This window comes from Vicia villosa, linkage group LG7, assembly GCF_029867415.1.
Source record: "Vicia villosa cultivar HV-30 ecotype Madison, WI linkage group LG7, Vvil1.0, whole genome shotgun sequence".
Taxonomy (NCBI): domain Eukaryota; kingdom Viridiplantae; phylum Streptophyta; class Magnoliopsida; order Fabales; family Fabaceae; genus Vicia; species Vicia villosa.
Window position 1 is genome coordinate 88,218,231 of NC_081186.1, and position 121,896 is coordinate 88,340,126.

Below are 121,896 nucleotides of genomic sequence, written 5' to 3' on the forward strand. Positions count from 1 at the left end.
TATTAACTGATGGGTAGAGGTGGGATGGTATAACAATTAAGATTTGGGGTATACTTACAAAAATATATCCAATATAGTTTTATTGGGCCGGTTGCTTTTAGCTTTTTATAAATGTTGTTTTTGATAACTTTGAACTTGTTCATGTTCCCTTGATTTTGTCAAATTTTGACCAAATTATCAGCTTGGAAGGGAGCTTTGCTTTCTACGGGAGGTAGACTCATTCTTGTTAAATCTATAATTCAAAACCTCTATATTGATTTGTTGCTTGTGCAAATTCGCCGTCGAGAGTGCAAATCATATATTCTTTCAATGCTTTTTTGCAAAGTTTATTTGGAATTGGCTAAGGAGGAAAGATGGTATTCAATCTAATCCGAATTCTTTGGAAGAATGGTTTGATATTTGTAACTCTAGCATGTCAAATCAATATGCAATATGGTGTTGAAAACGATAATCATTTATAATATTAATAAATTTGGTACACTAAAAATAATTTCAAGCATGATTATACCATGCCCAACTGAAGAAACTCTATCAACAAGATTCAAAATCAAACTATGTTGGCAAGTAACAATACACATAATCACTCTCCATGGTAGATTATGCTTTGGTCAAAGCCTTAGATGATAAAATTTGGCCGCCTCGTGCTCCAAACATAAGAGAAGTTCTTTGGGTGCCTCTAACTCAAGGTTAGTAATGCGCAATTGTGACGATGCATTTAGTTATTCTACAAAAGACACTGGTAGTGGTGGAATATTTAGGAACTACAAGGGTGATTTTCTGCTTGCATATGCAGAAAAGATGGTTTCTGACTCTTTGCTGATTGCAGAATATTTAGTTGTTTTGAGAGCGATTGACATCGACTTATCTCATGGTTGGCGAAAGCTTTGGATCGAACCTGATTGTTAATGGTAATCAAAGCTTCCACCAACCATAGTTTGATTCCTCGCATATTAAGGAATAGGTGGCTGGAGTACCCCTCTAACTTCAATAACTTACTCATTACCCATATTTTTAAGAAAGAAAATTCTTGCGCTCTTTATTACAAGTATAGGTATCAACGCAACTTCCACGATATTTTTGAATCTATCCTTACAGAAATTAGAGGAGATTTTATAAAGAATAGGTTATACATGTCTTTCTTTAAGTTTTCTTTTTTTTTTTTAGCAAAGATTAACTTAGATCCCCTTACTCTTGATACTCTTCATTGTAACATCTTTGTTTTTTAATTTATCAGCCCTTATTTGAAAAAAATGTTGATTCTAAAAAAGTAAATTCAATTTTTAACCTCTAATATTTACCCTTACCTTTAATGTGTTTATCATCTGATATCATGCTATCAAAAATTTAATCTTGTTACTTTCTCAAACATCTTGTTACTACTTCTACTAATGTTATTTTATTTTGGGTTTAGCCAATCAGTACCGATCTACATAGTAAATCGACTAATTTAATTTTGTGGTTCAAGAGATATATGGCTCATTGGCCAAGCCTTATTTTCACCAAGAATCGAACTCAGATAATACCTAAACGATTTGTTCTTAATAGAAGCTCCTTTCCCACTAGAGCCAAAATACTTGGTTACTATTTCTAATAATTATATTCTCAAACATTTTGTTTATTTCTCCACATAATTCTTTACTACAATTTATAGTTTTTAATTTACTCCATTGATGAATCTTTAAATCCACTAAATAAAATAATGAAGTTTTATTTCTTATGACCGAAAAGTAAGATTGCAAATATTAAAGAGGAATAAAACTGATTAAACTTTATACTTGCTTGCAATCTGTGTTGGGCTTATTTTGGAAGTAGGAAAAGACAAAGAAGCATAAGAAAAACACCAAGAAAGTACAGCCGAACCAGTCATATTTTTTGTTTTTTTATTTTTAATATTTTTATAAAATAATGTAAATTGTAATTGAACATTTATATAAATGTAAGTCTCAATTTTTTTTTTCAGAAAATATTCGTAGTAAATTTTGCTTTTTTTGCTTTTTTGCTTTTACTCTCCAACAGCTACAACTTCACCCCTTCATTATAACTCTCTCATTCCTCTCTCTCTCTATGGAAGAAGAAGAAGATAACAGAGGACAGTAGAGAGCAACAAATTTTAAAACTTTCCATATTTTGAGTTAAATATATATTGGTCGGTTTAACTTCAATGTATTTGTTTACATGGTGAATGGGTGTGGTGCAACGAACATGTAAGAGTGTATGAGATCTAAATAATGTTCTAACAAGGAATTTGGTATAATAATTAATAACCATGTCAATAATTGGCCTTGAATGAACTAAAGATTAAAATATAGACAACATTCAATTTTAGAAATGAGTATAGAAACAAGTGTAATAGTGTTAGAGTTAGTAAGTTTTGAAGTTAGTTATTCTAATTGTATAATTGTTCTGTTTTTATCTGGTCTATGTGAGATAACCTCAAACAATTAGTAATTATTTTCTGCATTCACGAAGCTGAACCATCCATAATAAGGAGTGTACGTATTTCTTATTTGAATCTTTTTATGTCTAGCTTTTGGACCCTGGCAAGATGTTCATAGAAAACATTAAATACTAAATCATTGAAACCCTAATCAATCACAATCACTAAACCAATTCAATATGAATCCCTACTCTAATAAAATACGGAATCAAAAAATTCTAACTCAATAAAAACTAATAAAAAATTAAAACATCAAATACTAAATTGCTGAAAACTTACTTTAAAATAATTTAAACCTTAATTTTTTTTATAGAAAACAATCTCATTCATTAGATAAAAAAAAGTACAAACGTAGAGAAAGAAAATATATTAGGACATTTCTCATCCACACATTGACAACATCACTAATAATTAAGACTAACAAGCTATAGACATTAAAAAGTTTTGAGGGGATAGAAACCAAAAGGAATGTACCAAACCAAAACTTTAATCCAATCAACCAAATAAAGTTCCTCCACAAGAGACATGTGAGTTTTGAAACTCAAATCTTTAAATCTATTCAATTACGGATCATATATTTAAGTTTGACACTAACTTTATCACTCTCAAATCAATACTAAAACATTTAATACCAATTCATTAAAAAATCATACTCAAATGAAGACGGCGATCAGAGAAAATTATCACCTAGTGTCTCTAATGCTAATAAAAGTTGTGTTGTAGATCATATATTATAGATCTACAACGCAATATTTATTGGCATGGTAAGGATTGGAGGATAATTCTCTCAAATTGTTAACTTAATTTTTCTCCAAATATATTCTGTGATTATATTTGGGAATTATATACAACACCTAACAAATTAAATTTATTATAAGAAGTAGATCTAGCTCACATAGAAACGTGAGAAATTTCATATGTGTGGTATATATCTAACTATGAATGCCCTTTTAATTCAGAGTTGAGGTTATGGGTGCAATCTGGATCCAATTAATAATCATTTAATATAATCGGATATAAACCAATCCATATAAATCGTAATATTTTTACATAACCGGTTATAAAACCGGTTTATCCATAACCATATTTTATAACCGGTTCTAAAGTTATAACCAAATTTTAATTTAAAACCGGTTTCACAAATTTATATATTTTTTGAGAAAAATAACAAATTTTCATATTTTCGGGAAAAAAAAATCGTATTTTCGAAAAAAATTGATTTTCCTTTTTTTTCAAAAACACTCAGTTTTCAAAAAAAATTGATTTTGTTTATTCTGATAAAATACGGTTTTCGTTTTTATTTGAAAAACTCAATTTTTTCGTATTCCCTTTCGTATTTCGGAAAGAACTCGATTTTTTACGAGTTTAGAAATAAAATTGATTTTTTTCGTATTTCCAAAAAATATCAACTTTTTGTACTTATGAAAAATATTTTTTTTCGTATTTAAAAAAAAAAAGATTTTTTTTGTATTTCCGAAAAAAATTGACTTTTCATATTTCCAAAAACAAAACATTGATCAAAAGCGGTTTTTACTATTTTTGAAAAAACTCAATTTTTTTATATTTTTAGGAAAAAATTCAATTTTCCATATTTTTGGAAAAAAAAACTCTAGTTTTATGTATTTCCTAAAAAAAACCAATTTTTTGAATTTTCATATTTTCGAAAAAACTCAATTTTTTTCGTATTTTTTAATAAACTCATTTGTTTTTTATGTTTTTAAAAATAAAATTGATTTTTTGTATTTTCGAAATAACCAACTTTATCGTTTTTAAAAATGTCCAAATTGTAGATATAATTAAAAACCATACTAAAATTAAAAATGTAGATATAATTAAAAATCATACTACTATTAACCGATTTTTTATAACTGCATTTAAATATAAATATGAATAATTTATATAATCGGCTAATTTGAAAACTCTTCGTTGAGGTATTACTATTTACTAGTGGTGATAGAAGTGTATAAAATTTTTAAAGCGGTAACTTTTGAGGGATAGTGAGCGACATAATAAAAGACTTTTAATAATTGTAGTATTTACTTTCTTGGAGGGCACGTGGCTGCAAACAGAAACGGTTACACTATTCTGATTTTGGAAGGACATAATAGGAGAATTCATGACCACCATATTATTAACGGGTGCAGTTACCGTGCATAGATAAAAATCTATGCACCATGTATAGATTATTATGGACCCTTGGATCATTGGATCAAATTCTAGATATCAATTGTTATTACTCAATACTCAATACTCACCACTCAATACTCAATACTCAATACTCAATACTCAATTAAAAACATGATCCAATGGCTTATGTAGGCTTATGCATGGTGCATAAAGAAAATCCTTATGCAAATTAGCCAAAGCCATTATTAACCATAATAGTGTTGACCGAGTCAACTTTTTTCTAATGACATGGCCCCCACTTTTTTGGACTGATTATGGTCCATTTTCTTATACCATTGTGTGCAAACATAATGTCTCTGGTCTATCTACTCATATTTTTGTTTATATACTTTTCTTTCTCTTGATACCAAAAAAACAAGATTAACATGAATACATCATATACTAGCATTATTTTTGTTTCTCTTGATAACAAAAAAACAAGATTATATGATATTAGCATTATATTGTGGTCTAGCATAGGTCTTGTAATTTTTGTTATGTCTGATTTAAAGCTATCGGACAAGGACATAGGTTGAAAAGATGGTGTGTAACGAAGTCTAAATTTAGTATTACTTCATAAAAAGGAAACCACACATAATAGTGTTATGTTTTTCAGAACTTAACTCTTTAATTAATTAGGTGACTCTTTGAATACATCATCTGCAGTGATTCCATTATAGACATAATTTTCTTTTAAATATTGCTTAGAATTCATCAAACCAAACATCAACGCCTTCACAATTACCCTGCTTGGGTAGTATAAGACAAGTAAGTAGTATAATATATCTTTAAGATTTTGCATTTTGATACTTATGGTTTTTGATTTTTTTTTTCTTCGCTTTCTTGATGTCTTTCGACTTGAAAATTTATGATGCAATTAAGTGCTTCTTGGACATTTATGATCTCTTTTCTTATTTTAAATTTCCTACTTTGTGAGTTAACCTAAATGTTTTCATGTATTCTTAAAGATAGAAGAATTTAGAATTATCATGATATTTTTTGTAATAAGCAATTTGTATTTAGCGGATTTCAAACTTAGGAGCACACTTTCAAGACCCAAGTCTTTCACCGCTAAACCACACACACGCACCCGAATTATCATGATATTAATCTATCACGAGAACTATAACAGCAAATGATATCTTCTAATTAATTATCCAAAAAATCAATAACATATCTTAAGAGGAGTGCACTCTCAAGACCTAAGCCTCTACGGCTAGACCAAGGGAATTTACTTGTATATTAATTAATTAACTAAATATGTTCATTGTATTTGTGTTTAGCTCATTCTTACATCTAATTGATTATGTTAGAAATGAAATTTAAGAGAAAACAAAAAAAATTTACATTTTTTTATACGAAAAAGAAAGATCTGATCTCATAATATGAACTAGCTAGAGTTGAGTTGAAGAGTATAGAGAACAACAAGATGAACAGATAAGTTACATTTGCAAATTTTTTACCTCAAAATCTTTTGATGATATATTATCTAAATTATATATTGTTGACTTACCTCATATTGTTGAATTATTTGATTTTTACAATAATTTATCCAATTAATTGTTGGAGATTTTTCGTTCCATTTTTCAAAACACATGGGGTGAAATAAGGAGCTATGGAGTATACAAAAATTAAATTAATTACAACTTTGATCTCCAATATTTATTTTATATCTAAAGTTTGGTCTCTATATTTTAAAAGTTGGGCTTTTTGTCCATTCTTTTGTTTTTTTAAGGATTTTAGTGGCCCATCAAATTTGAGATCAATTTTAAATGAGATGACATTTGTAGTTGTGACACGTCATTATTAAATGTGCCTTTATTACATTTTTTTAGTTTATCATTATGTTAATAAATAATAATATTAAATATACACAATATCCATAATATTAATAACTTAGTATTATTACAATTAACATAAATTAATAAAATATTCTAAATTACCAATTTAACATTTCATGTTTCTTCTTCCGTAAAAGATGAAACTCTAAACCATTATCATTGTTACATCTCCTTTTCGAAATTGCACGAACATAATACTTAAAAAAAACTCGCGTTCGTGATATCAACAACTATGAATTTGTTCGTCCTCAACAAACCTGACACATGCACCATGTTCGTAAGCTCAACAATAGTACCTTTGTCATCTTCAATTAACTGTGTGTTTTTCGTGCTCAACAAATAATTTTCTTCTTCTGAATTTAAGAAAGTCAAACATGTCATATGTCTTGAGGTAAGTAGTTTTGTCTTGTATTATTTTTTTCATATTTGGACTCGAAGTCAACTGCTCTGCATATGGTCTGTGTCGTATTTATTGTGGACCATAATGTCTAAAACATGTATTGTGGTTCTGTCTTGTAATGACGTTCTAATTATTGTGGCCCACAATGTTTGAAATGTGTGTGGTAATTTTATTACAAAATTGTGGTTCCTAGTGTCTGTAATGGTTATTTTATTACTAAGTTGTGGTCTCTATTGTTTGTAATGGTTATTTTATTACATGTTTTGTGTATGCCAACAGAAAAATAAATTATCAGACATAGTATACACCATAAGGGAGAATTGGTATATCATTCTGTGAAGTGATATTTTGGTGAAATATTTTCTAAATTGGATTAGGATTGAGATGTGGATTTATGTCCTATATGGATAATAAAAATATGAAGGTTATAGTAATATAAGATGTTTATGGTATTGGAACTCTAAATTTTCTTTTGCTCAAGGATTTAGTCCATTGAATAATGACCAAGATTTGTTAACCTTTATTGAAAATGTTAAAGGATTTAAGGTCATTGAAGTTTATGTTAAACATAGTGTCGGCATATTAAAATCATTGGTGAGGAGGTTGAACAAGTTAATCTTAAAAAGGTAATGTTCTTGTTTATGAGGATCAATGTGGCGTGATTTATGAAGTTAATGATGTTGATGATGATGTAAATGTAGAGGATGATCAAGCTAATGTGAATGTGGAGGATGTTCAAGAATATGAGAATGTGATAATGTTTAAATTGATGTGAATGTGGAGGATGTTCAAGCTAATGTGAATATGGAGGATGATGAAAGTGAAATCGATCCTAATTATGAGGATGATAATAGTGATGAATGTGATTTAGGTCCTAATGTTAGTGTAGATTGGACAACAGTTCTTTCAAATGAGCCAACAGCATAATCGTCCAGACATAATGTTATTTTTTATAATGAGATTTGTGATTCACATGAGCTGCATAATCCACTAGAAAATGATGTTAAAGATGAGATTCAAAGGTTTGCAAATTTTAAAGAAAGTTCAAAATTTGAGTTGAGATGATCTTCAAAGATAAGTTGCAAAGTAGAGGCAATAAAAGAATATGCATTGGATAATAAGAAAAATTCTCTCCTAAAACAAATGACAATAGGCGAATGATTGTAAGATGCATGGAAGATTGTCCCTTTTATATAAGGTTTAGTATGACGACTGCCAATCAATTTCAGAAACTTCTTAGCTTTATGAGGAACATAATTGTCACATTTCTTGATCGTGGATAATTCACACATTTGAGGAGTTATACATATCAATTGATTAAGTCAACTATAGACTCTAAAGTTAAGATTCAACATGTTGATTTTGGTGGTCATGTATTTGGGAGAATTTATGTAATGCTTAGAAGCATGTAAGGCAGCATTTGCAAACACATACAAACCTCTAATTGGATTATATGATTTTTTTTAAAAGGGGACTTAGGGGTAAGTTTATAGTTGTTGTTGGTAAGGATGGAAATAACAAGATGACGCTGATAGCATATGTGGTTGTTGAAGTTGAAACAAAGGAATCATGGAAATGGTTCCTAAAGTTATTACTTGATGACTTACAATCCATCCAACATAAGGTTTATGTTACTTTAATTTAGGGTTTGATGCCGACTATTATAGAGAAAAATCAATGCGTTGAACATAGATTATGTGTTAACCATTTATATGGTAATTGGAGAAATAAATATCGTGGGATAAAGTTGAAGGAAGCTTTTATAAATGAGAAATAGGGTCATAAGCAAATTAAATTACTTTAATACACAAGTTGCAACTAATGCAAACACAAGTAACATAACAAACACCAATGGCAAACCTAGAAAATTATTCTGCATGTTCAACAAATCTTTAGATTTATTTATGTCACTCATTATCTATATTAGCTCATCATTCTTTTATTTCAACGATCCAATCACATCCCCCTTTACGTGATTGCTCATTCCTTCAGCATACCATTCAAAATAATTACATCATTTTTTCCTCATCGCCTTAAAACAACCACAAATATTAAACTTTCTTCTAGTATTCTCGTAAGTCCATGATGTCATCAATAGCAACTCAAGGTCACACCAATATCTACTTCCCTCTTCTTCATAGACCAGACTGTTTGGTTGTGGCGTATGAGAAGTTTGAATCACCCATGAAAGAGAAAAATGTGACAGAATGAAAGAATAGCAAAGTTTATGAATGAAGAGAAAAATAAGAAAGGCTTAATTGCAACTTTGATCCCCCTATTTTTTTTTAGTTTTAATCCTCCTATTTTAAAAATCACGTTTTTGGTCCTTTTTTTAAAGTTTTATTTTGAATTTTAGCCCCATCAAATTTGAGACCAATTTTTAGTAACATGTCACTTGTTTTGATGATGTGGCAAATCCAGCTGGACCACTTTTAAAAACACATTTTTTTTTCATTAAATTTAAATATTTTTTCCAATCAATGTTATTACATTAAACCAATTTCATCCCTCATTCTTCATACACGTACCCTAAATGTTCATCTCCATCTCCATTTTCCAAACATATCCATAAAATCAATTAAATTTATAAAAAGACAAACACACACTACAATGATCATATTTAATGAAATTGATAAATCAAATATCTAAATACACAACACACTGGTTTTTCAAGAACAATTTAGAACAAAGTAATATAACGAAACAACTAACAATTCAAGAACACAGTGTTTCTTCTATTACCATTAAATTTCACAAATGCTAGTACACCACAAGAAAAATAAACACAAAATATAACCAAAAACCTAAAGAAACCTACATCTAAAACAACCAATTTTATTCTTCAAAATGAAAATCAAACACCCTAAATTCAAACACTATAGTCTATATTCACGTATTTCAGACAAAAAAAATTTACAAGAGATTCATCTTCCTTTCACCCCTTTTGTCATCAACATATGAACTAACACCAAAACCTAATTGTAACTAAGTTCCCTAGTAGGAACTAAACACTGAACAATTAAACCTTCGTCAACACTAAGTTCCCTAGTCGTAACAACCGCCTCAAATCACTAGTGGCCACGCCATTCTTTCGCAAATAAATATGAACTGAAACAGAACTCTTAGAAGGAGAAAAAAATCGTCGATCCAACATTAATTCCATCTTTTAAATTTGAATATAAAACCCTGATATGTTTTTGCATAGCTATTGGATCTGGCCTAAACTGATCCATTGATCCCAATAAGAAATCAGAAAAAGGAGAATAGAACAACTAGATAAGAAGAAGAAAAGAATATAACAACATGATTGCAGTTACAAATTTGGGGATTAGTAGAAAATGAGAAAAAAGATTAGGATTTTTGGTTTTGGGGAAGAACACGTTTTCTGGAAACAAAAAGAACACCATTTTAGAATAAACTAGTAACAAACTTGTGCGTTCGCACGGGTTCTAACACGGGATGCGCATTTGTTTCAAATGTTTATTTTTTAATTAAAAAAATTTGGTTACCCGTGAAAAAATAATAATTGAAGGTATAATTAATTAAAAAAAAAATTGATCAGTAACTTCATGTCCCGTTAATAATCAATATTTTGATCAATAAATTCATGTTCTCATGTTCAAATATTAGTTTGATCAATAATTCCATGTCTCCGTGTACCTTAAAAAATATTTTGATCAGTAACTTTATGTCCCGTTAATAGTCAATATTTTGATCAATAATTTTATGTCCTGTTAATAATTAATATTTTGATTAATAACTTTATATTCTCATGTACAAAAAGGTTTAATAAAACATAATCTTATTTTTGCATCACATTTTATACACTAAAACTAACTTAAAAATATTACTAATTTCATTTTAGAAGCATAAATTTTTATATATTCTTTTTCTTTTTGAAATCCAAAATTGTAAAAAATATTTATTAAAAATGATCTGTTATAAAGTCATTTTCTTAAACAAGAATGTTGCCTAAGTTTATTCTGTTACAAAAAATTATTGGCCTTAAAATCACTTACTACCAAACTCATTAAATAAATATTATGATAGTGGATGATAAAATTTTAAAAAATAATCATTGATTGTAGATGGTAAAGTAAACCGTCTTAAGTATTAAAATAAAACATTTTAATATGCAATATATTACGTTTTATTTTTCATATTTATTTTATTTTTATTATTAACAATTTTAAAATTTAATGCAATATTAATTATATTTTAGAAATATCATTCTTAATTATTTGTTAAAGAGAGATAAAGAAACCTACATCTAAAACAACCAATTTTATTCTTCAATATGAAAATCAAACACCCTAAATTCAAACACTATAGTTTATATTCACGTTTTTTAGACAAAAAAATTACAAGAGATTCATCTTCCTTTCACCCCTTTTGTCATCAACATATGGACTAACACCAAAATCTAAAACCTAATTGTAACTAAGTTCTCCAGTAGGAACTAAACACTGAACAATTAAACCTTCATCAACACTAAATCCTTTGTTAAATAGGAACTAAACACTGAACAATTAAACCTTCGTCAATACTAAGTTCTCTAGTCGTAACAACCGCCTCAAATCACTAGTGGTCAAGCCGTTTTTTTCGCAAATAAATAGGAACCGAAACAGAACTCTAAGAAGGAGAAAATAATCGTCGATCCAACATCAATTCCATCTTTTTTTAAATTTGAATCTAAAACCCTGATATGTTTCTGCATAGCTATTGGATCTGGTCTAAACCGATCCGTTGATCCGAATACAAAATCGGGAAAAAGAGAATAGAACAACTAAATAAGAAGAAGAAAAGAATATAACAACATGATTCCAGTTACAGATTTGGAGATTAGTAGAAAATGAGAAAAAAGGTTAAGGTTTTTGATTTTCGGGAAGAGCACGTTTTCTGGAAACAAAAAGAACACCATTATAGAATAAATATCACGATGTAAATCACTTAGTATATATTACTGAATTATTTTTAGTTTATTGTTATCATTATTATATACTAATGAAATACCTTTAAATCAATTAACATTAAAATTTTAATAAATAATGAGCTGAAAAAATTAATTATAATTTGATATTGACACATCATCTGAATAAGCGCCACGTCATCAAAATGTATTCCTAAATTAGTCTAGTATTCAAAACAAAACTTAAAATAGGGACAAAAAACGTAATTTTTAAAATGAGGTAATTAAAACTAAAAAAAAAGACAAAACAGAGAGACCAAAATTGCAATTAAGCCAAAAAGAAAATATAATATACATAAGAAGCAAAATTAACTCGATTCTATTTTTAAAAAAAATGAGATTTATGATAATAATATTTTTTTAATAAATAACAAAACTATTAATATTAAAAAATAACATATAATAGAATTTGATACATTTGACATGATATTGGTTATCATTACCAACATCATGTCATTAAAAGTTAGTTTCGAATTTAAAGGAAACTAAAATCTTAAAAAAGAAACAAAGTGAATGGACAAAAAATTCAGATTTTAAAATGAGGATCAAAACTTCAAAAATAAATAAATAAATAGAAGAACAAGTTTACAATTAAGTTAAAATTATTAATCGTTTCACTTTGTTCCTTAATCATTATCTTGGGGCAAATCATTTTAAAATTATTAGCAAGCTATCCAGATAAGAGGGGGAAAAATAGCAATTATTTTAGTTTTCATTGATTAGCCTCTTGCATTTTTTTTATAAGCATGATGATATGCAATTGTCCGTTTTAAAATAGAATAGGTGAACACTCGGATACCCTTTAGTTTTGTTGGGTACTGGTAACCTAATCCAATCAAATAAAGTTATTCATTGTCATGTCATATTTTAAATTATTTTTATTTTAAAATGAATTAAAAAATTTAATTAATTTACACTAAGGGTACTGGTACCCAACTATGGTACGTAAGAATTTACCTTTAATTAAAATAACCATTTTTTTTTGAAATTTTTTTGCTACGAATTCTATTAGTTTGTTATTTTTCAATTTTTATATTGTAATAAGTTTATTAATTATATACCGTTAACTTAACTGATTTAAAAGAAGAAGGTGACCCTTAAAATATAATGTTGGTTGTTAATTGTTAGAAGAACATTATATGTGAAATTTCAGCTGCTGATTGTATTTATATAGTGGCCACCGTATCATACATATAACATATTGAAATAATTACAAAATGACAATATGATTATAGTAAATAAAACTAAGAAGTATTATTAAAATAATTAATTAATTAATAATATATGTAATGAAAAAAATAAATATTAAAATTTTTGTAAGCGATTTGATTTAATTTTTAAAATAACGTAAAATTCAATTTCAACAGATTTATTTTACAAGAACATATAGTATTCAATAATATTTATGTATCTGAAAATTTTATTTTTTTAAATATGTTTTTAAATTTAATTTCAATCAATTTAGTGAATCATAAACATCCGTCCCGTTTAGGTCTGCTCTTCAAAAACTATAAAAAAAAAAAGGACGGGATAGACTTTATTAAAGGCGCGGACCTAAAATCTTGTCACAGCCCATAAAAAAATGATGAAAGGCTTTAAATTTAAAAATTTAAATTTTTTCTGTTAATAATTATGCCCATAATTGTGCCCGTAAAATGAGACGAAACGGAGCGGACATATTAGAAAATACGAGTTTAAAACTTTATCTCACTGAGTAAAGCAAAAATCCTCTCGGGCTGGATCCGTTTTTTGAAAAACCCCTACTAAATACCTATTATCATCCAACAATTCTTTGTACATTTTACAGAACTACAATTTCTAAAGTACAATTGTACACGCCATCGAATGGAGTTAGATCTATAGCCAAGTTTTATATGTTTTTACAGGCAGTAGCATGTTCGATTCTTCATACTTTATTAAATTCTGACCAAACTTGTCTCTTTTGCCTGACATTATATCATGTGTTAATTTATCCTTAAACTAAATACAAAGAAACGAATCACTGTCTTCTAGTTTAACTTTTCTACATTTCTTTTCAGTAATACACTGTTTAACCAAACTTACTTCTATTCAATGTGTTGGATGACCCACACCTGTGAACTATTTGATGCTTTTTATTCCAAATTTGCTGGATTTTTCTTTAATTATTGTGAAGAAGAAGAGGATCAGCATGACAAAGTGACAACTATGAAGCATCCATTGTAGAGCATAATTTATATATGTTCCAGCTATTATTTGAAAACCATGGATACCATTTTAAAAAAAAATAAAATTTTGTCCAACAAGTTTATTAGAATAATGAGCCAAAATTGTCGTATCTTGGAAAAATTAAATTAGGTATGTTTTAGATTTTTTATTTTTTTTGCTTTTTATGTTTTAGAATTTTACTTGAGTCTAATTCAATCTAAATAGAACCCACTTATAAAATGATTATTGTTCTCAAGTTATAAACATATGTTTATATTATTCTTATCTAGGGGTGTGCATTTGAACCAATTTATCTAATATAAGATTATTAACACTAATTTGTATGATTTTAGTAGTCCAAAAGGAATGACCCAACATTTGAAGAGATTTTGCAATAATATTATATTTAAAATTAAGTCTAACTTAATCTTACAAAAATGATTTGTGAAGTGATGATTGTCATTAGGAGTGTTCAAAACCGAACCGATCCAATAGAAATCGCAAAACCGAAACGAATCATATCGAAATCGCCAAAAATTACATTTGATTAGGAAGTGTTTGAGTCATTTTCTAGCAGAATTGCGCGGTTCGGTTCGATTTATGGTTTGTATTTTGCAAACCGAACCAAACCAAACCGCATTATGTTACAAAATCTTGCTAATCAATATATATATATATATATATATATATATATATATATATATATATATATATATCGTTATTCTTTTAGAGAAATCAACTGGTGTTATGGGTATATTTTATCATATTCTTTGTAGGCTATTTATTTTAATTTATATATCATCAAAAATAAAATATTATTCATTTATAAATATTATTTTGACAAAATATATTTTATCGTATTCTTTGTATAATATTTATTTACAAATGTCATTTCATGTATATCATTCTTTAGACCTAAGATAAAATTGTAAGAGTATTTTTATGTATGAAATTATAAACTTATTTTATGGTAATGTATGAACGATTAAACACAAAATTATATTTTCTTCTATATGTGTATGTATGGCTCAATAAATTTTTTGTAAAAAACTGAACCAACTCAAACCGAATTAATTTGGTTTGATTTGGTTCAGTTTTATTTTTGAAAGCCAACCGAATCAAACCGAATTAGTTTGGTTTGATTTGGTTCAGTTTTATTTTTGAAAGTCAACCGAATCAAAACGAATCGCACGTTTTTTCTCTCGCAGTTCAAATGATTTTTAGCGTCAAAATCACCCAAACCGCACCACGAACACTCCTAAACATTAATGTCTCATTCAAAATAGTGCATCCTAAGAATAAACTTCACGAAATAAGAAATTAGACAACTACAAATTTCATGAAGGCTAAACCATCTAAGATTGATTTATTGTTTCGGTGAAGACTTTAAGGTTTTTATAATTTCCAATTCAATTTCAATTCCTTTTCAATTCTGCTATGTGATATTTAAATGGTTAATTCGATATTTCATAGAGTATAGCTGATTAATTTCGATTAATACTTGTTCTTATTTTAATCGCACTTAACTTAGCTTATTTGTTAATTCGCGTTATCTTTAACAATATGCTTAATTCTGCAAATAGGAGCGTGATTCATATAGTATCGATTGCACTTGTTTGATGGATGCTGTAATCGAATAGGAATTAAATCTGTTTAGGGTATTTGCAAAATAGTGACCTGGTGATAAGTCGGAAACCGAACCAATAGACTAACTCGTTCATATTATTTGTATTCAATTTATTTACTTACGATTCAAGCATTTGAAAGCTTAAAACCCCCTTTTTGCTGCACCTGATTCACTTTTTGCTGATTTCCTTTCTTTGTTTTATTTTGATGACACTTATACTTGTGATATTTGTATTGATACTCACTTATGTTCAATTTGTATTAAAATTGAAGTTGCTTTAGAGGGTGATATTTCTACTGAAAAAGTTGATGTTGCAAATGTAACTGTCGCTCTTGTTGTCAAAATTTTGTCATCCATTGAGCAACCACTCGCTTTAGAGCTAAAGCCTCTCCCTGCATTTTTAGAATTTAATGAAAAATTGCCTGTAATAATTGCATCTAAACTTGAACCTCAGCAAGAACAAAAGTTGTTACAAGTATTGAGAAAACATAATAAGGCAATTGGATGAACCTTGTCTCACATTCTTGGTATTAGCTCATCAATGTGTATGCATCGGATATTAATTAAGGATAGGGAAAATCAGTTAGGCAGCCTCAAAGGCGACTTAACCCCTTAATTTTCGATGTTCTTGAAATGAAATCTATATTGCACCAGAGGACAAAGAGAAGACCAATTTCACTTGCTCATTCTACACTTTTACCTATACAAGAATGTTCTTTGATCCTGGAATAAAAATTGAAGGCATATATAAATGTTTTAAAGTCAACAGACACCGTCTTAAGTTATTATATGAAAGCCTCACATTGGAAGAGAAAATTGTAGAAGAGATCTCATTGGGAAAGGATACTTACTCAATCATCTACCCACTTTTACTTCTAGGTTGTGTTTTTCCCCTCTCTCTCCCTCTCTCTCTTGTTTTATACTTGTTTATTTCATTGAGAATAATAAGTGTTTCAAGTGTAGGGGATGAAGCGTCCTTTATTTTTGTTGTTTTGTTTCCTCGTTTTAAAATTAAAAAATGCATAATTTTTCGTTGATTTTTGGGGTTGTGTTATGTAGGTGATTTCTCCCTTCTCGAGACTTCAGATTTGCAGAGTGATATGAGTGACTTTCTTTGCCTTCTTAGCATGATAAGTATGACTAAATTCTAAATTATGCATCATTTATGGTAGATCATTATCGTTGGAAAGAAATTGAGCCTTATAATGAATGAAATAAAAAAAATTCTTTCTTCTATGATTTCAATCATATTTGTTAGTTACTCTAGAACTTGACCCGACTCTTGTTGAAACTCTTTATTTACATGTGCACACTGATATGACAAAGGTATTTTATTTTTGTTTTTAGCCACTTAGTCAAAAATGTTAGAACAAGATTTGTTCTGATCAATATTCTTAGTTTTGATGATAACAAGGATATGAATTTTGTGTGAGATAATGTGGTACTCTAATACATTGCAATTTCCATTTCAGGAAATATATAAAGAGTATGCACAAATCAGCGCTCAGAAGCTTTGTCTCAGAAGGTTCAGCATGCAACATCAGAACATGGTCTGGCAAGACATCAGAAGATGGTCAAGGCAGAATCGGAACATGGGTCTATGGAAGCATCAGAAGAACTTGAGATCAGAAGCAGAAGCACTGAAGTTCTCATGGTATCACGCTCAGAAGCACTTCAAGGTCAGAAGACAAGAAGATGCTATGCACCAAGCTGTTTGACTCTGATGATATTCAAATATTATATTCACAAACATCAGATCAGAAGAAAGTACAGGTGGCAGGCTACGCTGACTGACAAAAGGAACGTTGGAAGCTATTAAAGGCAACGTCAGTAGACACAGCGTGAACAAGGCTCGAGGTAGTTGACAAAAGCGTGAAACATTAAATGCAATGCTGTACGGAACACGCAAAGCATTAAATGCTCCCAACGGTCATCTTCTCAAGTGCCTATAAATATGAAGTTCTGATGAGAAGCAAGGTTGACGATTTCGCTAACAATTAACTTGCTGAAACGCTGCTCAAACTCAAAGCTCAGAAACTTCATCTTCATCAAAGCTCACTACATTGCTGTTGTAATATATTAGTGAGATTAAGCTTAAACGTTAAGAGAAATATCACTGTTGTGATTATAGCTTTTCAGAAGCATTGTAAAACTCTTATTTGATTACATTAATTTGTAAGTAACTAGAGTGATCAAGTGTTGATCAGGATACTCTAGGAAGTCTTAGCTTGTGTCTAAGCAGTTGTAATTAGAGTGATCACGTGGTGGTCAGGATACTCTAAGAAAGTCTTAGCTTGTGTCTAAGCATTTGTTCCTAGAGTGATCAGGTTGTGATCAGGATACTCTAGAAGACTTAGTCGTGGGCTAAGTGGAAAACCATTGTAATCTGTTACGATTAGTGGATTAAATCCTCAGGTGAGGTAAATCACTCCGTGGGGGTGGACTGGAGTAGTTTAGTTAACAACGAACCAGGATAAAAATAACTGTGCATATTGTTTTTATTGTTCAAGTTTTTAGACTACACTTATTTAAACCCCCCCTTTCTAAGTGTTTTTCTATCCTTCAAAAAAGTCAACCTTAAAATTATCATAATTTGTTTGAAGCCTCTTTGAGCCTATTTATCCAATTTTTTGTTTATATTACGATTCTAAAGTGAAAAAAAAATATTATTACCCTATTTAAAGGGAAGAAGGAGTCTTGTTTGGGTGTGAGGTCAAATTCGTGTATTTGTGATATTTTAAAAGTTGGCAGAAAAAACTGGAAAAAAAAAAGAAGGAACAAAATTCATTTTACTATCATATTCCTTCTGAAAAATAAATAAATAAAAGAAAAGAGAGAAAAGTGAAGAGAAATTGGCTGCAAAGAAGTTGTTACAAAGTGATTAAAGTGATGACTCCTTCAACTCCCTCGATTCCTTTCAATTCTCTCTCTTTTGTTCCTTTAGATTTTAGCTTAGTACCCATTATGGTTTATTTCACCCTTACTTTGGACACGTTAAAACTCAAATAAAGTCCTTTTGATCTTGTTTGGATTTGTGTGAGGTTAATTAGTGTATTTGTGATATTTCAAAAGTTGGCAAAAAAAACTGAAGAAAAAAAAAAAGAAAAGAAAAAGAAGAAAGAAAATTCATATTACTATCATATTCCTTTTAAAAAAATAAAAGAAAAGAAAAAAGAGAGAGAAAAGTGAAGAGAAATTGGCTGCAAAGAAGTTGTTGGAAAGTGATGATTAGTTCAACTCTCGCAGTTCCTTTCCATCATCTCTGTTTTGTCCTTTTAGATTTTAGCTTAGTACCCATTAGGATTTATTTCAGCCTTACTTTGGTCACGTTACAACTCAAATAAAGTCCTTTTAATATTTGTGTCACTACAGGAAAAAAGGCCTCCTGCCACGCCCAGGAAACCGAGGCTATATGCAAAATAACTGTGGCGTAACGCTGAGGCCACGGTTTGCCCACGGAAATCCAACTGTGGAGTATGCGGCCGTGGCCTAAAGTAAAGTCCACGGTTTTTTGGTATAGACCACGCCTTTTTGACAACCGTGGCTTTTTTAGGCCACGGTTTAGGTAGTTTGATTAAGGCCGCGGTTTATATTTGCCATGATTACAGAACTGTGGCCATATGATAAAGCCACAGTTTCAAGTTTAACGTTTAACATACAATTTTGGTTCAAGATATAGCCACAGTTTGGTTATGACCACAAATTTAAAACTGTGGTTATATGTTATGCATTCTAAACCATTAATCTTGCCACAGTTTATTTTTGTATCATATATATATACATATATATATATATATATATATATATATATATATATATATATATATATATATATATATATATATGCGCATGTATTAATAATCAAAAACCAATAATTATTACCAGCTGCATCAAATGATACAAATATTTTAATATTTTGTTGAATGATTGAAAATACATGTTAACCTAGCTAGCTGCCATGTAGTTCTCAAACAAAAAACTGAATCCACAATAACAGAACCTATGCATCTAAAACTAACTTCCCAAATTATAAATCCCTAAGCTATCTACCATTACTTCTCAAACACTTATTATCAGCAGCTACTGCATTCTCTTCCAAGACTCATTTTCTTGCAAACAGAAGAAAAAGTTCAAGCATACTCATAGTGAGAAGAAAGCCTTCAACAGCCCTGCACTTGATAGAAAAAAACATAAACCAAAGTCAGAACCTACACTTGCTTAAGACAGAAAATCAGAATGAAGGCACATTAAAATTCATCCAGCCAACCATAACAACACAATGCACATCAAACAAAAATCAACTCCCTGCACACAACCACTCAACAGCCCATAAATCATATTCAAAAGAAGAAGAAAAGAGGTTAACTTTTAACTGTTTTTTTAGTCTTAACAGAATTTAGAATTTCCCTTCATAACTCTGCATAACAGTTCTATAATAACAGCTTAACTTCTAAACTAACTTCACTAACAGAATTCAAACTATACCTAACATCAACACCATTTATCATACATTTAGCTGAACAGAAACGAAATAACATCAATAAGATAGTTCACATATTAAAAAAGAAAACCGCAGAATGAACAAACAAGAACAGACCTGGTTGGACACATCAGAATGATCCTTTCTAGTCATTTCGTCCCCAATAGCACTCTTCAGTCGTGACCAATGATACATTATTAGCATGGGAACCACATGCCATTTGATTAAGAAACATATATCTACCACTTGACAGAAACTTGATATTAAATAAGATTAACTTTACCTTCATCAACCGAGATAGTGATGGGAGGACATTGATTGGTGGGTATATCTGTTGAGAAAGAAATATAATAATGCTTAGAATGTTTACCAGATAACATCGACAGATCTTATATTGCAAGGTATTCAGCCTTGATATATCGATGAAATTGAAATCAAACATAGCAAACTAAGATAAAGCCAAGATTACATTAATATTATTTAAGATTAAATTAATATTATTTAAGACTCCAAGATTACATTCTTACAATATTAACAAAGAAACACTAAAAGTATTGTTTCCTACGTACTGTTTCCTAAGAGTTCCGTAGAGCTTTTGAACTTAGGTACATAGCCTTGCATTGTTGCATTCCAGTTTTAGTGCTGAAACAATTTCACCCCATTTATTTTTCTTCCAAACCTTGAAACATTCCAAAGACAAATTTTCATATAATATATACACATGCGTAACTAAGAAATTAACTTATGAATAGATACATAGATAGAACAAGATAAGTACCTAGTGATATATATGCTGCAACAGGCTGAGGCTTTTGGTGTGCTTCAAAGGTACTTTTATTGTTGGTTTCCCATTGAAGCTGTGTTAAAACTGTCCTTTGCTGGAAGAGACTTCCAGGAGGAACGTGCAAGCCAGAAGGCTTATTTAGAGCTATCTGAATTCACAATCAAATGGAAAAACTGACATAGTTTAACAGAAAAATTAGTGAATGTATTTTCGCTAGAATACAAATAAAGGAATTACCTCTACTAGAACAACAAAGGATGCCATTATCATGGCAAAGGCTTCTCCAACATTAAATGAAGGTATACCCCATTGAAATGGATATGGAACTCGAGTCCTGCAAACCCGATATCCCGGTGAATAAGAAGCTAATATCTCAAGGATGCAATTAAATTTTGCTTTAAAAATATCAATTTTTCTATGTACATGCTCTAAGGTTCAAAAAATTAGCCTGTATAGATAAAAGAAAAAGGTTCAAGCTAGATATATGTGACACTAATGAATACCAACACTCTCTTAATACAAGTCTGAGTTGTCAATTACAAATCACATGAAATTGCCCGTTGAAATTCTACACTGCTATAGCAACTATGTGACAGCACTGATACACACTTTATGATTAGTTCAATTTTTACAAGTTAACACACTTACATCATAAATTAACCATTTTCTAAAAAAAATGAACTCATTATAATAAAATGTCTTTTAAAAGTGTTACTAGCATTTCTCATGTGACAACCATTCACCATCTCATAATTCCTAATGTGTCACTCAATCAACACACTTGAAACATTCTTTCATTTCATGGGGTACAAACTGCATGACAACCAATAATCGCTGTTACATATGGTTTCTGAGTTTGAAAAAGAGTTAACAAAGTAACAATTCCACTTCATGTTTCTTACAAACTACAACTTGTAAGAACAAGAAACCAGAAAATCAAAACAAAACACTTAATTCAAAATAACACACAATTGAAAACAAAAAACAAATGTGAATCATAGACAACACTTAATTTTGAAGTTTCTTACATTGCCCTTCCATGCCACTATGGCATTGATCAAAACAACAAGCCCTCTTCAAAAACTGCAGATAAATCAAAACAAAGAACTAGTGTCAGATGACACATCCAGATACTGAATCAAAACTAAAATTGGTATTTGAAACCCTAAATAGCAAAACTTACAAAAACAAAACTCTAACAATGAACAAAATACAACAAACCTTGCAAACAAAAACAACCTTAAATCAAATGGTATTATTATTCCTCTCTCTCCATGTCAAAACTTCAGCCAAGCTAAACCATTACAAATCTGAATAAACTTGAAAATAGTGCATAAATCAAAGTGGATTCATTATTCAATATGAGTGATGATAGGAGTACATAGATCAATGCCAAAAACATAGATACTAAAATAGAGAAAGAAAGAAGTTACAAGAGAAAATCGAATCAGTATTTATTACGATGGTGGTGGTGGTGAGTGAGTAACGGTCATGGTGGTAAGTGAGTGAGCGACGTCCGTGTGGAGGTGAGTGAGCAACGACGGTGGTGGTGGTGTTGTGGTTGCAGCATATGGAATTTTGAAAGGGTCAGTATTTGAAATGGCTTCTTCCGTTTAGGTTTTGGAAAGGGTTTAATCAATGGAAAGAAGGGGATGGTCGTTGGAAAGGGTTTCAATGGAAGGTTTTGGAGAAGGGTTTGTTTGAGAGGAAAGGGGATAGAGAAGTGTATACCTGAGCATTATGTTGCTCTGTTTCGTGTTTGTCGAGAGAAGAAGAGTGAGGAGAGACCGGAGAGACCAGTTTGAAACAAAGAGGCGGAGAACACTCGATTTAGGGTTTCCATAGATAAAGCGTAATGAACAGATAATTTATTGAATTTATGTTTTTAATTTTTTTTAATTTAATAAATTAGAAAAGAAAATAATTAAGAGAGGGAAACTAAAAATAAAAGAGGGAAACTAAAAATAAAAGAGGGATAATCTGGCGGGGTATAATTTTTTGGGCTTGGGCTGCAGTTTGAAGTCAAAATTATAGGCCGCGGTTTTACTTTGTGGCTTAAAATATATGCAGTTAAATAACCGTAGATAGTTGAAGTACAGGCCACAGTTTTACACTCCGGATTCAATATTCTATAACATACGTCTACGCTTTGATAACCATGGCCAAATCATATATGTGGCCACAGTTTCTGAGCTGTGGACAATTTTAGCGTGGCCGTAGGCCAAATTTCTACTAGTGTGTGCTTGTATTTCAAGTGTGGATGTTAGAGTTTTTTCAAGCTTATGGTAGTGTTAACTTGTGAATAGATAACCTAAACTCTTGAGAGTTGAGAGAATTTATATCTTGTGAGAATCTTGCCAATTTTGATGTATTCTTTGGTAAATTATCCTCTTATTTGCATTGATTGTCACAAGAAGTTACTAATTATCGTCATATTCCTTAAAGCTTTGGATGAAAATTTTGCTTACACTGTTGTGATCCTAAAAGTCTTTAAAATTGCATGTTTTGTTCTCGTTTTTTGTTTTTATTCTATTTTGAATTTTGAGTTTTAAATTTAGAGCTTTGCTCGGAGTGCAAAAATTTAAATGTGGGGGAATTTAATTAGTGCATTGTGATGCACACTCTTTTACATTATGCTACAAAAATTTTATAGCTTCTCTTGTTATTTTTTTAGTGTGAAAGACCAAAGAACATGGGAGAAATTTTTTTAAAATCCACCTACTCAAAATCTGCCTTATTCATAGACTCCAACCAAAAATAAAAAACAATTCTCAAGATTTTTAGATATTCTCAAAATATTGCAGAAAAATACACCATTATATAAAGCCTTAGAGAAATTGTTTTCTTATCTCAAATTCATAATAGAAAATAGGAAGAAGAAAAGAGGATATATTAAAGAACCCTAATACATGAGTTGAACTAATGACGTTAAACATGCACTTATTAGGAGGCAACCCAACTTTTTAGCTTTAGATTTTCCTATATGCAAATTATATTTCTCTAAAATAGGTACAAAAAGAAAAAGATTTGAGATTCTGCAAGACTTTCACTAAGCGAAATCATCCACTCTCTAAGGGAAAACTTCACTGACATTTTATTTCCTGAGTTTACATGGTAGATTTGGAAAAGTTTACCAAAGGACCCGCAAGAGAGAGAGAGAAAAAAAAAAAAAAGACAGCTGGCATATGAGACAAAGGTTGTTAGGACAGCACATGGCAGAGCCAGGTGTCCAGCTGTGAGTGGACAAATAGTACTAGGTTTGCAAATAAATAGCAGTAATGATTGTGAGTCAGATAGGCAGAAATTGAGTAGTGGAATATCCACTTGGGAGAGTAATAGGCCTCTCTAAGAGCCTCTGTCATTTCTATCTTTTTTTCTGCAATTTCTAAGCTTTCTGCTTTTAGCTTGTACTACTAGATCCCATTTGAACTCTAGTAGCTTAATAAAAATCAGAGCTTTCTTACACAATCTTTTCCCTGTTTATTTACTGTTTTTTAGATATTAAATTGAATCCTATCAATTTGGTATCTAGAGCCTTGGTTCGAAGAACACAGTGGATGGTTGTTACTCGTAGTGAGATGGAAAACAGAGTCGACTCAGTAGAGCAAAGGATGAACACTTTCGAAGGAACGTTGGAACAGATTCGCCTGATGGTGTTGGAGCAGCAGGCGAGGCCGCACGTTACAGCTGAGCAAATCCGTCAGATAATCTTAGAACAACCACGGCGAAACCATGGAAGAAACGGACGCCCACCAAGGGGTGGGTACGACGAAGAAGAGGAAGAAGAGAGCGACAGAAGCTCCCTCTCACGCGAATCGCAACACCGTTACCGGCGAAATAGAGGTGAGGGTCGTTCACGATTCTTTGGAAGTCGAAGGAGACTGGAGATTCCGTTGTTCAAAGGTGAGGATGCTTATGGTTGGCTGGTGAAGATAGAACGATACTTCCTGTTGAACGAAGTTAGGACAAAGGACAAACTAGATGTAGCAATGATGGCAATGGAGGATAGGGCCCTAAATTGGTACCAATGGTGGGAAGAACAAACATCTTTGAAAACGTGGGAGGAATTCAAGATAGCCGTGATGAGACGTTTTCAACCAGGGTTGCTGCACAACCCTTTGGGACCATTATTGAGTCTGAAACAGAAAGGCTCAGTAGGAGAGTATAGAGAGAAATTTGAAATGATGGTGGCACCTTTGAGGAGGGAGGAACGAATCATGCTAGACTCCATTTTTCTGAATGGACTCAAGGATGAGATCCAGGCTGAGTTGAAGCTCCATGAAAGCCAGGATTTAGCTGAGTTGATGGACAGAGCCCTATTAATTGAGGAAAAAAATGAGGTTGTCACAAAGAAGGGTAGCTCATGGAAAGATAGGGGAGGCACTTTCAGATTGAAAGATCCTGCAGAGGCTGGAGGATCTAAGAAGGAAAGTGAGAAGAATCAAGGAGGAGGAATGGACAAAGGAAAGGGTCGAAGGCTGGACCCTGCAGAGCTGGAGGAAAGGAGCAAGAAAGGGCTTTGTTTCAAATGTGGAGACAAGTGGAATAGGGAACATGTTTGCAAATTTAAACATATGAGCTTGAAGCTGTGTGAAGACAGTAGTGAGGAAGAGGTAGAGGTAGAGAGGTTAGAAGAAAACCATATGGCAGTAGCAGATAGGGTAAAAGAGCTGCAGACTCTGCAATTATCTATGCAGAGTAGGGATGGGTTCACTTCTAACAAATCTTTCAAGGTATGGGTGGAAGTGAAGGGGAAGAAGCTGCTGACTTTAATAGATTCAGGGGCTACCAGCAATTTTATTGACCCAAAAGTGGCAGCAGAGCTAGCTGTGAAAATAGTGGAAACTCCTACTTATGTGATTGAAGTAGGAAATGGAGAGAAGGTGAAAAATCAAGGAGTGTGTGAGGGGCTGGAATTCAATATGCAGGGAGTGAAATTCAGTCAACATTTTTTCATGATGGAGTTAGGTGGTACTGAATTGGTGTTAGGCATGGATTGGCTAGCGAGTTTGGGGAAGATTGAAGCCAACTTTGGAGAGCTCAGTTTAAAATGGGAGAAAGAGGGTTTGGCATATGAAATCAAAGGAGATTCTGCCTTATGTGTTAGGCAATCAAATTGGAAGGCTATGCTCAGAAATTTAAGAGATGAAGATGTAGGATTCTATGTGCACTCTAGGGAACCAGAAGCATTGAAGGAAACAGGGGGGCAGGAGGAATGGGAGAAACTTTTGAAGCCTTTTGAGGCATTGTATGGGAGAAGGCCTCCTGTGTTGATAAGAGGGGATACTCCTTCATCAGCAATAGATGAAGTGAATAAATTGACTGCCGAGAGGAATGTGGTTTTGAGGGAACTGCAGGAGCAATTGCTTAGAGCTCAAGATGTCATGAGGAGTCAAGCAAACAAACATAGAAGGGCTGTGGGGTATGAGGTTGGAGAGAGTGTTTTTCTGAAAATCCAGCCTTATAAAATGAGGAAATTGGCTAAAAGGTTGAATAAAAAACTTAGCCCAAGGTATTATGGTCCCTATGAAACAATACAAAAAATTGGTGCAGCAGCTTATAAATTAAAGCTGCCAGAGGACACTAGGGTGCATCCTGTGTTCCATGCTTCATTGCTCAAGAAAGCTGTATCACCTTCTGTGGCAACACAGCCTTTACCTGTGTGCATCAATGAAGATTGGCATCTGGAACCAGTCCCTGAGAAGATTCTGGAACAGAGAAAAAATGAGCAGGGTGGACTAGAGGCATTGGTTCAATGGAAGGGCTTGCCTGAGTTTAAAAATTCATGGGAGAGTGTGGACAAACTGCAGGCTGAATTTCCAGAATTTCTCCTTGAGGTCAAGGAGAATTTTGAAGGGGGGAGAATTGGTAGATTTGGAAAAGTTTACCAAAGGACCCGCAAGAGAGAGAGAGAAAAAAAAAAAAAAGACAGCTGGCATATGAGACAAAGGTTGTTAGGACAGCACATGGCAGAGCCAGGTGTCCAGCTGTGAGTGGACAAATAGTACTAGGTTTGCAAATAAATAGCAGTAATGATTGTGAGTCAGATAGGCAGAAATTGAGTAGTGGAATATCCACTTGGGAGAGTAATAGGCCTCTCTAAGAGCCTCTGTCATTTCTATCTTTTTTTCTGCAATTTCTAAGCTTTCTGCTTTTAGCTTGTACTACTAGATCCCATTTGAACTCTAGTAGCTTAATAAAAATCAGAGCTTTCTTACACAATCTTTTCCCTGTTTATTTACTGTTTTTTAGATATTAAATTGAATCCTATCATTACACAAGTTTGTCCATTGAAGTGTTATTGTCGCTAAGCAAAAATTTCAAGTCCAAGATGTCGTTTTTTATTCAAATCTCTAGTTTCACATGATGAAAGCTTAAGGACAAACCCATTTGTTCATAGGACATAGATGTTGCAATTAAAGCACTTAAAAACCCGTGACATTTACTTTACTATTTAATTAATTCAATTATTTATTTAGCATGAACAATATCAAGTTTTAAATACATAAATACCATATTACATTAGATTCAACTTATCAAAAACTCGTTCCATTAAATTATAAGTTGAATCAAAATTAAATCCTAATACTAGTATATATTTTGATGTATATTTTCTTCTTAAACCATAACTTATATCAAAACAAAATCTTAATATGTGTTTGAATATACATTCACATCTAAAACCATAAGTTGAAACATAATTAAATTTTAATATGTGTTTGGACTTACATTCACCTCTTAATAACTTCATGGTGGATACGAGATAATGGGTGTATTTGGATTGGCGGTTGACAGAATTGATTCTAGTAGAATTGAATTTGGTAGAATTGATTCTAGCAGAATTGAGTTTAACAGAATTGATTTATGTTTGGATACATTTTTGTAAAAGTGAGTTGAATAATAAATTACAGTGTAAAAATCATCCAGAATCAATTCTGGAGACAGAAGCTACAAATTCTAGCTTCAAGTAGAATCAATTCTGGAGACAGAATCAATTCTACTTTTGTCAAACCAAACATCTTAAAATCACACAGAATTGATTCTACACCTCTAGAATTGCTTTTGGCCTTTTCAAAAGCCAAACCAAACATGCACAATGTCAAATATATGATTTTGATTCAATTTTGTTTGAGTCAACTCAAATATGTGTTAATCCTTAATAGGTTATATTTTGTGTTGGTAGAGAAGAAATTGATACTTTCTTTAATGTCTTTTATATTTCAACCCGTTCTAGCTATAAGCTTTCAAGTTGCAAACACATCGTTAATGATCAATTATCTCATCATTTGTCGTTAGGTAAGGTGTAAAATGTACAAATAATAACCAATGAAACTCAAGAACTTAGTATTGCAATTACTTTAGCCATCGTGTATGTCCATTGTTTACTGACACTGTCCTTGATTTGAAACATATGACTTTGACCTCAAGACATGGTTTAATTAGAGGGACCTTAATAGTTGTCGGTTAAACAGTTAAATTAATCATTGTCCCAATCTCTAAACTAAATTAACCCAAGAGTAACAGAAAATAGTATGTTTTTTTAAGAAACACCAACGTGTGGGGTCGAAAAGTGTCGGTGGGATGCAAATTTACCTATTCTTTGAAATGAAAGAGTGAAAGCTGCATCTTGTTGGTCTTTATATTATGCTCAAATAATTACAATCTTCCAATCTTTCATGGGTCCCCTAACCACCAAATACCAACTGGCATTATTTGTCACTACACAAACCATACACAATTTTAATAAATTTAAATTCTTTGCACTAATTTGCACTAAACATTAAGATTATCAAAGGGTGTCTTACCGTTGGATTTTGATGAGGTGTGTTTGAATAAATTTAATGTTTGTAAACATCAAATATCAAATATCAATATGATTTTTTTTAGTTAGAAATATTCTATTTAATATATTTTGATAGGTTGGAATATTTGTGACAAAAGAAATATTTGTAAATTTTTTGATTAACTAAAATAAATGCACATCGACATTTAAGTTAGTAGATACTCTAATGTATGAATGAGTAAGAAGGAAACATATATTTTAGATTTGACTGAAAATTTTCATTGATCAGACTAGAAAATAGAGGTTTTATACTCTTAAAACATCTTCAAGTAAAATAGTCAAACATAAAAGAAAACATGTTTCAACAATCATTGCTATTTCATATCATTTTCGTTTCACATTTTTTTTGTTTCTTAGCATTTATCTTTTACAGAAAATCCAAAATCTTATTCATATCAATGTTATATCTCTTAGATCGATAGACATGATTTTAAAAATTAATTTTGCTATAAAAAAAAGAGTAATCGTAGTGATTGTTGTTCATTCGCCTTCTAATTTTTTATAAAATTTATTATATTAAGACCTTTGCTATTTATATTATTTTAAAGTTTAATTTAGACCTTCAATCTCAATTGTTTTAAATCTAATTTAAACCGTTCGATCTCGATCACACCGTCAAAAGTTTTCTATCTTAGTGAATGCATGTAGCAGTAATTGTAGTGAATCATATTCTATTTTAAATATGTAAATTCTCTAATATGAGATGGCTAGCATAATAATAAAAATAATCATATGGTTATAGACATTATTATAAAAATATATACATATACATACATAAATACACATTGATACCACTCTTCACTTCCCTCCTTACTTAGTTAGTTGCTTCCATTATTTTCAACAACTTCTCCAAAATGAGGAAGCAACTAGCACCACTTGTCCTTTTCTCTCTCACACTAATAATATCACTTATCCATTCAACCACCGCCGCTGCCGCCACCTCCGGCAGCCACAACATCACCCGCATTCTCGCCAAACACCCTGGTTTCTCCACCTTCAACCACTACCTCACCATCACTCACCTCGCCGACGAAATCAACCGCCGTCAAACCATCACAATCCTCGCCATCGACAATGCCGCCATGTCGTCCCTCCTCGACAAACACCTCTCCATCACCACTCTCAAAAACGTCCTCTCCCTCCACGTCCTAGTCGACTACTTCGGCGCCAAAAAACTCCACCAAATCACCAACGGAACAACTCTCGTTTCATCCATGTTTCAAGCCACCGGAGCCGCCGCCGGAACAGCCGGTTACGTCAATGTAACCAATCTCAAAGGCGGTAAAGTCGGTTTCGCCGCCGAAGACAACGACGGCCTACATTCATTCTACGTGAAATCAGTTGAAGAACTTCCTTACGTCATCTCCGTACTTCAAATCAGTCAACCTCTAAGCTCCGCCGACGCCGAAGCACCGACGGCATCTCCGAGCGATATCGATCTAATCTCAATCATGTCAAAACAAGGCTGCAAAGCCTTCGCCGATTTGCTCCGCGTCTCAAAAGCTCTTCCAACTTTCAAAGACACCGTAGACGGCGGTTTAACCGTTTTCTGTCCAACCGACTCCGCCGTCAACGGTTTCGCCGCAAAATACAAAAACCTAACCGACGCAAAGAAAGTCTCACTTCTCTTATACCACGGAGTTCCCGTTTACCAATCGTTACAGATGCTAAAATCTAGCAACGGTATAATGAACACGTTAGCAACAGAAGGTGCTAACAAATACGATTTCACCGTCCAAAACGACGGTGAAGACGTTAACATTGAAACCAAGGTTAACACCGCGAACATTATCGGAACACTGATCGATCAAGATCCGTTCGTGGTGTACAAGATCAACAAGGTTTTGATGCCGAGAGAGTTGTTTAAGGGAGTTAAGGAAGATTTAGCACCGGCTGAGTCACCGAAGGCGGCGAAGAAGAAGAAGAGCACGAAGAAAGGTAAGGCGCCGGCGGATGACGAGGCGGACTCACCGGCAGATGGACCGGATGCGGATTCAGATTCCGATGATCAGAAAGCGGCTGATGATAATAGCGGAGTGAGTGGATTAAATCAAGGGTTGAGATTCGTTATGGTAATTTTCAGTTTGATTATTGGAGCTTTGGTTTAATAATTGGTTATAAATTAATTGACCAAAAAAGAAAGTGAAGTGTCGGTGGATGCAAAACTACTACACATGAAAGCTATGGTCAAATTGTGATAGATATTCATTTTTTTTATTTTTGTTTTTATTTTTTTTATTTTGTTTGTGAAGGAAATAAAATAGCACGGTGGCACTAACGTGTTGGGTGCACTGTTGTTGTTTTTTTTATTTAAAAAAAAATACAATTTTCGGTTCTGTTTTGTATTTATTTATTATAATGGTTTGTTTTATGATTTATTTGATTGGGATTGTTGTCGGTGTGAAAGTGTGTGGGTAATGTGGGTGGGTCCAGTTTGTGCTAGATTCCAGCTAAGATGTATGCATGTAATTTATAAACAATTTTCTTTTTCTCAAGCTGGAAATTGTTCATAATAATCAATTTGTTTTTTCTTTACTTGATGAAAGCATTTATTTTAAATATTTTAACGTCTTGACAAAATAGCACCTAATATAGTAATATGTATTTAATGTGGGAATGAGAAATTAATGGATTTTGTATGAATCAATTTAATTTTTTTATTTATTTAATTCAACTCATATTTTTATATGTTATATTTGATAATTAATGGATTAAGTCATACATGCACCATCTTTTGGTGTTGTATGGGTAGCCCACAAAGACACATTTGCACATTTGCGATAGGGTCTTATAGGAGACAAAATTGGTTAGGTGGAATTCGTAATCAATATCTTCAAGTAATTGATGTACTTAAATCAAATTTATCTTCAAGTAGTTGATATACTGAAATCAAATTGCACTGCAAAGTGGGCACAAAACATTTCTTAGTACAACGTTTTATTAAGCAATACATTTTCTTCTAGGTTGCCACTGTTTCTTCACCATTTGAGAGTCCAACAATAAACTACACAAACACTTACTATTGAGCTTATCTATTGCACACAATTAACATTGTTAAGAAGATTGATTATTGTTTGTAATTGATCACTGGTAAGTTTTATATCAGTAACTAGAACTTTAAAATTGGCACACTGTTGCATCTTTTGCACGCCGGTTTGCTTGTGCTACTTGAGCCTTAACAGCAGGTCCACACATTTTATTGTTGGATTCTTCTAACATTTCACATTGGGATCCCTTTGTTATTGAACTCCCTACCAATCATGGTATTTTATGACTCAAAAAAATTGTTTGAGTCATGCCCATTTCGATTACAATGACTGCACAATCCTCCTTTTTCTTACACTTGAAGTTAGATTGTACTACGAATTCCATCACTTCACTGTATTCTTCTGCCACAGGACTCATCGTGTCCAATCGTTATTCTTGGACCAGTGTTTCATATGCTTTGCTTAGTGTAGGAAGAGTTTCTTGAGCAAGCGGATTGGTTCGAGTTGTCCCATAAAGACACTATTATCTAATTCCATGAGAAATTGAAGAAGTTTCTCCTCCTTATGCTTCTTTCTCAATGTGGAACTGAGATTTCAAGTACAATGCCCACACTTGCATGTAGGGATGGTCATAGTTTGTTAACTCTTCCCACAACTTCTGCAGTTTAGTGTAGTATGCCACAATGGTTAAACCTTTATGTTTGCATTCAACTGGTCTAATTTTGAGTTGTTGAACACGAGGTCCATTCACAATGGAGAATTTTTCTTCAATGTCCATCAACAAAGTCAAATTTCTTACTTACTCGAATGGTGGATCTAAGTAAACGAGGTCATGCTTTATAGTTGTCTCCCTTTAACTACTTTTGACTTATCAAACTTTGGGACTATCGTTGAAAGTGATATCGTAAGATGAAATGATTTTCCTTATTAGTTGCTCTTGTTGCTCTAGAAACAAAATTTACAACTTAATATTAAAAATTGTAGATCATAGCAGGATATGATGTGAGACTGAGACATCAATTCATATTCCAACTATGTTGAAACAAATATGTCTTCAAAAAAACTCAGCAAAGGAACTGTCAATAGTAATAAGTTTAAGAATTTCCTTTTATTTATTATAAACTCGAACATTTATTTCAATTCATTGGCAAAAACAAAATAACTTAACATCTCAACTATTTTGTTTCTCAGCAGCCGCATTAAGCCATTAACAAATCAATATAGAAGATCCATTAACAAATCAATATAGAAGAGAAAGAGAAGTTGTCAAGCACATTATATGATTAATAACTGCAATACCTCAATGCATTTATCATTCAAAAACAAAACAAATTCTATATTCATATGTTGACAATAAACTATAGACTAAACAAAATTATGATTAAGCCTTAGAATTCAGTAATAACCTTCATTGTTAAAATAAAACTTTTACAATTACATTGCTACTAACTTATCCAAAGTATTTGAACTTCTGGTTTCGGTCACAATACAGACATAGACCAGCAATATACAGACATACCATAACAGTTATCACAGGTAAAAAATGCAGAAGCTTGCAGGAATTAAGATAAAACATCCCCAATACGGATTTGTTACTTAATAAATTATCAAATTTTCCAACTATATGTTATTTTTACATAAAATTCGCTCATACAAATAAAATATAAACGAAATCGATTTGCTAATGAAAAGAAGGAAACTATCAAAGTAAAAATGATAAAGCATGATTCATATGATCAAATTGTCATTTTTTACAATAATATAATAATCACGGCATCTGCAACGACCAACAAACCAATTTGTAAGTAAGATAAATTCTATTAGCTATTATACAAAACACAATTAATTGCTTATTGCTACTAATGAAAGCATACTTTTGTTGTAAACTACTATTTGACATCTATGATCAAATTCTTCTGCTTTAAAACAAAGCCGGTTAATCCTGTTGGTATTTAAATCAAACCAACCTAATTCAGAGTCATTGTTTTTGAAGAATATTTCGCCGTTCTTTCCCACCCCGAAAATCTCAAAGGAAAGGAGCCTCTCAAAGCAAGGGAGCGGCCCAACAGTAAAGAGTTTGAACCATGATTCTTCAACACCCAATTCACCTAAAACTGAAATGTCAAAAGTACCAATATTCTTATGATGAGTGAATAAGGCAATGGATTCGTTTAACACCGACAGTTCTGTCCATGCCTCTTCGACGTACGAGGGAATAGGCGTGCTAATGAACACCTCACTGCTCAAGTCAAACGATATTAAAAATGCCCTGTCAAAATTATATTTTTCATTTAAATTCAACCAATGACATATTCCGTCCATGTATACACGAAGAGTCTCCCAAAAACCAAGAAAAGTAGGCATATCAATGTCGAGTTTCTTCCAAGAATTATTTTTTAAGCTATAAATCTCCCAAAAAGGGTCTAATGATTTATCTTGCACTAATAATAGATCTCTTTCAGATGGCCTTTCAGTATGAAAATCAGGAATAATATATGTTTTACGAATCAACTTATAGTCGTTTCCAACACAGTCATAACCAAATCCATGAAGATCAGGATCAATAATAAAAGTAACCGCAGCATCAAAATTACGGATAGCAGGTGATAAAAATAACTCAAAAGGGCTCGGAGGAATGACCTTCAATTCATTGATAGCCGGGTTCCACAATATAAACTTGTTTTTACGAGGTACTTCAAAACAAAGTATGCCATTAACACAGCTAAAACTAAGAAATTTCAACTCATCATTTAGATCCGGCCAATCTAGCTTGACCATATTCGCAAAACCCTCACCGGAAAGAGAATAAAATTTCTCGGGATAATGGAGATGTAGGATTAGAGATGTGTCATCGTCGTAAGAACATTTGGACAAGAAATTGCGGCGATACAGATTCACGAAAGTAGGATTATCAGATAAGAGAGACCATGACTTACGCACGCATTCAAACCGCTTGAAAGATTTGAAAGACAGTTTTGATAGAATGGAAAAAGCAATATCATCATTTATATAGTTGATCATTGAAAAACAAATGAAATAATCAAAAGATTGAGGGTAAAATGAGATACCAAATTTATGGGTGTCTATTTCTTGTTGTGTAGTAAAGTAACGTAGAAGATGGTTGAATCTGTTTTACGGTTTTGGATTAAAAAAGTGTATAGAATATTTATAAGTAAATATTGATTGGTTTACTCTCCTCCCAAATAATTTGAAGATCCTTCTCATCAATTTTGATAATGATAGATATACACTTTCAAATAATCACACTCATGTGTCAATCATACTATTATCTTTAAATAATATGGCTAAATAATACTCCATTTTCATGACAGTTTACACTATCCGTATATTACTTTTTAACTCTTTAAAATTAGATCCTTAATAAATGAAAATATAATAATTAAAAAATTATATTTTATTTAAATTGTAAATAACATTAAATATGTTGAGAGAAAAATAATATAAATATATTATTTATGTAGAAATTTGACTCATAGAAATTTAGTTGTTTTTTTTTTTTGTATTTTATATTCTTAAAATCCTCAATTTATAAATTAAAAAAAAAAGCTCATACCATCAACTATCAATCAATTACAAATCTATAGATATAAACACCGTATAATATCCTTCTATAATTTTAAAAACATACACTAAAAAGGAATAAAGGATTAAACAACAATCAATAAATCATAAATTTAAATTCACGTGGCCAATTATTTGCATTAACAGGTGGCCAAAAAAGTTAATTTCAAATACTAATTACAAAAGAAAAACTCATTTACCTTATTATACATTGAATTTTGAAAGATTTTTTTGATTCGGTGAATATTTAAAAATTCGTAAGGAAAGCGCTAAGCTATATCATTTATTTTATTTGTTTCTATAATTAAAATTTGGGTATAATTGACTTAGGAAGATATTTATTTAAGTTAAATATGACAATGGGTCTAAAAAAGAATATTGTATCATATCATAAAATATTATATATTTATTGTAAAATTATATATTAATAGAATATTTCGTATCCAAAAAAATTAATGATTATATTTTCTAAAATAATATATTATATTGTTAATTATATTTTGTTTAGACTGTTTTTAATATATATTATAATATAAATAAAAATATAAAATGAATTAAATAAAAATAAAAAATAAAAAATAGTAAACATATAATATAATCGACTTTTAACATTATATTGTTTTTTAATAAACATACAATGTATTGTTTAAAATAAAAATATATACTGATTTTAATAAATATATTATATACCATTTTTAATATATATTATAATAAATAATCTATTTTTAATAATAATATAATATAAACAAAATATATTCGGATTTTAAATAAACAAAGAATATACTGTTTTGAATAAAAAATATATACTATTTTGAATAAAAATTATATTCTGTTTTTAATTAAAATAAAATATATTTTGCTTTTAATAATAAAAATATATTCTATTTTAAAAATAAAAATTAAATTTATCTACTTTTATAAACCAAATAATATTGTATATTATTAATATATATTTTCGGATTTATATCATTAATTCGTAGAAGATATTTAAATATATTATAAATATATCGTATTTAGTATGTTTTATTGGGAAAGATGTTTGTTTAAGCTAAATATGGTAGTGGGTCTAAAAAAGAATATAATTTTATCATATAATATTATATATTCATAGTATAATCATATATTCATGGAAATGTTGAGCATAATTTTACAAGGTCAGACATTTGTCAAGGGGTCGAATTGTTGAGCATATTCATGGAGGTATCCGAAGAATGTCATCTCATTACAATCAAGAGAGTGTTAAGATATATTAAACGTATGATTGATCATGGTGTGATGATGCCAAGACAGAAGAAGACCAGTACAGATGTAGAGGTAAATGATTACACTAATTCAAATTTCAGTGGAGATCAAGACAGGTAGAAGAGTATTGCATGCTAAATATTCATGATAGGAGGAGCTCTAATCTCTTGGAGCTCAAGAAAACAAATAAATGTGGCCTTGCCATCTTTTGAAGTTGAGCGCGTAGATACGTCGTATGCAACATGTCAATCGGCATGGATAGAAATGTTGCTCGAACATATCAAGATCATGTACCTAATAAAATGGAGTTGTTTGTTGATAACAAGTCAGCAATCAAACTAGCAAATCATCTAGTGCGTCATGGTCGAATAAGCACATATAGAGGAGGTGTCATTTCCCTAAGGTTCAAGTAAATAAATGGAAGTTTGAACTTGAGCATTGCAAGACAATGGCAACTAGATGACATACTCACCAAGCCTCTGAAGAAAGTGAAGTTTGATGAGTTGAAGAGAAGCATCGGGATGAAAAACCTTAAAAGCGTGAATTAGGGGAATGTGTTAGAAGTTAATAATTCAGTGCTTCAAGATAGAGTCATTTGTATTCGACATAGTCAAATACAATATATAACTGTTATGTCGAAGTCAAAATATAATTTTTATGTTTTGGGCTTGAGATTTGGTTGCCTATAAATAGGCATGGCATTGTAATTCAAAACATAGTTATACAGTTTTATAGCAACTTCACTTAAAAAAACCTCATTTTCTCTCGATATAGTTTTATCTTCCTTCTCTCTTATTCTCCTTCTTGAAACTCTAATTGTTCCATTTGTTTCAACAAACTTTTGTATATTCAGCAATGAAATTGTAAACAAAATTGTTGAGTTTGTTTATATATTGAAAAGTTTTATCGAAAATTGAAAAGTTGTCAAACTCGAGTACCGTTCATTCTTAATTATCAATGAAGTGTTTCTAGATGCATCTTTAAATTTTAGAAACACTTGTAACTTCATACTTTGATGGTTAAGCACTCCATAGAGTGAAGAGAGTGTTCCAACTCAAGGAATTTTGAAGAAGATGCGAAGGATATGGAATAATGGAAATTGAAAGGATTTGAAAATTGAAATTGGATCCATGGCATTCTGTTGCAAATAGAAGAGTTTTATTTGAAATTTGGAATTTTAAGGCATTATCAGTGGCGATCCTTCTTTGTGACACTTGTTTGGATAATATATACAATAGCATAGCTGAATCTACAAGGTCAACGTTTCCAAATATAGGTGTATAAGATTATGCCAAAACTTGTACACTATACTTCCGAAATGGGTTATAAACAAAAGGTTTAATTGTTATACATTAAAAAAATTATTAAAAAAAATGTAAATAAAAGTTAAAACTGTGATTAATTAACAAATATAAAATTTCGTTACACCATCGGTTTATTTCAATTCAATTCATAAACAAATGTCAAACATAAATTTATATAAATGTTGATTGCACTACATTAGGCTTAAGAGATTGCAAAGGTGCTATTTATTAATATTTAAGGGTAAAATTTTGATTATTAAATTACTAAAATGCAAATTGTTTATGAATTTGAAAATAATAAATCAATGTCAGCACAAGCCAGAAAGAAACAGAATGGCATACACCTTTAAAGAAACTACAAACCAACAAAAGTGATAAGCAACAGAAAACCAAAAACCAAAAAACACAAACCTAGAAACAAGAAACAAAGATCCAAAATACAATCCTGCTACCTTTCAACTCTAAACCGAGCCTACTCAAACACTAATCTTACTACATAGGTAGAAGAAAAAACAGCATAGTAAAAACAATCCTCATTGATCAAACACTTCATAATTTCATATTCATATTGAAAATCATATTTGTTGTTACACAATGCTCTTGTTGGCCTGTTGTTCTAAAAACAAAATCTAAAACTCAAATGTTAAAAAGTGTAGATCAGGGAAGAATAACAGATTGCTTTTCCAACTTGTTGCTGCTAGTCGAATACCAGGATATGATTTGAGACATCAATTACTAATCCAAATATGTCGAAACAAATCTCCAAATATTAGAATTGCCTCAGACAGAATGAAATTGCAACTATTGACAGAGGCGGAGATTGTAAAGAAAATACATTCATTCATACAGATGAAATATAAACCAAATCAACTGGCAAATAAAAGAAAATGAAACTTTCAAAATAAAGATGATAAAGCATGATTCATATGATCAAATTGCTTCTCAAATTGTCATTTCTTTACAGTAATATAACAATTATGGCATCTGCAACAACCTTCAAGTCATTTTGTAAGTACCATAAATTCGAATAGCTATTATACAAAACACAACTAATTGCTTATTGCTCCTAATGAAAGCATATTTTTGTTATAAACTACTATTCGACCTCTATGATTAAATTGTTCTGCGCTAAAACAAAGCCGGTTAATCCTGTTGGTATTCAAATCATACCAAACTAATTCTGATGAGTCTCTGTTTTCGATGAATAGCTCGCCCTTCTTTCCCACACCGAAAATGTCAAAGGAAGGGCGCGTCTCAAAGCAAGGGAACGGCCCAACAGTGAAAAGTTTAAGCCACGATTCCTTAACACCCAAGTCACCTAAAACTGATATATTAAAAGCACCAATATTGTGATGATAAGTGAATAAGGCAATAGACTCATTTAACACCGACAGTTCAATCAACGTCTCTCCGGCATATGAGGGAATCGGTGTGTTAATGAACACCTCATTTCTCAAGTCAAATGATATTAAAGATGCCCTAACACTTAAATTCAACCAATGACATGCTCCGTCCATGTATACTTGAAGATTCCCCCCAAAACCATCCGCAATAGGCATATCAAGATCAAGTTTCTTCCAAGAATTACTTTTTAAGCTATAAATCTCCCAAAAAGGTTCTAACAATTTATCTAGATGTAATGGCATATCTCTTTCAGATATCAGATCAGCAGTATGAAAATGAAGAAAAATAGATGTTTTACGAATCAACTTATAGTCATCTCCAACACAATCATAACCAAATCCATGAAGATCACGATCAATAGTAAAAGTAACTTCAGCATCAAAATTAAGGGCCAAAAGTGATGACAATGACTCCGAAGGGCTCGGAGGAATGAACTTGAATTCAAGAGTAGCTGGGTTCCAAAACAAAATGTTGTGCCAAATAGGTTGTTCAAAACAAAGTATGCCATTAACACATCCAAAATCAAGAAATTTCCAGTCTTGGTTTTGATCTTGCCAATCTAACTCGACGGTAGTCTCAAAACCCTCACCGGAAAGAGAATACAATTTCTCGTGACCATCGAAATGTAGGATTAGAGATGTGTCATCGTCGTAAGAACATTTGGGCAAGAAATTGCGACGATAAACATTCATGAATGTAGGATCGTCAGATAAGAGAGACCATGACTTGCGAACGCATTCAAACCGCTTGAAAGATTTCCAAGAGAGTTTTGATAGAATGGAAAATGCAATATCATCATTTACATAGTTGCTCACCTTATCATTCTGATGAGCTTGCATTGTAGAGAAAGAGACACACTCAGTAAAACACAAAGAACACTGAAAAACAAAAACAAACAAACATTGAAACTAAAATATGAGAAAGTAAATAGCAGTTGAAGATTGAATAAGAGAAAGATACATTTGAAGAAATGAAAGAATCGAAAGATTGATAGTAAAATGGCGTACCAGATTTGTAGAAAAGAAACGGAGAAGAAGACTGAAGTTGGGTTTTGGAAAGTCGAAACTGATTTACTTCAATTTGCTTTGGTCAAAGGGAATGGAGTATTTATAAGTAAAAATATTGGGGTGTGAAAAAAAAAATACTTCTAAACCATGCACTTGTTCACAGCTTTTAGAATAACATAATCAAAATACTTATATGTTTCATGATATAGTTTAACAATTAAAATAAAAACTACACCAAATATATAATACTATGAACCATTTATCGATCACAATTCTTCGTATTGATGGCCCTCTAAATCACGATAGCTTATACCAGCCACTGTCCCACACAAACTTAAATTACACACCTATAGTTACAAGAAAACCAACGTATATACAAGAGTGAGGGGCGTGGGAGGTAAAGACCAAGGTGGCGGTGATGAAGACATCGCCATGATGCATCCAGTTAAAATGCTAAAGGATTAAATGTTATTTCTGTTTCTCCAAACTAGTTGAGTTCCACTTCGATAATTGTATACTAAAGGGAAGTGTTTATAAACCACTTTCACACAATAGTTACAAAACTTTAAGTAATGGGCTTCCTAAAAATATATATTTTAATCAATTAGTACACTTAATTGTTTTTTGTGTTAAACATAAATAAATAATTTTGGGGGTCTGGAAAAGTTTTATGAGTTCTCCAACTCCATAGGTCTCTATGTAAACCCTATTAAATGTAAGGTGTATTTTGGGGGTATGGATAATGAAATCAAACAGGGTATCATAGAGAGCACTACTTTTGCATAAGGTCATTTGCTTTTTAGGTATTTTGGTATACCTCTGACTTGCAAGAAGCTGACAAATAATCAATGTGCTAGTCTGGTGGTTAAAATAGGCATGAGAATCAGACATTGGAGTGCCCATTTACTTAGCTATGCTGGCAGAATCCAACTGGTCAAAAGCGTTATCTTTGCCACTATGAAATATTGCTTGCAGTGCATACCTTTGCCAAAAGGAGTCACACATCGAATAGAAGCCATGTGCAGATATTTCTTATGGACTGGTAAGAGTGATATCCATAGGAAGGCACCTATGGCATGGAGGAATATTTGTGCTTCTAAGAAGCAATGTAGGTTGAATGTGATTGCGATTAAATGAGTGGAATCAAGCTCTTATGATGAAGCTCTTGTGGAATCTCAATAGCAAGAAAGATAAACTTTGGATTAAATGGGTCCATAATTACTATGTGAAGAAGGAAAACATTATGAATGTCCCAATAAAATCGACTTGCTCATGGATTCTCAAGAGTATTTTGAAGCAACGGATTGTTGTTCAAGGGATACAATAGTGGCACCATGTTATGCATTATAAGAAGTTCAAAACCATAGATTTTTACTATTCTCTTCTCGATCAGAGTTAGCATGTGCATTGGAGAGGGTTGTTTTATAATAATATTGCAAGACCTAGATCACAGGAACCGAAACGCTTGATCATCTTATGTGCGACTGCAAAGAGTTGAGTAAGGTGTGGAGTCAAGTCTTGGACTGGCTGCATCTTTTCCATAAACCTAGAGGTTGGAATAAGGAGCTTAGTTGGGTGGTTTATACTTGCAAGGCTAAGAATTGGAGAGCTAAAATCCTTAGGGAAGCCTTTGCAGAAAGTGTATACGCTTGTTAGAGGTGTAGAAATGATAGGATATATGAAAATATTGTAAGTAATACACATATAGGACAAAGAATTATGGATATTTTATTTTACATAATTTATTTATAGACTCCTACCTTCTTGGTCACCCGCAACGAAAATCTCAAAATATCCGTATATTTAGGAAATACATTTCCGAAACACTAAAAAATGGGTTATTTCGGAGATGCATCTCTAAATACAATTTTTTTTTTAAAAAAGTGTTTTCGGTGATACATTTCCGAAATAACCTATTTTTGAGTGTTTCAGAAATGCATTTACGAAAAAATGCAGGTCAGTTGATCGGTCATCATTTCTATTAAGTTTATGTCTTTCATCCAGCACAAATTCATCATTTCGGTAACACATTTGGTTATTGTTCTTGCTTTTAAGTTAAGTTTATCATGTTTATTAATTTATGGTATTGCATTGCATTTTGTTTAGAGTTTATGTTAAAAGATCCTCTTTATGCTTTGTTTGGTAGTGTTACTGTTTCAGGTTGATGCGTGTGATCATAGGAAATAATGGTCAAACTTTGGGGACTCTGGAAGGATGAGAGATGGTTTTTGAAGAATTTGGAGGTCAACACGGGCCCCCGTGTGAATCAACACAGACCGTGTTCAAAAGCTTCAGGAATGCATGAAAAATGCTGAAGTCAGTGGATCAACACGGGCACCCGTGTGAATCAATACTGGTCGTGTGAATCAACACTGGCACCCGTGTGAATCAAAACTGGCACCCGTGTGAATCAACACTGGCCGTGTTGATGGGCCTGATGCAAAACATAAAGCCACGTGAGTCAGAAAGTTGACATGGGCACCCTTGTAAATCAACACGGCCCGTGTAGATAGATGCGAACAGAAAATTCACTTTTTGATTTGTTTTACTCTGTCTTGTATTAAGGGTACTTTGACTTTTTGTTGACATTGAGACTGATACTGAAGCTACTTAAACGAAGTTTGTGTAAGGAGAAGGGGACTTTTGACATACGAGAGAAAAGAATAAAACAGAAGATTGGAGAAAGCAAGGGTTTGGGAGAGAAGAAGATCTCCATGAACGGAAGCAATTGAAGATTCAATCTCCTCTAATTTCTTGTAACGTCTTTATTCATTATTGTGTTTTCTTTGAATACTATGAGTATCTAAACCCCCCAATGCTAGGGGTGGCTCTTATTTTACTTTGTAATGACTCTGAGTTTGTAATTGCTATAACTATCATGTTTTCTCATTGTTAATTTATTCTCTTGATGTTTCTAATGCTTTTCCTTTCGAATAAATTGAAATTGATGTATGATTGTCATTTAGGTTAGACCACCATTGATAATGCTTTCATGAGAATATGCTATAATAGATATTACCTAGGACTAGAAATACCTTATAGCAACCGGATATTCTTGATAATTTAATTGCTTGATTTCATCGTAGATTTCTAAGGACTTAGGGTTTAGGATGAAGGATCAAAGGTTTTTTCACTAAGGACTTAGGATCAAACAACCTTAAGAACCGGTAATTGATTATTGAAAATAAGTTGCTGCAATAGAAATTCCAGAGTTGTTACAGGGTCAATCATCGACTATCCCTAGCATGTTACTCATACTTGTTACAGAGTCAATTTCATTTACTACCTATTCTACTTTTCACTAAGTGATAATTACCAAACTAAATCCGATTGAAGTTTTTGTTTAATTGAACCTTGAATTGAACTCATTATTCCTACGCAGTCCCTGAGATCGATATTCGGGAAATTTTTCCTATTATTACAAGAGGCAAAATAGTACACTTGTTATTTTACCGATCATCAGTATTTATGGATGAGAAGTCTCACAGTCGCTTCCTCATTCTTCTTCCTTCGACCCGACAAGGAGCAACATACATGGATTCCAGTACTTCAAGGACTACAAGGAAGTAGAAACTACAACTATAAAATGGAAATTGATTTCAGCTAAATATTGGAGTGGGGTTTTTATTTTCCCCTTTTCAGGTTTGTGCAAGTTTTTTTTCACTGGATCTGGGTGTTGTCTAAACAGCTTACAAAGCATGCATTTATTCTAGAGTTTATAAGAATTGCACAATCTTCATCCCCTTGAGCTAGCTTTCATGGTTGAACTAGTCCTAACTCAAATTCCAAGACTTAGCTTTGAAGATGACCAACTTATTCGCTGATGCAAGTGAAAGCGGGCAGAAGAACAAAAATAGTCAATTTAGTCTCATTATCATATTATCACTCTCCAATTTAGTCTCAAATTATCACTCTCCCTCCAGTTTAGTCCCTAAACTATATAAATATAATAAATAACCCTACAGTACATGAATTGGAGAGAGTTGTATTTTTTCGGAAGTGTACTTCCGAAACCCCAAAAATGGGTGTTTTCGGAAATGCATCTCCGAAAACACCCCCCATTTAATGTTTTCGGAGATGCATTTCTGAATTCTGGTAAAATCTGAAGAAAAAAATTATTTCGAAAATACAATTTCTAAAGTAGGGGTATTTTTAAGTTTTCGTTGGAGGTTCTCCCCATAGGGGGGTCTACAAAAATATTCTCTTATTTTATCGTTTATGTTTACAACCCAAGGTCCGTGAAGACGTTGCTTGCTTGTTGATGAGGTAGTTTGGGGCTGTTATTTCAGTTTCTTAGGAGTTGGGCTGGATCCTTTTGGATCGCTTTATAACGAATTATTTTTTGATTATATATATATATAATTAAAAAAATTGTACGCTTTATATATTGATTTTTTTAATAAATTAGTATTATTAATTGTTTTTTGAGTGAAAATGTAGATCTTTGACTGTTATTTATAGATTGAAAAAACTAAATTTTTTAGTAAATTAGTATTGTTAATTATCTTTTTTGAGAAAAAATAGATCTTGGGTATATTTGTTATATTGAAAAAGATTTTTTTTTAATTAATTATTATTGTTATTTGTTTTCTCTTTTAGAAAATAGGATATTTGAATGCTTTATATATTGAAAAAAGAGTAAAATTTTAACCAATTATATATACCTAATTGTTATTATATTTCTAAAATAAGATTATTTCAAATTCAATTTAAATATTGGTCAAAAAACTATAATTTTAATTAATTAGTTTTTTTATAAAGATATTTTTCTTTTTTAAAGATATTTTGTTCCAATATATTTCTATTAGTATATTCCCTTTTGTGGAAATTTTTTTTAATAACCAAGGTTTTTAAAAAAATACCAAATAAACTAATATTTCAAAGGCAAATATTAATTTTTATTGACCAACTTGCATTAAATCCAGGCTCATTCAAATTTATCTAGTAGAAATGTGTACATATTTATCTAGATTTTTTTATTATTTATGTAGAAATTTACCTAGAAGAAACGTGTATTTTTTTATCTTTTGTTTTTTTTCACTCTCCAATATTTCTCCTTATAAATACTCTTGTTTAAAACCCTTCTTCCACAAGCTCAAGTTGATTATTACCTTCTTCAACCTTAAGCTACATTATAGTTCTGCAAAAGAGCATAGAGACTTTCAAATTCGGTACGCCATTTTCCTGTAAATCTTTTCACTTTTGTTGTCACTTTTATAGACATTGTTTTATTTCTTCATGTGTCTCTTTCTCAAATTTTTTTACTTGTTGACAATTTCGATAATGGTTAAATTTATGAAAATTTAATTTGAATGTTTTTTTTTTCTTCAATATTATGCTTTTATCATTTTCTATTCATTTGTTTATAAATTTTATTTTATTTTTGTTTTTCTGTATAATTTAACAGATGAAGAAGTCTTTGGTTGTCACAAATGATGATAAGGTGAGCAACTATGTAAATGATGATGTTGCTTTGTCCATTCTATCAAAATTGTCTTTTAAATCCTTGAAGCGATTTGAATGTGTTCGTAAGTCATGGTCTCTCTTATCTGACAATCCTACTTTCATGAGTATGTATCGCCGCAATTTCTTCTCCAAATGTTCTTACGATGACGATACATCTCTCATCCTACATATCCATGGTCAGAAGAAGTTGCATTCTCTTTCTGGTGAGGGTTTTGAGAACATGGCCGAGCTAGATTTGCCCGATCAAATCGACCATTTGAACTTTCTTGGTTTTGGATGCGTTAATGGCATACTTTGTTTTGAAGAACCTCTTTGGAACAAAACTGTATTGTGGAACCCAACTACTAATGAGTTGAAGGTCATTCGTTCAAGCCCTTTTCAATCATTCACTCCACCAGCTACCCTTAATTTTGAAGCTGCAGTTAGATATAGTACTATTCCAAATCTTCATGGGTTTGGTTATGACTGTGTTGGAGATGACTATAAGTTAATTCGTTATGCATCGATAAGACCTAAGTTCCACACTTTTCAGCCATCTCATAGAGATTTAAAATTAGCGCGGGATAAATCATTAAAGCCCTTTTGGGAGATTTATAGTTTAAAAAATAACTCTTGGAAGAAACTTGAAATCGATATGCCTAGTTGTACCAAGTATAATTCTGGTTTTGGGACTTTTCGAGTATACTTGGACGGAGCATGTCATTGGTTGAATTTAGATAAAGAAAATAATTATATTGGGGCATCTTTAATATCATTTGACTTGAGCAATGAAGTGTTCATTAGCACACCCATTCCCTCATTCGTCGGAGAGCCGTGTACGGGACTGTTGGTGTTAAATGGATCCATTGCCTTATTCACATATCATGAGAATATGTCTTGTTTTAACATATCTACCTTTGACATATCAGTTTTAGGTGAATTGGGTGTTAAGGAATCGTGGTACAAACTCTTCACTGTTGGGCCGCTCCCTTTCTTTAAGAGTCCTATCGGAGTCGGGAAGAAGGGCGAAATATTCTTCAGAAAGAATGACTCTGAATTAGTTTGGTTTGATTTTAATACAAACACAATTAAGCATCTTGGTTTCAAAGCAGGCCGAGATAAACGCCGAGGTAATTGTTTTGGTCGGATAGTAATTTATAACAAAAGTATGCTTTCAATTGGAGCAAAAAGCAATTAATTGTATTTTCATTTTTAATTTAAGAACGAGATGTATAAATAATAGCTATTATAGTTGATCTTACTTACAAAGAAACTTGTAGCACAACTATTGCATTTAAATTTGCTATCAAATGCTTGTTCAATGATTTTGTACATTAGTCTTGGCACTTAATAACCATCCATGCTGCTGGATCACTTTGAATGACATTCCTTTTCTAATTATTTTCATATCATGCTGCTACTTTTGTTGATTTGATTGCAATGATAATTGATTTTATACCCTTGACTTTCATTTTAACTGATTTTATTGCTCTTAACTTTTTTGACACATAAATTTGAGAATAAAGAATATGAGTATTGAAACTTGACAATAGGCTTTAAAGTGCAAACATATTTCCTTGTTGAGTATTATGACAATAGCCTTTAAAAAACAACTTCTATTTACCCTTAAAAATCAGCTTCTTTTGACAATATATTTTCACTATGAGACCTTAGAATTGTGATTTAGGCCCTGCACGTCCATGCAATGTAGTTCTTCTCATTTAGATGCATAAAACTTCAAATCAAAATGGTGGCTATCATAAAATAGTTATGGCTGGAAAATTTAATTCCTAATGAGTAATACTTGTGTATGTTTATGCAAAATAAATAATTCAAGGCTCATACTAAAAACAACTTTTGTAGTTCAGTCCTTATGGTGCTTCTTGTGCATTATTGTTTTTAGCTATGTTCTTTGGACTTTTTCTTAGCTTCCTAAAACACAATATATTGTACAAATAAATTCAAACTTAGAGGATGATATAACTTACATCATTGATCATGAGAATGATACTTAAATTGTGGTGGTGCAGTTGGTACTTTCTCACCCTGATTTTGTTTCTTGATATTTTCTTTATTGTATTTGTTGATTAATTTATCTACAGAAAGAGACTAAAATGCATATGTTATTAAATTATTTAACAAATAGGGTTTAAAACTGATATATGTCTTGCTGATAGATTTAACTAGGATAAAATTCAGATCTAAGCTAACAAAGGAAGAAAAACTAAAACTTAACATTTTCATAAAGAACTTCAGTCACAATAATACAACTTAAATAGTAGGATTTTTCTAAGTTAATGGGCCTGGGCCACTTAAGATAAACAAGAAAAATATAATTAAAGAAAAACACTAATACACCTCTTTTAATATTGAATACAGCCCTCAAGCTATTTGGGTTGTTTTCTATTTCATTTGGGCTTTTGTTCGGGCATCATAACAATACTTCAGGGCCCATAAAAGAACTTGTCCTCAAGGTCCAAATTTAGTTGCTGATGTGGCAGACAGGGAGTGGCTACCAAGTTTCCAGAAGTATCCAATGTTAGAGAACCAAAAGAGACGTTGGGGAAAGAGGAGTCACGTGGGGTGAGGAGGTTTTGAATTGACATATGGGCCCGGAACCGTTGGATGATCATTTAGGGGTGCTGATGGAGTGTTGGGCAGACACGTGGGCGCGTGGGATTTGCTGATGGATTTGTGTGTTGGGGGAAAGGTGGCGTACAATGCGTCGATAAAATTCGGTGAGACCGAGAAAACCTCTTAAAGCCACGAGTGATCGGGGAATAGGCCAATCCAAAATAGCCTGGACCTTTTCAGGATCTGCTTCAACACCTCCTTCTGATATGATATGACCTAAGTAAGTTACCTTTTTAACTACAAAAACACACTTTGAAAATTTTGCAAGAAAAAAAATTGATTTTAACAAGTTAAAAATAATATCCAAATGAACCATGTGATCGCTTAGAGATGAGCTGCAAACTAGTATGTCGTCAAAGAACACTAGAAAAAACCATCAAAGATAAGTTCGTAATAGTTCATTCATAGCTGCTTGAAAAGTTGATGGTGCGTTTGTGAGGCCGAAGGAAATTACGGCCGTCGAATGTTCGAAAAGCTGTTTTATGAGTGTCTTGCGATGAAACTCTAATCTGATGATATCCCGATCGTAAATCTATCTTGGTAAAAAAATCTTTTCATCACCCAATTCATCTACCAATTCATCTATTGTAGGGATAGGAAAACGGTATTTGATTGTTACTGCATTAAGTGCGCGATAATCGACGCAGAAATGCAAGCTGCCATCCTTTTTCTTGACAAGAAGAACATGGGAGGAAAATGGTTTGCTACTTGGGACAATGATTCCTTCCCTTAACATTTCTTGAATGATGGAGGTCATTGCACCCTTTTGAGAATGGGGGTAGCAGTATGGTTTGACATTAATGGATGGTGCATTTGGTGTTAGTGGAATTTGATGATCATATTGGCGGGAAAGGGGGAAGGCTTGGGGTGCCTTGAAAAACAAAAGGATGTTTATGTATGAGGTTAACTATATTAGGGTCTAGTAGAGGCTGGGGGTTGTTCTATTGTGCAATGGGAGGTTTGGTCTTCACTTACAAAAGACTGAAAAGTCATAAGGTGAAACAAAGCAATTGAGTTGGTGTGTAAGAGCTGTTGGAGTTGGTGAAAAGTGGTTAAACTGGGTAAGGTTTTGAGATCTCCCTTAAGAGTAATTTGGGTATTGTGATGATTAAATGTTATTGATGGGATTAAAAATCAGCGTTAATACGACCTAATATGCGTAACCAAGCCATCCCAAGAACTACATCAGCCCCTTCTATAGGTAATAGGTAGAATGGGAAAGAATTTTTTTGTTTTGGAAGGAAAGTGTGACATTGTTAAAAATTCCCTCGCATCGGAGGTGGGATATTTCCAACCATAACCGAAAATTGGGGAATTAAAGTAGTTGGAGGGTTGAGGTGGTGGGCAATTTTGGGTTATAGAATGTTATGAGTAATACCGGTATCCACTAGAACCATCACCGAAAGTCTTCCTATAAGGCCTTGGAATTTGAGGGTTTGAGGTGAAAAATGGCCTGTTAAAGCTTGAGGTGACAATTGAAAATATGTGTTATTGGATTTTGCCTCCAAAATCTCTTCATTAGGAAGTAGATCCATTTGGGTGGTCTCTTGGTTTTCCTCTTCAGTAAGAAGTAAAAGGAATATGTTATAGGTACATTTGTGGCCTGGAATGAATTTTTCATTACAATTAAAGCAAAGGCTCTGAACGCGGCGCTCTTGCATTTGAATGCTAGATAGGGGACGGATTGGAAGTTTAGTAGCTTGTGATGTGGCAAGTATTTTGGGTGAAAAAATTGAGTGTGATGGGGTGGGGTTAGGAGAATTGTTGTTGGTATATGAATACGGTTGGGTTGGTCGACTGAAGGATGTGGAAAAGGTCTTTGAAATTTGGGCTTGAAATCTTTGATTTTGGATTCAATGAGTTTAGCAAGCCCAATATCTTGTGATATTAAAGTGGGTTTATGAATAGCCATCTCATTTTGAATCTCTATAGTTAGGCCCGAAATGAAACAATTCAAAATTGCGTCGGGAGGTAAGCCAACAACTTGGTTTCCTAATTTTTCAAATTTAGTTTGGTATTCCACAACAGACCCTTTCTGTTTTAATTTGAATAACTCTTCTTGATGATTCTCATAAGAAGATGGACCAAAACGTAATTACAGTGGTTTAGTGAAAGAAACTCAATCTGATAATAATAAATTTTGATGCATCCATTTAAAACAAGCTAAAGCATAATCTTTCATATAAAAAGAAATTAATGATAATCAATTTTCGTGGGACAGATTATAAAAACTAAAAAATTGCTCCACTTGGAACAACCATTCTAGTGGATTCGACCCATCGAACATATAAAGCTCGAGCTTAGGGGTACAGAAAGGGGGAACATTGGAAAATTGGGGATAAGGGTTTTGTTGGAAAAAACGAATATTAAAATTATGGGTGCGTGGGAAAGCTGTTTGGGGTGGTATGTATGGTGAGAAATTAAGTGTAGGCTGAGCTGATGTGTTCCTCATCATGGTTGTTACAGTAGGTTGTGTGAGTGAGTGAGAAAAAATGGATGAATGTTTTAAGGGGGTATTTGTGGGAGAGGTAATATGTATAACAGGGGTAGAAAACATGGAGGTAGACAAAAGGTTTTGAGTAATACCTGACAAACTTGCTGTTGTGTGAACAATATTATAGTATTGTTATTCCTTTTGTGCAAGCAGCTTGTGGAGGTTGGCCATGAGAGACTCATACCTAGAATCTAATATTTGTTTGTCATTATCTATTCTTGTATGGATCTGACCAGGATGTTGCTCCAAATTTGCATTAACCTTGTCATACCTCTCATCTATTTGTTGTTGAATTTGGTTCATAGCATTATAAAGGTGAATGTGAGCAGTTTGGACAACTTCTTCAACGATTTCTCGAGAAGAAGGGTTGATGGGTTTAGGGGGGGCCATGAGAACAAGAAATGAAAGCACCAATGATAGATTTAACTAGGATAAAATTCATATCTAAGCTAACAAAGGAGGAAAAACTTAAAATAACTTGAACATTTTCATTAAGAACTTCAACCATATTAATATAACTTAAATAATAGAGTTTTTCTAAGCTAATGGGTCTGGACCACTTAAGAATTAACAAGATAAAATAAAGAAAAACACTAATAAACCCCTTTTAATATTAAATACAATCCTCAATCCATTTGGGATGTTTTATGTTTCTTTTGAGTTTTTGTCCGGCCATCATAACACTTGCTATGCAAAACCATTATTATTTTGTCGCTATCGTTGTGCCAAACTTTGGTCAAGAGAGATATCGCGTAAAATCTATTCATCGTTAAATTCCAAGATACGCCTCTGTCAATAGTTGCAATTGCATTTGTCGCAGGTAATTTCAAAGTGGAACGAACGAATAGTAGGAAGAAGATTAAGAGAAAGTATATGATGTAAGCGGAAAAATTCACTGATCAATTATAGGAAATTAGAACATCAACATTTACTTGATGTAGATATGTTTGGTAAATAAGGGTTGATGTCATTGTCGATTCGGAAACTTGAAAATATAAGTCACCGGATCTTCCTCTCTATCTCACCCTCCCTGTTCACAACTTTCAAAGCGGCAAGTTGTGGAGCAGGTTATATTTTTTATTTTTGTGATTATAGAGGGGGTCTAGCTATAAAATATATATAACCCTAGTCCCTACCCATTATGAGTCAAGGGTTAAAGTCTACACTTTTGTCCACACCAATTAGATTTCAGATACTCAGGCTTTAATTAAAAGGATCAAGTAATCAATAAAGGAGCCTACTTATACACCTCCATCAGAATCATGATTAACGCGTTTTTCACAAACTAAAATAAGAAATTATTGAAGCCCACAAAATATCAGATAAATCTAACATTCTCCCACTTAGGAAAAATCAACTATATGATTTTAAATTTAAAAAAAAAACACATTTGAAAATGACTCTCGGGTTAATGACTAATTTCTTAAAATACAACTGCATTTTAAGAAAATGCATGATTCCAGGTGCAGTATCTAAATATGACTCCATCCAACAAAAGTCAAGTAGTATCGAATCATGATGATTATTATATCTTTCATTGACATGAAACCATCCATGGTTACAAATACTCCGGACTTCATCAACTAGTCATCAGTGTGGAGTGTGCCAAGAAAATAGCATGTCAATGTGGTCTAACAACTGATTGTTATTTTCTTTGCCAGTCCTTAACTATTTCTCTCAAATGCATTAAAGCCAAAGAAATTGCATGGTTTTATAAACCTTAATGCCTCATCTCCAATATGGTGTCGACCACCTGCACAGTGGTCCTAACAACGACGAGCTTAAAATTATACCCCAGCTCTAATATGGCATCGAACACCGGTATAGTGGTCCTAAAGACACCGAGCTCAAAATTATAACCATGCCTCTAACTCCAAACTAGAGTCGACCATAGGCACGGTGGTCTCAATGACACTGAGTCCCAATTTTAACAGTTGACATATAAATAAACAATGACAAATAATAATAATATTCATTGCATTATCAATTGTTCAAAATAAAAAATACTTGACAATCCAACACTTAAAGTGTCCAAAATAAAATACAACGTGATAAGAAAATGACATAAAGAATAAACTCTCACTAACCAAGTGCATCAAAAGAACTCGTAATGCCCATGTTTTCAACATGGCTTTTGAACATAATGGGCCTGAGTCCATTGGTTAGGACATTAACAAGCATGAAATCAGTACCGATGTATCTATCAAAACAAGTTCAAAACCAGTTCTTAGAACTCACCTAACATCTCCCACTAGCTCCAAAATGACTTCGAGATCATTCCCTACCCTGAGCTTGTTTTCCCCTCAAATTTGGTCTCTATTGGTTTCTCAAACCATCCATCTTTACTCTTGTTGTCTAACTGTAACTCGGTGAACTGACTTTTATTTTTTAAAGCAACAATGTTGCGATGAGCATGAGTCGCCACCGACTTTTATTTTGTCCAATGTTAGAAAGGGTAAAAAGTACAGAAAAAGACCCTTTTTAAAAGAAACGGGCTCGGGGGGTAAGTTATGAAAAGGGAAGGTGCAAGCACCCTTTTCATCCGTAGTTATCTACGGGCTCTTAATTTGCTTAGCTCATGTTTGTTTGTTTTGAAAAGAAGCATAAGGGACGTAAGGACTTTAGCGTAAATGCGTAGCCTTCGTCTTTGAAAGAGTTTTTGAAAAGATATATTTTTTTATTGAGCTAGGCAGGTTAAGAGAACTACCCTAATTACTTGGTCCTTTTCTATACTTTTTACGATTCCCAGGATTATCCATACTATATAGAAGTAGGAAACCCTTGTTATATTGGACGTGCGGGTCATCGAAGGGTCATCGTATGGTCGTTGAAGGCAACAAGTAGAGGAACCTTAGCATTCTAGCGGGACTATCATCATTTTCCGAAGGGACTCCGAGGGACAAGATCCTTTACCGTAGGCAACAATCGAGGGTCATCGAGGGACTAAGATCTTTTCTATGATGATATTTTCAAGGGTCATCGTTTGCTAAGATACCTCTACATTCGAGGGACACGACCATATAATCGAAGGCAACCAAGAGGGGCGTACCTTAGAGGTGAGTGAGTGCAAGTGTGTTATGTTCAGTTATTTTATTTATCTTGGAATTAAAAGTGATCTAACGATTGTTTTTGTCTTTCCATACAATCCTAAGGCATACATCTAAGCAGTTTAATATATACAGAAAATAAAGTGCGGAATGTAAAGTTCCTACGCTATTACAAGGCTTCGGGAGAGGGATTACATTTAACAAACGGGGATAAAAATTATTACAAACCCAAATAAGAAGATTTAAGCGGAAATAAAAGAATATGTACAAAAAATTAATAAAAATTTATAAATGTCCGAGAAATAGTCTGAAGTCTCGAATTAGTACCTCAATATAAACAAAAGATGTTAGTAACATAATATGGAATAGAGCATGAGGAATGATAGAAATATGAGCAAGAATTGATTAAAAATTTACAAGAGAAAAATTCTAAAAAAATTCAAATTAAACTTTAACAAGAAGTAAGAAAAATTGAGATAATGTTTTTGTATTTTTGATATGAAAGAAAGAAAATTTAAATTCTAATATTTTTGTGTTTTTGTTATTATATGAAAAGAAAATCTAATTCTAACATATTTTTTTTATTTTGCTAGAATAGTGATTAATTTACTTAAGTCATTTTATCAAACAAGGAATAAAAAAAACAAATACGCTACAGCCTGGCACAAAGAGGAACATTGTTTCCCATGAAAACTTGGTCAAGTGGCCGAGGGAATGTTGAAACGTGGCAATATCAGAGTAGAAATTAAAACAAACAACCACCAAAGCCTAGTCATATTGCTTTTATTCTTTTTCTTTTAGAATACATACTCAAGTTAATTTATGTCAAACAAACAGCAACATCTACCATCACATATACCCCAAGGCTACATATATATGTTTTTTTAAGAATAATGATAAGTGATAACAAAAATGGGACAAGTTTAGTAAAGCTTTTCCACACACATGACCATATTTCATAATAACAAACCATTAACATGTCCAACCAATGAGATATCAACACACAGCATGTACTATTATAATTAAAAAAAATAAAAGAAAAGAACATGAAAATAATGAAAACCAATCCTTCTATTTCCCTTTCTTCACGTTTCAACTTTCTCCTTTTCTCTTCACATATTTCCAGTAACCAATAGGGAGAAAAAATTGAAACAAGGGAACACACAATAACATAAATCGATAGGAGACTCACCGACAAAAACGAAAGGCGTTGATAAATGGGTGAGATGTTCGGTGCTGCAACCTATGGCCGATCGTCGGCGAGGACGTTATCGTGTTGTGTGCGACCTGGGCGGTTCACGGCGGAATCCGGTGAGTTCATGGCTGCGGCTTGCTGCGATCTCAGTTTCACCACTTTTCCTTCTTTTGGTTTTGATTCTTTCCGGATCCGTCGTCTCGTCGAGAACCTGCATCAAAAAAAATCTCTTTACAGTTTGGACTCTATTGTTAGTGTTACCAAGTGAAATCAATAATGGTGTGGTTTTGAATTTATTAGAGTTTCAAAATGCAATGATGGCTTTATGTGGTTTTGTGTTTGAAGAAGATGATGACTGTGAAAATGTTAGATTGGTAAAAAATATTATCTGGAGATGGTTAGTGTGAGAAATATGTGATAGTGGGTGTTGGTGAATCAGGGTTAACGGCGTGTTTTTCTTTTGTACCGTCCTCCCCCTGGAATAGAATTGTTGTCCATTTATATTACATTAACATTAGGTTAAAACATTAGAAAAGGAAAAGAACAATTTTAATGATAATAAATCCATAATAACCAAAATTTAAAACCTATTTGATTTGGTTTTTTAAATCAGACTCATTTGGATTAATCTCATAAAAACTATCCTAAAATAACACATGAACAAAATATTTTTTTGAATCTTTTTTTTATTTTATATTTTTTTTGGTTACTTTTTTTTTAATATAAAGTGAGAAAAGTGAAAATAACTATTTAAAAAAAATCTCTAATTAATAAAAACGAAAATTAATTTAAAATAATAATAAAAAAATACAATTTTGTGATTTTTGAAAATAATTTAAAACAGAAATAAAATTAGTAACAAATAAAAGGGAAAAATGTCAGTAAGTGAGATTCGAACCCGGGACCCTGTACTTGCAAACCTTACTTCCTTACCAACTGTGCTATGTCACTTATTCGAAATAAGATGACATTTGCAAATATATGAGGGCAAATTTTGGGGTGCAACAGCTGCCCCTGTTCAATCTTCTTAAACCTGAAGAGGTAGATTGGCGTATCCGCCATTCGTGATCTGAAGGTGGAAGAGGATTGAACACTTAATTGCCCTAAAATTTGCACTTGTTGGTGCAGGGAGTAGTGCAATTGATAGATTGAATGGGCTTAGAGATGCCATTAGTTGGACTGACAGGATGTTGTTGGAGGTGGGCTTAAAGATGCCATTCAGAGAGGTGACAGAAAATTGTCTGAGATGGGCTTAAAGATGCCATCCAGGTGTTTGGAGAAGATGTATGATTGAGATGGGCTTGAAGATGCCATCTGACTTGATGTACTTGTGTCGTACGTTAGACTGTTTCTGAGGAAAAGACCTAGGTTGAGTCGTACGTTAGACTGGGTCTAGCTTGCATCAGCACATGTCTGGAAAACCGTGCGTTAGGTTGAAGGAATGAGTCGTGCGTTAGGTTGATCCCCTGTGTTGAGGAGTATTTGAATGTTGATCGTGTCATTACCGTTCGTAGTAGATGAATTAGATCTTTGAGAGTTGGTCGGGTCAGCACCGTTCGTAGTAACTGAATTAGACTTAGGAAATAATTGATCGTATCCACATTGTTCGTGATGATGGAATTAGATCTCTTTAAAGGTCGATCGTGTCAGCACCGTTCGTAGTAACCGAATTAGATCTTAGAGAGATAATCGTGTCTACATTGTTCGTGATGATAGAATTAGATTCTCTTGTCGTGTCAGTACCGTTCGTAGTAACTGAATTAGACTGGGAAGGTCAGTGATCGTGTCTACACCGTTCGTGATGATAGAATTAGATCTCTGGGGGTTGACCGTGTCAGTACCGTTTGTAGTAACTGAATTAGATCTTTGAAAATGATCGTGTCATTACCGTTCGTGGTAAATGAATTAGATCTTTGAGCGTCGACCGTGTCAGTACCGTTCGTAGTAACTGAATTAGACTTAGAAGCAGTTGATCGTGTCCACACCGTTCGTGATGATGGAATTAGATCTCTTTAAAGGTCGATCGTGTCAGCACCGTTCGTAGTAACCGAATTAGATCTTAGAGAGATAATCGTGTCTACATTGTTCGTGATGATAGAATTAGATTCTCTTGTCGTGTCAGTACCGTTCGTAGTAACTGAATTAGACTGGGAAGGTCAGTGATCGTGTCTACACCGTTCGTGATGATAGAATTAGATCTCTGGGGGTTGACCGTGTCAGTACCGTTTGTAGTAACTGAATTAGATCTTTGAAAATGATCGTGTCATTACCGTTCGTGGTAAATGAATTAGATCTTTGAGCGTCGACCGTGTCAGTACCGTTCGTAGTAACTGAATTAGATCTTTGAAAGTGATCGTGTCATTACCGTTCGTGGTAAATGAATTAGATCTTCGAGCGTTGACCGTGTCAGTACCGTTCGTAGTAACTGAATTAGATCTTTGAAAGTGATCGTGTCATTACCGTTCGTGGTAAATGAATTAGATCTTCGAGCGTTGACCGTGTCAGTACTATTCGTAGTAGCTGAATTAGATCTTGGAAAGTTGGAGATTTCGTTCATTTGTCTGTGCCTGTATCCTGCAATAGGTATAGTTATGCAATGTCATGATGCATGTATTATGTAATGAGTCCCTCAGAATAAAAGAGAAACTTTGTATGTTATGGATGAATTCATTATGAGGTAGTGTATGCAATGTATGAATATGTTTATGCCATATGATATGTGAATATGATTTATGTTGTCTTTATTGAGAAAATAAATCTCTATGCCTTTGTGGTTTTGATGTCTGATCTTGTTTTGAAGATGCTCAGCTGGGAATTTATGATTCTTGCTTGGGGATAACCAGTAACTTGATGTACCCTGACTGGAGATAAAGATATTAGTAAGCCATGTTGGAGAAGAGCAACGTGTCGGAGAACCGGTGGTGTTGAAGATGTAAACTCTAGTGGGGAGCCATGTCTTTGTCGGGACGAGTATGTTCAAAGATATCTTCTTTGAGGATTACTCTGTGGGGATATGATCTTGTGAACCCGGCTCTGTGGGGAGACATGGGTGTCTTGAAAATTTCCCCCAGTATTGTAGTAACTACCATTCGATTTAGGGCACCCTACTGAGTATTGATCAAGCTGTCAAACTGGACTTGCATAGATTTTCCCCAGTTAGTAGGGACTTCGGAAAGATTCGCCTCGCGAGGACTTTATGAGATGTGCACTATGGGCGTCATGCCCCTCGTAATCATTGGCCCAGGACAATGCCCCATGTTGATTGGAAATAGACTAAGATTTACTTGGATACATGCCCCTGATTGTTTTTTGCATCTTTGAGAGATTCTCGGAATCTTGACTTGATTGCCCCTGATGAATGAGATATGTCATGCCCCTTGTATATACAAGCTTTTGACTGACTGAGTCGGGCGTACGAGACGTCTCTGCAGCTTTATCTATCGGAGGACTTTCTGATATTCGTGCTATCATAAGCAACATGCCCCTGTATCATGAACTTAGGAATCATGCCCCTGGTTGATCAGGGTTGGAGGTAATTCTAGTTGTGCTTGGGTGAAGGCTCCTGGTAATTTCAGCAGTTTTGAGAGATCCTTTGAATCTTGGCTTGATTGCTCCGAATATCTGAACGCTTAGTCCATGGGGTATTTCAACCGTTTTTGTACCCCTGAGGGTGATTATAATTTGAGATGTTCATGCTCGAACTCAACGGAGTTCTGAAGACAACTTGTCCCTTGAGAGGGTTAAACTTTTCATCTGCAGCTCATGATGGAAGTTTTCCTGGTGTCAAGTACTTGTTCATATGCAAAGAATGTTTAGTATGAGAAATATAAATCTAATGCAAAGTTCATGTTTGTCTTGAAGTTTAAAAAAGAAATTTTTGAAAGGATGTCAAAACATCGATTATTTTATGAAAGGTGATGTGATACCAACTCAAACGTTTTTAGCAAAACTCCTAGGAGTCAGTTTACCGTATTCTCGTTACAGTATGCTTTCGAATTAACCCTGCTTCAATTAGGACTTTTGAGGGTTGTAACGTGGTCAGGTTCATGGTTTTTAGAAAAAAGGATTTTTAGGCTCAAAATTTTATTGGTGCCCACCCCCTTCGTGATGTTCTTCGACCTAAGTTCAGTTAACTCAATGCGAGCATTCATCCTTCAAGAGGAGTTTGAGATGATTGAGGAATCAATGAGGTGTCTGGACATGGCAGTCACTTTACCTTTCGTATTTTGTGTTTGATCACACGACTTGTTCTTTGAATTTATAGTCACACGGCTTTGCCCATTTTGTTGAGGATTTTTTTTTATATTTCCCTAACTTTTGCCTGGACAAACTCTTTTGAATTTTGGGTTTGAAGTCCAGCGGGATGCCATAACTTTTGCCTAAGTCATATGTTTTCAATTTATTGACTTAGCGGGCTTTCTTTTCTCTTTTTTTTTTCATTCGTTCTTCTTTTTTTTTTTTTGAACAAGTCGTATGATCCTGACACGTCTTCAATTTGTTGGAAAGATTGTAACTGCCTCATTTCTTGGTTGACGAGGGATAACCATTGTGGTATTGACTTTTCCTCAACCTTTTGAAAGATAACTATTGTTGTATCCTTAGATGCGTGCTTCTGATGAATTTTGAATGCCCAATCAGGTTAACTGAACACTACCTTGCCCCTAGGTTAAATGTGAGGGTTTTTTCGTATAGAAAAGAAACTCCTACTTCAAGGCTCAAAAGGGGTTGGCAAGGGATTAACTTCCTTATATCTCCAGTGTTTGGGAATTTGAAACAATGCCTGTACATCATCAACAGGGTTTTACTCGAAAGCACACCATTTGAGATTATTGGTATTATGTGTTCGTCATTCTCCCCTCAGAGTCATCATGCTTTATCATTGAGAGTTTGGTATCACAAGCAAATAAGAACATATTAGAGCGAGAGCGAATGAATTTTTTCAAGACAAACACATCCAATGCATCGTTATTATAGTTCAAAAACAAACAAGTATTGCATATAGACAGTATTGAACAAGAACAAGAAAGATTACGCATGAAAATGCATGAGAAATTACGAATTGCCAACATTGAGGAGATTTTCTCCGTATGGACTTATTGCTTCAGAAGGTCCATTGAGTCGAGGGAGAACTTCAAATCTGGCCTGCAGGTGTGAATATGATAGCCTTTGCATCAATCAGGTCTTGTACCTTATCTCGGACTGGTTGGCAATTATTGATCGACTGACCAAGTGCCCCAAAGAGGAAACCAAACCAAGCTTTCGTATCTGAACTTGTAGATTACTTCTAGAGAGAGGATTCTGATGAAGCCACACATGAGTTGTAAGTATCCGGCTTTAGGGATTTGCGAAAGAAGATGAGAAACTTTGTTCTTTAGGGACCTGTTATGCAATGATATGTATGCAAATGCATATGCAATGTTTTCAAGGATCTTTTTGGAACCCAATTTGCAACGTTAGAGATCGAACTTGGTTGCACCTTTGTTTGAAAACTTTTGACTTTCGTCTTTGAACGTCCTTCTACAAGAATCAGGCTCACCATATCCAGTGGGTCATAGCCTCTGATTCTGGGTACGATACTTCTGAGTTTGAAGGCATCTGGCTAGAGGAAAATAAATCCTCTTGCCCCTTGATAGGAATCTGGCTCTTGATGATGGCACCTGGAATTGCGCGCCCAAAATACTTGAGATCCTTGAAAATGGTTAGTTAGGTGATGAGGACGAGTAGGTCCTACAAAAAGTTCAAGTTGTTAGCGTACACACAAATCCTGCAAGGAATTCAAGTTGTTATCGTACACACAAATCCTGCAAGGAAACCAAACGGTTAGTGTATAAACAAATCCTGCAAGGAAACCAAACGGTTAGGGTATGAACAAATCCTGCGAGGAAACCAAATAGTTAGATAATGAACACAAACAAGTCACACAAGTAGCCTTAGGTTTAAAGGCTTGCATGAAGTCCATAGGTAAGTACCCTCCCCACTGAAGTTTAGTTGGTTGAACCTGTCCTAAATAAAGATCGGGCTCTATGGTGCTCATCTCGACGATCGTTCTCGAAAGCATTATCTCAGTCAGCGCTCGGGTGGCTGACCGAAAACATCTCGAAAGATTGATCTCAATGAGTGTAGCTTCGAGTATCAACCAGCTTCGGTCAAGGTCCAAAGCCGGCCATCTCGCTATTTCTTAATAGGCCAAGGTTAAGTTCAACTAGGGTTCTAAGGGCAAATTAGTGCTTCACGACACTACATGGTAGCCTAATGTCTCCTCGATCATGTTCAAGGGCCATCAGAACCAACCAAAGTGTCACACTAACGGTGGCCACCAGATCAACCATATCGGGACGAGCCGTACAGTCTCCTTGGTCTATTGCCACATACCTAAGGTACACTAGATCCGGGTGTAGGATCTTTCACACAAGTAAACCCAAACAATACCCTTAAAAATAAAGCACACAAAACAAACAATTGAGAACATTTATAATGAACTAAGCCCTAAGGTAAACCCCTCTTAAAAATATATCCCCAGCAGAGTCGCCAGTTCTGTAACTCGGTGAACTGACTTTTATTTTTTAAAGCAACAATGTTGCGATGAGCATGAGTCGCCACCGACTTTTATTTTGTCCAATGTTAGAAAGGGTAAAAAGTACAGAAAAAGACCCTTTTTAAAAGAAACGGGCTCGGGGGGTAAGTTATGAAAAGGGAAGGTGCAAGCACCCTTTTCATCCGTAGTTATCTACGGGCTCTTAATTTGCTTAGCTCATGTTTGTTTGTTTTGAAAAGAAGCATAAGGGACGTAAGGACTTTAGCGTAAATGCGTAGCCTTCGTCTTTGAAAGAGTTTTTGAAAAGATATATTTTTTTTTATTGAGCTAGGCAGGTTAAGAGAACTACCCTAATTACTTGGTCCTTTTCTATACTTTTTACGATTCCCAGGATTATCCATACTATATAGAAGTAGGAAACCCTTGTTATATTGGACGTGCGGGTCATCGAAGGGTCATCGTATGGTCGTTGAAGGCAACAAGTAGAGGAACCTTAGCATTCTAGCGGGACTATCATCATTTTCCGAAGGGACTCCGAGGGACAAGATCTTTTACCGTAGGCAACAATCGAGGGTCATCGAGGGACTAAGATCTTTTCTATGATGATATTTTCAAGGGTCATCGTTTGCTAAGATACCTCTACATTCGAGGGACACGACCATATAATCGAAGGCAACCAAGAGGGGCGTACCTTAGAGGTGAGTGAGTGCAAGTGTGTTATGTTCAGTTATTTTATTTATCTTGGAATTAAAAGTGATCTAACGATTGTTTTTGTCTTTCCATACAATCCTAAGGCATACATCTAAGCAGTTTAATATATACAGAAAATAAAGTGCGGAATGTAAAGTTCCTACGCTATTACAAGGCTTCGGGAGAGGGATTACATTTAACAAACGGGGATAAAAATTATTACAAACCCAAATAAGAAGATTTAAGCGGAAATAAAAGAATATGTACAAAAAATTAATAAAAATTTATAAATGTCCGAGAAATAGTCTGAAGTCTCGAATTAGTACCTCAATATAAACAAAAGATGTTAGTAACATAATATGGAATAGAGCATGAGGAATGATAGAAATATGAGCAAGAATTGATTAAAAATTTACAAGAGAAAAATTCTAAAAAAATTCAAATTAAACTTTAACAAGAAGTAAGAAAAATTGAGATAATGTTTTTGTATTTTTGATATGAAAGAAAGAAAATTTAAATTCTAATATTTTTGTGTTTTTGTTATTATATGAAAAGAAAATCTAATTCTAACATATTTTTTTTATTTTGCTAGAATAGTGATTAATTTACTTAAGTCATTTTATCAAACAAGGAATAAAAAAAACAAATACGCTACAGCCTGGCACAAAGAGGAACATTGTTTCCCATGAAAACTTGGTCAAGTGGCCGAGGGAATGTTGAAACGTGGCAATATCAGAGTAGAAATTAAAACAAACAACCACCAAAGCCTAGTCATATTGCTTTTATTCTTTTTCTTTTAGAATACATACTCAAGTTAATTTATGTCAAACAAACAGCAACATCTACCATCACATATACCCCAAGGCTACATATATATGTTTTTTTAAGAATAATGATAAGTGATAACAAAAATGGGACAAGTTTAGTAAAGCTTTTCCACACACATGACCATATTTCATAATAACAAACCATTAACATGTCCAACCAATGAGATATCAACACACAGCATGTACTATTATAATTAAAAAAAATAAAAGAAAAGAACATGAAAATAATGAAAACCAATCCTTCTATTTCCCTTTCTTCACGTTTCAACTTTCTCCTTTTCTCTTCACATATTTCCAGTAACCAATAGGGAGAAAAAATTGAAACAAGGGAACACACAATAACATAAATCGATAGGAGACTCACCGACAAAAACGAAAGGCGTTGATAAATGGGTGAGATGTTCGGTGCTGCAACCTATGGCCGATCGTCGGCGAGGACGTTATCGTGTTGTGTGCGACCTGGGCGGTTCACGGCGGAATCCGGTGAGTTCATGGCTGCGGCTTGCTGCGATCTCAGTTTCACCACTTTTCCTTCTTTTGGTTTTGATTCTTTCCGGATCCGTCGTCTCGTCGAGAACCTGCATCAAAAAAAATCTCTTTACAGTTTGGACTCTATTGTTAGTGTTACCAAGTGAAATCAATAATGGTGTGGTTTTGAATTTATTAGAGTTTCAAAATGCAATGATGGCTTTATGTGGTTTTGTGTTTGAAGAAGATGATGACTGTGAAAATGTTAGATTGGTAAAAAATATTATCTGGAGATGGTTAGTGTGAGAAATATGTGATAGTGGGTGTTGGTGAATCAGGGTTAACGGCGTGTTTTTCTTTTGTACCGTCCTCCCCCTGGAATAGAATTGTTGTCCATTTATATTACATTAACATTAGGTTAAAACATTAGAAAAGGAAAAGAACAATTTTAATGATAATAAATCCATAATAACCAAAATTTAAAACCTATTTGATTTGGTTTTTTAAATCAGACTCATTTGGATTAATCTCATAAAAACTATCCTAAAATAACACATGAACAAAATATTTTTTTGAATCTTTTTTTTATTTTATATTTTTTTTGGTTACTTTTTTTTTAATATAAAGTGAGAAAAGTGAAAATAACTATTTAAAAAAAATCTCTAATTAATAAAAACGAAAATTAATTTAAAATAATAATAAAAAAATACAATTTTGTGATTTTTGAAAATAATTTAAAACAGAAATAAAATTAGTAACAAATAAAAGGGAAAAATGTCAGTAAGTGAGATTCGAACCCGGGACCCTGTACTTGCAAACCTTACTTCCTTACCAACTGTGCTATGTCACTTATTCGAAATAAGATGACATTTGCAAATATATGAGGGCAAATTTTGGGGTGCAACACTAACCAAACTTTTAAAGCATGACAATCAGTTTTCTTATGCCCCTTTTCCTTGCACCAAAAGCACCAAATGGTTTCTTGAAATCAGCGGACTTAGGACCATGTCATGGTGTTGACCATCATCTGGTTTCCTAAACTTAGGATTTCTATGAGAAACACTATTAGTGTTTTTCTTATTTTTCCAATAATTCTTACTAGAATGGGGCTTAACATGAATAGTCAGAAGGGCTAAATAACTCCTTTCCTTCTTGAGTTTCTCTTCTTCAACTACACACTTGGTAATAAGATTAATGACGATTCACTTATCACCAAAGGTATTATAGGCAGTTTTAATTTGAGTGAACTCGGCAGGTAGGCAGTTTAAGGCATGAGACACAATGAAATTCTCATTCAGGTCAATGTTACGGGCTTTTTAGTTTGGTTTGGACATGAACCATTCTAAGAATAAACTCCCTGACACCCCATTGTTAACATATTTAATGTATGTGAGTTGTTTTAGTAAATATCAAGATTTAACATTATCAGAAGGCTGAAATCTCTCTCTCTCTCTCTCTCCAGTAGCAATAAGATATTCTTTAGCATTCTCATTCTCAAGTAATTCGCTGATCAGATGTTCAGAAATGGTCCTCTTAATAGCATACAAGCTAAGTTGGTCACTCCTATCCTATTTAGCTAATTTTCTTTCTCTTCAGCTGTACTCTGATTATTGATCACAGGTTTGGTTTCACGCAATGCCATGTCAAGATCAGCAATCCCTAATGAAAACTCTAAGTCTTTCTTCCATTTCTCAAAATTTGACCCATTCAGGACCTCAATAGAAGTAGAACAATTGCTCATGGAGAAGGTCACTATTAAGACAAAACACAAATGCATTAAAACAAATAATAAATGCAACATGTAGCTTTAATGAACATAAGCTATCAGGAATAGGACAACATTATCACGCAATCTCATTTGGGTGGAATGCCAAAACAATGTTACAACAAGGGTCAGAACCTTAGATAATTTACTAAATGAGCGTGCATTGAGTTTGAAAATATATCTCCTTTAGGTAAACTAAAGCAGCTCCAACAACTTCATCCACAAATTTCAAGAATAAGCTACTCAGTGAGCAATACATTGGATTTAGAAATTTATCACCTTTGGGCAGATAAATATCCCTTAGATCAAAGTATCTCCAATAATTATATCCTTAATTAACCACAATCTTTACATATAACCTTCTTCCTTTGGGAAGAAAATCATAGCAAAGATTGAAAATCATTCCTCAAACTCCAGAGAAGCCTTTATGAATTAAAATGAGTGATATCACTTTGGTGGTAATCACACACGATAATTTATAGAAATTTTTGTATAGGAATTAAATTTCTCTTGCCCAAAAAATAAAGAGAAATCCATTAGAGAAACTTCAAAACCCAACATCTAAGATAAGAGTGAGACTTACTCTCATATATGAGCTTGTATAATAATATGTGGGTTGGTGTTTCAGTCTCTACATGATTGTATTTCTCTTTTTTATGTTGTGAATAATTGGATGATTATGATGCTATTGTGGTGTGTTTTTGGATGATTATGTGGTTAGTGAATGACCATGGTGATGTTGTTGGGAAATAGAGTGTAAAACTTGAGGAAATGATTTATCATAAAAATTGAGATTTTGGAAATATTTTGGAACTGGTATTCGTAACATAAAAATTGTCGCTTTTTCAGTGGCAACCGATTACAAGTTTTGGCATAACCGATTATGCCTAGGACATTTTTCAAAAATCTCAATTTTTTGTATATGTAACCCTGTTACGTGTTTTGGTGTAATCGGTTATACAGTCTAAAAACATAAAAACATTTTTGAAGGTGTAATCGAATATAGATTTTAGCATAACCGGTTACCACTTTGAAAATTATAAAGTCTCTGTTGGCTATGATATGCCTTTTAGAAAATTTTCAAAATCATTCACCTAATCAAGAGAAATTACCAATAAATAAAAAATTTGCAAAACCGAAAATGTAAAAGTAGATATCTTATGGATTGTTCAAAATAACACACAAGAATTTACCATATCTTGGATTTTTAATGCATATTTTTCTCAACTTAGGATGACAAAAATTGGCTTAAAATAATAGTTCTTCCAACCATCGTTATAACCTTTTTCACTATCAACATTTGAACATGACACATATTTTTATCAAAGTTAATAAAATTGTATCGATTTCACTCTTACTATGTTATAAATATACTTTATAGTATAATATCATATAAAAAAGATAATCACAAACTTCAAATTTTTAAGAATTCAAAAGAGATCACATGGGAGATAGAGGATGAAAGGATGAGGATGCTCGTGAAAGATTAGATCTAGGTGCCAACATTAAATAGATAAGTAATGAACTATTATTAAACTTAACAAAATAGTAGATCAACTAATCAAGACTCATTAAAAACCATAAATAATTCGTGAATTATTGCTTTTTAACAAGAGAGCATAGTTTATATTATAATAATAGTTTATAATAATTGAGTATACACCTTATAAACGTCCATTCTGTAACAAACATAGTTATAAGAGAAAAATCCAAATATGATTATAATTGTTTAAATATTTAATTTTAAAAAATTAAAAGTGGCTTAGAGCATCTTAATTAGTTCAATTTTAATATGTTTATCTCATTGCTTCAGAAAAAGGGTGCTTCTCACATGATGTATTATAGTAATTAATTGATAATAATTGGTTGGTGGTGCAAAACCTGCCCGTGTGGTGTCAAAGTGTATATTAAAAATAAAAATATAATTAGTGTGGATCGCATGCAAGACAACCTATATATATTTAATTATTATGCGCCTTTTATTTTTGACCTATAAAAAAATTCATTGTTGCACATAAATTAGAAAACGTGTAATAAAATAAAGTGTCACAAAACAACTGCCAATTTATAAGAGAATAGTGTTAAGTTTAGATTAAGAAATAATTTCAAGATTAAGCTTTCAATGAGATGGTTAAGTTTAGTTTAAGAAAAACAATGATAGAATGTAAACATTTTAAAATTAAACTTTCAATTTAGTATTTCATCAATGAGATCAAAGAGTAATGAAATGAATTTTTATATATTCATAATAAACAATATTTACAATAATATATATTCACATTATTTAGAAAAGACTTGAGTATTTATAAGTTGGAGAAATTCACACACATATTATTTTAAGAAAAAGATTGAAATTTTGATGTGCATATTGTTTGCTGGAATAAAATCATTAAGGCCAAAAAGTTGGATGGTCTTAGAATCCGAAAACAAGGAAGATCAATACCTCTATGTTGGATAAGCTGGTTTGAGGTCTCTATCAGAATTTGTGATTTTATATGAGTCCGACTTTTAAGGCATTAGTACATCAGTGAGAAAATATTCCTCAATATGAAAAAAAAATCATAATAAGTTACTTGGAATGCAATTATAAAAGCTCACTCAGCACTTAAAGATGGATTTGAATTTAGATTGGGGATGTGAACTTCTCTTTCTAGTTTTCCAATTGGTCTAAGATAGGGAAATTAGCGAAATAGGTTCTCTATATGGTTATCCACGATCTGGAAATGCGAGTGAATGATGTTTACTTGGATGGAAATTGAAACTTCAACTCATTATATACCAATATTTTGCGGTTGTTTGTGACCGCCTAAAAGCACTTCCTATTTGTTTGAATTCTTTGGTTCCTTATCAGATAACCTGGAAAGGAAATTTAGACAGTTTTTGTACTGCTCGGGATAGTTATAACATGCTCAAAAGACTTGAATTCATTCAGATTACAACAGACAATAACTCTTGGAAGTGGGTGTGGCATATTCGCGCATTTGAGAATGTGAAATTCTTCCTTTGGATGACTTTAATTACATGAGTCCTTTCCTACAAGATAAATGTTGTGTAATCGTAGTGTGCTCCAAACGAATCATTGTTCTAGATGCAATCAAGACGCCGAGACGACTCTATATTAATTGAGAGACTATGAATTTTCTACTCGCTTTTAAAAATCTATTGATTTCTTGGACCCACTATTCTTCTAAGGGGATAGTTTATATGATTGAATTAGACATGACATCAATGGTGACTCTATCTTTTTGGTTGCTTGTTGGTGGTTGTGGTGCGCTAGGAACAAATTGTGTCTTACGAATGAAGTGGTATTTTTCTATACTTTGAAACTCATCACAACGAATTATGCTAATCTTTTAGCTAAATGTTTTCTCAAGCATAATATGTCACATCCAACGAGAGCGGTCACGTCGAAATCACACAAAGGTAGTAATGTGATTTTGAATGTTGATGGCAGTAGCCACGGTAATATCGGCATCTCGAGTTTCAGTGAATTGATTTAATATGCTGATGGTGTTTGGGTTCACAGTTTTGCGGGTAATATTGGTTATTCCAACATCCTTCATGTTAAGCTGATGGCCTGAAAACTTGGAATCAAAGACATGATGTATTATTCTGATTCGAGCTCTGCTATCAAGCTTATCTCAGAGACTATTAATGCTTGACATCACTATGTCTCATTTCTTCACAACATTAAAGAACTTCTCTATAGGGAATGACAGGTTCAAATATTTCATACTCTTAGAGAGGAGAATGCTTGTGCTGACTGCCTAACAAAACATGAAGTTGGTAATGATGCAACGTATAGTTTTTTGCGGAGCCTCATGTTAAAACCATCAATCTCCTGGTAGCTAGTGAAATTTTATTTTTTTTTAAATAATTTTATTTTTTCCCTTTTCTTTTTCCTCTGAACCCATTTTAAAAACTATTACCTAACCATAGTCTAGATTTGCTCTATCTATCTCATGAGATAGAAGGTTTATGTATGTTTGGTTTGGCGGTAGAATTTAAAGAAGCGTGGTGAAAAGTCACAGTAGCATAGAAACTACACTTTGTGTCTTCTGGTTTTCACGGAAACTACTATCCAAACACGCGGTGGCGGTGAAAAGAAGTTGATCCACACGCTTAGTCTCTTTTACAATTTGCAGTTTTTCTCCTAAATTTTGGTCCTTATTTTAAAATATTTTAGTCCATTCTTTAAATATAAGGTTTTTATTTATAATTTTATTTTTTGAATATAAAATATTTTTAAAATAAATCTACATAAAATTGTTTTCAATTTATTTGATTTCCATAAATTATGTGTTTATTAGGATAAAATCAAGTTCAACCTCAATTTTATGTAAAATTAATTTTACACACTATTTTATTAAGGAGAATAACTATTATTCACTGTTCAGTAAATCACAACTATTTATAAATAATATGTGATTAAAAAAATCAAATATTTATAAAACTTAATGATTGTAATTAAGTGTAAGGGTAAAACACCTTTAAACGGTTAATTTATTTCAATTAAATTCTAACTGAAAATCTAAGTCATAAAAAAAGAAAAAATCAAATAATTCTTTAAAACTCAACTTCAACCATTCTAATAAATTGAAATTGAAATTGAAAGTTTATTCTAAAATAAAAAATATTAGAAAAGCTAACAAGAGAAATAGTTGGATTATGAAATAAATTATGAAATAAATAAAGTGAAACAATTTCCATTGTTTGCGTCAACGAATTGAGCGTGTAACTCGTGGCGTATTCCACATGGCACTATATATACACACTAACCAACTCACTTTTTCTTCACTCTTCCCTCCTTCCTTTCTTCTCCCCAATTCTCATTCATTCTCTTCTCTTGCGTTCCTCACTTCTTCAACAACCACAACAACACCTTAACCTAACGGTAACCTCTTCTTCTTCTATTCATCTCAATATCTTTCAGATCTGAATTTCTCTTCAATTATTAATTAATCTCTCTATAATGTTTTATGCATTAATTAATCTCTACCAGATCTTTATTTTTTCATCGTTTTTCGTGATTTTCTGGTTTATAATTCAACAAATTTGCAATATTTCTATTTACTCTATTGAATTTATTAACTGCATTTTTTGTTTTGTTTTGGTTCACTTTAATTATAAGATTGTAAAAAAGGAAATTAAAAAAAAAAGGTCTCATTAGTAATATTACACTCAGGTTTTAAAACACCCTTTTCACCAAAAAAAAAAAAAAAGGCAAAGAGGTCTCATTAGTAATATTACCCTCCACAGAACCACTACCTTCCTCCGATGACATCGCCGCTAAAGCCGTTAACAAACGCCTTGAAACAACCACAACAACCCGGTTCAGTTCCTTTTCCGGTTCCTATTTCGTCGGTTTCCGGTTCGAACCCGATGCATTTACAGATTCATTAACTTATTATGTTTTCAATTACAGATTCATTTTCCATCTATCAATGGCTCCTACAGCAGCATCTTCAGACTCTATACAGCCTAGAGGTCATTATCAAACTTTGTTCTGCTTGCATTGCATTTATCTGATTCGTTCAAATGTTAGGTTATTCTGTATATTTATTCATTTAATCCATCAGGCGCAGTCTTAAAAGAAAAATTGAAACGTTGATTTTTCATATCTCTTACTTTAATACCATGACTCGCCGAATGCCTTTCGTTTTAGTTGATCTTTTTGGTTTGTTTTGTACAGATGTTTGCATTGTTGGTGTTGCACGTACACCAATGGGTGGGTTTCTTGGTGCTCTTTCATCTGTACCTGCCACAAAGCTCGGTTCTATAGCCATTGAAGGTAATTATGTTAATCTGTGTTGCGTCAGTTATCATTTCGTTATATTTGAAACTTGTTGAAGATATGCTTATCTCTGTTTTTGTTGATATGTAGCTGCTCTTAAAAGAGCTAATGTTGATCCATCACTTGTGGAAGAAGTATTCTTTGGGAATGTCCTTAGTGCGAATTTGGGGCAAGCTCCTGCTAGACAAGCTGCTCTCGGTGCTGGACTATCCAAATCTGTAGTCTGCACTACTGTTAATAAAGTTTGTGCTTCAGGAATGAAAGGTGTGGAATGTATTATAAACAGGGATTTTTTTTTTGTTGGTATCTTTTAGTTTTTATTATTTCAACGAATGAACAAGGTTAATAAACCTTTTTTGGTTAAATGCAGCTACAATGCTTGCTGCACAGAGTATTCAATTGGGCATAAATGATGTTGTTGTGGCTGGTGGTATGGAAAACATGTCTAGTGTACCTAAGTACTTGGCAGAAGCAAGGTCAATATTGACGCGTACTTGATATTTTTTTAAGATTAGTTATTTTGTTGAAATAAACTGATTAAATATGAAATTTCAGGAAAGGTTCCCGCCTTGGACACGACTCACTAGTTGATGGGATGTTGAAAGATGGTTTGTGGGATGTCTATAAGGATGTTGGTATGGGAGTGTGCGCTGAACTCTGTGCAGATAACCATTCAATAACTAGAGAAGACCAGGTATTTTATGATTGATTTCTGTTCAGATAGGTTTTGACACAACCATTCTAATACATTTTTGCTGATATCTGCGCTTTTCGCACAGGATAATTTTGCAGTTCAGAGTTTTGAACGCGGAATTGCTGCTCAAGAAAGTGGTTCCTTTGATTGGGAAATCACTCCAGTTGAAGTGTCTGGTGGAAGGGGAAGACCATCAACAATTGTTGACAAGGACGAGGGCCTAGGAAAGGTAGAATTTATTAAATTATTATAATCATTATTTTTTTTAATTGCGGTAGAATTTATACCAATATATTGTTATATTTTTTTCTTTTGCTATCCCAGTTTGATGCTGCCAAGTTACGCAAACTCCGACCAAGCTTCAAGGAGACTGGAGGTTCTGTTACTGCTGGCAATGCTTCTAGCATAAGGTTAATAATATATTGTCAAATTTGCTCAACAGCCTCAACTTTTTCCTATGTCTTATTATGCTTAACTGTTTGTATTTGGATGCTCTTGTCAAAAAAAGATTGTTATAAATTACATGGTCTTTAACACGATTTACTGGAGTAGTTTAATGTGGACTTATTATTGAGAGACGAGTGATATAGAGGGGAAAAGAAGCAGACAATTTTTTGCCTATATCCTTAAGCCATGAGTGGTTCTGTGAGATTACTGTTTGAAGCATGAAAGTCAGTTAGAGAGTTATATTCACGACTTATCAAATATTTGTGCTAAATCTTGAGTTTTCATTAGTTTATATGCTTAAATGATATTATCTGATATATGTTTCTAGTAAGTTTTATTATGGCATGAACCCTGGTTTCTTATGAAAGTGAAATTGTTCTCAATGACAGTGATGGTGCTGCTGCATTAGTTTTGGTGAGTGGAGAGAAGGCATTGAAGCTTGGGCTTCAGGTCATTGCAAAAATCAGTGGATATGCTGATGCTGCTCAGGTACATAAAACATTTAAATATGAACTACACCTTCAAGCCATATTGGTATTCACATAATTTGTAGCGTTTTATATGTTGGTAGCATAATTTTATCTTCATTCATGTGATCTGTACAGGAACCCGAGTTATTTACAACAGCTCCAGCCATTGCCATCCCCAAAGCTATCTCCAAAGCAGGGTTGGAGATTTCACAAATTGATTTTTATGAAATTAACGAAGCCTTCGCGGTAGGATTTCTTGCTAAACTTTTAATTATTGTAGTTTTTTGTCAAATTATGACGCCGTGAGTTTCAATTCCTTGATTATTTTTTTTTCTGTAGGTTGTGGCTCTTGCAAATCAGAAGCTTCTCGGTCTAGATTCGGTGAGTTTTATCCCTTGTCATAATATATGTAGTAAACTATTTCTGATTGAGTGTCTTGAAGAAGGTATGATATTGTAGACCGCACCCCTTTTCATGTGGAACTTATAAAATTTGTCTATAGCCCATATTTGTCTTCATCATGGATTCATGGCCATTAATGGCTCTAAACCTCCGTTTTTTATTCAAATACCTACTATTTTGCACGACCATGTTTATTCCTTTTACTCAAATAACTATTACTTTGCAGGGAAAAATAAATGTACATGGTGGAGCTGTATCATTGGGTCATCCTCTTGGTTGCAGTGGCGCCCGAATCCTGGTGACACTTTTGGGGGTATGTTCAGTTTATAACTTTTGCTATGTATGCTATCACATTGATAACCTGTCGATCCAAATATTCTTTGTTTGATTGTATAAACTTGTTATGCTCAGTTAATCTAAACATCACTGCATACAGGTACTGAAGAAGAAAAATGGAAAATACGGTGTTGGTGGTGTTTGCAACGGAGGAGGTGGTGCTTCTGCCCTTGTTCTGGAGCTCGTGTGAACGTAATTCATATTCGGTTGTTGTTTTAGATTCAGCTTTACACGACGTTCAAATTGTGACAAAAAGGAAAGAGTGAAAATTTAGGAATTAGATTTAAGTCTGAGATGTTGTTAAATTGGAAATTTTTTAGGAGCAAAGTAGACATCATTTAGATTTTCATTTTGTCTGTAATAAGTTTCTGGTGTACCTTGTTATGTGATGAATAATTCTTCAAACCTCTTATTCAGAACACAGGATTACACAGATTCATGTGCTTTACAAGTGTTGTGTTTAAAACTGAAATGTTACCACTTATTATTGATCTGGTTTATATTCTTTCAACAAAATACTACTATACTTTGTCATAAGTAATACTAATTGGTAGTTACATAAAACTAATCCAACATGAATATTGGTTGCAAAAGTTGAATAATAGATTAAAAAAGTTGATAAAGTATTGTAAAATAAGCTAAATAGAAAAATATACAACATATGTAATAAAAATAAATAAATAATATTCTTCATATCTTTGTTTAAGTTTAAAAATTAAAATATAGCATATCATATTTATCATTGTTTTAGAGTGCCAACTTCTATTTATCAACAAAAGCGTTTAGTATATATTTTTTTAATTTATACTAATAATTGAGAGATTTAAATTAGAAATTAAGAAATAATATTTGTAATAGTATAAAATTAGGAAAATTTTGCTACTTTTGTCATTGTTATATACACCGTTTAAATTTATGTTAGAAACTTGGTCTAATTTTAATTTTTTTTAAAAGAACAAATCTATAATTTTTTTAAAAGAACAAATCTATGATATATAAAAGTTCTGAAATTAATTCTAAAAATTTAAAATTGATTTTGATATGTTTAATTGTTTATTGGATAGAAATAATTTTTGCTTCTGAAACGGATATACTCACTCATGTAAATTAGTTTTATACTGTCGTCCAATGAAATCATAACAAATTGTTAAATTATTAAAATATTTTTAAAATTTCCTTAATTGATAAAATTATTTTACACTCATCGTGTATATCATTTTTCTCATTAAAAATTAAGATTTGTAGTTTTAGAATTCAAATATAATTTTAAAATTACTCTTTATCTTACTTTTATACAGACATATTCAAACAAATTAATTTTTTATTTAATTTTTTTAATAAAAACAATTCACTCTAAATTAATTTTTTCAACACAAGCCAAACTGTAGAAATCAAATTTAATATAAAAGATCATTTTTAAAAAATATCAAAGATACGAAGAATATGTAAATACACACTGCAAGAAATAAAAACAAAAACAAGTAATTGATTTCTATCCTAAACAAACAAAAACAAAAGTGATGTAAAAGTTAAAGCGAAAGGAACACTAAAGAACAAAGTACAGACAGCTATCGAAAAAGTGTCCGTTAGAAACTTGAACGTTAAGTCCCATTATTACAACAAAACACTTTCTCCGGAAAGAATCAAAAACACCATTATATAAATACTCTCAGAAACCTCTTCTGTAACCCAACAAAACAACTCATAAACAAAGACGCAACACAATCTTAGAAACCAGAGAAAATCAAGATGGGAATGGTAGTGGTAATTTCTCTTCCTTTAATCTTCTTCTGCTTTCTTCTTGGCTTTGGTTGTTACTTCTTTGGAAGAGCTAGAGGCAGACGTGAAGTGTTCAGCAATCCTCAGGTTTATGGTATGCCGATTCCACCGCCAGGAGCTGCTGCTGCAAACACTACATTCCCTGAACCACGTTCAAAACCAAACTTTGCTTCTAATGTTTGATGAGTTCAACTCATAGCACATGCATATAAATGTTATGTTTTTACTTGAGTTTGGTGTAAATTGGCTGTTGTTGTAGTAAGAGTCCAATTAAGATTCATTTTTATTCTATTCATTTGTATACACCACTCTTGGTGAAGTTTAAATAAACATTTATGGCTTTTCAACTTCTTGAATTCAATTTTTCTTACTTGAGTTAGTTGAATTAAGTCAAGTGTCTGTTGTTGGAAAACACTAAAATTATCTTAAACATATCTAATTTTTCAATTGAAGTTCAAAGATATATGGCCCCTTTTGGAACCATTTTAACACAGTCCAAAATCAACTGAGTAAATAATTGTTTCATTTAGTCTCTCCGTCCATTTAGTCGTGACTAATTTATAGACATCTTAAATGTGTAAAAAAACAATTCAAGTGATTTAAATATGAGATTTTTTAAATAAAATTAAATATATTGGTGTTCATATTCGTTTTTTTATTGTGCGTAAATTTTGAATAACTATAAATGATTATTCGAACAGAAAATAAAAAGTTGAAGTATAAGAAGAAAGAAACAAGTTATTATTAGCATATATTATAAAAAGATGGCATGCCGGTCGTCAAGAAGAGTAACAGATGTCAGAGGCATGCGACTTGCAACACGCCCTAACTGAGTTCCTTCATTCCATGACATCGCCCAAATCTTTCTACTAGTGGCGTGGACTTTCTGGGTCAGTAACCTTTGGCGCTTAGGCAGTTCAAATTCATAATCGTAGGATTCGACTACTTCACAAAGTGGAAAGAGACGGAGGTTGTCGTCAAAATTAGAACAAAAAAGCTCGTTTATATTGGTAGAAAATCATGTGCAGGTTCAAACTACCATACGTCATTGTCTCCGACAACATAACACAATTCACTAGTACCACAATCACTGGATTTTATCGAAAATTTAGAGTATAAATAAAGTTTGTCTCTATCGTCCATCCCTAAGCCAATGGACAATAGAGTCGGACAATACCAAAGGGTTATGGGTTGAATCACTCTCACTCAACCACAAAGGAAACTCCCTTCACTATGGTAAAATGGACCGGTGTTATGTTACCCGTAGATTGATACACTCTCATGTCAGAGTTTTCGGTTCAACCAAAAAGTGAATGAGTCGGGGTTAAGATGTGCCATCAATTTAATGGATGAAGAGATGTTGCCCACATCTAGGAGTTTGCTACCAAGCAAAAAGCGGCCAGAAGATACAACTCTATGCTTATGCCAACAGAAATACATGAGGTGGACTTGGTATTGAGACAAGTGGTTCGGCCTGCGCAAAGGGAAAATTGCAGTAAAACTGGGAAGGATCATATCGCATATTCTAGAAGCAGCCACATGGAGCATACCAATTAGAACAGTTGAATGGGCGACTCATCCCTGAGACCTGGAACTCCATTTGTTTAAAATATTATCATAGCTAAGCTATTTACGAATTTCTAGAGGGGGCATGTTGCTTGCTTTTTATAAGTTATTAAGTATCTATGAGCAAATAGAATATTTTGGTTTTGCTGTTATGTATGTTGGACTTGTACAGGAAGATCTTTGTCGCCTTCGTAGACAATAAATTATGTTGAACTTCCATAGGAAAATCCTTGTCGCATGTTAGGAAATAAAGTATGATAGACTTTTAGAGGAAAATCTTTGTCGCCTCTCAAGCAATACGAATATGGCAAACTTTAATGGGGAGATCCCTGTCGCCCTTAAGGCAATACAAATGGGCTATACGCAAGAGTCAACCTCGTCTAAACCCCTCGCATGAGGGACTTAGAGTCTCATCAGACAGACTCATCTAAATGTCTCGCCTGAGAGATTTAGAGTCTCATTAGAAAGGTTCATTGAGAGATTTTGCTTAAGGGACTCGACTGAAGTCTTACTCGGGAGAGTCAGCTTAAAACCTCCCCTGAGGGACTTAGAATCTCATTAGGATGCTTCATTTAAACGCCTCACACGAGGGACTTAAAATCCCTCAAACGGGCTCAGCTAAACGCCTCGCTTGAGAGACTTAGGGTCTCAACGAATAGACACCCCCTATGCATAGTCAATTAAGCACTTCGTATTTTACCAAGCTATTATACTTGATGTACTTGTGAATGGCCCACTAAAGGTGAGGGGGCATGTCACTAACAAGGGGCGTCAGATTCCTTTCACCCCACGAAGGAGATAACCTCACTTGTGATACTCCAGAAAAAGAATCAAGGGAATAACTCACATCTCCTTAGAAAATAGAGATTCAATGGTCCACTCTCACAACTAGGTGAGCGGTTGCAGTTTCCAAGAAACCCTAAATCCAATCGCCTAGGCCTCAATAAATACCTCATTCCTAGAGTGAGGAAGGATAGACAATTCAGAATACACACAAAACACCCAAAAGATTGAGAGTTTCTCACCTCATGTGAGTTTCCTCTATCCACACCAAAATCACCTCAAAACAGGATTCCTCATCAACGTGAACTTATCCTAAAACCACCAAAAATCCTTTAAGTCTCTGGTCACCCTTACCAGCTTGAGGGTGTTACGTATTTGTACTTTTTAACAAGTACAACTTGTATGAACTCAACTCATTATAAGCAATAATTTTAATGTATTTAAAAAATACAATTTAATTTGGACTTGATTTAAGATATCCAAATATCAATTGAAAATTTATATTAATATTACTAAAAAAGATATGGTAAAACGATAAATTTACTATAAAAAAATATAACTTATAATATATTTGAAAAAATATTACAAAATAACATTAGTAGATTTATGTTCCAAATTATGAAATAATTTTTAAAAAAAAATGAAATGAAATTTATAAATATTATTCGAAAGAAAAAATAAAACTAACAAGTTTGATGGATGGTGGAGCTTGGTTGGCTGGCTGAAAATAGTAGAATTTAGAACAAACTACATTGTCCACCCACAAATTTAGTATTGTTTGGTGCATGTGTTAGAGAAAACTAAAACGACATCATCTTGATTTTATTCAACTTACAAAGCCTTGTTCTGCAGGATTTGTCATCGTGATTTTGACAAATCCATGGCGGTATGTTATCATTTGCATTTGCATCATTTCCATAATATATATGAATATGGTTTTGAATATTTTGAATATGGTTTTATACAGGAAAAGGGTGTTCCATTGCCAAAATTTGGAGAATGGGACGTGAATGATCCAGCATCAGCTGAAGGATATACTGTGATATTCAACAAAGCTAGGAATGAGAAGAAGAGTGGGGTGAAGGTTGATTCACCATCAAAGGATTATCGTAAAACCAAATATAAACATCAAGTTGTTCTTGGCAAACCACAATCTGTATGTTGTTTCTTTCTTTTTCTCTAATTTCACTTATATACTTGTAGTTTGTAGGAAGAAAAAAGATAGAGATAAACATATATATTTTGATGTTAATGTGAAAACTGCTTGTATTGTTTTGCGCACACTTTTTGTGGAAATAGTCTAGATTTTATACTCGTATGCTCTAATGTGCACACCAATTTCGTCTCATTTTTCTACGGGCACACGTGTTATTCTAAACATTTTTCATTTGTAGACTTTAAAGATGTAGTGCTCACATGTCTGCACTGTCCTCATTTTTCTGTGGGGCGGATCAAAATTTTAGACAGCACCACCAACTATGTCCGCCCCGCACCCGTGACAGTTTTTTGTGGGACGGACATGTCCGTTTTCCGTCCCTAATTCTAGTAGGGTAGTTCATTTTCTTATTCAAACTTTTATCTCATTACATGAAGAGAAAATAAACTATAAAAATTGTGTGAAAAAGACGTTTACTAAACTGGTCTTTTTGAACATATAATCCTATAAACTATAAGCTCAAAAAATGGTCTTGCCAAATTGAGTCCTCTGTATTTGCGGCCCTCTGCAGCTTCCTGTTGCACACTTATCACCCTTTCTGCATCTTTCCCTTACTCTTTTAGTTTAAGATCTTACTGGTGTAAGAGAAATTGAAAAAGGGTGAATGTTAAAGCAAGTGTGTTTCTGTGTTTGATTTGAGTCAAGAAAACCCTTTTAAGTATCACTTCTCTCATTCTCTCGTATCGTCTCAAATTTTTAGAGGTCTTGTGTAAGTTAGCCACAGTTTTATCATGACTAAACAAATAAAGACTATGCTCAAACCTGTTTTGGCACCGTGACCACAACTAATATGCTCATGATGTATTGGCCTATCTGTCTACTGTTTTGTGTCTTGCAATATATCCACAATTCAATCCTCCGACATTCTTCTCTTTTGCTCATTTATCTTGTCACCATAACTTCAATTTCCAACCGGTTTCATACTGGAAACATAAACATTTAAGCTGTGTACTATAAACATCTCTTACACTTTCATGCATATCTTTATCCAGAACATATGTAACCATATCAGTTAATAGTAGTATTGATTTTTCTGTTTTTTTAAATTATTGCAGAAAAAATGGTTTTGCTGCGTAAGTCCATCTGGAGGTGAATCATAATATTTTCGAACTCAATATAATTTTCAGAAGTTTGGAGGCTCATTAAAGCTATGATGGGTGTACTGCTGGAATCTTTGAGCATGGGAAAATAATAATTAGCAGATGTATTACATTACATATTTATGATTTCTGGTGAATGAATTATCACAGGGATTTTTAACTCTATACTCTTTTAACAGTGGTGCTTGTGTATCTATCTACCTAATTTTGAAGCCTTATACTCTATATTTCATGTTGGTATAATTGTTTTATAATGAAGGTTATACCTAATTTTGAAGCCATGTACTCTATATTTCATGTCGGTATAATCGTTTATAATGAAGGTTATGCATGACCTACACTCTTTTGCATGCATCATTCAACACATCCAATGTGCTCCGTTTTTTTATTATTTCACCAACAGTATCCAACTCAATGAATAGACTAATCCGGTTCGAGAATCAGTTCTGACATAAAGTGGTTTTAATCTCCTCCCAATTGTAGTTGCGGATATCGAACCGTGGTCCTTCCTACCAAGTCCACCGTTAATCACAATTGGACCATCTAACGATTAGTATGTGCTTTGTTTTTTAGGTTAGACAGAACTGCTTGACTAGTCCACCCAACAAAAAAAAGACTAATCAGATCGATTCAAGCATGTATGAAGGGAGGAAATAATCTAATGATATATATAAAGGTGTTCCGTTTTTTAATCGGAAATAAACTGTAATTAACAATAAATAACATTTTTCCAGAAATATATTTTGAGTAAAGTGAACAACCAGTATAAATATCAAGGTCATGACAGTAAATAAACAAAAAGTTTAAAATAACATCAGGATTCATAATGTTACAGATTCTCAGAACATTGTCTAACTCTAAACTCTAGAGGCTCCCAACTTTCGCTCAAATAAACGTCGCAGAAGAAAGACTTGCAGCGCGCTAGCTCCAATCAGTGCTGCTGATTCAAAGATTGCCTTGTGTACTGCTCTTCGGCTCATCCCATCGTTCACTGCATTTCAAACAAGAGACATGACATTATTCCATTTGCATTCACACCAAAAAAAAAAAAAAAGCAAATACAGAAAACAAGTTTGCAACTTAAATTGGCTTCATATTCTCACAGTTCATTCATCTAGGTCAAAATGGTGCGAGTGAGCATTTAATCATGTCATGCCGGGCGCAGGAGTAGGTCAAATTTTAAGTAATTTGACTCAGGTGGTTAGTAAAAAAACCCGAATTTGGATACTGGCTGAAAAATCCCATGGACAAACTTCATTCACTTTTCAGCCGTATTCGAGGCTAGCAAGGCACTTTTCCCTAAGAAAGGGATGGTTAAAGATAAAAAAATCAAAGCCAACTTTGACCACAAGTAAAGGAAGTAAGCAGCGAATATTAACAAACAAGAGATAGAAAAAAATGTTCTTAACCGATTGGTTTGTTTGGCATGGTAGCTGACTAGCACTAAGATGCTTGCAGATTGGGACAGGAAATTCTACTAAATTGTATTGATTAAAACCACATGGTATATACCAACTATGCATTTATCTTAATGTACAGAAAAACGTAAATTTTTAGATAAACAAGTAATACCTATTGCTTGGCGATCAGTCTGAGCTTCTAACCAATGTTGTTCAAACTGAATATTGTAAAGAGCTTCTTCCAACTTCGCTATCTGCTCTAACAAAGGGTTGAAATGCTCTGCATTCAATTACAAAAGTTTCAACGACAGTTCTTTCATGCAACTCAAAGAGCATTATACTACACTACAAAAGTAAGAACAGATGACAAGAGACGGGTGAAGTTCATAGAAGAGGCATTACCGTCTTTTGCGTGTTGCTCAAAGTAAGAGAAGTGACCAACATGCACATCAAAATCGATGGTCTCATGATAAGGAGATTTGTTAGTGAAACAGAACTTATGCACCCCTGATTTGTGAGCCACAAACTCAAACTTTTCACTGGTCTTGTCACGGAAATCTTGAATTTGATCACCGACAGGTCCCTTTACCTGAAATTCTCACATTTTTGTCTAATGAGACTCAAAATCTAACATGATCGGAGATATTAAGGAAAAAGATAACCTCTAAGAAAGATTATTATTTCAAGCATTGATGGGAAGAGACATGGATTTGTACGGATGCTTCAGATATATATTTCACACGATCTGGAAAGTAGTAAAGATAGTATGCAACATATGAACTTCTAGACATACGACCACTTTCTTCCTAAAAACAAGGTTAATTACTCTAAACCATGAAGTTATCTCCTAACTATCAATATAAACTTTGCACCGTGTTTGACCTGCATTCACTTGTGCTAAGGGATTAAATTTTAAGTTGGCAATGGCTCACAATATCTATTAAAAATAACATTGGCATGATTACGGTCAGAAAGACAAGCAATAGTTTCTCATGTCCCTCTTAGGACAGAAGGTTGACACTTAGGCCAGGCTGGCCAGCTGATGTTCTAGTATAAACACGTGTGTACTTGACTAGGGTTTTCCCACTCGTGGAACTCAGGACTGAGGTTTTAATGTAAGACAAGCAGTCTCAAAGCCGTGTCAAGTAAAGTGGTCAAACATGAGAAAGCATTGTCGCACAATCAACATACTTTAATACCATTTGTATTTGATACTTTCACCGAGAGTTCAAAGACTCGTGCAAAGCAATGTTGTCACCTAAGGCGATGAACATAGTTTTTAAGAAGATTGATTTTGTCATCCAAAAAGTGATAGCGGCGCAGCTAGGTGCTATATAATATAATATAATCTAACATTTAGGTCAATTATATATCATATAGGGTTTAATTCATACTTTAATCATAATCACTTCTAAGTGACATATAATTAGGGTGCTTAAAAATTAAACTCTATCATGTATCGGGGCTACAGAGAATGAGGAATAGAAAAAAAACATAACATACCACAAGATCGACACCTTCATCACCGTAATGCCAAGGAGAATCAGCCTTAATAACAACGAAAGAAACATGAACAGTGTCACCCTCGTACTTAACCTCATGTGAGAAACACTCATCTCTATCTATCACAAATCTGATCCCTTCTGTTACTTTCAACAACGCCACTATCAAAACAAACACCAATATATTTTCCCTCAATCCCATCTGCACCAAACAAACAATTATTAATTTAAATTAAATCTCACCCTAAAACCCTAAAAAACAACAATTTCAAGAAAAAGATAATACCTTTCTTTCTTGGATTCACTTCTCTGAGATTAATTAGGAGAAGAAGAAGAAGAAGAAGAATTGTGAAAGAAAGAGAGACAGAACAACGATGAATAGTTTTTAATTTCAACGAAAGTGTTTTATTTTTTTTTTAATTAAGGTTTTGTGTTTTTTTGTAAACTGGAAACGGCGTCGTTGGCAATAGTTATATGTCGATATGTGATTGGACCGGGCAGCTCATTCAACCAATAAAAAGTTGACACGTCGGATGCGGGTTTTGAAACACAGTTGTAATTCGTGTGCAACTGCAAACTAAACTGTTAACAAAAACAAAAGATGGGTTTGTCCTGGAAACAATTTGATGATTTATTTATGGCAATTTTTCATATAACATTTTTTATTATAAAGTATGTATATTTTATATGTTTAATCTTTTTCAACATATTATTTTTTGTATATATAAATTGTGATTTACCATATTATATTGAATGTTCAACAAAAGTATAGTATTTAAAATAATAATAAGAATATTTTACTATGTCACGTTAATTAAATATATAGAAAAAATATTATATTACTAAATTTATAAAACTAAAATAATAATTTTTTTTTACCAAAGTACCTATAAATGGATATTGTTTATTTTGACATGATATATATCGTATGATTGTATAGAATAATTTTATTTTAATTGTATATTCTTAATCTTTTAGCAAACACTTCTCATATATAGTATACATTATATATAATATTAAATAAATTATTAATATTTATAAATTAATAATTTTAAAAATAATCTGCTAAAAGTCGGTATGATCCAACCAATTCACTGGTCAAATTAATGAACTAATAAATATTTTGATCTAGCGCATTGATGTTTTTATGTTTATTTGTTAGCTTAATTATATATGTTTGATTTTCGTATTTTCATTTTTCTGAAATTTTGGTACCCCTCGTTTAAAATTCAATTTTATTAATATTTTTAATTATTCTAATTACTTATAAAAACTAAAAAAAAATTATTAAATTTTACGGATCGTGTATGTAATTTTTCAAAACCATTAAAATAATGTATAGCATTAGCAACCATATTTAGCAGGACTGGTAGGAAGTTAGACAGAGATTTCTATTAAAATCGCGATCCGAAAAACCCTCTGAGAATCGGTCGATTGGAACTGGAATAATGGATAATTTTTGTATCCGATATCAAAAATGGATACTATATTGGATATTTATTGGATACTTTTGTCGGATATCCAAAGTAACGGTCCGGTTTCGGTTCAAAAAAATGGTTCATCACTGTTTCGGTCCGGTCTGAATTTATCCGACTACTATTTCGGTCTGATTCTCGGGATAGCAAATATCCTGACCGGTCCGGACCGATAACAATCCTAATCTCCAATGGTGGAAACTTATTGATTCCTGAACTCTTAAGATTTGTTGTTTATTTTTTTAATCATTGAAGTGTGCTTATCTGGCGACATTGGTTGTTTAAATATAAGAGATGAAGCTTGATGAAGCAATTTCAAAAATGGAGAACTTAATATTAAATATTATTATTTTTTAACCAATTCAATTGAAAAGTAATTATTAAATTGTAGTACAAATAAAATAATATAAATTGGTGGAATCAAATTTATGTTGGTTATTTATAATTATCATTGGAGTAAAAGTAGTTGAAATTGCTTAAAGATTGCTTAAATGCAATGTGGCAATTTGGACCAACAAATTATGACACAGACAATAAAAAAAATTCTACCATTGGAGATGCTCTTAGTGGAACGACATAAATTCTAATGTGATGTAATAATATTTCTATGTCATAACGTGCCTCTTCTTGAACTCCTCTCTTGAATAAGATGAGAAATCGGTTAGCGGGATGGAAGAATCGCTTTCTTAATCTTGGAGGTAGGATCACGCTTCTAAAGTCCATTTTGAGTTCGATTACTATTTTCACTTTATCCTTTTACAAGATACCGGCCAAAGTGGTTCATGAATTTACTAAGATTCAAAGCAACTTCTTATGGGGGGAGTGAAGGATAAAAGGAAGATCCATTGGGTGAGTTGGAAAAATGTGACTTTACCTTATTTAAAAGGGGGCTTAGAGATAAAAGACATAGCCGCTTTCAACCTCGCCCTTTTAAATAAATGGAGATGGAGAATTTTGCACGGGAATAAATCTTTGTGGAACGATGTGTTGAAGGCCTGCTATGGAGACATTTCTATGCTTATTTTTTGTGGGGGTGATTCTTATAAAAATACTTATTCTTTTTTGTGGCGAGATGTGCTAAAGAATGATTTTTCTACCTTTTCTTGTACGGATCCGATTGTGGAATTTTGTCGTTTCTCCGTTGGAAATGGTTTTTCTACGCCTTTTGGGGAGGCATGTTGGTTAGATGATGTTAGCTTGAAGGAGCGTTATCCAGTGCTTTATTTTGCTTCCTCTTTGAAGAAAGTTTTCATGGCGGGAATGGGATGTTAGTGCGACAATGTTTGGAAGTGGGGTGATTTGGGCATTTTTGTTTCCGTCTTAACGGAAATGAACATTATATTACCATTCTTGGATTTAAAGGTTCTGTGGAGTCTTTTGGAGGTGTTTTTCATACAAAAGACAAGGTTGTGTGGTCTCTTGCTCTGGATAAATGATTTTCGGTGTCTTCTTGTTATTCGCATTATGCTTCTTCTTGTATTCCTTTTGGACCGGTTAATAGGTGTGATAGGGCGTTGGAATTGCTATGGAAGATGGAGGTTCCGTTCAAAATTAAAGCGTTGGGTTGAAGACTTTTTGTTAATAGATTACCCACCAACGATTTGTTGAAGAATAGAGGTATTTATTTTCCTTTATCTAAGTTAAAGTGTACATTTTGTGATTATTTTCCGGAAGATAGGAACCATTCCTTTTTTAAGTGTGAAGCGATTATGATTGTTTGGAGGGAGGTAGCGTCTTGGGTGGATTTTTTGGATCCAAAGGAAGTAATGTGTCTTCCATCCTTTATGGAGTGGATTGAGTGTGGCCGGGAAAAAAATATCAAAGAAGGCAAATTGGGGGTGTTTTGGTTAGCTACCTCGTGGGTGATTTGGTTGACAAGGAATGGTTTTTGTTTTAGGAATGATGTTTGGAACATTAATGATATGGTTTGGCACATAAAAATTTTGGTTTGGTGGTGGTCTTCTTTCGGCAATATTACTCGCTCCAAGTATAGCTTTTACGATTTTATCAAAGATCCTTGGCCTTTTATGTCGTAACTTTATTTGGTTTGTAATTTCGTTTTCTTTTTGGATGGTTGTTGTCTGCTTTTGTGTATCAAGGTTGGAGAACCCTTAATTCTCCCATTAATAAAATTCCTTGCTTACTAAAAAAAAACGTAAGATGAAGGAAAGGGAAAAAGAAGCAGAAGGCTTGTTCAGCTAACCTTAAAACTTGTTTTGTTGGTTCTGGAGAGGAAATGAGTAGTATAAGCGAGTAAGACCATCTCCAGCGGTAATTGTTTACCGGTTCGTACGCCAGCTGTAACAAAGTTTGGAAATTGAAGTCCGCCACGCATGCAAATGCAAGACTGCAATGCAACGGTACAATTGAATAAAATAATAATATAATTTAAAAGCTTTTGTTCAACGGCTCTTTTGTCTTTTTAATTTTTTATATAATTTATTTGGTTATAAATAGAAGCAGATGTTAATCAAATTTTATCTCACAAATTTATTCCTTACTCATAGTATTTTAAATTTTCTCTCACAATTTCATCTTATTAGCCTTCAATTGATTATATATTTTACCAAATTTTTCATCTTCTTAGTTCAAATTATTATTGTTAAGGGCAAATGGACCCTAATCAATATAATTTTCAACAATCTATGTTCCATCTCATGCAAAATCAGCAAAATTCTAATCCTCAAAATTTTCAATTTCCCCCACTGCCACTGCCAACAAACTCTACCGTATTTTTTCTGCCACCAAACAACCCAAATATTTATTTTAGACCACATATAAATACTCATGGGGTGAATTATTCTCATCATGAACCCGAAACACCAAATGGGTTTATGTCTGAACGCCAAGTTCCACAATTTTTAACTCAAGTTGGTATTGAAAATATTACAATTGAAAAAGAACAAAGGCGTTCTGTTAAAAAAAACCTCGAGAGGTATTCACAAGGGAAGAGGATACACTTCTTATGCAATCATGGCTTAATATTTCAAAAGATCGAATTATGGGAGTTAATAAAAAAGTCGATAGCTTTTGGTTAAGAATCACCGATAATTATAACCAATATCGTGGGCACTCACGAGAAAAGCTACAAGGCCAATTAAAATCTCGATGGCATCGAATAAATGACCTTGTTCAAAAATTTGTTGGTTGTTACAAACAAGCTGTTTATGAAAAAAAGTGGAGCATCAGAGAAAGATATCTTAAATAATGCACATGCTTTTTTGAACAAGATGAAGGTGCACCATTCAATCTTGAGTATGCATGGCGGCTTTTAAAAGATGAACCTAAATGGATGGGAGCATCCACCAAAAATTCTTCAAAGAGAACAAAAAATTCTGCTAGTGGTGCATACACGGCATCGCCAAACTCAGAGACACCTTCAAGTTATGAGTTTTGGACACGAGAATGAAAAAATTTAAATTTGAGTAATTATATTATGTTATTTATTTTTATTGTTTTTAATTATATGTCATGTATTTGAAATTAATTTTAATTATTATTTTAAATTTTATGTTTAATTTTAATTTTATTTATTTTATATTAATTTAAATTTAAATATTTTAAATTATTATTTTAAATCAAATAAAATTTAATATGAATAAAATATTACTACCTCTGTTCCTTTTTATAAGAGAAAACTCATTTTTTAGGTTCATTCAATAACTAACGTATTTGGTCTATTTATAGACTAGATACATTGATTATTTAATGAACCTAAAAAGTGAATTGTCTCTTATAAAAAGGAACGTAGTAATATATAAAGTAAAATTGTGGGACCCAATATAGATTCTTTAGAATTGTACCTTTGAAGTAAAAATTAAATGAGTTGCTTTAAAATGATATGTCTTAATAGGTCTCACAAAAAACTCAAAAATGAGTTGCACCATTAAAGATGCTAGACACATGTACATGTGTGAGATTAGAATTGAATGGAGAGACTAATTAACTGGGGATTATGGATTTACTGAATTGTCCAAATTAATTTGTAAAAATTTGAAAAGAAAAAGGTAAAATTGGTAGTTTGATAGTTTGTTAATGTTACTTATATAGTTCATTGATTGACAGTTGTTGATAATTTGCCGCTTGACTTGTGATTTTGGATTCTCCACCGATGAAAGTGTTAAGATATCTTAACTTGTTATATACCTGCGTGAGAGATAGAGACAAATGTCTAATACTAGGACATATACTTAATCTGAAGTGATGTTTGTGGTTCACAATCTGATGTCCCTCTCAGTCTCACCATGCCACGATATCTTTCTCTGTTTCGGCACCGTCACATCATTTATTATGCTGTTTATTTTTTACTATTCATTTAAGATCACTTGCTTAATTTTATGTACTTCTAAAACTTGAATGATTAGACCATAACATATTTTATGTATATATATGGAAGCTACAGAAAGCACATCATCATTGAGAAAATGGAGAAAGTATCCGATGAGGAAGCTTTTCTTTTTGCTATGGAACTATCACTTGCTTCTTCTGTTCCAATGGTTCTAAAAACAGCATTGGAACTTGGAATCATTGAAATCATAGCCAAAGCTGGCCCTAATGCTTACCTTTCATCTTCTCAAATTGCGTCTCAAATTCCTTCTATAAAAAATCCAGATGCACCTTCTATGTTGGACCGTTTGTTGCGTCTTTTGGCCAGCTACAAAATACTTACTTGCTCCATCCAACAAGCTCATGGAGATTCTAATGAAGAAAGGTTGTATGGTCTTCACCCATTAGCTAAATACTTTGTCAAAAATAATAATAATGAAGAAGAAGAATATGGTGCCTCCATCATTTCCTTCTTTCTTATGGAACATGACCAGGACCTCCAAGACATGTGGTATGTACTTAATAGTAAATTTTAATTAAAGAATTGATCATTTAAAATAAATTTTTTAATTATGGTATTTAATATGACTATATTTTGTAATTGTAGGTACCACTTAACAAATTCAGTTAAAGAGGGTGGCCTTCCCTTTAACAATGCTTTTGGAATGACTCTTTTTGAGTTTCATGGCACAAATCCAAGGTTTAACAACCTTTTCAACAAGGCCATGTCTGATTCCTCTAGTATCATAATGAAGAACATTCTCGACACATATTCAGGTTTTGAGGGTCTTGGATCTATTGTTGATGTTGGTGGTGGAATTGGAACTGTTACTAACATGATTGTCTCTAAATATCCCAATATTAAAGCCATTAATTTTGACTTGCCACATGTCATTAACGAAGCTCCATCTTATCCAGGTGTAAATTTGAGTCAATCAGTACTTAATACTAAGTATTATAGGAAGTGTAGTTTATCAAATTTGAGAAATAGCAATTTTAGCATTTTAAATTGAATAATGCTTGCAGGTGTGGAGCATGTTGGTGGAGACATGTTTGTGAGTGTTCCAAAAGCTGATGCCATTTTCATGAAGGTGGTGATGTTATTGATTTCAAGTTCATCATTACTTTGTTTTATATCATGTATATTTTGAAAAAAAGTAATTAAAAATATGCTTTGAATGCAGTGGATATGTCATGATTGGAATGATGAGCAATGCTTGAAAATTTTGAAGAATTGTTATGATTCACTTCCTGTCCATGGGAAGGTGATAGTAGTTGAGTCGATAGTTCCAGTAGTTCCAAACTCAAACATGGCCTCAAAAAATGTGCTTCAAATGGATGTTATCATATTGTGTCAAAGCCCTAGTGGAAAAGAGAGAACACAGAAAGAGTTTGAGATTTTGGCTAAGGGAGCAGGATTCCAAGGTTTTCAAATTGCTTGTTGTTCTTTCAATATGTATGTTATGGAATTTCTTAAGAATGCTTAACATGTTATCATCTTCGATCATTTGTATCTTTATAGTCGATGAATAAATTGTTTGCATTTACTTTTTGTCAAAAAAATAAAATTGTTGAGCTCTACATACATTCTACTAAGCATGTCATACATTTAGAGTTGGTAAGTTTGTTTTAACAAACATTGGTTATGCATTATTTGGGTTGAGTTGGTTAGAGTATGTTACATAACTTGCTCAACAAGTTATGCTTGTTTTGTGTTTGTTAATAAATTATTTGTATATGATTAGTTTAATTATCTAATGCAATTCATTTCTTTGACAGAAAATCAATTTTTATTTTCACATATAATTTGTGTTGGAATTATATCTAAAATTTGGTGAATTTTGAATCAATCTTAATGACAAAAAAGAATCAATTCTTCCGATTGATTTCGCCTCTTGTTCTTTACTCAAGTGAATCAACTACACCTTAGTTGCAAGATGATTTTGTTGCACATGAGAGAAAAATAAAAGATGAATTGGGGAAGAATAAAGAAATAGGATTTAAGAAAGGGGAAGAAGAAGTTAAGAATTCTGCAAAGAAAATCCTCTGCTCTTTATTTTGCTCATTGCAATATTATTAAACTCAGTTTACTTACAGTAATAGGGTAGCTCCCTATTTATAGGGTGGGGTTGCTTGTTCACTAAGCAGTCTCTAACTAACTAACTCAGCTAAAAACAAACAAAATAACGCTTAGTTTAAATTCATCGAGGGTATCTCTTTCAATACAAATACATTTTGACGACATAAGCATTTCGACAACAACAGACTCCGTCAAAATTACTTGCTTTAACACAAAGAATTACACTCTCAACACACCACCTAATTCATTATGTCTAAGTTATCTACGTTCATTATTGTTTTTAGTCTCCTGAACACTTCGACCTGCACACCCTTCCTCATGATGTCTGCAATCTGATTCTCTGTTTTGTAGTGTTTCAAGTTCAACCTCCCTTTGCTACTTGCTATTGAAGATAATGGAACCTCATCTCGATGTGTTTGCTTCTTCCATCTCCTATCAGATTTTTCGATAGATTGATGCAGACATGTTGTCAATCTTCATAATTGCTCCATGATTCTTTATTGTAATCTATTTGATCAAATTTTGAAATATTAATACGATATAAGTTGTATTTAGAAATGTATCTAAATTTTGACACTAGCTATAAATTTTAAAATGAATAATAATTATATAAACTCAATTGTATTAATATATATATATATATATATATATATATATATATATATATATATATATATATATATATATAGAGAGAGAGAGAGAGAGATGACAGAAAAATAAATATTTAATATTTGAAAATAAAAATTTTATTAATTGTTGGTTAAAATAAAATATGTATTGTGCTGTGACCCGTGAAATAGAATATTTATGTGATACAATGTAAAATGCATTTATATATAGATGTAAACTTGAAATAAGTTACTTAATTGTAAAATTAAAAATAATTATATAAATTAAATTGTATTAAATAATCATGCAAAAAGAAAAATATGACTCGTGAGAAGAAGAAAGAAGGAAAAAAAGTTTTCATTCTTTAAAGTAAGAATTTTCTCTTTTAAATCAAGACAAATTGATGATTAAAATAAAATATATGTTGTGCTGAAAATGATCCGTGAGATGAAAAATTATTTAATACGATATAAAAAATATTTAGATACACATGCAAAATTTGAAATGATTTACTTAATTGTAAAACGAACAATAGTCATATAAATCTAATTTTATTGAATAATCATGCAAAAAAAAAATTGTGAGATGGAGTAAGAAAAAAAATTAATATTTAGAAATACTGATTTTTTTTCTCAAATTTATAAGGCAGAAAAAAATGTAAGAGAGATTTAAAATATGACACATGGCATTAGGAGATGATAATAGAAAAGGTACACATTGATATATTACTTAGATATCTTTTTCTTAGGAAATTTCTTTGGCCACCTCCCAACCTTCTAGTTCACCTCTGGTGAAAAACCCAAACTATCCCTGACTTCGGAAATGCATTTCCGAAATGCAAGAAAAAGGTGTTTTCGGATATGCATCTCCGAAAGCGCCTTTTTTTTGAAAAAATTGTCTTATTTTGGAAGTTCATTTCCGAAAACAGCATTTCGGAAGTTCATTTCCAAAATACTGCGCGTTTTGCAGATTTAGCAAAACACCCCCCCCCCCCCTCCCCCATTCATTTACTCTAATTCAACATTAAACACAACCACAGGAGAAATTTTGTGCAAAGACTTCCAAGGCTACATAAAAGGCTCCAATAAGCTTCCTATACTACATTAAAAAGCACTCCAATCTCTTCAATCGGTAAGCATTTTGAGTTTTAGATCTATGATTAAAATTCATATTAGGGTGTTTACAAATAGCAAAAAATGTATTAGGTTAGGTTGGTACTGATATTTAGGATGTTTAGAATGTGTAGACATAAGTGTGAAGTTTAATTTTGGGGTCTGCCATTGGAGGTTGCAGAGAAGTTCTGCGCAGGGGTGTTTCGGAAGTTCATTTTCGAAAACACCTCCATCCCAGTTTCGGAAATGAACTTCCGAATTGTATCAGAAGTGCAATTTTTTTAGTTTTTTCTTTTGTCTCGCATATTAATCGATTTCAATTGTTTACAGGAACATGTCAGGCAACCAACCAGCACGCATCAGACAGGGTAGAGAGACCCAGACTGCGTCGGCTAGACGCGAGCGGGCGGCGGCGCAGCTGGCGTCGACACAGGGACGGGGGCAGGGCCGGGGACGACGTGTGCGAGTTCCCGTGGACGTGGGAGAGGGTACCTCTTCATTTGGATCTAGGAGTCGGCTGGCTCGAGTATCTTCTTCCCGCCAGCGAGAGGAGGAGGAGGAGCAGGAGGAGGAGGTGGCAGTGCCATACCACGAGCCGGAGGGGGTACCGGATGTTGACCGTCCACCCGGGGAGGAGGATGAGCAGGAGGACAGCTACCCGGGAGGGCCCTTTGACACTTCCGTGCTGATTAGCTACCACGATCACGTCGCTCGGCGTATCTGGGAGGGAGAGGTATTTTTTTTAATTTAACCGTTTATAATTTAGACGTTTATTCGATATTTTCTTAACGTTCTATTTAACATATGCTTTTATTTGTTTTTTTGTAACAGGAGAGAAATCCTTTGAAAATGGTGAACCACGCCCGAAAGATTTTCAGTCTGTTTAAACCAGCAGCTGAGTGGTTTAACGACGCGGTGTGAGGTTCAGGGCTTAGAGGGCTCTGCATGACGGGGTACACCACCATCAACCACGGCATGCAGGGGGCATTTGTGGAGCGCTGGCACAAGGAGACGTCTTCTTTCCACTTGCCGGTTGGGGAGATGACGATCACCTTGCATGATGTGTAGTGTCTTCTCCACCTGCCTATCAAGGGGCCGCTGTTGACCCACTCCCGGATCCAGAGGGTCGAGGCCAGTCAGTGGATGGCACTCTATTTGGGCATGGAGTCCGAAGTTGCTGACTTCGAGTGCATCACGACAAATGGGCCTCATATCTGGTTCACCACACTGAGCCGCTATTTCGAGCACCACCTGGACGCGGCGGCCGATGCCAAGGAGGCGGGTGACGATCTATTCACACAGTATCACCGCGGCTGCGCTCTCCGGTGCTGGTACATGCATGTGGTAGGCGCTGCATGCTTTGTGGACAAGAGTGCAAGGTACGTCGACGTGACCTACCTCCCCTACTTCATGGACCTGGATACCATTCTCTAGTGGAACTGGGGGGCAGCTACTCTGGCATACCTCTTCCAGAAGCTGAATGAGGCCTCTAACTAGAGGACAAGGCAGTTGGTCGGATCCTGCACACTACTTACGGTACGTTTCATTTTATTTTAATTGTTTCGTATTTATTTATAATACATTATGGTGTTTCTATTTCAGAGCTGGATCATCTCCTACTTCTCCCGCATCCACGGCTTCCACATCGATCCTGTGTACGTTGACGCCATGCCCAGGGCCGCCAGATACGTTCTCCAGAGGGGCAACAATGCGGTGGGACCATACCGTGGATACCTGGACCGCACGATGCACGACGACGTCACCTGGAGGCCGTTCAGCGACTACGCTCAGGTTGTCCCCTTTGACGACATTGCTTTATATTCAGGCTGGTTGGCATGCGGGACCGGCATCATGGTCCGGTATCTCCCTGAGCGGTGCATGCGTCAGTTCGGATTCGTGCAGCAGATACCCAGGTCACCCTCTGAGGCTGCTCCCGACACAGTGACCCGAGTGCAGCTCACTGCCATATGGGAGGACTGGCAGCATCATGTGGTACCGCATGAGTACCGTCGCACTCGGGTCACACAGGACTGGCACAGTGTGGAGGGATACGTCACATGGTTCTACCGGGTGTCACATCCTCTGCTGAGACCCGACGTTCCCGGCGCTCCTAGGCCAGCACACGAGGAGATCCTGGAGAACCAGCAGGCCGAGGATGACCACGCCATTGATCTCATGCCGATCTGCCAGCGGATAGAGATGCTTGGGCGGGACGCGTTGGATCGAGGTGTCGTTCATCAGGGTGGTCCAGAGGCAGTCGCCGTGATGGAGATGATCGTCACTGATGCGGGCCGTGCGGCGACATACAGGCGGCAGAGGAGGTCACAGGGAGAGAGGGTTAGGCACACCCAGTAGTGGTCGGGTTTATTTATTTTTTGTTTTCGGATTGTATCTTTAGCACACTATTTTTATTTGGATTTGGATCGGCTTGTATATATTACTTTTTTTTATCATATTAGTTTTTTCTGTTTATATGTCGCTTATTTTATTTCCCGGTTTCCTTTAATTCAAAATACGAGACTGTTAAGAAAAACATTAAAAAAAAACACAGTTTCTGCATAATTCGGAAGTTCATTTCCGAAACCCCCCAAAATCTGAACAAAGGTGTTTTCGGAAGTTCATCTCCGAAAACACCCCCCATGAGGTGTTTTCGGAGATGCACTTCCGAATTGTAGAAATTTTTTTAAAAAAAAAATGCTTCGGAAGTTCATTTCCGAAGCAGGGGTAATTTGGGTTTTTCGCTGGGAGTGACCCCCATAGGGAGGTGGCTAAAGAAATTTTCTTTTCTTATGTAAATAATTTTGTATAGAAAGGACAATTTTGAGTGTTCAGACAATTGATTTTTAATAGATAGTAGAGTAGATAGATAATAGATTATAAACATAAAGCAAATTATATATATATATATATATATATATATATATATATATATATATATATATATATATATATATATATATATATATATATATATATATATATATATATATATATATATATATTAGTAGTAGTGGCAAACAGACATGTCTGTTCCGTTTAGGTTCGTCCCGAAAAAATCTAAAAAAAAATGGAACGAGATGGAGATACTTGAGGTTGTAGGCCTAAAACCTAGGCCCATCCGGTAAAAAAGTGAGGGAGGAGCGCAAAAAGTCTACGAGCAATGCATCTTTTAAGCTTAAAAACACAAAAATTACTCGTGAAAAGAAATTAAAAGATGATGGTCTAAATCTTTAGTCCGTCTCGCACTAAAATGCAGCCAAAGTGCGCATATCCAAAAAAAACATGTCTGTTTTGCCATTTTAATATAAACAATGTCAGTACTATTGTACATATTATAAACTATATTAGAATAGATATTTTATAAATTTAATATAATAAAATAACAATTATAAACTTTAGATATAAATTAATATTTAAAAAAATTTAAAAGAAAATCTACATCTAAATTTAGTTCATTTATTTATATAATATTGTAGCATGCATCAATTAAATGATTTTCACAATGAAGTAGTGAAGACAGCTTAGTTTGATTAACTGACCCTAAAATTAAGAAAACAATATTTATTTGTATCTTTTTTATATTATACAGTTGTAAATAAGATGTTGAAGTTAAAATTTAATCACATAAATATAAAATTGTGGAAATATATATAATCAGAAACACATTTCAATAATATATTTTGAAATACAATGCCACATATTTTGGAATTAAACAATCATCAAAACCAAAGCATTTGGGAGGTATGTCCACATCAACCGGCCAGGTTCAGCCCAATGTAAGAACTAAGAACCATGCCGGCCCATATTGAATAACTATCATCCAGTGTTAATTATTGACGATAAATATTTGTGTTTTCTTATGTGTTATACAATACAAGTGGCAACATAGTAAAATTTTACATTTGATTTTAGTGTATAAAAGATTTGTCTTATTTGAACATGTAAATTTCACATCATTTTTTAATATTTAATCCAGTTAAAGTTAAAATATATAGTGTTACCAAATTGGACAAATGTAGTTTTGATAGATTTTTTTTAGTAGGTTTGATTAGAGTTTTAAAAATAAGATTGATCGCTCGAATCAGTTGAAATGGAAATCAAATAGATTATTAGTCTGATATGATTATTAAATTGGATAAACTATTTAACTAATAAGAATCAATCAAAATCGATAAAACCAATAAACCAATGGTTTTAAAAACATAATAAATTTCACAAATTTTAATTGTTTCTTTTATCTTTGACAAGAATAACATATACTTGGTATTACTCTATTCCACTAAACTCAATACAAATTTGGGAAGACATACAAATGTGTATCCATAGCATATTTTATGACCTTATCTTAAAGTTACAATAGTTTATTTGTTATGAACATGATTTTTATAAGAGAAATAGAGAGAAACTACACTAAAAGAAGCTAACAAAACTAAAATTAACTTTTCCATTTATTTCATTGATGATCATTACATTCACCAATTACCTATTTATAATATTGGCATACACCATTTACTCACTATCTAAATCCTTGTAAAGGATAGTGACTCAACCTTATTAATTATAATGGGCTTATAGACTTGGCCTAATTCATTACATTATTCGATGAACTTGAAATAAACAAACTAATGAATCGGATGCATACTTCTTAAAAAGAATATTAAAGAGAGCTGAAAAAATATTTCGTCCAATTTTGTAACGTAGAAGGTGCATCCCTGAGTAAGAGAGGAGTTGGTGTTGAACAAGTGACTCCATATATAAGAAAAAGTTAATTGTTTTGTTCGAAAAAATATTGTCCAATTATAAAAACCCATTATATTGAAATTTTTTGGATTAATTTTATTATCGGAAAGAGTTTGAGTTCAGAAGGAAGAGAAAAAGATAAAGTGTAAATAAAATAAAGCAATAGAGTAAAGTGATAAGGGAAAAAGAGCGTGCACTATACATTCAGCCTACCACTTTAAAGAAATTTAAAGATTACACCTACAAACTTTCTTACAATCAATCGAGATATTTTAGACTGGCTAATCCCTAAAACAAACGAGAGATGTTATACCGGGCTAATCTCATAACTGAAAAAAGCTTTTACATTAGACTAAGCTCAAGAACCAAACGTATATTTTATCTACCTAATCTCAAGAACCAATAAAGAACTTTTCATAGACTGAGCTAAGAACCAATCAAACAAAGACTTTCAATGATATTACAAAAGAGACTATGTCCTCTTTAGTAAATTACAATTACTTTACATCGCAAAAATTCTCACAGATATATTTCACTCTATAGCACTAAGGAAATTTTGTGAAGAAACAAAAATAGATGAAATATGAGAGAATAAAAATGAGAAATAATAGTTATAGATTCAATTTGTATCGTGTAGAAAAATAAGGACAACACCTCTATTTAAAGGAGAAAATTTTGGCTCAAAAAGTAAAAAATATCATGGTTATTTTAATGATTTAATCGATTAAACACTAGGGTTAATCGATTAAGAGGTTCCAATGATGGTAACCCTAATCTCAAAATGGAACCTTACAACTATTATGTGTTTTAATCGATTACAAGTACTTCTAATTAATTAAGTAGCTTTTTGTCTAGATATAATCGATTGGACTAAGTCACTAATTGATTAGGGAGTGTACAGATGCTTCATAAGTGACTATGAACCTTGATAGTTCTTTCGTAGATTTTAATGTGTTTTAGCAAAATCAGAAAGGTTTAAAAACATTTTTAGGTGGGTATGTGAGTTGCCCTAGTAATTCGAGAATTACTCTTATACCTTTACAATACACTAATCACTCAGACACTTATTCTCTTTCAAAATATTTGAAACTTTAATATCAATTGCTTGATTCATCATTGATTCAACACTTTATATTGGACTTGTATATTCTAACTAATGAAGCTTGATATAACTTCTTTGATATACATCACCATTAGAGATTTCGCCGAACGTCGCTTGACTTTAGGTGTTTTCCTTATGAATTTGAGGTTTTACATCTTGATCTCACATAAGCATCTTGATATAATCATATAAATCATTGCTTCTTCTTATAAGACGAGACTTCAAATAATGTTATTATCAAAATCATCGTGGACATTTAACGATTATAGATAGTTGTACTTACAAACACATAAATTCACAGCTGATAAAACAACTTTATCATGATTTAAATGAGTTAGCTTCAAAGGAATACACATCGGAAATTTTATAAAAATAAAATAAAAATTGTTTTAAAAAATAAAAATACAAAAATATTCACATAGTTGAATATATCCACTTTAAGCAGAAATATATCTATACTTTTTCCATTAAAAAATATTATAAATTTTTCATTGACATAAATAAAAATTTATCTCTATTTTTTTTTTACAAAGATTTACTGTAACTTCTTTTAAAAAAACTATATAAATTTAAATTGTATGTACAAGTAATTTTCAATTAGTTATAATCTTCACATTAGTAAAAATATTTTCCTTTATTCAAACATACTTTTAATATATTACATATGAAACTATGATTGATTATAATTACTTGACAATATAATATTTATATAATTACCAAAGTATCATCATTAAACTCTTTATATTACTATAATCATAATAAAATAAATAAAAAAGCTTAGAGATGGAAGAACAATTTTGAGTGTGTTGGTTTGAAATTGAATTTAAGTGAGATCCTCTTCTTCTATTGTGTTGTTTCTTTCATAACACTCACAAATCACACGTGATTTGTTCCTTTTGGCGTAAGTGAAAAGATGGGCCTACCAAACGGGTCCCACATATTACCAACCTTTTTTCTCAAATTTGTGGGTCACATTTTCATCATTGCCTTCACCAACAGATTGCAAAAATAGGTCAATGTTTTATCTTCTTTTTTTTCTCTTTCTTGTCTCAATTTTCTCCTCACTTTTTGATTATTTAAAAATTATTTTAAAGAAAATTAAATATTATTATGAAATACGAATATTGAAGATATAATTATAAATGTTGCTGTCAATTTCAAATACTAAACACTTTTTAAAACATCGTTACAAATTGAATATGATTTTCACTTATATTTAATTTATTTTCTTCTTTTTAACTCTAACTTATCTAGATTGAGACTTGAGTCATTGAGGCTCCCTTTTATGTCCCACTATTATACTAGTATTTTAAAAAGTTTATCTCAATCCTCTGCACGTTAAAGGAATAGGAGGCTACTATCTCCATTTTCAAATTTTGAACTATTCTTTGATTATGAACCTATTCCTTCGTTTTGACTTTTCATATGATTCACCAATGAATGATTCTCTTAACATACTTTCCACTCCGGCACACATTTCAATTACAACCACCCTACAATTTTACATTCTAACATTACCATCACTTTGTATTAGTTTAACGATTAGCTTAGAACAATCTTTAACATTACCATCACTTTGTATTAGTTTAACGATTAGCTTAGAACAATCTTTTGAACCAATCGAATTGAAAAGTCAACGGGTATTCATTTGAGTTGACTATTAAATGTGAATATGATTTTTCGGTAATGTAAATTAGTTATCTGTGAATTAATTATTTAGATTTTATTTTGATTAAAAGAGAATTAAATTTGAAATAATTTATATTTAGATTTATTTATGTATTTTTTTAATAAAAATTACATTGAAATTTAAAAATTTTAAGTTTTAATTTTAATTAGAATCGATACTACTTTAGAATAACAAACACATCACAATTATTTCAAAATCAATTCTATTTTTTTAAACTTATTTTTCTTTCTTTCTAAAAATTAAACCAAACATAAGTTACTCATATAATCAAATACGAGAGAATTGATTCAAACCGGTCAACCCTAAAATAAATCAATAGATTAAAATGTTTAAAAATAAAAAGAATTAATATTTACTCTTTTTTTCAATGATAGTAAATTAACATAACTTCAAAGTATAAGATAGATTTTTTAAAAATAAATTCTAAAAAAATACAAATCTGATTAATTAGATATTTATGTTTGCTCACAAAAGAAAACCGAAAACAATTAATTTATACTACGTTTAGATATCATGAAATGATGAAAATGAGCAAAATGAAATGAAACGGAATAGAGTGGAGCGGAATGAAGATTCCATATCACTTCACTATGTTATGTTCCATCCAATTTTAACTAATCTAAACAATGGAATATCATTGCATTCCATCATAAGTTATTCTATTTCATCTCGTTCCATCAATTCAAACATAACCTAATTAATCTACAATAATATTTGTTTAGTGTCGTGGTTTTCTAAAAACTTTTTAGCTAGCGATCAGATCATTCGGCTCAATCCGTTTAAATATTTATATATTTTGTCATCAAACCCATATTATGTGACCAAATCATTTGATTTTATGTGACTTAGTCATGTAGCTCAACTAATAATTGTATGGTTTGACTATCAACCCCTTGATCATATGATCTTATCAAACCCATATCATAGTCGATTTTTAAAATATTAGTTTATGAGACTTGTATTCTTAAACTTGGTTGGAAGATCCATAACAATTTAGAATATCTTTGGTGCTAGGTGTTGCATAATAAATATGATTGTAATAGCTTGCTATTATTAATTATTGGAGCATTCATTCTAGTATTTGAAAAAGCAATCGTGAAGTTGTCGCCTAATCTATTTTCATAAGGTAGTTGGATTATAGGAGATGATAGAAACATTGATGCTTCAAAAGATAGTTGGTTGGAACTTGGATTACATATTATTGATTATGGTTTGCCAATTTCGAAAGATATATGTGTAGTGAGTTTTGTGAGCCGATGGATTCTAATGGTGATTCAAATTGGCAGATGAAGCAGAGTTAGTTATCTCATGAATTAATTCAAATAATAACAATTTATCTTCCTCCTTAAGCAACATATAGAAAAGATGAATATATGACGGTTGGAACGAATATAAAAAAGATTTTTTATTACAGGTATATACATAATGTTGTGCAAAAGTGATGAGGATAACAAGGACAATAATTGGAATAAAATATGGAAGTTGGGCGTTAAAAGAGAGTCAAATGTCTTGTGTGAATTTTAGATCGTGATAGGATTCTCATTAATTATACAAAGAGTAAAATGGATGGGGCATCCTATGTCTCATATTATGGTAATATATTGGAAACAGTTTTGCATGTGTTTAGGGATTGCCCTAATTCCATGCAAATATGGACAAATATAATACCTGGTAATATTATGAATAACTTAATCCATACAGATCTTAAAAATTAGATTCATCTAAACATGAATTTTAAGTGCATTAAGATTAATGAGATAAAATGAAGAGACTATTGGGAGATGATCTATCATTATTTATGGGAGTGGAGAAATAGAAAATTGCATGATGAGGCCTTTAAGAGACTTCATAGTCTGGCCAATCATGTTATGCAATTTTCGAATGAATATTATATTGCAAAACAAATAAATAACGAGGATGTAGAAGGAATTAAATCGATCTATTTGATAGGTTGAAAGCAACCTTCGAAAAGGATAATGAAATTGAACACGGATCGAGCGTGTAATAAAAATAATAGAGCTAGTTGTGAAGGAGTTATAAGACATTTCAGAGGGCATTGGGTTGGTGGATTTTCCAAATCTCTGGACTCTTGTAGTGCTTTTGTTGTCGAGTTATGAGGAGTTTTTGAAGGTTTGAAGTATATTAAGAGACTAGGGTTAGATAAAGTAGAGCTTAATGTTGATTTTATGGCGGTTGTGAAGGTGTTAAATAGTGAAGTCTCAAGTAGTATAGTTTGACAATCTTTGGTGAAAAATGTTTGTCGTTTATTTGAGCTACATGAAAAGGTGAATGTGGTTCGTACGTATAAGGAGTTTAATAAGTGCACTAATGCTTTAGCAAATGTTGGATATTCTTCAAAGGTTAGCAGTATTTTGTTTGATGTTGCTCTTGATCAAATTATAACTTTTTTAGAAGATAATGTTATGGGGATGATCACTCCTAGACCGGTGTCTATGTAATTTCTCTTTTTGAGCTCCGTCCCTATGTGTTATAAAAAAAATTGTTAGTCGGCCAGCTCCACCTCAACTTGCCCTACTTTTAAAACGAATTGAACAAGATAAATAAATATATAAATTTAATTAAAAGTTTATATTCAACACGTCTAAAATAAATATTTATCAGATTGATCCGAGTCCGACGAATCCGATCCGTTAACTATATTGACCACTAGCAATATAAATAAATAAATAATCAATAAACATCATGAACACAACGTTCTAAAAGTCCCTTTTCCAAAACAAAATTTAAAATTCCAAACCAAAAAAATAAAATAAAATAAAATAAAAAAAACACCTTAGATTACATAGAAACACAAACACCACACCACAGCATAGCATTTTGCAAAAAGATTAGATTTTGTGGCAAGAATCAAGCATAGCGAAAGTACCTCACCAGCTCAGAATATCACCACCGCCTATTTTCCCGTTCTGTTTTTACACTTTTTTCCAATTTCAACTATTTTCCCTAAATTCTAGGGTTTTATTCTTGTCCTCTTTTTCCCTTTCTCCAATTCTTTCCCTTTTCCCTTCCCAATTCATATAATTGTTCACATTTTTTTCATTAGACAACCTCAGTCTACAACAGATTCAAGCTCAATTTACCAATTTTTGTTTCATCCTTTCTGATTTTAACAACATAGGGTTTTCAAAATTTGATTTTTATTTTTTTATCTTTGTTAATTTTGCTGTAGGATTTTGAATCAGATTTTTCTCACCTAATCTCAATGACCCAGGTCCTCAAAATGGACCCTTTCATTGTTTCAGTTTGAAAAGGTCCTTCCTTTTTCCAATTCTCAATACATTAACATTAACCCCTTTGTGCCCATTAAACAGAAGGAAAAAATGTATGGAACAAAAAGCAAAATTGATCTTGCCTTTGAATACCAATCTCAAGCATCAATTTTGAGGCCTAGTATTCATTCTAGAAGAGCAAATCTGACTGTTAAATTCCAAGACCTTTACGGATTTACGGTCGAAGGGAATGTCGATGATGTCAATGTGTTGAATGAGGTTAGGGAGAAGGTGAGGCAACAGGGTAGAGTTTGGTGGGCTTTGGAGGCTAACAAGGGTGTTAATTGGTATCTTCATACAACCATAGGACAAGGGAGTGCTCTTACTTCTTCATTGAAATTCTCAGCATTGGCTAATGCTATTACTTTGAAGAAGCTGATAAGGAAAGGGATTCCGCCTGTTCTTAGGCCTAAGGTTTGGTTTTCGTTGTCCGGTGCTGCGAAGAAAAAGTCCACCGTTCCTGATAGTTATTATGATGATTTGACAAGAGCTGTGGAGGGGAAGGTCACCCCTGCTACTAGACAGATAGATCATGTGAGTTTTTTTTTTGCCTTTTTTGTTTATGATCATCACACAATTGGGGTTTGATTATTTTGATCACGTATTTTGATCATAACACAATCGAGATTAACGGTTTAGATTGAAGCATGATCTTGGATAGATCATTATGACGCGAATTGATCCATGTAGCTGACCCCACATAGTTGGATAAGACTTGATTGTTGTTGTTGATGTCGTTGTTGTTTGTGTGTAACATCATCCTTATGGCTTGTTTGTTTCCCTTTTATTTGACATGTATTTGAAGTTCTGCTGTGTTGTTGATCATCTCCAATTGAAATTGATGGGGAGAATCACATTGTCTATACTTTTACATTGTTGATTTTTTTATTAGTTTTTCAGACAAATCTTGCTGCAGATTATTTATGATCCTCGCAGGGTTGACTTTCATATATTTTCCCCGATGAGCAAAATGTATTATTTATGGATGACAATGATGAGTGGTGAAGCATTTGCAAGCTCTATCTATATTTACAACCATTAGCTTAACTATGGGATTTGTTAGTGTTAGCTCTTGTAAATAATGTATATGTTCTCGGGTATATGCTGATCAGAAATACACACGAGCTTGTATGGTCCTCTCCTCGATGCAGTTTAAAGATTCGAGACCAACTTTATATATCTTGACTGTTCGAGATATGGATGTTATTTATTTACTTTTCCAACAATTATGAATTCCATTAGTTGTTTGATGCATTCTTTAAAATTGATGTCTGTTTGAGAGTACTTTGAATTTATTCTTATTCTAATTTGTTTTTCATAAAAAAATATTACAGGACCTACCGAGAACTTTCCCGGGTCATGCTTGGTTAGATACTCCCGAGGGGCATGCTGCTCTTAGGCGTGTTCTTGTTGCGTATTCTTTCCGTGATTCTGAAGTTGGGTATTGTCAGGTATGTGCAGTTTTGATCTCCTTCTTTTTCTGAAGTTTCTTCCCTTGCTATATACATGAAAGATAGTGTCTGGTAACGTTGAATTTGACTCGACTAAATGTCTCATATTTGCTCCAGGGTTTAAATTATGTTGCAGCACTGTTGTTGTTGGTCATGAAAACCGAAGAAGATGCGTTCTGGATGCTTGCTGTCTTGTTGGAAAATGTCCTGGTTAACGACTGTTACACAAACAACTTATCAGGATGTCACGTTGAACAAAGAGTGTTTAAAGATTTACTTACTAAAAAGTGCCCGAGGTAGTATTGTTAGGCCACGTGTTATGTTAGCTTTGTATCATGTTTATTTCTTAGTAAAAATTCTGAAAATTGCCGAAATGGAAATGCAGGATTGCAACTCATTTGGAAGGTTTGGAATTCGATGTTTCCCTTGTTACCACCGAGTGGTTCCTTTGCCTGTTCTCAAAGAGCCTTCCTTCGGAGGTTAGTTAAAATAATCAAGCAATAAAACTATTACATTTGAAACGTTAAATTGTTCGACGTATTAATATTTTGTTTTTTGAATCAGACAACACTACGAGTATGGGATGTTATTTTCTACGAGGGGGCTAAGGTTATATTTAACGTCGCCTTGGCAATTTTTAAGGTACAATTATGTAGTCTTTTTATTCGCTCTTGTTTTTCCATCTGATAAACACACTATTCTCCGAATCTTAATTTGTGGCTTTCATTCACCTCTTATTGCAGATGAAGGAAGATCAATTAGTAATAACTCATCATGTTGGAGAAGTAATCAATGTTCTGCATACGACGACTCATCACCTATTCGATCCAGATGATTTACTAACCGTAAGACAGTTTTCAATAACTCATATGAATCATATCTTTATCTAACTGATTTCCTTTCGATATTTTATATTTTATATATCGTACATTACGGTTTCCTTGTTATCACCCTTTTTCATGTTTGCAGGTTGCATTCGATAAAATAGGTTCGATGACGACAAATACAATATCTAAACAAAGGAAAAAACAGGAACCTGAAGTGATGAAGGAGCTTGATCAAAGGATAAGAAGGCTAAATTCCCTTAAAGCGGAAGATAAATAATAATAGCCTTTTGATTTGTCTTTGTTTTTCTTTTTGGTTTCTTTTCAGACATTGAAATGTCTAGTTTTTAATCTGAAATATTTCGGAACCACCGTACGTATAAGTATGGTTGATTGATCGATCTGCTTGGACGACGAGACGAGCAGAACACTGAATCTATGGAATCCTTTATATCCTCCTCAGGGCATTATCATGATATGAGCCTTGGTGTTTTTCAGGATGTTTGTAGGTGATATATAAGTGTACATTTGAATGTGAAAACATTATAAACTATTAATTAATCTTATAATGTGTATTATCATCAAATTTTAGCACTATGCATAGTATTTACTTTCTGTAAATTTGTGGATCATTATCATCCATCTCATAATTATCTAATGTGTTATATGGTTTTCTGTCTAAGAAAAAACTTGTCTCCACTATTAGATTCATGAACTACACATCAATAACAACGAATATAAAGGAACTGTCCATGAATCGTTTAGGAAGTTTGAGTGAGATAATGACAATGGTCTCGTCTCGAAGTTTTAAAGAAGAAAAACCTGTAATTACCAGTTATTTTGGAGAATGAAAAAATATGCATTATTTTAAATTTATAAGCTAGTGTTTAATGCAACATGAAGGATTAATTCAAAAAATAAAGATCAAATTTAAGACATCACAATTGAGTATGACTCATATTCATAATTATGGATCCTTGTCTATAAATCATATTGTTGAAATAATTATAGATAAAAATAAATGTTTGTTAAGAGAAACTGAAGATTAAAGTATAGAAAAATTGAACCTTAGTATTATATATATAACTTGCAACACTAAAATCCTAATGAATTAACAAGACGAACTGCGCTAATAAAGATTGTGTCCATTGTCTTTTACTTTCGTTTGTCTTTAATGTTCTATATTAGTTTATGTTCTAACAATTGTATCTGATGGTGATTATCTCTGGTACGAAATTCAAAGTAAGAAGGTTCGACAGAATAAATAATTTTTCTTATTAAGTTATGTTAAGCAATGTTCATGTTAAGTAATGTAATGCTAATTTCTTCTAATGAAATGTCAGGACAAGATAAGATAATAATATACAAATAATGTCATCAACATCAAAAAAACAAACAAATTAATAAAATCTACTCAGGTCCACCACATGCAATGTATGCTATCTGTGATGTCAAAGCATAAACCTCGCCGTTTGGGTTTGTCAAATCCATAAGATTATCTGAAATAAGTGTTATCCTTTGTAGTCACTATTGGATAGTCATACCAGGTGGAGACAATGGCACGCCATCAAAAGGTCCTTCATTAAGAGAAGGTCCAACATTATCAGTAGGCTGAGGAGATGGGATGATACGACGTTGTGATACTATAACATACCACTCTAACTAATCATCCTGACATTGTCCATGGCACGGGTAGCAATGTTAGACATAAACCATCTATTAGTGCCCTCAGATGTCACAACATGGAGTGGTCGTGGTATGCCCTGAACGTACCCAAACTGACATAGACACCTCTCATACAAATATCTAGCCACTGAACTCTCTTATATAAAACCCGAAAATAAGGTAGTGTCATCAAAGTCCCAATACACTTTATGTTCTACGTAAGGTTTCCATATGACATTGTCTACGGTCAGCGCATCGATCCTTCGCTTGGACTCCTGAAGATATCTTGGATGTGAATGTCTGGACCTATATCTGGTGGCTCGTGGGGAGCCACTGATAGAAACACAAACGCGTCTGTCACAAATGGACGAGAAATGCTCGTATATCCAACACTGCACAAGAAGACGAAATTACATATGCAAAATGTCTTTAAATAGATTCGTATAACTGGCAAGTTGTCTCATCTTAAAGACAATTACCTCTCCAAGGACACTATATAGTACCGTCAGAGCAGCACAACCCTATGCCTAATCAACATACTTAAGCTTAGAAAACAAAGATATGTATCCGACATTGATGTAAACATAAGACTTATCCGCTAGAATAATACATCCTAATATATACAAGATGTATATCCTAGAAGACGCCTCACACATAAAGTGCTCCACCAGTGTCTAAATGTCTCCTGAAGCCAAGAGAGACGAAAGTAAAATCCCCTATTAAACCTAAACTCCTCCATGACCATGGCGTTGTTAACCCCTAAGTATTGGTCATTTGTAATACATGGAAGCTCCTAGTTAATGAAAAAAATAGTAAGGAAGTTACCTGCAAAGGGAGATGAAAGAGGCATAAGGCATCATCCATGGAAATCGTCATCTCACATAGATGAAATGAGAATGTCTCTTTATGCCATCGCTCAACAAATACAGACAGTGGTGGAGCATGGAGCATGGTTAGTGAACAATCTATCAACGAAAGCAGACCAACATTAGCAACAATTTGTTTGACATTATCAAGCACCTGAACATCAAGGAATTTTTTCAACTTCGTCCCATGAGTGGGCACCTTCAGCGGTACGCGATCCTGTAACAATTAAAGTATAAACTATTAGCTATTTTCGATTAATCGGTAATAAAAAAACTTTAAATAAAATAATTATTCTTCTCCCTACGATAGTTAAATGCCACTTGATTGACATACGCAGTGAGCAAGGTACGATTAATAGGCCCTCCAAGGAAGCTCACCTCTCTGTGTACAGACGCTTCTGTATCAGCCTGAGTCGTCACTTTTGTCTCAGTCTGAGCCTCCATCTTCGTGTCAGCCTTAACAGATACCTGTATGTGTCATCCTAAGCCTCAATTTGAGTTTCTATTTTCTCATGAGTTACTGTCTTTACACGCAACAACCATATCATCGACTTTTGCATCAAGGTCTCCGCGCCGTTCAACTCTACCTCATATACGTTGGAGAGTACGGGATTCATGTGACTGCTCAACCATCCTCCTCCTGTGAGAACCGATGGGAACTATTCTACCTACCTGAATATTTAAATCATTCCTTTCAATTATTCCAGCACGAGAGCTCGCTAGAACTGCTCTATCAGCTTAGTCAATCCATCTACAAGCAATCATGTTGTCTTGTCCTCTAGTCATGACTACCGAAAAAAATAAAGAAATATAAACTGCTAAAAATTTTAAAAATCCAAAAAGAAAGAAACACGACTTTATGGGAATTTTTGAAGAAATGAACTTGTAAAAATCCAATAGAATGCTAAAAGAAAAAAAATTCAACATTCATTTAAAAATATTTTGAACAAATTAAAGAATTTCAATAAATAAATAAATTAACTATACAAATACTTAATTGAACGAAAATAAGCAAATTCGAGTTGAACGACGACAAACAAGTCATAATTGACAATATTGACTTGAATGACAATCTATATTGAGTTGGACAACCGTGATTAAGTTTGAAAAAGACAATGTGATGATGATGGAGTGTGATTGAAAGGAAAACTATAACAGAGTGATAAAACTTAAAAGTTTGTGTGATTATTGGAAAAAAATTGTATGATTGAAGAATGTTTAAGTTTTGATATTGACATATTAAACAATAAAAAAAAAAAATCAATTTGATGCATATTTTGAACCAGACGAATTTTTAAAACCGGTTCCGATTCTTTGATTTTAGACGGTTCAATGCTATTATTTAAAGGGTTGTCCGGACCAAAGTCAGCTCTGATTCCCGATGTAACTAATTGAACCGGCTAGTTCGGTTTGATTTTTAAAACATTGTGTTAAAGAGCTTTAAAAAAATAAACTCAACTATGATAAGAATCATATTTTTAAGGTTTCGGATACAATCTCGATAGAAACAAATAATTTATATATTTCCTTCAATTGAACCTTCTGTAGGTAACGGTATGATTGGTCCCTATAACTAAATACAGAGTTTTTTTTTTAAATAAAAAAAATACCTAAAATAGACTAGACATGTCATAAGCAAAAGGTTTAGTTATTAAAAACGAAAAATGAGATAACTCTTATTATAGAAAAGATGAAAAATGTCATATTAGGTGGTTCAAATTAATTCGAATGAGAGGTTATATAGAAGCATTGATAAGATGGATTGACCAAATAGAACATAGTTTCTGAAAATGAGATACTAAATTTACTTTTCAATGCGATGCTTTAATCAAACCTCAAATATGATATAAATAGAGGTAACCCAAATTTGAGAGGAAAGGATGAATGAGATGAGATAACAAAGGATTGTGCTAAACCAGTTGAATTTCATAATTCTGTTGGCAATATTCAGAACCAAGTTATGAAAAGAAATCAAGAATAATTTTGTATTTGAAGGAAAAACAAATAAATTAAATACCATCATCCCAACCATCCATCAGCTTATACAATACCAAACCTGAACTAGAAAAATCACTCACAGAAATGGAGTGCAGGCACAAATCGGCAAGATCGCATTAGGAGTAATATTGACTATCAGACAGAAAATAAAACTGATGCCTTCCTCCCTTTTCTTATTATTGAGAGAAAAAAATGCATACGATTTTCGTCAAAGAATATACAAAAAAAGCACTAAAACAAATTTTACAAGACCCTTCTATAATCTGTGGTTTTTCATGAAAAAATATAAGCCCTTTCTTTTGCGCCGAGCACCAAGAGGCTGGCTTCAACCTTCTATTCTATAAACAAAAATGAATGGTTTATTTCAATTTTTTAACAGGCTTCCTTTTTTAATGTCGGCAAAGATTCCATATTGCCAACTTAAGGAGAGCTGGCTTTCTCTGAAGCACTATCATGAATGGCTAAATCAGATACCTCATTGACTAAATCTGTTTCATGGTCGCCGTCTACTGAAGCTACGGGCGATGCCGCCTCTGGAGTGATGTTTTCTTCAGAATGCTGCAGACTCCAGTACATGATGCTAGCAGATAAAGTAAGTATCATCTTCTGGTTTACCTGTTAAGGTTAAATGCAAAATAAGCCCTATTAAGAACAGTTTAAAGTATGTATGCTATAATCTTAGGTAAGCATCAACATTTTATGGGATCCACAAGATTTCGTGGGGATCCATATGAATTTTAATCAATACAAGAAAGGGTCTAAGTGTGTTGCTAGCACTCTTCAACTGAACAAAATCAATGAAGTTGATTTTTCATGAAACACGGAAAAATTACATATACTTGACATTACCTCTATAATGTCCTCAGGTAACAGGAAAATGGAGCATCCAAGTTTTCGGGCGACACTGATGATATATGTTGAATTCAACTTCTTGTCATCATCTGCGATTTGTCCAACAGATATACATTTGATCGTTTCAATTGTTGCGTGGAAGATAACATATTCACATCACATCAATGTTAAACTAAATGCTTGATAAGAAATTAAATAGTTTCAAGTTGACAGACCAGTTTCTCCTTTAGTAACTAGACTCCAATTGACCACTCTTGGCTCTACAGCGCTCAAAAGCTCAAGGAAGAAAATACCGTTGGAAAGATTTTTATCCTGATGAAATAAAATAAATTAATAAATCTGTAGTAGTCCACACATAAAAGAACTGTTTTTTTCTTTCTTTCTGTTTTATCACCTTGAAACTCTCCATTTGAGACGTTCTTCCGGCTCTCTTCACTTTGTTGTTTGCCCAGTTCAATATATCAGCATCAGTAATCTCTTTACCTTGCGAGTGTGATCTCAAGTTTCTTAGAAGTTGAAGCATGGTAAATCTCATAAGCTGCCACATAAATGCTGCCGGACAAACAGAGATAAACATTCTTGTTAGACACTCATATGCTATCAAACAAACATATCGACTTCACCAACAATACAAATCTATTATAAAGCTGAAAATCATTAAACTAACCTAATAAAAGCTTCTTATTCCCTTGTACAATATCGTTACCAGCAATATTTACTAAGGAAAAGTTAAGATCCTTCCCAATTTTTATAACTTGGTTGCAATTCTCCACTTTTCGAAATGGCATCTTTATAGGAGGCTTTGTTGCCTGCTTCCAATTGACAGATCCAGGTGAAACCTTATCAAGAACTTCTAATAGAACCCATCTGTGGAAAAGGAAATAAAGAAAACCATAACCAGTAGTTAGGTTAAGGAAAATTTTCAAGTACTCCGTGTAGATGACAGATGATGAACCAACTGAATGGTGGAAAGGCTACCCATTTCTGACATCCTCGAAAACATTATTGACGTAAGTAACAATTCCAAGACTGTTAATCCAGAGTCTGAAGCATCTTTCTTCCCGAGATGTCTGTGCATCATCAGTCATCATCTCAGCAAAGGACATTTTCGATGTGTCAACTGTAAGGCCATTCCTACACAAGTGAAAGTACCAGAGATTTTTGAATTTATAAGATAAGGAAAAAAAAAAGGGTAAAGAAAAAAACATGGGTTCTTGGAGGCGTGCCCCAAAAAATCTTAATGTATATCTTTGCAACAAAGCGAATAGCAGAATTTGCAACATCTTTAAAGTAACCCATACCTATGCTGGAATATTTGAGCAACAAATGCAAGATTAAGGTTAGGCGACCCCTCCACTATGTCCTTTGGAGTGAGGTATCTCTTGCAATCTAGCCTCTCTGCCTGCTCAAGAACCATATTTGCTCTTTCTGTAGGATCCTTTGTGGCCAAGGCACCTGGGCCTGCAACTTCCGGAGCAAGAGCATTAAGCAAGTAAGCATAAGCCTCTCCATCCTGCAAAAAAGAAAGTATTAAGAATAAAATAGACCCGTGGCAGCTTATAACCATGTTGTATCTGTTTACATCTATCAAACATCTGCTATGTGAGGAAAATGTGTCACACAATGATTCAGTAATCAGCAGGATGTAGGACAATACAGTGAATCCATTCCTAGAAAACTATTGAACGCTGTCAAGAACAAACGAGCATAAGGTGGTCCACAGTTTCTTCACTGATTAACAAAAAGGGTTCGTAAGGAGTACTACAATACTGGTTCATTAATTTTTATAACCTTATTATACCTCCTTAATTTCTTTCTACAGTTTATCACTCTAGAGGAGCCAAACCCTAAAGTAGTTTAGTGTTAGAAAGCGAAAAACGAGAAAGCGAGTAAAGGAATTTGGGTAGTCTATACAGTACACACACGAGTATATTTACATGATACTGTAACGACTTACTTTTATCATTTTTAACAACTTCTATTAGAGTAAGTAAACATACAGTAAGAAATAGCATTTCCCTCACCTTTACATCAGAAGAGAAATTTGTAACTTGTTTCTCATATCCGGCTTTCTTCAAGTGGAAATTCATCCATTTCAATAAAACCTTGTCGGGTGGTAAGCTGATAAGCTCCTCCACATCCTGCCATTTTATCATAACATAATAAGAGATTTAATTTAATTGTAGTTCTGACAAATGCTGTAAAGGAAAGAATATCACGGGACTTGCAAATTACAAACAGCAAGAAGAATATTAGCTAATATCACCTTATCATCTTCCACTAATTCCAAAAGTTGAGGAGTTTTCTTCAGATTGAGATCAGCTAATAGTTGAATCTAATGTTGCCACGTAATGGAAAAACAGAATACACCGTAAGTTGAAAAGTATTTCCAATGAATAATCAAAATCAGAAAGGTGTCAATCCCTCCTCTTAGCTCCATACTATGCAAGTAAAAAGGGAGTAGATTTCAGTAGCATACCTTGATTATTTGTGAAATCAGACCAAGTATCAAATAAGGCTACAAATAAACAAACAAGAAAATGTTCATAATTGAAGTATTATAGTTTTTCAAAATTCAGACAATTAAAATCGCAAAAAAGGGGATAGGGACAAAAAGAAGATTGAACCTACTCTTCCTTCAACCATATCCTGAGTACCAATATTAACCACTGTGCACCCAATAGCCTTGGCTGAATTGAGGCCAAGGGTGTGATTTTCATTTCTCTCCCAAGGATTAAGATCCCGTTTTGTATTAATAGCTCGTTCATCTATGGTCCCAGGAACAGCAATATTAATAAGCTTGCTGCAGCAATAAAAAAAATCAATAAAATAGGAGAGCAAAAATGTTAAAGTCTTTAAAAAAAAAATGATCTCATGTTTTGCGCCAATCATTTACCAGAGCAGAACTCCATCTTTAGCAAGATCAAACAATCCATTTGCAGATGGATCAATTGGAAGAAACTGCTTCATGAATTTATCTTCAGCCAGGTAACTGTTAATATGTGCAACATAAGAAGCCTTCTCAGATTCATTAATTGCATGATGAACAGTCGTTGTGGCTGTCTTCAAAAATGAAGAAGAACTTTTTGAACCACCACCTTTTGCTATAGCTCGAGTTTGCAAATTTAAATGTGCCTACAACACAATGTCAATAAATAAGCTGCTGGGTTCAATATATAGATAATAATACCTATAAAAGTATTTGCAAATAAACTGAATATATTTTCCCACTCAAACATTCAAAACAAAAACAAAAGTATACATTCAAGCTAGGTGCATACATGCTAAGACCCAGAGACAAATTGAGCATCAAACAACGTTTTAGTCTGCTCTTGTGGCAAATTGCACTCATCTACTATGGGGAATTCTTAAATATCGCTCACACCCCCTCTGTTTTTCCAATGAAGGCCACTCTTATATGTCTGAAAAATTGCACACAATCATCCCCTTAGTTTGGCTTAAATGAAACACATACACGCCCTCTATTTTTACCTAATAGATGGAAGATTCGGGCAATTGAGTGAGATGTCAATGTCTTTTCCTAACTCAAGGGAGTAGATGTATCATTTAAGCTTATGGAGACAAGTGCAATTTATCCATTTTCATACTATTTCATCTAAGAAATCAACAAAAACGCATATTCTAAGACAGAAGAATCATATACGAAACAAAACAAAGAATCCGAATGGGAACAAAAACCTAAAGCTTTATCTTTTGAAGAACATCAACGAAAGAACCAAAAAAGACTCACCCTAAGGAAGGACTCAAAGTCAATTTCATCATCCATATTCTGATATGACTCTGCCAATACATCCTTAATTTCATCCTCGGTAAAAAGCTCAGAGAAAGCCTTTAATTTCTTGAAAACGGATGGCACATCTCCCACGGTAACACGTCCCGATAGAGTTCTTTGAGATACATACTACAACAACAACACAAACACATTCCACATTACACAATTTCACAATTTAACAATCAGATACATCTAGATTCTTATCAACAATCAAGAAAACTTACTTTTGATTTGAGGGTTCGAAGTTCGACTTGGGTGAACTGGCTCTGAAGCCATTGATCAGAAACAAGGACACCCACAAAACTAGACATGTTGATGATGAACTTTGGTTGAGGAAAATGATCAAACAGTTGGAAGAAGAACACACTGACCCAACAAACAAAATCAAACCTTTAACACATTGGAATCAACGATTGCGTGAAAAAACAACAAATCCAATAGCAAATTCCGAAAAGAAAAAGACGTACCTTATGGGTTCAGATTGAAAAAAGTATTCATTTTTGCGGAAGAAAGGAACGAGAGAAAGAAGTGTGTGTTTGTTTGTAGGAAAGTGAGAAATGGGGTTGAGAGAAAAAGGAGCCGCGAAGGACAAGGGAATGGCCGAATGGGAACGCAACAAAATACTACTATACTATCTTCAATCAAAAATGCTTTTTTTTTTTTCTTCCTTTTATTTCACTCTTGCCATATATGCAATGCAACACTCTATGACACCTGTCTTTCATTGTCAGATGAGAATCAATGGGTTGATCTATTCTTTTATTTTTTAGTTACTTGGGTTTTAGGAGAATGACAATTTAATGAGTTTAATAGAGGTGGGACATTGATGGAAGAGAAATGATGATTGAATGAATGTAAATAATTTGATATTAAATGAAGGATTATAAATTATTTAATATTGAATGAAGGAATGTAAATGATAACTTCCTTACTAATAAAAATATAAATGGTTAGTACCTATTAGGTCTAGTGGTGATTGGTGCTGAATTTGATAAGGAAGACTACGATTTGATCACATAACTACGATTAGAAAGAGACTTGAACCACTTGATGTCAGAATTGACATCCGAATCGAATTAGTCGGTCAAGTGGGTCGGGTACTGATGGTGAAAACATAAAAAAAATTATTAAAAAAATTAAGGATTATAAATGATTTAATATTGAATAAAGGAATGTAAATAATAACTTCCTTAATAACAAAATATAAATGGCCGATTAATTTAGGATCTGGTAAAGTATAATTTTGAGCTTATGGCGTATAGTTTATAGTTTATAAGCTCATATGACAATTTAAACATGTTTGGTAACAATCTTTTTATCACTAGTTTATAGCTTATTTTACTAGCTTATAGCTCATTTTTCAGACGTTATTTCAAATAGCATTTTAGGTTATAGCTTATAGTTTTTCCTTTCTTTTTTTTTCCTTTTTTATCCTTATTATTTTAGCATAAACTTATTTTTATCATTTATAATTTATTTTATTTTCAAATTAAATAATTATGTATTAAATATCTTTTAAGTCATTTTACATTTATAAGTTACTTGAACCGCTAATTTTACCAAACACTTCAATTAACTTATCAGTTATCAGTCTCAACCATCAGCCATAAGCTATAAGCTATTAGTCATCAGCCATCAACTATAAACTATCAGCTAGCTGATCACTCAACCACTATTTTTACCAAACAGACCCTTAGTAGTAATTAACGTTGAACTTGGTAGGGAGGATTACAGTTTGATCATGCAATTGTGATCGGAAATAAATTGGAACCGGCATCCGAATCAAATTAGTTGATCAAGTGGGTCGGATACTGATGGTGAAACACATAAAAAATTATTTAATAAAAAAATTAAGGAGTGTTTGGTTGTGACTCCCTTAAAAATATCTTCAATGACATTCTAGATTAGATGATTTCTTGCGATCCTCTATTCTTTTGGAAGATCCCGATGATTAATGTTTGAATATTTACCTTGATGATCTTTTATTTTGACCTCGTTCTTTGTATAGATCTTGATCTTGAATTTTATCTTGATCTCGGTCTTGACTTTTGTTTTGATCTTGGTCTTTATCTTCTAGAGATGTTTTTTCTAAGATACATGCACAACCAACAACATCTACTTCTATTGACTTTGGGTTAGTTTCATCAAAGGTAACATGAACTAACTATTCTATAAACTGGATTCTTTTATTAAAAACTCTAAAACATTTACTAGAAGTGGAATAAGAATGGTCCTTCATTAGCTTTAGCGTCAAACTTTTCAAGATCAACTTTCCTGTTATTAAGGATAAAGCATTTGCATATGTACACATGGAGGTGAAAAATATTAGGCTTCCTTACTTTGAATAACTCATAAGGCGCCTGTTTTAGAACTGGTCTTATCAAGACATGAGTCATCACATAGGAAACATTGCTTGCAACATCACTCCAAAGTAATTAGGAATATTAGTCTCATTGAGCATCATCTTCGCCACCTCTTTAAACAATCTATTTTTTCGTTCTAGTACCCCATTTTGTTGGAGTGTTCGTGGAGAAAAAAAGTGTGCTCAATTTCATTCTCATTACGGTAATACTTGTAATTCAAATTTTGAAATTCACCACCATGATCATTTCAAATTGATACATATTTAGGTCTTACTCATTTTGGATAACCTTGACTAATTTCCGAAAGGAATCAAACACATCTCTTTTATGATATAAGAAAATTGTTCCTGTATAACGAGTATACTCATCCAAAACTACAAGGGCATAATAATCAGGGCCGTCTTTAAGGGTGTACAAGGCGGATTATCGCACATGGTCTAAAATTTGACATGTATAAATTGTTGGTAAAAAGGGCCACATATAATATTTGTGACTGTTAAACTATGAAAAAATAGGTCCCCTATTTGATATGTCACACTTAAATTATGGTTAACCTACATAAGGCCTCTGAAAACTTATGACGGTCCTGATAGTTATTCTCGCCAAAACTCATGGTCCTGGATGGGCTAAAAAGATCCATACGCACCAGTTGTAAATTCCTATTTGTATAAGCAATATTTTTAAGATTTAAAAGAGACATTCATTTGTTTACCATTTTAGCACGCATTGCATAACCCTTGCTTTTCAAATCACAAATTTGAAAAAATGATTACTAAATTCTTGCGGACCAACTTGTTCAGATGATTCATGTGGATATGAGCTACTCTCTTATGCCATAGGCAAGATTCACCCCATTACTCAAAAGACATAACTCTTTTAAAGGGATTTCAAGACTTATCAAAGATAATCTTCATTTCTTCCCTGGCACGAGTATAATTAGAGAGAGTATAATTGAGGGTGAGAATGCATGTTAACATTGATTGAGATGTCCCTTTAGTGTTTATACAAATTACAATTGAATGAGACACAAGTAACAGAACTAAAAAACTGAAACTAACTCCTTGTAATTGATTACGCCAAATCTGTAACCAATTACAATTGTTTCTAAAAAAGAATTCAATACACCGGTAACTGGATACCAAAACACAGTAACCAATTACACTTGTTTCAAAGACAAAAACAATACACCATTTGGATACCAAAACACAGTAACCGATTACACCTGTTTCAAAGACAAAAACAATACACCATGTAACTGGTTACACCAATACTTGAAATATTGATTTTTCATAATAATTTCAACTTATATATTTGTTTTTTCATTGAATAGTTTATATCATTTTATATCATCCATCTAAACATATCCATCTAAATATGTTGCGATTAGACTACTAGACTTTGATGATAGCATACCATTCAAAGGTCCAACAAATGCTAAGTACCAACATTTCTAACGCTGGTGTTTTAAAATTGCACACCCAGCCCATCAATACACCCTACACAAAATAATTGTGGTGTAAATCGAAAATTATCTGTATGCTTAATATCAGTTATTTATTTTCATTAAACTACCGTAACCAAAAACTATAAAGAGTGTTTTTTTTCCTTCAAATCACAGCAAATTCATGATGATACCTTCACTAGTTTGTATGTTTTATTTCATTTAGGAGGTGTTAAATTGATTATAAGTTGAAAATTCTTTTTTATATTCACAAGATCTTGACTGCCAAAACTCTCCTATCACATGGCCACTAGCATAAAAAAAAATTGTCGGTGACTCATAAGCACCTTAAACTTTACAAGATCCATTTTATTTTTCAAATCCTTATTTATTTATCTATTTCAAAACTAAAAATAAATTTTAAAATCAATTAATATCAACCTACCCCAACTAAAAAAAATCTCTATAATTACAATCATAGTATAACATGAAAATAACATGCTACAAGTTATTTATTTATTTATTTAAAAAAGTGTTTAATAGAAATCACATTCTCATACATATATTGAATAACACATTATGTTCACAAAAAAATGATTCAAATCAAAGCAAATATCATCATCAAAAGTAGATACATCAAAATTAAATACTCAACAAATTCATCTTCATCTTCACAAGAACATCACCAACACACCACAAGTTGCCAATACAATGTTGCTCCAAATTCCATAGCTTAGTACCTTGTAAGCAGATGAACCATCGGGCGAAGCCAAAGGCGAAGACGACTTACTGTCAGCACTTTTTTCAGTTGGGGAGTCTGCTGCAGGCGCGATCTCTGGCGTAGGCGCTGGAGCAGGTGCAGGAGGAATATCAGTTCCGAAAATAGCCTCGGGAAGTAAGACCTTATCGACTTGATAAATTGCAACAGGGTTAGTTGCATGAACTGCACTTGTTACTTTGGTGATTGACCATCCTGAGTTAATGCGAACGGTTCCTGAATCATCGGTGAAATTCAGCGTGTAATCGCCTCCTGCGAACGTGGGAGTTAAGCTAGTTTGGCTAAGGTTTTTGAAATCGGAAAGGGAATAGAAATGTGGCAATGCATGGAAAAGGATCACTTGTTTGATTTCATCATCTTTGAGTTTGGATAGAGATGGTTTCTTCAAGGAATTGAAGGCACTGTCTTTTGGTACAAAGATTGTGATTCCTTCTTCTGTGTTGTTTGCTTGGTTTTGGAATGTGTCCAATACTTTTGTGGATTCGAGGTAGCCGAGAAAAGTGTGAAATGGACCAGCAACATTGAGAAGTTCAGTTAGGTTTACATAATCTGGTGCAGGTGCGGGGGCCGGAGTTGGAGTTGGAGTCGGTGCGATCGGGGCCGGTGGACTTACAGTTTTCGCAAATGCTGGTGAAGTTACAAGAAGTAGAATGTTGCTAACAAGAAAAATCATTGAAAACTTCATATTTGATTGTTTTCTTCAAATCAAATCACTACTCTCTCCAAATTCCTATTAGAAAAAAGCTCAAGAATGTTAGATCTCAACAAAAAACTTACTATATTTCAAAGTGAAAAATTACTAGATTTCTTGATCGAAACAATCAAGAAGACTGTCTATGAGGGTGTGTAAGACAGACTACAGAGTCTAAAATTTATCACAGTTGAACTGAGGTTAAGTAGAACCTCATAAAATACTATTCAGAGTTAAATTATGGTATAAAATGGTCGTTATGGATTTGCCACAGTTAAATTATGGAAAAAAAAAATCTGTATTGGTTTTGCCAGAGTTAAACTGCGACTATAGTTAAACGACGACTAACCTACGCAGAGCATCAAAATACTTGAGACAGCTCTCGAAAGTCGAAACAATATACAGAAAATATGAACTTCAAGTTCAAACTTGAAACACAATTTCAAATGCATAATAAACAAATATAATTATAAATTTTTCAACTTTGTCTAGACTCTCTTGTTTACATAACATTCAACATTAGTCAACAATTAACTTAAATCTATAACTATTAACAAAATTCCTGAAACCAGATCTTGCAAAATTTAACATACACCAACAACAAAATTATTCAATAGAATATAAACTATGAAATGTACTTATAAAGCAAGATCTAGGAATTCTAATTGAATTGCCAAACTAAGCAGAAGCAATCACAGATCTGAACATATTATGATGAAAATTGAGTGAAAAAAAATGAAAGTTCTAAAACAACTAAATTGTGGAATTACATTAGAGCAAAATTCTTTCAAGATGAGAAAATGAAGTGAATATTACTAAAATGATTAATTTAATTAATCATTTTACAAGAGAGTTAGACTAGTCAAGAACACAGTGACAGAGTCCACATCATGAAAACACCAAGATCTACAAAACACAAACTAATCCAATATTTCCCAATGACCCATCAACTCAAAAATGTAATTCAGATGCTGAAAATCATGAAAAACTAAAACTTTGCATGAAAAAACAAAAAAGTAAGAATGAGATTGCAGAAGAAGACAGACCTGAAAAGAAGGAACTGAGAGAGAGAGAATGTGGTGATGGTGTAGGAAGAATGAGAATGGGGAGGGAGGGTATATAAAGGTGAAATGGAAGTATAAAGAGGAAGAGAGATGTAGATGGAAACAGCACACAGATGTTTCTAACTTGAGAGTGTTTCTTTGGTTTTTGTTTTTTAATAGGAAAACATGCTTCTTGGTGGTTACATTTATTTTTTAGTAATATTAAATTTTGTGTAATTTTAAAAACCAATTTTTAATTTTTAATTTAAAAAATAGTATTAATTTGATATTCAAAATTATAAAAGAGAGCTCTATGGAAGACTCCTTTTTGTTAATATGATTGTATGGTGATCTTTCTTTATCCAATTGAACTAACCACTTCTTAAATACATCATAAACCAACCTTGCACACTACCCCACCATTTCTCTTTTCTTTTATCATCTCTTTCTTTCTCTCCAAAATTCATCATTCCAGAAACCTATATATGAGATGTTTTGTATTGCAAGTTTGTTTATTCATTTTATCAAGAAAAAATCGACCTTGCGCCTACAATTTGGGCACCTTTAAGTCTTTGACATTAGATGATGTAAAATAGAGAGTCAAAAGTAGAGGGAAGATTGTTGTTTTCATATTTCCCTCACATAAACTCTTTACTCGAATATCATCTTGCAATTGAGTTTTTTTTTTTAAATTTAATTGAAAAAACTTGTAACTGAGTTTAACTAATCAATTTAGGACAATATGGTTGAGATGTAGGAGTCTAGAAGATCAAAATGAATTGACTCGCACTCAGATTTATTTTTATACACTTGCTCATATTCAAATTGGCTAGTTTAATCTTGTAAATTTGAGATGGG

At 33.0% G+C, this 121,896-nt stretch overlaps 12 protein-coding genes across 12 annotated transcripts; 7 read left to right on the top strand and 5 right to left on the bottom strand.

The window, feature by feature from the left end:
• The first annotated feature begins 29,516 nt into the window (after positions 1-29,516).
• Positions 29,517-31,269, top strand: LOC131615632 (fasciclin-like arabinogalactan protein 2). The gene has a single exon (XM_058886772.1). The coding sequence runs from the start codon at positions 29,589-29,591 to the stop codon at positions 30,840-30,842; it is 1,254 nt and encodes a 417-aa protein (XP_058742755.1). The 5' UTR covers positions 29,517-29,588; the 3' UTR covers positions 30,843-31,269.
• A 2,227-nt stretch (positions 31,270-33,496) lies between these two features.
• LOC131617733 (putative F-box protein At3g16210) lies at positions 33,497-34,836 on the bottom strand. The gene has a single exon (XM_058888988.1). The coding sequence runs from the start codon at positions 34,740-34,742 to the stop codon at positions 33,564-33,566; it is 1,179 nt and encodes a 392-aa protein (XP_058744971.1). The 5' UTR covers positions 34,743-34,836; the 3' UTR covers positions 33,497-33,563.
• Positions 34,837-38,832: 3,996 nt separating this feature from the next.
• On the bottom strand, positions 38,833-40,109 carry LOC131617734 (F-box protein CPR1-like). Its single transcript, XM_058888989.1, has one exon. It carries the CDS (start codon positions 40,090-40,092, stop codon positions 38,899-38,901), a length of 1,194 nt encoding a protein of 397 aa, XP_058744972.1. The 5' UTR covers positions 40,093-40,109; the 3' UTR covers positions 38,833-38,898.
• Positions 40,110-45,667: 5,558 nt separating this feature from the next.
• Positions 45,668-46,927, top strand: LOC131617736 (F-box/kelch-repeat protein At3g23880-like). Its single transcript, XM_058888990.1, has one exon. It carries the CDS (start codon positions 45,668-45,670, stop codon positions 46,901-46,903), a length of 1,236 nt encoding a protein of 411 aa, XP_058744973.1. The 3' UTR covers positions 46,904-46,927.
• Positions 46,928-70,144: 23,217 nt separating this feature from the next.
• Positions 70,145-73,994, top strand: LOC131617737 (acetyl-CoA acetyltransferase 2). Its single transcript, XM_058888991.1, has 13 exons — positions 70,145-70,254; positions 70,786-70,847; positions 71,053-71,151; positions 71,245-71,418; positions 71,525-71,630; positions 71,710-71,848; positions 71,934-72,077; positions 72,173-72,258; positions 72,685-72,784; positions 72,901-73,011; positions 73,105-73,146; positions 73,394-73,480; positions 73,604-73,994. The coding sequence occupies exons 2-13, from the start codon at positions 70,805-70,807 to the stop codon at positions 73,691-73,693; spliced, it is 1,221 nt and encodes a 406-aa protein (XP_058744974.1). The 5' UTR covers positions 70,145-70,254; positions 70,786-70,804; the 3' UTR covers positions 73,694-73,994.
• A 1,180-nt stretch (positions 73,995-75,174) lies between these two features.
• On the top strand, positions 75,175-75,647 carry LOC131617738 (uncharacterized). Its single transcript, XM_058888992.1, has one exon. It carries the CDS (start codon positions 75,253-75,255, stop codon positions 75,463-75,465), a length of 213 nt encoding a protein of 70 aa, XP_058744975.1. The 5' UTR covers positions 75,175-75,252; the 3' UTR covers positions 75,466-75,647.
• A 2,716-nt stretch (positions 75,648-78,363) lies between these two features.
• LOC131615635 (protein NOI4-like) lies at positions 78,364-80,311 on the top strand. The gene is made up of 3 exons (XM_058886775.1): positions 78,364-78,517; positions 78,599-78,787; positions 79,903-80,311. Exons 1-3 carry the CDS (start codon positions 78,512-78,514, stop codon positions 79,945-79,947), a joined length of 240 nt encoding a protein of 79 aa, XP_058742758.1. The 5' UTR covers positions 78,364-78,511; the 3' UTR covers positions 79,948-80,311.
• A 345-nt stretch (positions 80,312-80,656) lies between these two features.
• Positions 80,657-83,294, bottom strand: LOC131615634 (transmembrane emp24 domain-containing protein p24beta2-like). The gene is made up of 5 exons (XM_058886774.1): positions 83,136-83,294; positions 82,851-83,051; positions 81,750-81,936; positions 81,520-81,627; positions 80,657-80,938 (listed from the first exon to the last, which is right to left on the bottom strand). The coding sequence occupies exons 2-5, from the start codon at positions 83,049-83,051 to the stop codon at positions 80,805-80,807; spliced, it is 630 nt and encodes a 209-aa protein (XP_058742757.1). The 5' UTR covers positions 83,136-83,294; the 3' UTR covers positions 80,657-80,804.
• A 5,394-nt stretch (positions 83,295-88,688) lies between these two features.
• LOC131615633 (caffeic acid 3-O-methyltransferase 1-like) lies at positions 88,689-90,218 on the top strand. Its single transcript, XM_058886773.1, has 4 exons — positions 88,689-89,161; positions 89,258-89,568; positions 89,677-89,741; positions 89,835-90,218. Exons 1-4 carry the CDS (start codon positions 88,704-88,706, stop codon positions 90,135-90,137), a joined length of 1,137 nt encoding a protein of 378 aa, XP_058742756.1. The 5' UTR covers positions 88,689-88,703; the 3' UTR covers positions 90,138-90,218.
• Positions 90,219-102,795: 12,577 nt separating this feature from the next.
• On the top strand, positions 102,796-106,134 carry LOC131615636 (uncharacterized). Its single transcript, XM_058886777.1, has 7 exons — positions 102,796-103,807; positions 104,608-104,724; positions 104,842-105,020; positions 105,110-105,203; positions 105,289-105,366; positions 105,468-105,569; positions 105,694-106,134. Exons 1-7 carry the CDS (start codon positions 103,325-103,327, stop codon positions 105,826-105,828), a joined length of 1,188 nt encoding a protein of 395 aa, XP_058742760.1. The 5' UTR covers positions 102,796-103,324; the 3' UTR covers positions 105,829-106,134.
• Positions 106,135-110,279: 4,145 nt separating this feature from the next.
• LOC131615637 (fimbrin-5-like) lies at positions 110,280-115,444 on the bottom strand. Its single transcript, XM_058886778.1, has 15 exons — positions 115,190-115,444; positions 114,947-115,088; positions 114,681-114,851; positions 113,826-114,064; positions 113,561-113,732; positions 113,409-113,447; positions 113,196-113,264; positions 112,954-113,070; positions 112,231-112,442; positions 111,908-112,063; positions 111,597-111,796; positions 111,324-111,481; positions 111,145-111,241; positions 110,927-111,018; positions 110,280-110,692 (listed from the first exon to the last, which is right to left on the bottom strand). The coding sequence occupies exons 2-15, from the start codon at positions 115,031-115,033 to the stop codon at positions 110,498-110,500; spliced, it is 2,004 nt and encodes a 667-aa protein (XP_058742761.1). The 5' UTR covers positions 115,034-115,088; positions 115,190-115,444; the 3' UTR covers positions 110,280-110,497.
• Positions 115,445-119,009: 3,565 nt separating this feature from the next.
• Positions 119,010-121,197, bottom strand: LOC131615638 (fasciclin-like arabinogalactan protein 7). Its single transcript, XM_058886779.1, has 2 exons — positions 121,042-121,197; positions 119,010-120,034 (listed from the first exon to the last, which is right to left on the bottom strand). Exon 2 carries the CDS (start codon positions 119,987-119,989, stop codon positions 119,198-119,200), a length of 792 nt encoding a protein of 263 aa, XP_058742762.1. The 5' UTR covers positions 119,990-120,034; positions 121,042-121,197; the 3' UTR covers positions 119,010-119,197.
• Between the last annotated feature and the right edge of the window lie 699 nt (positions 121,198-121,896).

Bases quoted from the DNA above. Each gene is read 5' to 3' on its own strand.
- LOC131615632 (XM_058886772.1), top strand. From the start codon at position 29,589: ATGAGGAAGCAACTAGCACCACTTGTCCTTTTCTCTCTCACACTAATA.
- LOC131617733 (XM_058888988.1), bottom strand. From the start codon at position 34,742: ATGATCAACTATATAAATGATGATATTGCTTTTTCCATTCTATCAAAA.
- LOC131617734 (XM_058888989.1), bottom strand. From the start codon at position 40,092: ATGCAAGCTCATCAGAATGATAAGGTGAGCAACTATGTAAATGATGAT.
- LOC131617736 (XM_058888990.1), top strand. From the start codon at position 45,668: ATGAAGAAGTCTTTGGTTGTCACAAATGATGATAAGGTGAGCAACTAT.
- LOC131617737 (XM_058888991.1), top strand. From the start codon at position 70,805: ATGGCTCCTACAGCAGCATCTTCAGACTCTATACAGCCTAGAG. The intron at 71,849-71,933 runs GTATTTTATGAT...CTTTTCGCACAG, and splicing joins CAATAACTAGAGAAGACCAG to GATAATTTTGCAGTTCAGAG. The intron at 72,259-72,684 runs GTTAATAATATA...TCTCAATGACAG, and splicing joins GGCAATGCTTCTAGCATAAG to TGATGGTGCTGCTGCATTAG.
- LOC131617738 (XM_058888992.1), top strand. From the start codon at position 75,253: ATGGGAATGGTAGTGGTAATTTCTCTTCCTTTAATCTTCTTCTGCTTT.
- LOC131615635 (XM_058886775.1), top strand. The intron at 78,788-79,902 runs GTATGTTGTTTC...AAATTATTGCAG, and splicing joins TTCTTGGCAAACCACAATCT to AAAAAATGGTTTTGCTGCGT.
- LOC131615634 (XM_058886774.1), bottom strand. From the start codon at position 83,051: ATGGGATTGAGGGAAAATATATTGGTGTTTGTTTTGATAGTGGCGTTG. The intron at 81,937-82,850 runs GTATGTTATGTT...TGAGAATTTCAG, and splicing joins ATGAAGGTGTCGATCTTGTG to GTAAAGGGACCTGTCGGTGA. The intron at 81,628-81,749 runs GTAATGCCTCTT...AATTGAATGCAG, and splicing joins TGAGCAACACGCAAAAGACG to AGCATTTCAACCCTTTGTTA.
- LOC131615633 (XM_058886773.1), top strand. From the start codon at position 88,704: ATGTATATATATGGAAGCTACAGAAAGCACATCATCATTGAGAAAATG. The intron at 89,569-89,676 runs GTGTAAATTTGA...TAATGCTTGCAG, and splicing joins CGAAGCTCCATCTTATCCAG to GTGTGGAGCATGTTGGTGGA. The intron at 89,742-89,834 runs GTGGTGATGTTA...CTTTGAATGCAG, and splicing joins CTGATGCCATTTTCATGAAG to TGGATATGTCATGATTGGAA.
- LOC131615636 (XM_058886777.1), top strand. From the start codon at position 103,325: ATGTATGGAACAAAAAGCAAAATTGATCTTGCCTTTGAATACCAATCT. The intron at 104,725-104,841 runs GTATGTGCAGTT...TATTTGCTCCAG, and splicing joins CTGAAGTTGGGTATTGTCAG to GGTTTAAATTATGTTGCAGC. The intron at 105,021-105,109 runs GTAGTATTGTTA...ATGGAAATGCAG, and splicing joins CTTACTAAAAAGTGCCCGAG to GATTGCAACTCATTTGGAAG.
- LOC131615637 (XM_058886778.1), bottom strand. From the start codon at position 115,033: ATGTCTAGTTTTGTGGGTGTCCTTGTTTCTGATCAATGGCTTCAGAGC. The intron at 114,852-114,946 runs GTAAGTTTTCTT...TTGTTGTTGTAG, and splicing joins TTCGAACCCTCAAATCAAAA to TATGTATCTCAAAGAACTCT. The intron at 114,065-114,680 runs GTGAGTCTTTTT...ATTGTGTTGTAG, and splicing joins ACTTTGAGTCCTTCCTTAGG to GCACATTTAAATTTGCAAAC.
- LOC131615638 (XM_058886779.1), bottom strand. From the start codon at position 119,989: ATGAAGTTTTCAATGATTTTTCTTGTTAGCAACATTCTACTTCTTGTA.